We start from the raw sequence: 144,179 nt of genomic DNA, 5'->3' as shown, positions 1-144,179 counted from the left end.
GCCCTCACCTTCTGGTTCAGTTCCATGTTCAATCTCCTGTTTAAAATGAGAAAATATTTTTTCCTTGCATGGGGCAACAGCGACCAAGGTCAGGGCGGAAACCGGGTGTCTGGCGCTGTTAGGCGACAACTCTACCGCTGCTCCACCATGCGCGTGTGCATCTTGAAATCCAAAAAAGACCAATGAGGATCTTCTCCAATCTTGTGAACAAAGAGCAATTGTACTTTAAATGTATCTCATTCTCTGTGTGGTTAAGAATAAAGGCTTTTGTATTCCTCACAATCCTATTGCTCAGATTTCTTGGAATATTTTCATCCTGAGGAACAGATCATTCCCAGCAAGACACTTCTTTGCACCTCAATAGCTGCTCATGGCATGTCATAGGAGCAGAATTAGACCATATGGCCCATCTAGTCTACTCTGCCATTCATTCGTGGCTGATCTATCTTTCCCTCTCAACCCCATTCTCCTACCTTCTCCCTGTAACCTTTGACACGCTTACTACTCAAGAATCTTTCAATCTCCGCTTCAAAAATACCCAATGATCCAATTGCCCTGGGAAGGTGGTGGGATCCTACTTCCTGAAACCTTGCAATATGTTAATGAAGGTAAATAAGCCATATGGTACACTGTCCTTCATTGGTAGAGCTATTGACTATAAGAGTCAGGAAGTCATGATGTGGCTCTATAGTACTTTGGTTAAGCTGCATCTGGAGTATTGTATGCAGTTCTGGTCACCCCATTGCAGGAAGGATTTCGAGGCTTTAGAAAGCGTGCAGAGGAGGTTCACCAGAATGATGCCGAGATTACACGGTATTAGCAACAAGGAGAGGTTGGACAGACTTGGGTTGTTTCCTCTGTCATGTAAAATTCTAAAATTATGAAAGACATAAATAGGGCAGACAGTCTGAGCTTTTTTCCCAGGATGAAAATATCAAAGACTCGAGTCCATAGCTTTAAGGCGAAATGGGGCAGAGTTTAAAGGAGATGTGCAACATGTTTATTACACAGAGGGCAGTGGGTTCTTGGAACACGCTGCTGGGGGTGGTGGAGGGGGCAGATGCAATAGGAGTGTTTAAGAGTTTTTTGTATAGGCACATCGATATGCAGAGAATGGAGGGACATGGATTATGTGGAGGCAGATAAGATTTGGTCAGCATCAAGTTTGGCACAGACATTGTGAGCCGAAGGGCCTGTTCCTGTTCTATGTTCTATGTTCTATGTGCTATGTGCTATGTTTTAAGGTTTGCCCATCAACTAATCTAATCAAGCAGAATCAGCATAGGCTCGTGAAGAGAAAGTTCCTAAAAAATGTATTAGTTTTTTGAAGTGTCAATTGAAAGAAGAGAAGGAAGTTGGTCAATATATTATATTTAAACAATAGACAATAGACAATAGGTGCAGGAGTAGGCCATTTGGCCCTTCGAGGCAGCACCGCCATTCAATGTGATCATGGCTTATCAGAAGGAAATTTAGATTTCCAGAATTCAATACATAAAATGCTTCATGAAAGGATAAGTCACAAGATAAGAACCCATGGCTTTGAGAGTAATGATCACGGATATATGATTGATAGATTGATGTATGATTTGGAATAGACCAGGTAAATGCACCGTCTCTTGCCCAGAGTAGGGGTATCAAGAATCAGAGGACATAGGTGTAACGAGGGGGGAGCAAAATTCAATAGGATCCTAGAGGGTAACTTTTTCACACAAAGGGTGGTGGATGTACAAAACGAGGTGCTGGAGGAGGTAGTCGAGGCAGGTACTATCACATTGTTTAAGAAACATTTAGGCAGGTACAAGGAATGGATAGGTTTAGAGGGATAAGGGCCAAGCGCAGGCGGGTGGGACGTGTCGATGGGACATGTTGATCAGTGTGGGCAAGTTGGGCCACAAAGCCGGCTTCCATGACTCTGACTAACAGACATCATGCAGTGAGTTGGGATACAAGAATCATTTTCCTCGAGGTAGCCAGACAGCAGTGGGAACGCAACTGTTATATCAGTGACCTGCAAGAGGAAATTAGTGTATAACAGTCAAATCTGTTGGCAACCAATATAGGGGGAAGGCAAGTTTCAAGGAGTCTACAAACAGTCTTCACCACAATATTAATAGGTGAAGTTAGTGGGCCAAAGATGTTGGCAATTGGAATGTGATGAAAGAAAATGTGAAAATGTTCATTTTGGAGGGAAGAACAAAAGATCAGAGTGTTACAGTAAAACTCTGCTAATCTAGTGTGATCGGGCGATTGGTGCCACTGAGCTGACATATTTTCCAGACTTTGAGTTGTTATTCCAATTAATTCCCCCAACACAATTTAATTGACTTTTTTTTGCATGTTGCACAGCAGCAAAACAAATGTTACAGCGACTTCTGTAAGTTGAAAGGGAACGTGGCATACAGAACCAGATATGTTTCAAGGGCAGGCGGAAAGCAGGGCACCCCCATGAGGGAGGGAGTGAGGATTGAAATAGGACCTCACTGAGTTTAGAGCTGCAGTGTGGAAACAGGTCCTTCGGCCCACCGAATCTGTGCCGACCAGTGTTCCCCGCACATTAACACAATCCTACACATACTAAGGACAATTTACAATTTTAACGAAGCCAATTAACCTACAAAACTGTACGTCCTTGGAGTGTGGGAGGAAACCGGAGATCCCGGAGATAACCCAAGCTGGTCATGGGGAGAATGGACAAACTCCGTACAGACAAGCACCAATAGTCAAGATGGAACTTGGGTTTCTGGTGCTGTAAGGCAACAATTCTACCGCTGTGCCACCTTGCTGAGTTTAGAGGGTGCATGGATCCAGGGCTTCACTGAGGTTGGAGCAAGTGCAAGAACCAGGCTCTGGTGAGTCCCAAGGAAGCATAGGAACCAAGCACAGTGTGTTAAAGTGAATACAAGAATCAGACCCCTGAGCTGGCTGAAAGGGCCGAATGGCCGAGTCCTGCACCAATTGTCTATTGTCTATTGTATGTGCAGAAATCAGTGCCCTGGTGCTTTTAAGGGAGTGAGAGGGAACTGGGAAAGCACAAGAATCAGTATCTGGTGAACCAGTAACATTTCCTACTAATGGGATAGTAAATTATTGCAATGTTGCTCTAAGTGGAAAACAATGGCAGAAAACAGCAACACAGTGGGATTGGTGGGGGAGGGGGGGGGTAGCAGAGGGGAGGGGTGGAGGGAGGGTAAGGGTCATCTTTCACAAATACGCAAGAGGTCGTCACACTGATGCAGCAGGAAACAGGTAAAGGTCATGGAATGCTGGCCCTTATTTCTCCGCGGGTTGTCACCTTGTCATGGTCCTGAGATTCTCAGAGCGATGCCGTCTGGAGCTATGCTCCTGGTAGGGCCACCCATGGTGGTTAGGTCGAGGGGGAGGACTCTGACAAAGAGCAATCCAACCAAGACCTCAATGGTGGAACAGGGTTCCTGGGATCATTCTTGTAAACCTCCTCTGGACCTACTCCAACACCAGTACATCCTTCCCCATACTGTTCACAATACTCCAAATGTAGTCAGACCAGTGCCTTATAAAGCCTCAGCATTACATCCCTGTTTCTGTGTTCTAGTCTTCTTGAAATAAATGCTAGCATTGCGTTTGCCTTCCTTACGATCAATTTGACTTGCAAATCAGGTTTTGGAGAATCCTGCACCAACACTCCCAAGTTCCTTTGCACCTCGATTTCTGAATCCTCTCCCCATTTAGAAAATAGTCTACACCCTTTTTCCTACTACCAAAAGGCATGACTCCACACTTTGCTATGTTCTATTTCATCTGCCCACTCTCCCAAGCCCTTCTGTAGTCCCCTGCTTTCTCTATAATACTTGCACCTCCACATATCTTCATATCTTCTGCAAACTCGGCCACAAAGCCTTCAATTCCTAGTGGCCCCAGTACCGACCCCTTGCTGAACTCCGCTAGTCACTGGCAGCCAATCAGAAAAAGACCCTTTAATTGCCACACTTTGCCATCTGCCATCCGGCCAACCTGCTATCCATGCTAGAATCCTCCCTCTGATTCCAGGGGCTCTCATCTTCTTCAGCAGCCTCATGTGTGGCACCTTATGAAAAACTAGGTAAACCACATCCACTGATTTTCCTTTGTCTATCCTGCTATTTACTTCCTCAGATAATTTCCTGGCCCCGCCAGGTGATGGTTGGTGTGAGTTGTCCTTTGAAGAAAGTCTGGGACTTAAGTAAGTGAGTGTGGAAGAATAAGAGGTGATCTAATGAAAACATACGGCGCAGAGAGGGCTGTGCGGAGTAAAGGCTGAGAGGGTGCCTCATCTCCTGATGGCACCCAGAAACAGAGAGAATGGTCTCAGAATGGGTGGGTGTGTGTTTAGTAGCAATGTCACAAAATTTTGAGATTTAAAAAATCAAGTTTGCAATTTACCCCATCAGATAAAGCACAAAAATAAGTTTAATTTGACACCTAATTCACTTTCATATTTTCAGTATAAAAAAAGTTATGGCCATTTTCATACTCGGAAATTAGCATCTTGTTCCCTATTGATTTTCCATTGACTTAACACAAAAGCTGTGAACAAGGACAGTGAAATGGCCATAACTTTATTAAAAATTAAGAGAATTGAAAGAAATTTTCAGTTATTATAGATTGAAGCATTCTGAAACAAATATTAAACAATCTTACTTGGATGACCTGAAATTAAAGCATATAATTAGTTAGTTACCCAATTGTAGCTAATTCCAAACTTCAATTACTAGATCTAAACATCTATCCATTTCTTAAGAAGAGATTAACATTTTTAAATAGCCTAAGTGTCCATATAACATTCACACAAGAATTCACAATAAAACATGATTTTTAAATCTCATTTTCATTAATTTATAGGCCAAATGGAAGGAAGTTAGTGTTCAATTGCTGTAAATTAATGGCCATTTAAATCAGCTTTCGAGTGGGATCCTGTGGAACGCGATGGTTTGGAACGTTGCCATTGCAGTGAATTTGTACCCCATATGCCCAGAAAAATACTGCAGGATTTAATGGGCCCCCAAATCAGCTACTCGCAACATAACATTTTGTATAAAGGGATCTTAAGAAGCGCTTTTTAATGTAAAAAAGGCAACATCTCTGAAGAGAAGGAATGGGTGATGTTTCGGGTTGAGACCCTTCTTCAGACTGATGAGTTTTCAGGTCTGTAGGGTCAATTGGATTCAGTAAAGACTGTAAATTGTCCCTAGTGTGTGTAGGATAGTGCTAATGTACGGAGCGGACTCGGTGGGCTGAAGGGCGTGTTTCAGTGCTGTATCTCTAAAATAAAATCATGGTCTCTGCGATATTGAGGTAATGCTGCTTTCCTCATTGGATAAGGATGCCACAATTTGACCCAAAGACCTCAGAGAACATACTTGAAACAGCTGGGGGAAAAAAATCCATTAATCACAGGCAAACTTGCTTCATACATAATTTAACTGAATAGGGCGACAGACTCCAGGGGATGAGTGGAGATTGTCGTCATGCAGTTTCCCACTTCCCAAATCCCGTCAAGAGTTACTAAAATTGATGGGTAACAAACCAGAGACAGTCCTTTCCTTCTGCTTTGCATTATAAGGCAGTAATTCAATTATCTTTATGGTCACTTGATCACTTTGTTCTTCAGATCAGCCTTGATAAATTCCTGTAAAATGCTTTGTCTAATTTTTCCCACAACCGGTGTTAGATAGGGAAAAAAATGCATCAAACGGCGGATGGAAAGTAAATAATTCGGAACAGACATATTTACATTTCTTCCCCTTCTGACTCTTTTTTTCTGGGATATTGAACAGGATTCCTTTTATCTTTCAGTAAACAGGATTCAGATCCAAACATATCATATTTCAGTGAACAAATACTATAAATATAGTATAATATCCCCTCATTAGGCCACTAATTAACCATAACAATTTCTGCGTGTGACTACCATTGTCCCTGATTATTCATTGCCTCTGCGCTTAAATAGTCGTCCCAATTCTGACTTAAAGGGGCTGTCCCACTTGGGCGACCTAATTGGCGAGTTTAGAAGAGTTTGAAAAAATGACATGTTGAAGACCTCCTTCGACTATATAGAAGACCTCCTTCGACCTCCTTCGACTATGTTGAAGACCAGCTTCGACTAGCTTTGGGAAAATTGGACACCGAATAGTGGAGAGTGAAGACGACCTCCTTTGACCTCCCTCGACCTCCCTTCGACTATGATGAAGACTATCTACGACTAACATCGACTATCTTCGACTACCCTCAATTACCTATGATTAACATGCTGACCTACTATGACTAAACCTACGAGTAAAAAAAGTATCGATTTTTTCCATGGCGACCTTTTTTTTACTCGCGAGCATTCTTTAACATATTGAAAAAAACGCAGCGACCTAGCTGAGGCCTTGAGTACGCGGGGACCGCTCTCGAGCATGAAGGAGAGTTACAAAGACCTCCTAGGAACTCGTGTCGACCATGCTGCGAGTATAAGTCGAGGGCAAACCTGCCAGAACTCGCGGATTAGGTCGCCCAAGTGGGACAGGCCCTTAACAGTGCTTTAAACTAGCCTGCAATTTTTAAAGAGTGATGCACTGTGTTTGGTACTGGGACACTTCAATTGTCATAAGTGATAGGAGTAGAATTAGGCCATTTGGCCCATCGAGTCTACTCCGCCATTCAATCAAGGCTGATCTATCCCTCCTAACCTCATTCTCCTGCCTTCTCCCCATAACCCTTGACACCCGTACCTAAAAAGAGAGGAGAACAGCAAACCAGATTCAGATTCAGATTCAGATTCAGATTCAGATTCAGTTTAGTTTATTGTCAAACAGTGTATTCCAGGGTGCAATGAAATTCCTTGTTCACACGAAGCTCAGAGAATAAACAATGTACATTCAGTAAATGATAAGTGCAAAATTAAATAACAAATGCACAATGGCAGAATGGTGCAAGATTATAGTGCAATCCAAACAAAAGTTGTACTGTGGTTGGAATACACTAACATCTTGCACCATCCTTCAGGTTTGAATTTATTGTATTTATTTAAGAATAAATTACTATTATAGAATAACCGAATGATGTGATGTGGAGCTAGGAGCAAGAGTATATAGCAATGCCTCCAGGAAGGGGGTGTCAAGGAGATGATTGGTTCACACAGTCTGTTAGTTTAACAAAACAAAACTAAACTAAACTAAAGTGACCATTTCCACCAGTAACCTGAACAATACCATGAGCATAGAGGCTCAGAGCTCCAGTCACTAGCAGCAATGCAAACGACTTAAGGGTGGCACAGTGGTGCTACTGCCTTACAGCGCCAGAGACCCGGGTTTAATCCTAACTGTGGGTGCTTGTCTGTATGGAGTTTGTACATTCTCCACGTAAACTGCATGCATTTTCTCCGAGATCTTTGGTTTCCTCCAAAACTCCAAAGCGGTACAGGTTTTGTAGGCTAATTGGCATGGTATGAATGTAAAATTGTCCCTTGTGTGTGTGTGTGGGGTAGTGTTAACGTGTGAAGACCGCTGGTCGGTGCGGACTCGGTGGGCCGAAGGGCCTGTTTCCGCGCTGTATCTCTACACTAACATTTGGTTGTGCTGGAAGTTGGTTTTGAACGTGAAGCAGTTGTCAACCACCACAATGGAGCAAAGGCTTCTCATCACTCCTAGTGTGTAGGGAGCAGATGCGAATGTGGGGCTCACATCATTACTCATTTCAGTAGCGGAGTTGCTCTATCTGTGAATTTTTCTCCTATCCTCTGTCTATGTGTAGAGTCACAGAGTTGGGCAGCAGAGCTCAGCATGTCCATGGAGGCCTGTTTCCCCATCTAGTGTGATGCCAACATTAGCACTGAATCCTTCTAAGCCTCCCCTTACATCTCTGCATGGTTTGGTTTCATTCTCCAGCTACACTGAGTTCCCAGGGGAACCTTCCCATTGCATAAACATCTTACAGCAACTGATCTCGCTTGCAAAACCATTGGCCAGAGAAATAACTTTAATGTTTGCCACGTTCTCTTTGTGATTTAACATTTTTTTAACACAACTATGGAAAACACTCAAAATCGCCTGAAGAAACCAACTAGTAACAAACCTGTAGGTGGATAAGGTTTCTAAACACCCAACCATATACTCAGTTCCTATCGATTTTGTTTGAAATCCTGAGTATTTCCAGCAATTTTAAACATTTAGAGTTCCCACATCAATTCTGTCGAACATCGGAGGTTGAGGGGAGACGATGGAAGCAACTAAAATTATGAGAGGTATAGACACGGTAGAGAATCAGAACCTTTAGCCCAAGGTAGAAATGTTCAACATTATCGGGCATACCTATAAGGTGAGAGCGTAGGTTCACGAGATTGATCCCTGGGATGGCGGGACTGTCATATGAGGAAAGATTAAAAAGACTAGGCTTGTATTCACTGGAGTTTAGAAGGATGAGGGGATATCATAAAGAAACATATCAAATTATAAAAGGACTGTACAAGATAGATGCAGGAAAAATGTTCCCAATGTTAGGCGAGTCCAGAATCAGGGGCCACAGTCTTATAATAAAGGGGAAGGCCATTTAAGACTGAGGTGAGAAAAACTTTTTCACCCAAAGAGTTGTGAATTTGTGGAATTCCCTGCCACAGAGGGCAGTGGAGGTCAAATCACTGGATGGATTTAAGAGAGAGTTAGATAGAGCTCCAGGGGCCAGTGGAATCAAGGGAAATGGGGAGAAGGCAGACACGGGTTATTGATTTGGGATGATCAGCCATGATTACAATGAATGGCGGTGCTGGCTCGAAGGGCCCGAATGGCTTCCTCCTGCACCTAGTTTAAGAGAGATGTGCGGGGCACGTTTCTTACACAGAGAATGGCGATGGCCTGAAATGCCTTGTCAGGGGTGGTGGTGACATTTAAATGGCTTTTAGATAGGCACAGGGAAGTCCAAGGAATAGAGGGATATGGGTCGTGTACAGACAAATGAGATTAGTTTAACTTGGCATCATGTTCTGCACAAACATTGTGGGCTGAAGGGCTCATTCCTGTGCTGTACTGTTCTATGTTCTAAGTGAAGTTTGATTTTATTGTAATTACTTTGAATAAAATAAACATGGTTTAGTTTAGAGATACAGTGCGGAAACAGGCCCTTCGGCCCACTAAGTCCGAGCCGACCAGTGATCACCCCGCACACTAGCACTATCATACTAGGGACAATTTGCAATTGACTCACTGAAGGCAATTAACCAACAAATCTGTCCGCCTGTGGAGTGTGGGAGGAAACCGGAGCACCTGGAGAAAACCACGCAGTCACAGGGAGAATGTACAAATTCTGTACATACAGCACCCGTAGTCAGGATCGAACCCGGGTGTCTGGCTCTGTAAGGCAGCAACTCTACCGCTGCACCACCGTGCTGCCCAAGATGATGATCATTGAAACGATCAAACATATAAGATGAAGAGGATAGTGTGAGAAATTCCTATCCTAGAGCTGGCGTCTCAACAGTAGGTCGGAGAAGTCTGAAGAAAGGGTCTCCAGTCGACCGTTCCTTTGATCCAGAGATGCTGAGACTCCAGCATTTTCTGCCTATCTTCGATCTAAACCAGCATCTTCAGTTCCTTTCCGCACCTCAACAGTACAAGCTTTTTTCAGTACTGGGCAGAAGTGTCAACTCATATGCTAAACCTCCTACATTAGTATTTAAAGAGAAACAGATGTGTCTGGCTAATATTTTTACGTTCAGAAAGAAAAAACAATGGAAATATAACTGCTTATTTCTGCAATACAATAACAGTCAAAAATATTGACTTCACTGTATAACACTTTGAAAGCTATGTGGGTCATAAAAGAAACCATATAAATGCAAATCATTATTTTATTGTTATTGTGCCAAATGCTGGATTGGTTTTGAAGCCATCTCACACACAAAGAAATAATAACTAAACATCAAAAATAATTGTGTGGGAGGTCCTTTGGGAGATTTCTGAAAATAGTAAAAGGCTTCGATATAAATACACTTCCTTCTCATCACATTTCCTCCGCACCAATTAATCTTTCAATTCCTTGGCAAATAAGGTTGAATGAGCAGCGTTTCAGGCCGAGACCCTTCTTCAGACTGAAGGAGTGTCTCGACCCGAAAGGTCACCTATTCTTTTTCTCCAGAGACGCTGCCTGTCCCGCTGAGTTACTCCAGCATTTTCATAAGTTTATGTCCATAGGAGCAGAATTAGGCCATTCGGCCCATCGAGTCTACTCCACCATTCAATCATGGCTGATCTATCGCTCCATCCTAATCCCATTCTCTTGCCTTCTCCCCATAGCCCCTGACACCTGTACTAATCAGATCTATCTATCAATGCCTTAAAAAAAAACATTGTCTTGGCCGGGACAGCCTTCTGTGGCAATGAATTCCACAAATTCACTACCCTCTGAATAAAGAAATTCCTCCTCATCTCCTTTCTAAAGGAACGTCCTTTAATTGTGAGGCTATGGCCGTTGGTCCTATCTTCGATGTAAACCAGCATCTGCAGTTCCTTCCAACACAAGGTTGAATGGGTGTCAGTGAATGGTTGCAAAATACTGGTTAGGCTGCACTAGGAACATTGCTTGCAGCTCTGGGTGCCCCATGGAAGGATGTAATTGTGCTGCTGAGAGTGCAGAGGAGATTCACCAGGATGTTGCCTGGAATGGAGGGCGATAGTTGTAAGGAGAGGTTGGATATACTAAGGTTATTTTCTCTGGAGCGAAAAAGTTGTGTTGTGACCTGATAAAACCATACAAGAGGCATAAATAAGGTCGACATTCAGAATATTTTATCCATGCTGGCAGCCTCTAGTGGACCTATGCGAGGATCCTGTTTGTTGATTTTAGCTCTGCATTCAACACCATTGTGCCAGAGCTACTACACTCCAAACGTTCCGAGTTGACTGTGCCTGAACCCCTCTGTCAGTGGACCACCAACTTCCTGACAGACAGGGAGCAGAATGTGAGGCTTGGAAAGCATATCTCGGACCCGCAAGGCTGCGTACTCTCTCCTCTCCTCTACTCTCTGTACATCAACGACTGCACCTCTGTCAAGCTTCTCAAGTTTGTGAACGACACAACCCTGATTGGACTGATCCAGGATGGGGAGGAATCTGACTATGGACAGGAAGTGTCACAGCTGCCGTCCTGGTGGCATAGCAATTAACCTAGAGCTCAATGCTCATAAGACAGTGGAATTGATTATAGACTTTAGGAGAGCTCCCCCTCCCCTCACCCCACTCACCATCAACAACACCACAGTCACAACACCTGGTTTTTCAGTTGCACAACAGACATTACTTGGAACTTCTAGAATACTACTACTCCTGCGGCAGTCTTCAGTAGAATAGTGAATTCTGCTACAGGCTTAGTGATAGAATCCATATTCAGTACAATTTAATCGTAGAGTCTGTTCTTTACCATTCAAAGCCATCATGGTCTGCGGGGTCTGATCTCACTGTCAACGCTGCGGAGCCGTCTGACAGTTGTGCGGGGCTTTATCCACGAGTAGTACTCTATCAATCAGCTGGGCAATCTGTAGGCCTCCCTTTAATGTCGCAGGCATTTTGTTGGTTCACATCACGCATCAATGATGTTTTATCATTATTGTTTTATTATTATGAATGTTTATTGTTTTCTTAGCCATCCGTAACTGTCACTGTATGTCATGTTGTTACTTGTGGGCGGAGCACCAAGGCAAATTCCTGGTATGTGAATACTTGGCCAATAAACTTACTTACTTACTTACTTACTTATTACTTACTTACTCTAAAACAAGAGAGCATAGGTTTCCTGTGAGAGAAAGTAGTTTTAAAAGAGATCTGAGGGATATACCTTGTTTTATGGGGAATGGCTGATATGGAACAAGCTGCTAGAAGTAGTTGAGGCAGGTACTATAACAATATTTAAAAGGCATGTGGACTGTACGTGGATAGGAAAGGTTTAGAAGGATACTAGACTAAGTGGGACCCGTTGGGTCCCTGTCACACAGGAGGCTTGGTTCCCCCAATGTAATATTCCACCACTCACCCATAGCCCCTAACTGCACAGATGCAGCTCATTACCCCTCATCCCTTGCACTCTCTCCCCCTCTTCACCCTCCATCCTCTTTCCCCCTCCGCAAGGCTCCTCTCCACAACAAGGACCCCCCGCACCCTGGCCCTCCCTTTCCTTTTCCCCTACCCTCAGGACTCCCTCCCTCCATAAGTCCTCTCCCCATACCCCTTCCTATCCATCATTGTCCCCCATCTCCCTACTCATCGTCTCTATCTCCCCCTATCCCCCCCCACTATCCTTCAATCTCACCTCCTCCACTGCCCTCCTCGCCCTCTATTCCCCAATCCCAACCTCCCTTGGAAACTTGGTGCACTCGCAGCACAGGAGAAAGGTGAGTGAGCTGATCAAAATCGTAGTTCTATCATGTACCATTTTTGCGCAAATAGAAAAACCGCGCAAACCAGAAAAGCACAAGATCAGAGTTTTCTTTATATATAGAATAGATAGATGGGCCAAACGTGGGCAGGTGGGATTAGTGTGGAAGGTCGGCATTGGCAAGTTGGGCTGAAGGGCCTATTTCCATGCAAACGATCGGTGGATCCGTCGGTGATCCCCTGCGCCTTTGTCAGGATCGAACCCGGGTCTCTGGCGCCATGAGACGGCGGCACCACCGTGCTGAATGACAAGGTGGTTAGACTTCCTTGTGTCGGCAACATTGTCTGGTTTTTAATTTGCACAGACATTACTTGGAACTTCTAGAATACTACTACGTCCAGAATAGTATTCTACGTCCATTATGCGGTAGAATAGTGGATTCTCTATTCTGCTTAGTGAATAGAATAGAATACATGCAGTAAAATTTAAGTCAAGAGGAGGCTCGTTTTAGCCATACAAAGCCATACAAAGGGAAATTAAGTTTCACTTAAGGGCCTGTCCCACCAGCATGCGATTGCATGCGTCTAGCGCGACCAAACGTGGTGGCTTGAGGCGTACGGCCTCGCGGGGCCGGTCCCACTTCCAACCGCGGAACCGTCTGGAGTTGTGCGGGGCTGGTCCCGACTTCATACTCATCAATCAGCTGGGCAGGAGGCGGGCCGACTGAATTTGGATGTCGCACGGCATCGGGCGGTTACGTCATTGGGCAACATCACGCGCTAGGCGTACGCTGTCAAGACGCTGCATATGGCGTCAAGATGCTTCGTACGCCCGTCAATGCGGCTGCGGGCCGACAGGCCATTGCTGCGTGGGCTTTGTGGACAGTGTCAGTTTTTCGGAGCCCCGCGCAACTCCATATGGCTCCGGCAATCGAAGTGGGACCGGCCCCGCGAGGCCGTACAGCTCAAGCGACCACATTAGGTCATGCTAGCCGCATGCAGTCACATGCTGGTGGGACAGGACCTTTAGTGAAAAGAACACAATACGCACATAAAATAAATTTAACATAAACATCCACCACAGTTGCAAGAGGAGGTGCTGAAGTCAGGTACAATTTCTTTATTTAAGAAGCATTTAAATAGGAATGTATGCAGGCATAACAATGAAGGCCTAGTGTGGGCAAATGGGATCAGTGTAGGTGGGAAAGAGGGTTGGCACGGATGGGGCATGGGCAGGAGTGAGGATTATTTGATACAGTGCTGTTAGTGAAGTTTTAACTCAGAGCTTGTGAGTGGTTGTCGACGCAGCCCAGATCATCACACAAACCAACCTCCCTTCCATTGACTCCATCTACACCTCATGCTGCCTCGGCAAGGCTAGCAGCATAATCAAGGACGGGCCGCACCCTGGCCACTCACTCTTTTCCCCTCTCCCATCAGGCAAAATGTATAGAAGTGTGAAAACATACACCTTCAGATTCATTCATTGTTCTATATCTCTCTACATCATCGTCTAAATCTCTCGTTTCCCTTTCCCATGACATTCAATCTAAAGAAGGGTCTCGACCCGAAACATCACCCATTCCTTCTCTCCAGAGCCGCTGCCTGTCCCACTGAGTTACTCCAGCATTTTGTATCTACCTCCAGATTCAGGGACAGTTTCTTCAGGCAACTGAACCATCTTATTACAACCAGAGAGCAGTCCTGAACTACTATCTACCTCAATGGTGACTCTCGGACTATCCTTGTTCAGACTTTAGAAGGTAGACAAAAATGCTGGAGAAGCTAAGCGGGTGAGGCAGCATCTATGGAGCGAAGGACATAGGCAGCGTTTGGGGCCGAAATCCTTCTTCAGCCTCACCTGCTGAGATTCTCCAGCATTTTTGTCTACCTTCGATTTTCCAGCATCTGCAGTTCCTTCTTAAACATCTTGTTCAGACTTTGCTGGCTTTACCTTGCACAAAACGTTACTCCCTAATCTTGTATCTATACACTGTCATGTATTGTCTTTCTGTTGACTGGTTAACATGCAACAAAAGCTCTTCACAGTACCTCAGCACATGTGACAATATACTAAACTGAAACTGGAATTGGTGATGAGTGAATAACTATTCCCCACTTTAAACAGGTTCAGCATTGCAGCTTATTCAATGTTCTTACATTATTTTCATGGATATAAATATCGATTGCTCTTAAAGGACTTAATGGTATGTTATTGACTTAAAGCTTCAAAGTGGTTTCAAACATTAAATACTTTTCCTGTTTCTGAGCTGAAGATTTTATAGTTTAGTTTCGAGATACAGCAAACAAAAAACCCGCTGAAATTCAGCCCACCGAATCCGTCCTGACCTGTGATCCACGTTACACTAGCATTCGCAAGGGACAGTATAGACTTTTTACTGAAGCCAATTAACCTACAAACCTGTAATCCTTTGGTGTGTGGGAGGGAACCGGAGCATCCGGGGAAAACCCATGCGGTCACCGGGAGAACAAAATCCACTCAGGCAGCACCCGTAGTCAGGATCAATCCTGGGTCTCTGATGCTGTAAAGGGCCTGTCCCACTTTCACGACCTAATTCACAACCTTTTTTACTCGTGGACATTTTTCATCGGGCTAGAAAAACGCCCCGACCTGCTTGATACCACAAGTACCTACGACTAGCATCACAACCTACCTACGACCTCTTACGACCTCCTACGACCTTGTGACGACCATGCTGCGAGTATGAGTCAAGGACAAACTCGCCAGAGGTTGTGAATTTGGTCGTGAAAGTGGGACAGGCCCTTTAGACAGCAACTCAACTGCTGTGCCACCATGCCACCCACATGCAGGTAGGTACCAAGCTAGGTAGCAATTACATCGGAAACTTCAGCCAGTATTTGGTTTGCTATATGATGAGCTGAAATTATTGAAAGTATTTTCAACTGTTACTTTCCTTTGGTGGGGTGAGAGGGTCTTGAAAATGGAAAAGAAAGACAATTACAGTGGGAGTGAACAAAGTTCCTTCCTTCTAGAAGGCCTCTGTACAAGCTACTATTCTATACCCTGAGATCGGTGAATCACCCTTCCAAACTTTTCTTTCATTTCCTTAGGAAATTAAGTAAAATTAAATTACAGAACTCAAGAAATCTATCCCCAGTCACTTGTGCAAATGCACAATACTAGCAATAGGTGGGATTTATATTCAACTTCTAAATTTGAATTGCATTGAAACCAATCTAGCTACTGTAAAATTTGGAAAAAGTACAACACAAAGCCTTGACTGTATTACATGTTTGGCATAACCATATATTGAAGGTGTGTCAGTGGTTGTAAAGTATTTTGAGACATCCTGCGGTCATGAGCAATACTGTACAAATGCAAAAATTACCTTATTTTCTCCCTTCGCTATCTTGATTTTAACCTTTTGATTTTCAGTGTTTAGGTTATTCTAGTTTAGAGATATAGCGCAGAAACAGGCCCTTCGGCCCATCGAGTCTTCTCCGACCAGCCATCATCATACACTAGCACTATCCTGCACACGCTAGGGACAATTTACAATTTTACCACGCCAATTAATCTACAAACCTGTACGTCTTTGGAGTGTGGGAGAAAGCCAGAGCTCGCAAAGAAAGCCCATGGGGTCACAGGGAGAATGTACAAACTCCGTCCAGACAGTGCCCGCAGTTAGGATTTATAATTTAAATTAATAATTAAGTTGCAGTAACATAATTAAGCTGCTCACACTTAAGTTGCAACAACATAGTGAAATTAAGACAATATTGTGCAGAAGTTGATAATACAAATGACCTGCGTGCATCGGATAGTGGTGACCAAGTGACATGGTCTGAATTTCAGCAGGTTCTTTCCAATCTCTTTGTTTACTTCCCTGGCAAATTACATAAACCCGAAGATAAGTAGAACAGCAGCCAACTGAACCACTGATACAGCTTTGCAGAATAATCTACTCATTCCCAAGAAAATCAAAGTAGTTTTTCTATCAATCAGGCGACTCTAACTCAGTTATAAACAGCAGGGCGAGAGCGGGGGACATGGATGAAGTAAATGTCAGTGAAACTGTATGTACATTGCACCCACTTAACTGCTCTTGTTTCTCTCAACCAAGAGGCCATTGTTCATCTGTGAGCTTCAATACATTATTCTGCTGTGGGAAAATTCAGCTTAAAATGTCCGAGTTTAATGTTACCTCCTCAGGCTATATTGGATAACACACTATATCGGATTTATTTTAAAAGGGAAAAAAATACCGACGCACTGGAAATCTGAAATAAAAACAGAACATGATGGAAACTCTAAGCAGGTTACGCAGCATCCACTGAGAGATAAACAGAGTTATTATTTCAGATCGATCACCTTTCATGAAACTTTAACCTTGTTCTCTCTCTGCAGATTTTGTTGAGCAGTTTGCGATGTTCTAGCATCCTTAGTTTAGGTCAGAGGTGCAGCATGGAAACAGGCCCTTCGGCCCACCTAGTCCACGACCACCAGCGATCACCCGTTTACACTAGTTCTATGTTATCCCACTTTCTCATCCACTCTCTACACACTCGGGGCCATGTACAGAGGAGCAATTAACCTGCAAACCTGCACATGGGATGTGAGAGGAAACCGGAGCACCCGAAGGAAAACCACATGACCACAGGGAGAACATTCAAACTCCACACAGACAGTGCCTGAGGTGAAGATTGCGGGGGGGGGGGGGGGGGTAGCTCTGCCAAATGTTCCACTGAACTTCCCACCTGAAATTCAGGCCTTTGTCCAATGAGTTTCTGCACACAGGACTGTGGTCATGAACTAACTCCCACTCTATCAGCACCAACCCACTGAATTAAAGTTAGTTCATTTAACACAGAATGAGAAATTTAGCTTGACTTATATTTCACCCTAACTGCACCCGCATTAGGGTGTGACAGTGGAGCCGTGGCACAGTTGCTGCATTACAGCACCCAAGACCTTTGTTCGAACCTGGCTATGGATGCTGTCTGTGTGGAATTTGTACGTTTGCCCTCTGACCTCTGACCGCCTGAGTTTTCTTCAGGTTTCCTCCCACATTCCAAGGACGTGCAGGTTTGTAGATTAATTGGTTTCTGTAGATAGTCCCTAGTGTGCAGGACAGAAGTGGTGAGCAGGTGATCAATGGTCGGTGCAGACAAGGTGGGTCGCAGGGCATATTTCCACACAAATGCTGCCTGACCCATTGAGTTACTCCAGTACTTTGTGTCCATTTTGTTCAACCAGTATCTTCAGTTTCTTGTGTCTACCCTGCTTATTGCTTATTTTGCCTTTGATTCAAGAAAAAAGAATTGTAATTTTAGAGGGACCTTCAAGAAAAGTGGGCAGCAGGGTGGCATAGCGGTAGAGTTACTGCCTTACAGCGCCAGAAACCTGAGTTTGAACCTGACTACGGGTGCTTGTATGTACAGAGTTTGTACATTCTCCCCATGACCTGCGTTGGTTTTTCCAAGATCTTTGGTTTCCTCCCACACTCTAAAGACATACCGGCTTGTAGCTTAATAGGCTTGGTATAAACATAAATGATCCCTCGTGTGTGGAGGACATTGCTGGTGGATGGGGATTGCTGGTCGGTGTGGACTGTATCTCCACAATAAACTAAACCTAAGCAGAGTCTGGTCGTATAATTGCAGGTAAATCAACTGAACAGATTATTACAGACAGAGTCATTGTTAATCACTCAGCTATGGGACTTGCAAATGACAGGACATTGATAGTAATCGTATTTGAGTCACTGCGAGAGCATGGAGTGAAAAGGAGGTTAAAAAAAAGTTAGATTGTATCAGCTACATGAAGTGTATTACTGATGTAGTCAGGCCAGCACCATCTCTGGTTCATCCCTGAGTCAGGCATGGTTCAAATTAAAGGTCGCATCAGTAACAGCAGGAACCATATTCCGATTCCAAATGGATTGTCAAAGAAATTGTACAAACTGAAAGAAATGTTTTAATGTTGATTCATGAAGGAAAAATAAATGATACAGATTCTTCAAAGATTTGCTGGACTGCTTATTTTTGTAGCCACTGAAATTCTGCACCAGGGGAGTAACAGGCTTAACTTAAGACACAAGGAACTGTAAATGTTGGTCTACCAAAAACAGATAAAGTGCTGGAGTAACTCAGGCAGTGTCTCCGGAGAACATGAATAGGCAATGTTTTGGGTCAGGACCCTTCTTCATTGAAGAACTGAACTGATTGAGATAATCATAAGAGTATATCTTCTAGTTATAGTTTTGGTGATTATTTTTCTGTCCACCATTCTTCGGTCTTCCTATGGGAAAAAAACCAGAGTTAACATTTCTGAAATTCAACCTGAAACATTAATTGTTTGTTCATCCACTGATCCTGCACGACCTGCTGAGTGTTTGCAGCATTTTCTTTATGTTTTGTTTTAGATTTCCAGCATCTGCAGTTTTTAAAAATTATTTTCATTAGGTCTTCCAATTTGCTATGCAGCTCTTTGGCAGGGAGGTCTGAAATCTTCTAGTGCCTTGGGAAGATAGTAGCTTGGTTTAGTTTAGTTTATTGACACATGTACCGAGGTACAGTGAAAAGCTTTTGTTGCATGTTAACCAGTCAGCGGAAAGACAATTACAATTGACGATTACAATCGAGCCATCCACAGCAGACATAGAAACATAGAAACATAGAAAATGTGCAGGAGTAGGCCATTCGGCCCTTTCGAGCCTGCACCACCATTCGATACGATCATGGCTGATCATCCAACTCAGTATCCCATCCCTGCCTTCTCTCCATACCCCCTGATCCCTTTAGCCACAAGGGCCACATCTAACTCCCTCTTAAATATAACCAATGAACTGGCTTCAACTACCTTCTGTGGCAGAGAACATCACAGATTCATCACTCTCTGTGTAAAAAATGATTTTCTCATCTCGGTCCTAAAAGACTTCCCTCTTATCCTTAAACTGTGACCCCTAGTTCTGGACTTCCCCAACATCGGGAATAATCTTCCTGCATCTAGCCTGTCCAACCCCTTAAGAATTTTGTAAGTTTCTATAAGATCCCCCCTCAATCTTCTAAATTCTAGCGTGTACAAGCCGAGTGTACAGATGCAGGATAAACAGAATAATGTGTAGTGCAAGCTAAAGTCCAGTAAAATCCCATTAAAGATAGTCGAAGTGTCTCCTATGAAGTAGATAGTAGCTCAGGTTCACTCTCTACTATGTACATCCTCCCTAACACAGACTTGAACAGAAATAAAATTGGTATATTTACGAATAGAAGAACATGCCTCCCACTGCTTCCCTCATTACAATGAGGACTTTACTTTTAAGATTTCCAAGTATCAACGAGTATTTTCTGTTGGGAGTGAGCTCAGATGACACTACTTGGGCTGTGGGTGCAAGTTTCAGGCTAGAGACTTGAGCAGAATATTCCACCACCATTCTTTCAAGGATTGCCACACATATGAGTTGCTGCCTTTCGATGAGACGGTACCTCTGTGTGGAGGCCAATGTTTATCCTCAGCTGAACATCACCAAAGCAGATTATTTCAATGGGCATGCAAGATAGACACAAAATTCCGGAGTATTTTAACGGGTCAGGCAGCATCTCTGGAGAAAATGGATAGGTGAGTTTTACGGTTGGGAGCCTTCTTCAGTTTGATATCTTTATCTTTGGAATAGACCAGCATTTGCAACTCCTTTTCATTACATAGTGCGTTCGCAAACTTGCAGTGTAAAATGGCAGCACAGTGGCGCTGTGGTAGAGTTGCTGCCTTACAGCACCAGAGACCTGGGAGCAATGCTGACTACTGGTGCTATCTATACAGAGTTTGCACGTTCTCCTCGTGACCCACGTGGGTTTTCTCCGGGAACTCTGGCTTCCTCCCACACTCCAAAGACCTAGGGTAATTGGCTTGGTTAAATTGTAAACTGCCCCAGGTGTGTGTAAGATAGCGCTAGTGTGCGGGGATTGCTGGTGGGTCAAAGGGCCTGTTTCTGTGTTGTATCTCTAAACTAAACTAAACTAAACTTGGTTCCTGTGCTTTACCAAATCACAGCAATGACGACAATTTTAATTTAAAAATTACTGCAAACCTCTTTGGAATACCTAAGGCTGCAAAAAGCGTTTTATAAATGCAAGCCTTTCTTTCCACCACAAGCACCTAATGCAGAGCTTGCTGCACTGTTCGCCTGTCAACATTTGGAGCCAGACATCCTCTGGGTGAATAAACCCCGGCTGCCCACAGTATCTGTTGAAATACCTTCCCTCAATGCAAGATGATTGTTTCTGAAGCTCACCTCCCGCCACAAGCCAGTTCCCCAGTGCAGACTCACTGTTGGAGATGGACTGACAAACCATTGTAGTCACATCTGTTGCTGTACACCCACAAAGACTGTTGGAGCCACTGCATGTTTGGCCAGAACCTTTCATTCACTTCTATCAATGTCAGGAGGAGACTACAAGAGGAAGTCTTTGCTTCAGCCCTGAAATCAGGTGTGGGGATTGTGGTGAGATTAACCTACATCTGTTCTGTGTATCTCAGGCTGCCTGCTGCTCTCCAGAAAAGGACATATATGAATCGTACATGGTTCAACCAGCTAGCTCAGGCATTCAGTAAGTGTTGTTTAGAGATACAAAGTGGAGACAGGCCATTCGGCCCACCGAAACCGTGCCGACCGGGTCGGCACGGTTTCGGTGGGCCGAAAGGCCTGTTACCTGGGCTGCACGTATCTTTGGTGGACTTATTATCAGGAGTGGTCCGAGCCCTTTAAACATTGCTTGTGCCTCTTAATGGGAAGGCAGGAAGGAATGTTGGGCATCGCTATTTAGGCTGCATCGGTGTCCTGACTCTTGGAGCAATGGCGCCACATGCAAGAGAGGATGCACTAACGTGAGGTTTGGGAGTAAGCAGCATTTGGTTTCCTTTAGAGATACAGCGCGGAAGCAGACCCTTTGGCTCACCACGCCCGCGTCGACCAGCGATCCCCGCACATTGAGACTATCATGCACATACTCGGGGGCAATTTTACATTTATACCAAAGACAATTAACCGACAAACCTAAACGTCTTTGGAATGCGGGAGGAAACCGCAGATCCCTGGGAAAACCCACACTGTTCACGGGGAGAGTACAAACTCTGTACAGACAGCACCCATAGTCAGGATCAAACCCGGGTCTCTGGCGCTGTGAGGCAACAACTCTACCACTGTGATACCGTGCCACCAGCGGACAGGGGAAAGCACGTTGAACAGGGGGGGGGGTTTGGGCACGAGGGATTCAGCTGGAAGCCTCTCTGGTCACACACTCAGGGTGCAGCTGCAACAACTCGTGTAAAGGTTGAAGCCCAGGGCAACAGTCCAGGAGCATGGATTGAGTACAGGAAGCTTAACAATCTCATTCAAGCAGCCAAGGTCACAGAGTTCATCTTCAAATTTCATTTCTTCCAACTATTAACCTCATTTGCTGCTAAATCACCTTAATTCATCATCTTCACCAACAACCCCAATCCATCAGAACTTAATTCTAGCTTTCATTTGCTTTCCATCATCAATGCTCTTTACACGGCTAAATCTCACAATTCCAGTTCACATATTCTCAGCATCCACGCCTGACATACAGCTGCATAATTACAGCCCCTTACCACACACACTATACACTCACGCTGATGCAGGCAGACTCTGCGCTCAGCACATGTACACGTTTGCAGATGACGCCACTGCTCTGGGCTGGATCTTCAACAATGGTGGGACGGAATAGAGGAAGGAGACAGCGATCCTTTTAACAGGGTGTCAGGACAACAACCTTAGTTTGGTTTTGTTTTGGGGATTCCTGTGGGGATTGGTGGTCAGCGCAGACTCGGTTGGCCGAAGGGCCTGATTCCGTGCTGTATCTCTAAATTAAACTAAATCTAAAACTACAAGATGCCCAAGCCCGACAATTGTCTCCAAAGATGTTGATTAACCCACTGAGTTACTCCAGCATTTTGTGTCTATTCTTATATATATGACTGCAGGCAATGCTGTCCTACTCTGCATTGAGGTTAAGTGCTTTGGTTTCAGCTGATTGACAAGTACATTCAGGAACAACAGCTTCTTGCATTCTGTTATTCTGAATGATCCTTCCATGAGCTAGGGTACTGTCTGGTTCACCGCTACCCCATTGTGAACATTGGACTTTGTCTATGGAACTAATGCGCCGCAAAGTTGAGAACTCTATTCTCACTCTGCATCTTCCCCTTGGCTCTGCATATTGTGTGTAAAGAGCCAGTCCCACAAGCGATTTTTTCGGTGACTTGCCAACAGCCGCCATAGTCGCAGCAGGTTGCCAAATATTTTCAACGTTGAAAATCCAGCGGGGCCCAGAAAAAAGTACGACTCTTTCGGTGACTACTCACCACCAAACAGACGTCACCCCACGACAGGCGGCACCCCGCACCACCCTAGTCATCCTGCTAGTTCCACTGTTCGCATCCTTGCATCCCTGTCGTTCAACGTTTCTCACCGCCAGGCCCCTGGTGGTCAAGATGGGGAGACATACCTCCGGGGTTGGACACCCTGAACACAGGATCATAGAAACATAGAAACATAGAAATTAGGTGCAGGAGTAGGCCATTCGGCCCTTCGAGGGCCCCCTAGGGTTGCGTCCTAAGCCCCCTACTGTACTCCCTGTACACACATGACTGTGTGGCCAGGTTCAGCTCCAACTCCATCATCAAGTTTGCTGATGACACTGTGATGGTGGGCCTGATCTCCAATAATGATGAGAAGGCCTACCGGGAGGAAGTGGCTGATCTGGCACTCTGATGTCAGGACAACAGCCTCCTCTTGAATGTCACAAAAACTAAGAGCTGATTGTGGACCTTAGAAGGGCTCAACATCCGAGGACGTACACACCGCTGGAGATAAATGGGATTACTGTGTATAGGGTGAGCAGCTTTAAATACCTGGGAGTCCACATCACAGACGATCTGACATGGACAACACACGCTGCCACACTGGTGAGTAAGGCAAGGCAGCGGCTTTACCACCTCAGGCAGCTGAAGAAATTCAGAGTCTCTCTGAGGATCCTTCAGTGCTTCTACTCTGGGGCTGTAGAAAGCATCTTTTCCGGCAACATCTCAATCTGGTTTGGGAACAGCTCTGCCCAAGGCTCTGCAGAGAGTAGTGCGTTCGGCTAAAATAGGAACAGCACTCACAACCTTGCAGGACCTATACACCAGGAGGTGCAGATCCAGAGCCAGCAACATAATGAGAGACCCCTACCACCCCAGCAACAGACTGTTCCAGCTGCTACGGTCCGGCAAGTGCCTCCGCTGTCACTCTGTGAAAACAGAGAGGATGAGACGGAGTTTCTTCCCACAGGCCATCAGGACTGTAAACTCCTATCTCACCAGGGACTAATTTACTAATTTAGTGTTGTGTTGTGTCTTATTTTTCCTAAAATGTAAATACTGGTTCTGTTCTATTCTGTTCTGTTCTGTAGTTTTTGCACAATCCACAGGCATTGCCACTTTCATTTCACTGCACATCTTGTGTGTGTATGTGGCAAATAAACTTGACTTGACTTGACTTGGCTTGGCTTGGCTTGGCTTGGCTTGGCTTGGCTTGGCTTGGCTTGGCTTGGCTTGACTTGACTTGACTTGACTTGACTTGGCTTGACTTGGCTTGACTTGACTTGACTTGGCTTGACTTGACTTGGCTCTGTCCAAGGGGTGGAGTTGGATTCATGGGAGGTGGTCTACGAGGGGAGGATGCTCCTCAAAATGTGGAGCATCTTGGACAATACAGCTCACCCCCTCCATGACACACTGGTCAACCTGAGGAGCACCTTCAGCAACAGACTGGTTCCACCAAGATGCAGTGCAGAACGTCACAGGAGATCCTTCTTCCCTGTGGCTATCAAACTGTCCAACTCCTTGCCCTTCCGTCGTGGGGTAGATTGTCCAACTGTTGGCAGATCCATTTCTCTACTGGGATAAATATAGTTCAATCGCATTGTATCCCGGAGAAAATCCACGCACATTATGGGAAGAACGTGCAAACTCCGCACAGACAGCACCCATAGTCAGGATCAAGCCCGGCGCTCTGGCGCTGTAAGGCAGTAGCGCTACCCCTGCGCCAGCGTGCCGCCCTGCAGGTTGACGCCACTTCCTTCACTCCCTCCTCCTCCTTCTCCTTCCCCTCCTCTTCCCTTCCTCACTCCCCCAGCATGCTTGCTCTCCACTCCGCTGCCTTCCGCCCAGGCCACCCGTGTCTGGAAGTGATTTGTTTCAGCACGAGCTTTTAAAACGAACAATAAAAGTACTTCAACAACAGCCAGACCACTTCCCGCAGACAGCTAGAACTTTAGACAAGTATAACAAATCTGCAAAAACGTGCACAATTTAACTAGCAGCCAGAAGAAATAATCCAGCAATTAATCTTTAAATGGTTCATTTTCCCTTTGAGCAGCAAGGGTGAAGACTGAGAGATCTTCAGACCATTTACTGTTGTGTTTGGCTATACAGGGATATTAGCTAGAGCAAGGCATTCAGTACCAGACATGGACAGACTCCCTGTCCTCAGTGTAAACCAGCATCACCAGTTCCTTCCCACACTCCCTGTCTGCCTGTTCTTACACAGTCCCTCCATCAGGATGTTACATGGTTTACCACTTTACACAGGTCCCTGGACCTATCTCAGTCCAGCGTTCCACCATTAGTGGCTCCAAAAGAATAGGAACATGTTGAAATTCAGTGTTAATTTAGAGATACAGCATGGGAACAGCCCCTTCGGCCCACCAAGTCCGCGTCAACTAGTGATCACTGCACACCAGCACTATCCTACACACACTCGGGACAATTTACAAGTATACCAAAGTCAATTAGCCTACAAACCTGCACGTCCTTGGGGTGTGGAAGGAAAACGGAGCTCCCGGTGAAAACCAACGCAGGTCATGGGGAGAACGTACAAACTCCGTACAGATAGCACCATAGTCAGGATCAAGCCCAGGTCCCTGTAAGGCAGAAACTCCACCGCTGTGCCACCGTGCCACCCAGTGATTGAACAATGATTGGACATTCCTCAAGTTAAAAGTTAGAAATCACAAGAGTTGAATGGAAAGCTGAAATCTACAGATGCTTAAAATCTGAAATAAAAAGACACAATGCTGGAAACTGTCAGCAGGTTTAAGCTAAGATAACACCTTCAGTTGAAGATCCTTTGTCCTAACTAGGAAAGCGAGAAAACAGGCACAAAGTGCTGGAATAACTCAGCAGGTCAGGCAGCTTGGATTGCTGTCCAATGATGGAATATGTGCAAACTCAACACTGAGTGAAGGTCAGGATCGAACCTAGAGCTGTGAGGCAGCAGCTCTACCAGCTGCGACACTTTGCCGCCTGTTGGACTCTCATTCACAACTTGCAGGAGTATTGTTGCCTTTGGAAAAGATACGGTGTGACCACTTCTGAGAAGTGGAATGGCTTTGACCTAGTTCATCTTCATGTTAGTTGGCAAGGGGATGGGAGGTGAATGTATCAGCAGCAGTGAACTACTGTACATTATCAGTCTTGGTTTGCTTCACATGGAAGCTCGAGGTTTCTCCTTCCTTCCTGTAATGGTGACCACACATTACAAATACAGTTAGTCACATTCTGCCTCCTTGCTTCTTGCTGACTGAGAGTTTCTGTTAATCTGCCTGAGCAAGGATATATTTTCCACAGTGCTGTCCTCTAAAATATGAGCCTGCTAACAAGTAACAGGAATCTTGTATGTCAATGAAAGGTCATGGATCAAAATTATTTACTGTTCATCACACACGTTGTCTGACTCCTGAGCAGTCATAAAATCATCCAGCGTGGATGATTTTATCGTGGATGAATCATCGGCCCAGCTTGCCCACTCCGACCAGCATGTCTCACTAGTCCCACCTGCCTGCATTAGGCCCATGTCCATCTGAACCTGTTCCATCCATGTACCTGTTTAATTGTTGCCTAAATGTTGCGATAGTCCCTGCCTCAACTACCACCCCTGGCAGCTAGTTCCATACACCCACCAACCTTTGTGTGAAAAAGTTACCCCTCAGATTCTTATAGAATCTTATAGAATTCTTATAGAATCTTAGATAGATCTTATAGAAGCTTACAAAATTCTTAAGGGGTTGGACAGGCTAGATGCAGGAAGATTGTTCCCGATGTTGGGGAAGTCCAGAACAAGGGGTCACAGTTTAAGGATAAGGGGGAAATCTTTTAGGACCGGGATGAGAAAAACATTTTTCACACAGAGAGTGGTAAATCTCTGGAATTCTCTGCCACAGAAGGTAGTTGAGGCCAGTTCATTGGCTATATTTAAGAGGGAGTTAGATATGGCCCTTGTGGCTAAAGGGATCAGGGGGTATGGAGAGAAGGCAGGTACAGGATACTGAGTTGGATGATCAGCCATGATCATATTGAATGGCGGTACAGGCTCGAAGGGCCGAATGGCCTACTCCTGCACCTAATGTCTATGTTTCTATGTTTCTATGATTCCTATTAATTCTTTCCCCCTTCACCTTAAACCAATGACCTCTATCTTGTATATTCAGCATTATCTGTAAAACTGCAGTTTCCTAACTTCTGCAGTATTGTGCTTTTTCATTCATACATATTGAGTGCATTTTAGGGAACAGAATGTATAAAACGTGTAATTTTTGAAAAATGGTACTGTATTGTCAAATATTCCCGAGACACTGAGCGGAAACATAACTCTCTGCTATCTGGAAAATCCTGACATTTTTGACAAATGACGTTGCAAAGATAGGGATCTTAATTGATTAAAATCAGACTGTGCTGTCCAACAAAAAGCCTATTGATTGGGGTAATCTGGTCCAGTTGTTCTTGATGGAAAGCTGCAAAAGGACTTCAGAAGGGGAGAAGACCACAGATTAGAGGGTGTGGGAAGATTTGTGGTTTAATAAACCATTCTGCCAAGGCTCAAGCTCGGATTCGATCGTGGCTCTTGATGTTGTCAGCATTTGACTTTATTTTTGGATATTTGATGCAGGAGTCCTGAACAAAATATAAAGATGGTGTTCTTACCCACAGACAAGGGCTTTCAATGTGCCCTGTCACTTAAACTCAACGCTGCAAATGTCATGTGTAGGAAGGAACTGCAGAAGCTGGTTCAAACTGAGGATAGACACAAAAGGCTGGAGTAACTCAGCGGGACAAGCAGCATCTCTGCAGGAAAGGAATTGGTGATGTTTCAGGGTTGAGACCCTTTCTCAGACTGAGAGACAGGGGAAAGAGAAGCGAGAGATATAGACGGTGATATAGAACAAATGAATGAAAGATATGCAAAAAAGTAACGATGATAACGGAAGCAGACCATTATTAGCTGTGGGCGAAGTGGAACTGAGTTACAGATAATGAGTGCTGGGAAAACACATGCAAAGCTTTTTGTCTGTTCAGAATAATTATGTTAAAGTCATTCAAATAATATTCCAGATTTAACTCTTTGCCACATATCAAGTCAATTTCTACCATTTTTTTTCCTGATCCCTGGAATACATACAAACTGTCTACTATAGCTCTGTAGAAAATTATGAACACCTGGGAATGATTTCAAGCAACATTCATAAAGGTATCAGTGTAAACTCGAGGCAGTTGCCAACTTACTGTCCAAACACCAACTGATTATTGTGGCTATGAAAAGCTGCAATTTCTCCTTAAAGCTTGGTGAGATGGTTCTATTCCCATTTTTGTACCAAGATAGATACCTTCAAGACAGACACAAAATGTTGGAATAACTCAGCGGGCAGTCAGGCAGCATCTCTGGAGAAAAGGAATAGGTGACGTTTCAGGTCGGCACCTATCTTCAGACCGAATCTCAGACCTTCAAGATTCAAGAGTCCAAGAGTCTTTTATTGTCACACGGCCTGAAAGGGAACAAGCAAATTCTTACTTGCAGCAGCCCAACAGGTAATGTAAACACAGTACTCAGTAGTATCTTGTACTAGTAGAACTTGAGTGTACATTGGCTGTGGATGACTTGTAGATCTCAAGATAATAAGGAATTAGTATTAAGGAGCACATCAGAGAGAAAGTGGATAGAGAGATAGAAAGTCATACAGCACGGAAACAGGCCCTTCAGCCCAACTTTCCCATGCCGACCAAGATGCCCAGTCTGAAGAAGGGCCTAGACCCGAAACGACACCCATTCCTTCCCTCCAGAGATGCTGCCTGTCCCGCTGAGTTACTCCAGCATTTTGTGTCTATCGTCAAGATAATCCTATCGTGTTTGCCATTTTACTGATGTTTGAGTTTGTGTTTTGTTTATTGACACGTGTACCGAGGTACAGTGAAAGAGTTTTGTTGCATGCTGACCAGTCAGTGATGTTGAACTGCTGTAAAGTCTGTTGTGGATGAATGGATGTTCCTTGATCATCATGGCGATGAGTTGAAGTTGATGTATTACTGGCTGGTTGTATTGTTAGTCAATGGCCTGATATTGGGAAGTAAGGTATAATGACTCAACTCTTTCACTGATTCAGTCCAAGAACATATGGCCAGGCATGGAGCATGTGTAAGGTGATATCAGAGGAGCAAAACCCTGCAAACAATGTAGAAAACTGTGAAAGAAGGAGAGGATTAAAATTAATAACATTCACTAATCTCATGGAGCTGAAATTATATTGGCTGACACCAAAAATGAAAGTATTACAAATCCACATTTCTCTTCCCATGGTTTCAGTGAAGATTTAAAGCAAATTAATTAACTGTTTTATAAGGTGGTTGATTATAAATAGTCATAACATTACTCATATAATGCTGTACAGTTCAAACTCATATCTTCGGTCCAGTAAGCCAACTGAGCAGCTAATAAAAAGGGTGCAGTGGAGAACTCTGCGATATAAAGTGAATGAGCCTGAATGGAGAGCCATTTTTCTCAGCTGAGTCACCTTGACAATGGGCGCGCTGGAGGAGTGGGAGAAGGGTTTAACCAGTTTAGTTTCAAGCTAAAACAGTGAGGGTGTCTGTATGTGAAGTTGGCAGCGGTTCAAAAGTAGAAATGCAGCATTAGCTGTTCAATCACCAGCAAGTGCTGTCTAAGCCTTGCTGCTACTTTAATGTAAGGCAGATGGTCATTCTCACTTAGCCTTACTTGTGCTTATTCAACCTGTCACTGGTGGTTGTAGCAGTCTGCAGGAGATGGGAGCCAGCACTGGCAGGGGCTCTTTTATCGATTAGTTTCAGGTACTGTCCAATTTCCAAAGAAGGGTCTCGACCCGATACATCACCCATTCCTTCTCTCCAGAGATGTTGCCTGCCCCGCTGAGTTACTCCAGCATTTTGTATCTGTCTACAATTTCCAAAGCTGGATGCCTGGCAAGACCCTACTGTACAACTGGCATCAGTGTTTACAGTCCTACTCTCTCCCTGAAGGACATCTTGTGGGTCTACAGCCAATGACACATCCAAATATCACCCTCGTTTACGTGAAGTACAATCTTCATTTCCTAGTAAATAGATTATTTTCCTCATATTTCTGCACCAGGTAGTAACTGCATTGAAAAAGAAAAACAATAAGAAGTGTGGTCTCCTCCACTAGTGATTTACAAAACATATAGCTTAGATTAGTTTAGAGATACAGCGCGTAAACATGCCTTTTGGCCCACCAGGTCCGCACCAACCAGTGATCCCCTCACACTAAAGGGTCTGTCCCACTGTACGAGGTAATTCAAGAGTTCTCCCGAGTTCTCCCCTGATTTGAGCTCATGTAACGTACGTAGCGGGTGTGTAGGGGCTCGTATGAGTAAAAAGAAACAATTTTTTCATCACGAGTATTTTTTTACTCGTGGACAGTTTTCACAGTGTCAAAAAAACATCACGAGTTTCCCGGATTTCCCGAGTACCTACCGTTACTCGTACGAGCCGCTACGTGACATCCACGAGCTCCTATGTACTCGCTACGTACATTACACAAGCTCGAATCAGGGGAGAACTCTTGAATTACCTCGTGCAATGGGACAGGCCCTTAACACTATCCTATACACACTAGGGACATTCTTTTACATTTATACTAAGTCAATTAGCCCACAAACCTGTAGGTCTTTGGAGTGTGGGAGGAAATCAAAGATCTCGGAAAAAACGCACGCAGGTCACGGGGAGAACATACAAATTCCATACAGACAGCACCCATAGTCAGGATCGAACCCAGTTCTCCGGCACTGTAAGGCAGCCACTCCACTACTGCGCCACCGTGCCACCCAGAGATTTCAGTGCATTAAAATAGAGAGCAAACTTCTGAAGTGGAAGATGAAGATGACCATTGGTGGTCACTTTGAGTCATGGATAGATTCAGCCATGCTGTTTAACGCTGGGACTATGAATATTTGTATTAATTCCCCACCTCACAGGTTCTACCAATTACCTACACATTAGGGGCAATTTAAAGTGGCCAATTAACCTACCAACCTACAGATAACCTAAAGGGTCCAAGGGAGAATGTGCCAAACTCCGCACAGACAGCCTCTTGAGGTCAGGAATGAACCTGGGTCTCTAGAACACTGAGGCAGCAGCCCTACCAGCTGGGACACTGTGATATGAAATTAAAAAAAGAGATACAAGGGACTCCAGATGCTGGTTTACAAGAGAAAGCACAAAATGCTGTAGTAACTCACCAGGTAGAGCAGCATCCTGTAGAACATGGCTAGGTGACGTTCTTAAGTTCATAAGTTTTAGCAGTAGAATTGGGCCATTCAGCCCATCAAGTCTACTTTGCTATTCCAGGAGACAGGGGGTTGAGAGGGAAAGATAGATCAGCCATGATCTTTCCCGCTCAACCCCTTTCTCCTGCCTTCTCCCTATAACCCCTGACACTAATCAAGAATCTATCAATCTGTCAATCTTCACCTTAAAATTGTCCATTGATGGCCTCCACAGCCGTTTGCGACAACGAATTCCACAGATTCACCACCCTCTGACTAAAGACATTCCTCCTTGTCTCCTTTCTAAAGGTACATCCTTTTATTCTGAGGCTATGGCCTCTGGTCCTAGACTCTCCCACATTTGTAAACATCCTGTCTACATTTGTTTCTGATTGGGACCTTTCTTCAGCTCGATTGTACTAAGGAAGAGAAAGTTGGAAGAGAGGTGGAGGCAGGACAGAGCCCGGCAAGTGATAGGTGGGTACAGAGTAACGCTAGCTTGCTGGAAATACTCATCAGTCTTGCATCTCACATTTTCACCATTCAATTGTTGTGCTCTCTCATCTTCCTGTAATTTCAGATTTAATTTCACTTTCTTATTCACACCTTCCCTGACACACCTACTGTTATTCACCAGCCTCCATCTCCCTGTCTGAGATGACACTAGCCCCAGCAGTGTTTTTCTATCCCTCTTAATCACCATCCTAAACCTGATTGTCCCATTTTGTTCTCTTCACTCTCCTGGCCTTTCTCTGCAACTTAAAACATCCATCTTAAGAAGGGTCTTTTCAGAGATGCTGACTGACCCGCTAAGTTACTCCAGCTCTTTGTATCTATCTTCGGTAAAGACTATCATCTGCAATTCCTTTCTACACACTTAAAACTTTTGTTGCCTCTAACTTTACTCATCAAATTTTCCAACCCAGAATGTAACTCATTGAAGATTTCCAGTATTTCCCAATTTAATTTCAGATTTCCAGCATCTGCAGTATTTTGATTTTTATTGTTTTACAACACCATAGACAGCTACAGATAGTAATAAAAATCCTAATTGTGTTAAAATTATTTCATCCAAAAGTCTGGTGCACTAGGGGACAGAAGTTACTCCCCAGCTCTGAATGGACCAGAGGTATCATATTCTGGGCACACACTCTACATAAATACGTATAAGGGTCTCGACCCGAAACGTCACCTATTCCTTTTCTACAGAGATGCTGCCTGGCCCGTTGAGTTACACCAGCATTTTGTGTCCATCTTCCATATAATCCAGGAATGGATTGAACCATAGATTTATCAGAATGATATCCGGCATCTCAGGGTTAAATTATGAGAATCTATTACGCAAAATAAAGTTCTGATCTCTGAAAATTAAAAGGTTAAGAGGTGAATTGATATACTTTTTCCAGATATTAATAGCATTTCCAAATGTTGGAGACTGGGGCTTATTCTTAGTGTAATGCTTTGGAGCTTTGTTCTGCAAATGTCAATTGAGGCTTGGACAATTGATTAAAATGGAAATATTTTCATACAAAAGGCAGGCGTTTATTACATGGGATCAGAGCAGATGAGCCATGATCCCATTATGTGAAGCAGATTCCAGGGGCTAAATGTTGTGCTCCTGTTTCTATTCCCAAAGCAAGCCAGCAGATTGACAACAATGTGTTTATAAGCATGCAGCCCTTTATAAAGAGGGTAATTTTTATGGGCATTTCTCTGAAGTACAATGAGCTTCCTCACTGCGCATGAGACCCGGGTTCGATCTTGACCTCGGGTGCTGTTTGTAAGGAGTTTGCACGTTCTCCCTGTGACCGTATGTGTTTCCTCCGTGTTCTCCGGTTTCCTCCCACATCCCAAACGCATGTAGGTTTAAAGGTTAGATAGACACAAAAAGCTGAAGTCTGAAGACACCCAGTCTGAAGAAAAGTCTCGACCCGAAACGTCACCTATTCCTTTTCTCCAGAGATGCTGCCTGACCTGTTGAGTTACTCCAGCTTGTTGTGTGTATCTTCAGTTTAAACCAGCATCTGCAGTTCCTTCCTACACATTGGTTTAAAGTTTAATTGGCTTTTAAAAGAATGGCCCCTCATTTGTAGGGCGTAGATGTGAAAGTGGGATAAGACAACTGGTGTGAATGGGTGATGGATGGCGGGCGTGGATGTGGTGGGCCGATGGGGCTGTTTCCTTGCTGTATATCTTTCTTTCAAAAAATCCCATCTAAAAGCTGACACTGGTTGGTGTATCCCACCTTCTTAAACGAACCATGAAACATATGCAATGTTTATATATGACATGTGAGTCATTGGGACAGCTGCTTTGTCTTTAATGCTTAAATCATTAGATTATGAAAGATTTCAAGAGCTTTTGTGTGATTTATTTTCATCTCAGTTCCCTTCTAGCTCTTCATTCATTCAGCTTTATTTTCCAAGCCAGAGGTATCCATTAAATCTTTTTTTTAAAGTTGCATTACAAACTGCAATAATATACAGGAATGTGTTTTGGCACCAGCTTCTCTCTGGATTCAGATGGTGTTCATAAAGCACACAGGCCTGCTTTGTGATAGCTGCTGAGATCCCAAGGTTTTGTTTGAGGTTTATGGCAAACTCCAAGTTACCTATAATCCACTATAATATCTGCAAGGAATAGGATTTACCAAAAAACACAAAGTACTGGAGTAATTCAACAGGTTATGCAGCATCTCTCGAGAACAAGGGCAGACGACGTTTATGGGTCGGGACTCTTCCTTGTTACGTTGTTTACTCAGACACACAGAGTTACTCCAGCACTTTGTGCTTTTTACTCCATACTGCTGTTACTCCAGCACTTTGTGTTTTGTTCCCTCAAGCCCACAGAGTTCCTCCACTTACTGTTCCTTGTGGTCTAAATGGACAAATAAGTTAACTATTGCTGCTTCAGCACACCTTGAGTGAAAAATCTTACTCCTTCTTAGAAAGTCCCTCGGCATTGAAGATGTCTAGCTTCCACTCTGATTTTGTAGGTTTGGAGATGGCCAAGATGGGAACTGCAGATTCTTCCACAGAGGGGCAGGAGGTGAGTAGTTTGTGAGATGATGCACTAATAGAGTCATAGTCATGCAGCACAGAAACAGGCCCTTCAGCCCAACTTGCCCATGCCGACCAATATGCCCTTGCCCATGTTTGCATGCACACAGAAAGCTTAAGTCATAGCCCAAAACAATGCTAAATTAGAGAAAGAGTAAGGAACTACATAAAATAAATTAAGATGTATCAGTTGGAAGAGGGTAACTTTGCCTCCAGTGTGAACTAGCTCCTCCAAGGATGTGAAGGACAGCAATGGTTTCTTCATGAAAATAATTCCCCAAAAATGATTGAATAAATGTTCACATAGTATACATTTGTAGAATGCATTGTTCCGGGGTCCCTCTGTCTGAGCTTGCTCTTGATACCATTGTAGTGTGTGTAGGAAGGAACTGCAGATGCTGGTTTACACCGAAGATAGACACAAAAAGCTGGAGCAACTCAGTGGGACAGGCAGCATCTCTGGAGAGAAGGAAGGGGTAACGTTTCAGGTCGAGACCGACGAAGGGTTGCTCCAGTTTTTTTGTGGGACCTGGAGCTTGCATCACGTGACACTTCACCCTACCTCAGTGGAAGAGTTGTTGGAGGAGAAGTCATGCATTTGTTGCGAAGAACATTAAGAAAAGAGTTGCGGCAACGCCAGCAACTGAGATTTGGCTCATTTTAAACTCCATCTTATACCTTAACTTAGTTTAGAGATACAGTGTGGAAACAGGTCCTTCAGCCCAACCAGGTTTGTGTCAGCCAGCGATCACCCGTACACTCGTTTTAGTTCGACACAATAGGGACAATTTACTGAAGCCAATTAACTTACAAACCTGCATGTCTTTAGAATGTGGGAGGAAACTGGAGCACATGGAGAAAACCCAGGTGGAGAACGTGCAAACTCCGTACAGCCAGCAGCCGTAGTCAGGATCGAACCCGGGTTTCTGGCGCTGCACCACCATGCCGGCCCATTTTTTTCTTTTATTTTCCTGTTGTAAAAAGAAAAGCAATATTTACCTCCACGCCATATACCCACCCTGTTCCCTCACTGCATGAATATCCTGAAATCCATCAGTCTTAGTTTTAGATGCATTAAATGACAGGGGCTCTACAGCCCTCTGGGATAGACCATCCCAAAGATACGTCCTGCAACTGTAACCCTGCCCCACCCCAATGACTGAATATATATCCCCTCATTTCCGACCTAAATGGTCTGCCCTTCATTCTGAAAATGTAACTGGACATTTTCAGCTGGGGAATCATCTCCTATGCATTCTGCTCTGCTGGGACCTCAAAGAATGTTATGTATTTGAATAAAACTACATCTCATTCTTTTAAATTCTACAGAATAAAAGCCTAGACCTCTCAATGTCTTCTTATATGACAGACTAGCCTTTACCAGGAGAGACACAAAGTGCTGGAGTAACTCGTTGGGGCTAGGCAGCATCCCCGGAGAAAAAGGATGGGTGACGTTTTGGGTCGGGACCCTTCCCTGAAAGTGGAGGGGAGGGAACTGGAGGCAGGAAAAGATCAGAACAAAGCAGGGCCGGAAACAGATGACCAAGGAAGATGACCTATAACAGGAACCAGTCTGGTGAGCTTTCTCTCTGCTATAACAAGTATTTTCTTTGTTGGCAAGGTGACCAAAATCTTACACAATACATCAGGCATGGTCTCACCAAGGCTCTATAGAATTGTTAACATCGCAACTTGCATGCTGTCATGTCACAGAAGTAAAAGTAAGATCATTATTTTGGCTCTTTTGAATCTGGTGCCTTAATGTAGTCAAGAGGATAAAAAGGAAATATGTCATGTTTTCTTTACCTCTTTCTCCACCATTCTTGGGGAGGATGTATAGTGATGCTTATGTCTGGTGGATGGAATGCACACTGTGGCTTAGGGAGTTCACCCACTGGGGTGAAGCGGTTGAGGAGTCATCTGGTGATGACTTTCCCAATGGCAGTCAACAGAGAGACTTCCCTGTGTCTTACCTGTCTACACATGGTTCTGCATTGCGTGTGTGTGCGTGCCATAGACTGCTTCCTCATGCAATGAAATTCAAGGTTTCAAGGTCAGCTTATTGTCACATGTGCCAGTTAAGGTACAGTGAAATGCGCGTTACCATTCAGCCATATTACGTGAAAAGCAACAAGACACACAGCCACATAAAAGTTCCATCCATCACATTGGATTCCACATTCCTCACTGTGATGGAAGGCACTAAAGTTTAATCTTCTTCCTCTTGTTCTCCCGCAGTCGGGATAGTCTAAACATCCCCAGTCGGGGTGATAAAAGTTCCCACAGCCGACGATCGAAGCCCCCATCGGGGTGATCGAATCTCCCCTGTCGGGGTGGTTGAAACTCTCTCCGCGGCATGGAGCTCCCGAGTCGGCCTCTTCTTACCAGAGACCGCGGGATTCACGATGTTAAACTCCACAGACTCCCGCGGCTTGGAGCGCCGGGTCGGTCTCCAGGAAATGCCGCCAACTCCGTAGTGGGGACGGAGATACGATACGGAAAAAAATTGCATCTTCGTCGAGGTAAGTGATTAACAAAATGTAGGTTTCCTCCAAGTGTTCCGGTTTCCTCCTTCATGACCTTATACACCTCATTAAGGTCACCCCTCTGCCTCCTCTGTTCCAAAGATAAAAATTCCCAGCCGATTCAACCTCTCCCTGTAACTGAAGCCCGCAAGCCAAGGGAACATCCTGGTAAATCTCTTTTGCACCCTTTCTGGCTTAATGATATATGATCCCAGATATGATGGGGGGCAACATATGATGAATGTTTGAAGGCACTGGGCTTGTACTTGCTGGAATTTAGAGGGATGAGGGGACACCTCATTGAAACTTACCGAATAGTAAAAGGCCTGGATAGAGTGAATTGTGGAGAGGATGTTTCTGATTGGGGGAGAGTCGAGGACAGAGGCCATAGCTTCAGAATAGAAGGACGTAGCTTTAGAAAGGAAGTGAGAAGGAATTTCTTTAGTCAGAGGGTGGTGAATCTGTGAATTTCATTGTCACAGATGGCTGTGGAGGCCAAGTCAGTAGATATTCTTAAAGCAGAGAGTGACAGGTTCTTGAATAGTAAAGGGCCTGTCCCACTTGGGCGACCTAATCTGCAAGTCCAGAAGAGTATCTTCGACCTTCAAGCTCGAGGGCACTCGCCTGGAAAGCCTCGAGCTGGATCGACAGGCCGCGTTGAAACCGCGAGCTGGATCCACCGAACCATGTGCTGGATCGGCCGACTGTACACACACACAAACACATCGCGAAGGTGGGGGCCAGGGAAAGTGGAGGAAGCGATGAAGAGGAAGGTAAAACGGCTGCACAGTAAAGTCCTTTAGAGAGCACAGGGGGGGGAGAGAAGGGGAGAGAAGGGGAGAGAAGGGGAGAGAAGGGGAGAGAAGAGGAGAGAAGGGGAGAGAAGGGGAGAGAGGGGGAGAGAGGGGGAGAGAAGGGGAGAAAAGGGGAGAGAAGGGGGAGAGAGGGAGAGAGAGGGAGAGAGAAGGGGGGAGAGAGAAGGGGGGGAGATGAGGGGAGAGAAGGGGGGGAAGAAAGAGTGTAGACACTTTTAAGAAATTTAATAAAGTTTAGCGGGCATTTTATCTGCCGGTAGGTCTTCCAAGTGGGACAGGCCCTTAAGGGTGTCACGGATTATGGAGAATGCAGTTGAAAGGAAGAGATAGATTATCCATGATTGAAAGGCGGAGTAGACTTGATGGTCCAAATGGCCTGATTCTTCTCCTAGAACTTATGATCTTAGAAACTTATGAACAGCTGGACGACCAGAACTGTACACTGTACTCTGAGTGTGGTCTCACCAACGACTTGTACAGCTGCAATAAGATGCCACACCGTTTATACTCGGTCGCCTTCCCATTGAGGGCAAGTGTGCGAAATGAGTTCTTCATAGCACCGTCTACCTGACTTTTTGAAAATCATGCACGTATGTTGCAAGATCTCTCTGATCTGTTTGACACTCCAGGGCTCTCCCATTCACAGTGTAAATCCTGGGCTGGCAAATACACAGCAAAATTATTTTCTCACAAAAAGGCCAGCAGAGTATTGCCGTGACTAAGCCCAATCCACCAATTAGCAAGTGTACAAATAGTCTACTGAGTCCACATGCAAGAGGCACCACGTTTCGGCTCGCAATTTTTAAAGTCCAGTCCACGTGCTTGATCATAATGTCATATCATAGGAGTAGGATTAGGCCATTCGACCCATCAAGTCTACACCACCATTCAATCATAGCTGATCTATCTCTCCCTCCTAATCCCATTCTCCTCCCTTCTTCACATAACCTCTGACACTGGTACTAATCAAAAATCTATCTCTGCCTTAAAAATATCCACTGACTTGGCCTCCACAGCCTTCTGAGGCAAAGAATTCCACAGATTCACCAACCTCTGACTAAAGAAATTTCTACTCATCTCCTTCCTAAAAGAACGCTCTTTAATTCTGAGGTTGTGACCTGTAGTTGTAGACTCTCGCACCAATGGAAACATCCTCTCCACATCCACTCTATCCAAGCCTTTCGCTATTCTGTATTTTTCAATGAGGTCCCCCCTAATTCTTCTAAACACCAACAAGTGCAGGCCCAATGCTGACAAATGCTCATCATAGGTTAACTTACTCATTCTAGGGATCATTCGTGTAAATCTCCTACGGATCCTCTCCAGAGCCAGCACATCCTTCCTCAGATATGATGACCAAATTGCTCACAATATTCCAAATGCGGCCTTTTTTGTATACACGCCCTCGTGAAATAAATGCTCGCACTGAATTTGCTTTCTTTACTACCGATTCTACTTGCAGATTAACTTTTTGGGGAATCCTGCACCAGCAATCCCAAGTCCCTTTGCACCTACGATTTCTGGATTTTCTCCCCATTTAGAACATAGTCTACGCCTTTATTGCTAGTACCAAAATGCATGATTCCACACTTTGCTACACTACATTTAATCTGCCACTTCTCTGCCCACTCTCCCAACCTGTCCAAGTCCTTCTACAGAGTCACTACTTTCTCTTCTTGCTTGTACTCGATTACCAAATCTCAGACATGTAAATTGGACATCTGTTTCTAAAATCACGGTATGCAGAATGGTGCATTTAATAAAACATCTTCTTGATGAGTTGTAATCCACACTCAAGGATCTCTCAATAACAAACAGCACACAAGAAAGATTAGCAAAAGGTTGATTGTAAATTGATCTTTGTAACAAACGATGTCAGCAATTATGCTTCCCTATTAAAAGATACTTGGAAAAGTAGTAGATTCTTTCCTGGCAAAGATATAAAGCCTTTCAATTAGGATTTTCACCGGTTATTCATTCACTGCTGCTATATAGTGACAAAAATCTGAGGTTTGTTTTTAATTAAAATTTTCGTAAATAGCTTTGATGTTTTTTTTCATTTGGATCAGAGTTTTCATTAAAAACAGAACTCTATCCATCTTCACTACTTTGAAGTGTGTGGGCAGTCAAATTATTTGAGGTTTTTTTCATAACATAAGCACATGCGAGGACACACACACAAATGGGGAGTCATTGCCCTGCAGGCAGTGAGTGTGGCATTGGCAAAGAGGAAATGTTTCAAGCTTAGATATTGGAGTGAATACCACAGACTACAAATAAAAATACGTGTACACAAACAAACACACACTCGCATGCTGGTTGACAAACAATGACACATATTGCTGGAGTAGCGCAACGGGTCAGGCAGCATCTCTGGAGAACATGGGTAGGCAACGTTTTGGGACGGGACCCTTCTTCAGACTGATTTTTGTAGGGGGGAGAAAACAAGAAGAGAGGTGGGGGGTGTGAAAAAGGCAGGTGTTGGCGGGACAAAGTCAGGCAAGTGATAGTTGGATGATGGATCTTTTGAAAATTGCATCTTGTCACCATCCTAGGCAATGCATTTCAGCTCATAATAACAATAAAAGATTTAGAAATAACGTCCTTTTTGTAATTCTTTTGCTAATTTATTTAAGTGCATGACCTCTGGTTACGGATACATCCACCATAAATACCAAATTATATTGATTGGGCTTCTAAGCAAAGCCTTAAGCAATGTGAAATTAAAATAGAAAATGTTCGAGGAAATCTTCAGGTCAGGGAGCAATCGTGGAAAAAGAAACAAAGTTAACATTTCGTCTTTCCAGAGATGCTGCCTGACATCTCAGCATTTTCTATCTTTATTTCAGATTTCCAGCATCTGCGGTTTTACTAAAATGTCCAATTATTTAACGATTTTTTTTTCACTTTCCACTTAATACACCAGGTTTTTGATAGGATTATGCTCAGTGCAATAGAAATAAGTAGGAAGCTACTTAATAAAAAATGTTGTAAAAAAAATCTTGATATTTATTGAACTTTTGGTTTTCTTTATATACCTTTTATTTAAATATTCAACATCGTGTGCGGACGTGGCGCCGACGGACGAGAAGCCGAAGCAAACAAGTCAAAGCCAAAAGAACCGAATGGAAACGAGGCCGAAACGCCATTAAACCGAAAGATTACGAAGACGAAACGCCTACAAACTGAAAGGATGGAGCGCCTAATGCAAACTAACTGAAAGAGCGGGATACCTAAACACCAACTAACTGAAAATCTGCCTAAAAGCAAACTTACCGAATGGCTGCTCTGTCGAAACGCCACCTACTCGAAAGGCGGCGTGACCTACAGGCCAAAGGACCGACTTATGCTCAACAGAAACGTCCAATAACGGACATGACGTTGCCGGGGGGGGCGGGACTTGTCAACGATTGGTCCAGACCCCCGCGTCCATCACATCACTGTGGAGCCATGAACATTGTCCCAAACCTCCGCTCCACCCGACCCGCAGCCCGTGGAGGGTGGCCGTGGGAGAGTGGGGGCTGTCCCGAACGATGCACACCTTCGGCCGCTTTCAACTTGGTGCTTGGGTTCAAATTACCCAGTCACCTATGGCTTGTGTGGGAAAATGAACCCCACGTTCCTGCCTCTCCCCTCTTCTCTCTCTCCTTTCTCTCTCTCCATTCTCTCTCTCCTCGCTCCCCTCTTCTCTCTCCTCTTCTCTCTCCCCTCTTCTCTTTCTCCTCCTCTATCTCCACTTCTCTTTCTCCTCCTCTCTCTTTCTCCTCCTCACTCTTCCCCTCCTCCCCCCCCTCTCTCTTCTTCTCTCTCCCTCCCTTCTCTCTCTCCCCCTTCTCTCTCTCCCCCTTCTCTCTACCCCCCTCTCCCCTTCTCTCTCCCCTTCTCCCCCTTCTCTCTCTCCTCCATCTCTACCCATTGGAGCGTCCATCAGTCACTGACCGCGATGCAACGCCATCGGACCCCAACCTCCACACCGGGTGATTCACCCCGGCCGCGGGGACAGACGTTTTATTTATTACAGTCTCGGTGCTTGCGGAACGCACCCAAGCTCCCACGTACAAAACAGGCAGCATCTCTGGAGAGAAGGAATGGGTGATGTTTTGTGCCGAGACCATTCTTCAGAGTGCGTCTGAAAGGTCTCGACCCGAAACGCCACCCATTCCTTCTCTCCCTAGGTGCTGCCTGGTGAGGCTGCTGTCACACAGGGACCCAGCTGGTGAGACTGCTGTCACACATGGACCCAGCTGGTGAGACTGTTGTCACACAGTGACCCAGCCCGTCAGACCGCTGTCACACAGTGACCCAGACGGTGAGGATACTGTCACACAGTGACCCGGCCATGGAGGTTGCCGTCACATAGTGACCCAGCCGGGGAGACAATGTTCATGCCTTCAAAGTGATGTGATGGACGCGGGGTTCTGGACCAATCGCTGACAAGCCCAAGCTTGAAATGCTATGAAATTGAATTTGGTCCTGCACTCTGCTTGAAATGGAATTTCAAGTAACAGCCCTGAGTAACTGAACTGCCAGCCCACCAGCCTGAGTGACTGAGCTGCCAGCCCACTAGCCCTGAGTAACTGAACTGCCAGCCCACCAGCCTGAGTGACTGAGCTGCCAGCCCACTAGCCCTGAGTGATTGAGCTGCCAGCCCACCAGCCCTTAGTGGCTGAGCTGCTAGCCCACTAGCCCTGAGTGTCTGAGCTGCCAGCCCACCAGGCCTGAGTGACTGAGCTGCCAGCCCACCATGCCTGAGTGACTGAGCTGCCAGCCCAAGAAACCATTCGGCCCACATTGTACATACTAGCCCTCTGGAAACCAGTTCCTTCAGCTCACAACACCCACACTAGCACTCCAGAAAGCCTGAATATTGGTGCTGTCTGTACAGAGTTTGTACGTTCTCCCCGTGACTCCATGAGTTTTCTCCGGGTGCTCCAGTTTCCACCCACACTCTAAAGACTTACAGGTTTGTGGGCTAATTGGCCTCTATAAATTGTAAATTGGCCCTAGTGTGTGGGATAGTGCTAGTAGACAGGATCTGACCCTCTGAACTGAAGGTCCTGTTTCCATGATGAATCTCTAAAGTCTAAAGTAAAATTCTGAAACCATTTACTTGGCCTGGTAAGATAAAATAAGTGGCAATCTAACTGCAATCTACTGACTACTGATTTATGGGTTTTGATTGGTCATGAACATTTTAAGGCTGGATCTAAATTCTGCTACATGTCATTGTGAAAACTATTATGAAATAAACGTCCCCCTGTCACTTATAAAACGGGGGCCATAATCCATGTTATTGAAATGAGTTAAGTAGCAGGCTAAGGAGCTTCATGTAAAAGTGTATTTATAGCATACGGCACACTATTAGTAACATCTCATTTGTATATAGTGTTGAACACAAATGTAACTGTGACTTCCTACCTTACTTACACCTGAACAAAGAAGATGAGGCTTCCTGTCAATGTCTAGTTCCCCTGCCTGTCAGAAACACAAGAATATTCAACACACCTTACTCCATGTATTTTCCGGGCTCTGGATATGTATTTTACGATCAATGTGAAAATGACTTTAGTTTAGTTTAGTTTAGTTCAGAGATACAATGCAGAAACCTGTACACAGGTCCCTGTACACTAACACAATCCTACACACTCTAGGAACAATTTACAATCTTACCAAGCCAATTAACCATGCGTCTTCGGAGTGTCGGAGGAAACAGGAGATTCCAGAGAAAACCCACACAGGTCACGGGGAGAATGTACAAACTCCACACAAGCAGCGCCCATAGTCAGGATTGAACCCGGGTCTCTGGCGCTGTGCTTTTTAAATCTCTCCCTGCACGGGAGACCCGACCTTTTCTCGTCGGGTTTCCGTAATCGTTGGGGCTGCAACGAGGAGCGGCCTCCAACAGGAAGAGACCGGGGACTCTGGTGCCGACGACTCATCGTCGTCGCCGTCGCGGGGCTGGCCGAGTGCCCTGGAGCGGTGGAGGACACTGTGCTGCTTTACCCCCGACCGATTCCTCTCAGGCTTCAACGGCATCACTGCTCATCCTCCTCTGCTCCCGAGGGTCCCTGTCCTACCCCGCTTTTCACCTCTCGCAATGGCGACTTCAGGCCATTAGAGGCCCGGGCAAGAGCTCCTGGAGCGGGGCTCTACATCACTGCCCCGCCAACTTGGAACATTTTCCGCGGGCAGGGTGCCCAAAATGCCGGGGGCTCTAACATCAAGACCACCGGTGTGCGACCTCACCACCCGTTGTGGCTTAATGGCCGCGGGACAATCGCCATCGCCAGCCGGGGGCTTTGACTTTGACTCTGACATCGAGGGGGGGAGAACTCAGCAGTGGAGAGGCAAGTTTATCTGCCTTCCATCACAGCAATGTGATGGATGTTTATGGTCAATTATGTTGCAGTGTTGGGGCTCAGGTTTGTAATGTATGTAATGCAGAGCACGGTATTGATTTCGTAATCACCTCATTGGGTCCAAATGACAATTAAGTGTAAACTTGTATCTTGTATTAAGAAATTCTTCAAATATTTTTTATGGAGGAATATAAAATTATGAGAGGCATTGATGTGGTAGATCGGCAGTGACTGTTTCCCATAATAAGAGTGTCCAAATCAAGAGGGCATAAGTTTAAGATGAGAGGGAGGGGGTTGAAAGAGAATTTGAGGGGTTACATGTTTCATATAAGTTGTAGGTATGTTACAGTTCTGCCACTGCCCGTGTACGCAACTTTGGCGCCTTTGATAGGGGGGCGGGTTTACCATGCGATTTTTGTGTGGCCTATCTATCTCTGTCAGGCTATTTAGTTGCTAAAGAAAAATCGCTTTGACTGCCATTTTATTTATTAAAATTAGCGCTGGATAATTTAATTGTTGGAGTAAAATTAAAATCATCTTCAAATGCCGTCAACGCCGACAACGGGATGGATCCCACGTAGGGGACAAGGCAAGGTATGCCGTTTATTTTTTCATATAAACTTGCTTCTAAGGATGCCTTTAATCAAAATTTCACGTTGTGAAAATGTCATTATGTAAATATACAAACAAGCAGTATTTTTCCTGCTGATATGGGGTTTAAATTCACTGCAACCGCAACGTTCCAAACCAGCGCATTCCACAAAATCCCACTCGCAATGGCCATTAATTTACAGGAATTAAATACTAAATTCCTTCCATTTGGCTTATAAATCCATGACAATGAGATTTAAAAATCATGTTATATTGTGAATTCTTGTGTGAATGTTATTTGGCCACTTAGGCTTTTTTAAAATGTTAACCTTTTCTTAAGAAATGGATAGATGTTTAGATCTCGTAATTTAATTTTGTAATTAGCTACAATTGGGTAACTAGCTAATTATATGCTTTAATTTCAGGTCATCCAAGTAATATTGTTTCATATTTGTTTCAGAATGCTTCAATTTATAATAATTGAAAGTTTCATTCAGTTCTCTTAATTTTTAAGAAAGTTATGGGCTTTTGACTTTCCTTGATCACAGCTTTTGTGTTAAGTCAATGGAAAAGCAATAGGGAACAAGATGCTAATTTCCGAGTATGAAAATGGCCAGATCTTTTTTAATACTGAAGATATGAACGTGAATTAGGTTTGATTTGATTCAACTTTATTGTCATTGCACAAATACGAGTACAGGTACAACGAAATGCAGTAAAGGTGTCAAATTAAACTTATTTTTATGCTTTATCTGATGGGATAAATTGCAGACTTGATTTTTAAAATCTCAAAATTTTGTAACATTGCTAGTAGTTGGTAACTTGAATAACCACCAGTTACTGGTGACACCACCTACCGTTTAGTTTAGTTTAGTTTAGTTTATTGTCATGTGTATCGAGGTGCAGTGAAAAGCTTTTGTTGCGTGCTAACCAGTCAGTGGAAAAGACAATACATGATTACAATCGAGCCATTCACAATGTACAGATGCATGCTAAGGGAATAACATATGTTTCCTGTTAATGGCTCGATTGTAATCATGTATCGTCTTTCCGCTGACTGGTTACCACACAGCAACAGCATTTCATTATACCTCCGTACATGTGACAATAAACTAATATATTTATATATGTACTTTATATTTAAAACATACCAGCCCTTATGTGTGCAGGTGAATGAGGCCCATCTGGCAAATTTGTCAATGGGAAAGCCATAATCACAGTCAGAGACTCATAAAAATACAAATAGTACAATATAGAAATGTCCTTTGGCCCATTTTGTCTGTTTCCACTATAGTACTTACCTACACTAGTCCCATTCACCCACATTTCTCTAATCTTCTTAATATAATATCATTTTCTCAATATAAGGCAGATCATGTGTGACTCGTGAGCAGCTTGTAGTGCAGGTGACTTTATTCTCCTGAACTTGTGCCCAGGAAGTAAAGGTTGCCACTTTGGGAGCTTCTTCCAAAGAAATCTTGGTAAGATACTGCTGTGTATTTTATAGATAGATAGTTGTAAATGACAGCGTCAAACAATGCAAGGACTATTGTAACTTAGCAACTGATGTACCGAATGCTACAATAATATCTAAGCAGCAGTGGGGTGTTGAACGAGTTAAATTATGCAGCACGGTGGCATAGCAGTAGTATTGCTGCCTTACAGCATCAGAGACCCGGGTTCGATCCTGACTATGGGCGTTTTCTGAGTTTGTACGTTCTCTCGGTGACCTACGTGGATTTTCTCCAGATGCTCCAGCTTCCTCACACATTCCAAAGTCATGTGGGTTTGTAAGTTAATTGGCTTTGGTAAAAATGTAAATTGTCATTAGTGTGTGTAAAATAGTGCTCATGTACAGGGTGATCTCTGATTGGTGCGGACTCGGTGGGCCGAAGGGCCTGCTTCCATGCTGTATCGCTAATGTCTAAAGACTAAAGTCATTCGGCAGTGGGGTGTGTTTACCAAGGGTAGGTTGAATCCTAGCTATATTGCTATAGGGTGGTGCAAGATGAAAAGTGGAGAGGGATATGGGCAAATTCAAAGCCCCAGTCAGCTTGCCAATTACCGCACATCTCCTGGTTGTGTGCCTGAGAGCACTGACAGAGGCCCAGCAGCAGCTGGCATGGAGGGAGATATGAGCAAAATATAACAATGGAAAAATAGCATCACAAACAAAAATAAATGATAAAGGCTGTTCATTGAAGTGCTGCATTAAAACTGGAGGTTTTAATGGGGAACTAAGTATTGAAATAATAATCCAGCTACCTTGCCAATAATAATATTGTACGTCAGGGTTATAAAGATTTAACAACATTCAGTGGAATAGTTTAATATTCAGAATAAATAGTTGCATCTGGCTTTAGTACCAGCACAACGTCTATATAACATTACTGTCATTGCACAATTCTAAAATACAGGGCTCTTTCACATTATAAAATGCAGTCCATGGACAAATATAAAAAGTATCACAACATGCACCAAGCCCGAGTAACAGGCCTGATACCTTTGTCAGGTGAGTCACACTAAATGATCCTGCAAATTAGCGTTTCCTACCGGCTGTGCCTCAGTTCCGTGTGTAGGAAGGAACTGCAGATGCTGGTTTACACTGAAGATAGACACAAAGTGTTGGAGTAACTCAATATTCAGATCTGGCAATGCTGAGGGATACAGCTCATCCAGGGCCAATCTGAAAAAGGGAATTAGGAATGCCAAACTCAATCACAAACGGCGGATTGAGGAGCATTTCCAAAACAACTCCGACCCCAGGCGCATGTGGCAAGGAATCAAATCCATTGCTGATTACCAGAAAGTTAACACCCCCCCCCAGATAACGCCTCCCTTCTGGACGAGCTAAACCATTTCTATGCTCGCTTTGACCGGGCCAACAAAACTCCAGCCACCAAAGTTGCTCCACCCCCGAATGAACAACCCCTCAGTCTCTCCACCTCTGCTGTACAAGATGCACTGAGCAAGGTGAATGAGCACAAAGCTGCCGGCCCCAATGGCATCCCCGGGCGCGTACTCAGGGCATGTGCTGGACAACTATCCTGAGTCTTCACTGACATTTTCAATCCGTCACTGGCCCAGGGTGTCGTCCCCACTTGCCTCAAGACATCAACCATCGTGCCAGTGCCCAAACAATCAGCCACAGGGAGTCTCAACGACTTCCGCCCAGTGGCACTCACCCCTGTCATTGCAAAGTGCTTTGAGCGGCTGATCTTGGCTCACCTCAAAGCAAGCCTCCCCCCCACACTGGACCCCCATCAGTTTGCCTAGCGGACCAACAGGTCTACAGAGGACGCCATATCGGCGGCCCTACACTCAGCCCTGACCCACCTGGACAACAACAACTCCTACATCAGGATGCTGTTCACTGATTTCAGCTCCACCTTTAACACTGTCATCCCCGCCAGCTTGATCACTAAACTCAGCGGACTTGGCATCTCCACCTCCCTCTGCAACTGGACTCTGGATTTCCACACCAACAGACCACAGTCTGTTAGGGTCAACAACCTCACCTCCTCCACTATAACACTGAACACCGGCGTGCCTCAGGGCTGTGTGCTCAGCCCTCTCCTCTACTCCCTCTTCACCCATGACTGCATCCCTAAGAATGGCTCCAACGCCATCATTAAATTTGCCAACGACACCACGGTGGTAGGGCTGATCAGTGACAATGACGAGTCAGCCTACAGGGAGGAGGTCCAGCACCTGGCAGCCTGGTGTGCCAACAATAACCTCGTCCTCAACTCCAAGAAGACGAAGGAAATTATTGTTGACTTCAGGAAGAACAGAGGAGGCAGACATACCCCCATCCATATAAACGGGACTGAGGTGGAGCGCGTCTCCAACCACAAATTCCTCAGGGTACACATCTCGGAGGATCTGTCCTGGTCCCTCAACACCTCCAAGCTGATCAAAAAGACGCAGCAGCACCTTTACTTCCTGAGGAGGCTCAAGAAAGCTCACCTGTCCCCCCAGATCCTGACCAACTTTTACTGCTGTACCATCGAAAGCATCCTGACCACCTGCTTCACGGTATGGTACAGCAGTTGCACCGTAGCGGACAGGAAGGCACTACAACGGGTTGTGAAAACCACTCAGCACATCATCGGTGCCCCGCTCCCTGCCATGGATGCCCTACACCGAAAACGGTGTCTGAGACGGGCCGGGAAGATCATCAAAGCCCCCTCCCACCCCAACCATGGACTGTTTGCCCTCCTCCCATCAGGGAGGCGGTACAGGAGCCTCAGGTCTCGTACCAGTAGGATGAGGAACAGCTTCTACAATAATACCATCACATTGCTGAACTCGGAGTCCCGCCGATAGACTTCTCCAGTCTCTCCGTCCACATTGTTCGATTATTGTTTGATTATTCTGTATTTTTATTTTTATTTCTATATTGCACTATACTACGGACTGACGCTAAACTGCATTTCGTTGTACCCATACTCGTATTTGTGCAATGATATTAAAGTTGAATTGAATTGAATTGAATTGAATTGAATTGAATTGAATTGAATTGAACAGGCAGCAACTCTGGAGGAAAGAATATGTGATGTTTCAGGTCGGAGCCCTTCTTCAGAATATAATGCTTCAAACTATAGTATAATGAATAATGTGTCTTCAGAACTGAGTCACGTTGTAGCAATGTGGTGCAGCAGTAGAGTTACTGCCTTACGGCGCCAGAGACCCGGGTTCGATCCTGCCTATGGGAGCTGTCTGCACGGAGTTTGTACGTTCTCTCCTTGACTGTGTGGGTTTTCTCCGGGAGCTCCGGTTTCCTCCTATGCTCCAAAGATGTACAGGTTTGTAGGCTAATTGGCTTGATATCATTGTAAATTGCCACAAGTGTGTAGGATAGTGTTAAACCCCTGTCCCACTTAGGAGACCTAAACATCAACCTGTGGTGACCTTGCCCGCCATCCAAGGTTTCCATGAGGTCACAGAGGGCAGTGGAGACCAAATCACTGGATGGATTTAACAGAGAGTTAGATAGAGCTCTAGGGCCTAGTGGAATCAAGTGATATGGGGAGAAGACAGGCACGGGTTATTGATTGGGGACGATCAGCCACGATCGCAATGAATGGCGGTGCTGGCTCAAAGGGCCGGATGGCCTCCTCCTGCACCTATTTTCTATGTCTATGTTTCGATGTTTTCTGTGGAGCGGAGGAGGCTAAGGAATTATCTGATAGGAATATATAAAATCTTGAGGAAACGTATGGATAATAAAAATCTTTCTACCATATGTCAATGGCAATGCGGTATAGGTTTAAGGTGAGAGTAGAAGGTTTTTGGGGGGATTTAAGGATGAATTTCTTTACACAGAGAGCGGTTAGATCTGGAATGCGCTGCCTCAATCAGATACTCTTTCAACATTTAAGAAGTACATCCAAGATCTAAATACATGAATCACCAAGGTATAGAAGGTTCTTGCACGTAAACAAGATGATGGGCTGAAGGGCCTGCTTTCTGTGCTGTACAACACTACGACTCCGTGAAGAGATATTTGGATACAATGATAACATGAAGTGCAAAAGAAGAAAAAATATTTATTTACCCAGGGTGGAGGAACCAAAAGACAGAGGACATAAATATAAGGTGAGAGGGCAAAAATGTAGTAGGAATCTGAGAGGCAACTTTTTAATTTAGTGGTTGATGGGTATATGGAACGAGCTGCCAGAGGAGGTAGTTGGGGCAGGTACGATAACAGCATTTAATAGACACTTGGACAGGTACATGGATAGGCAAGGTTTACAGGCATATTGCCAAATATGGGTAAATGGAACTAGCTTAGATGTGGCATCTTGGTCGGTATGGAAACGTTGGGCCGAAGGACCTTGTCCCTTGGTTTATGACTCTACAACTGTGATTCTGCAACAAAATAATTCAGAGCTCTCTGGGTGACAAAAGAGACACAGAGGAAGATAAAACAAAACAAAATGACTGCTCATGACATGTATTATGTTGTATCAGTGACTATCAAGCTGCATACAAGATCATCCGAGGGGGATATGAAGATTAACATAAGAGAGGTAAAGAGAGTGTTTGATAAATTATTAACTGCCAACAGATAAAGGAATTCTAATGTTTTTAATAGACATATAAAGAATGAAAGTGTAATACATAGAGGAATTAGGAACATTTCTATTAGGAATAAACTTACACATTGATGCTATGGGCAACATAGATGAACTACGAACTATCTTAAATCAGACTTTACTGGACTTTATCGTGCACTAAACATAATACCATTTATCCTGTATCTGTACACTGTGAGCAGCTTGATGGCCAGCCTGTTTGAGCACAAAAAGCTGGAAAGACTAGATGTTTAGGAAGGAACTGCAGATGCTGGCTTAAACCAAAGATAGACACAAAAAGTTGAAGTAACCCAGTGGGTCAGACAGCTCTCTGGGGAAAAGGAATATATGACGTTTTAGGTCGAGACCCATGTCTGATGAAGGGTCTCGAATCAAAACGTCACCTATTCCTTTTATCCAGAGATGCTGTCTGGCCTGCTGAGTTACTTCAGCTTTTTGTGTCTATCTTTGATTTACACCAGCATCTGCAGTTCCTTCCTACGCATCTAGTCTTTCCACTGACTGGATAGCACTCTGCAAAAAGCTTTTCACTATATCTCGGTGCGCGTGATAATAATAAAAATCTAAATGAATAAAAACCAGTTCTCTGCATCTGTTTTCACCAGGATAGAAAGTAAGTAAGTAAGTAAGTTTATTGGCCAAGTATTCACATACAAGGAATTTGCCTTGGTGCTCCGCCCACAAGTAACAACATGACATACATTGACAGTTATGAATGACTCAGAATACACTAAACTTTAATAATAATAAAACATTAATGATAAAACATCATTGATCAAGCATGTGAACAAACAAAATACCAGGTCAAAGGGAGGCTACAGATTTTTGGCGGTTGAGTAGAGTAACTACTCGTGGATAAAAACTGTTTTTATGTCTGGCTGTGGCAGCTTTGACAGTCCGGGAAGTGATTCAAAGAGTTTGTGGCCAGGGTGAGAGGGGTCAGAGATGATCTTGCCCGCTCGCTTCCTGGCCCTTGCAGTGTACAGTTCATCAATGGAGGGAAGGTTGCAGCCAATAATCTTCTCTGCTGATCGGATGATTCGCTGCAGCCTCCAGGTGTCGTGCTTGGTGGCTGAGCCAAACCAGACCATGATGGAGAAGGTGAGAACAGACTACGATGGCCGTGTAGAATTGGACCATCATTGCCTGTGGCAGATTGTGCTTCCTCAGCTGGCCGTAGGAAGTACATCCTCTGTTGTGCCTTTTTGACTGTGGAGTCGATGGTAGCCCCCCACTTAAGGTCCTTGGAGATGATGGTTCCCAGGAACTTAAAAGGCTCCACAGATGTGAGAATGGTGTTGTTGATGTTGAGTGGGGTGAGGGAAGGGGGAGCTTAGTAAAAGTGAAGGAGGAATACTTCCATGACAGTATTTCTGCAGGAGACAGTCGATACATTAGAACATGGAGACATAGAAAGGTTGCCAGGACCTAATGGGATGCATGCCTGGATTTTGAGGGAAGAAGTCACATGGACCAGTGAGCCTAACGTGTGGTAGTTAAGTTATTCTGATGAATAAGATATATGCTTTTGGGTAGAGAGGGGCTTTGGAGGCAGAGTCAGCATGGTCTTAAATGTGAAAGATCTTGTCTCACAAATGTGATTGAGTTTTTTGAAGATGTAACCAAGATGGTTGATGAGGGCAAGGTGATAGACAATGTCTATATGGACTTCAACTAGGTCTTTGATGAGGTCAAGTTGCTGCCTTACTGTTTAAGAAGGAACTGCAGATGCTGGAAAATCGAAGGTGGACAGAAGTAGTGGAGAAACTCAGCGGGTGCAGCAGCATCTATGGAGCGAAGGAAATAGGCAACGTTTCGGGCCGAAACCCTTCTTCAGCTGCCTTACTGCGCCAGTGACCTGGGTTTGATCCTGACTCCAGGTGCACAGTTTGTACATTCTTCCTGTGACCTGCGTGGGTTTTCTCCAGTTCCCACACTCCAAAAACGTACAGGTTTGTCGGCTAATTAGCTTGGTGTAATTGTAAAGTGTCCCTAGTGTGTGTAGGATAATGATAGCGCGCGGATCACTGGTCGGGGCGGACTCAGTGGGCTGAAGGGCCTATTTCCACTCTGTATCTCTGAACTAAACTAAACTAAACAGAACATAGATGACACGGTCCAACCTCTGCTACAGAAGAATCTGCAGACTTGACACAGGCAGCTAGCTAAAAGGCTAATAAGACAATGTGTGCACTGTTCATTCAATTCACCCACCATGGGACTCCAGTATCTATAGCTGGGCCCAATAATTTTGTAAGCCAAAAGCCAAACAGCTACTTATTGTGCCATGGCTGCATTAATACTCCGACCACTGCTGTTCATCACAGTCCTCTCACACCAGCCCTCCTTTACAATGCCCACTCTTGCCCACCACCCATGCCCACCATGCCCTGCTCTCTCCACTGCCACATCCACAGGACCACTGACTTAGCTGATTTTCTTTCTCATTGAAACTTATTGAATAGTGAAAGGCCTGAAAAGAGTGAACGTGGGGAAGATGTTTCCACGAGTGGGAAAGTCTAGGGACAGAGGTCACAGCCTCAGAATAAAAGGACGTTCCTTTAGGAGGAGGAATTTCTTTTATCAGAGGGTGGTGAATCTGTGGAATTCATTGCCACAGACAGCTGTGGAGGCCAAGTCCATTAATATTTTTAAGGCAGATAGATAGATTCTTGATTAGTACGGGTGTCAGGGAGTAGACTTGATGGGTCGAATGGCCTAATTCAGCTCCTATCACTTCTGAACGAGGAACAAGGGACTAACTTTACTGTACCATTTCACTGTTTTTTAAAATTGCTGTTTCTTTCCTTTTTCTTTCCTCCCACAAATATGTAACATGTGAATATGTGATTCTGTTCCATTCTGTTTGTAGTTTGTTTGTTTGTTTTTTTTTTTTTGCACAATCCACAAGCATTGCAACTTTTCGTTTCACTGCACATCTCATATGTGTATGTGACGAATAAACTTGACTTGACTTGACTTGACTTGAAGAGGCCACTCTGCATCTGCAACTACATTCACAGCTCCCGAATACTATCTGTGTATCTGGGTGGTGGGCAGAATTACCGTTGTCTGGTTGCTGCCTTCTTGCAGACACCTCCACAACACAAGCACGACTCAAGACACAGATCACCATCCTTCAATGATTCCCTGTTCTAACGCTGACCTTAATGTAAACTCGGCAAACTGTGCCCGATTTATTAGCTTACCCATGGGATGATATAAAATACCAGTCTAAATCTGATGCTCTATGTTCTGACTACTCTGTTTACAGTTCTTGGTATTCAAAATGTAAATCAACTTGCTTTCCGCTGATGTTTTGAGGACCTGGTGAGACTGACGCTGTGTGTATCTTAGAGCTGGAAGGAGTAAATTGGACTTGGATAACAAGTAGAATCAACAGCTGCAGGTACGGATGGCTTAGGCATGCGGGTCAGTACATTACATAATGTATGAGCAGCAAATCTACAGTGAAGCTTTTAAATGGGAGGCCACATATCAGCAGAGTGAGTGAGATGTCTGCTTTATCAAGTCCATTCTATTGAGCAAACATTGGGATGAAATCAATGCCTGGGCAAATATCTGTTCTATTTCTACAAGGTGCTTTTTTGAGTGCCTTTTAACAGTTCCTATAAAATGCCTTAAAGTGTTCACTTCAAGAGTTTAGTGTAAGTGATTTGCTGAGACTGAAGAAAGCTGTCTTTTTTTTTAATCAATTATTAACAATAATATTTGCAGTACGTAATAAATCAAAACAAAACCCATCAGCATAATACGTCAAACAAATATACGAAATAAACTTCGGTACAGCTATATCGCCATCTTATTGAGGATGTATTCCACCACCCGTGGTGCCCAGCGGTCCCGGAAATCCCCCGGGGCGCCTGTAGGCAGCTCGTACTCCCGTTCTAAAACCCCCCGGGTGCGGGCAACCCCGGAAAAGGGGCAGGCAGCCGGCATCCCAAAGATGTGAGGATTTGTAGGTTAATAGGCTCCTGTAAATTGCCCCCAGTGTGTAGGCAGTGTATGGTAACGTGGGATAACCTAGAACCATTGTGAATGGGTGATCGATGACCAGCGTGGGCTTGGTGGGCTGAAGGTCTGTTTCCATGCTGTATCTTTCAATTGTTCAATAAACACAGTGGGTCAGGTGGCATCTGTGGAGGGAAAGGTCTGCCTGACCCATTGAGTTCCTCCAGCTCTTTGTGTTTGGCTGAAGATTCCAGCATCTGCAACTGGTGGTGTGTCCATGTATCGACCCAAACTGGGACCAGCGTTGTCTCACCCTGTGGTCTTGTCTAGTCTGGCACTTTCCCCAATGCACCATGTCATCCTTAAGGGCCAGTCCCACTTTCACAACCTAATTCACGTCCTCTGCCGAGTTTGCCCTTGACTCATACTCGTTGCATAGTCGTCACGAGATTGTGGGAGGTCGTAGCAGGCCGTGGTGCTAGTCGTAGGTACTCGTAGCATCAAGTAGGTCGAGGTGTTTTTTTTCTAGCATGATGAAAAATGTCCACAAGTAAAAATGGTCGTGAATTAGGTCGTGAAAATGGGACTGGCCCTTTGTCACTATTTGTTGAATAGCCTTGATAGTTTGGAATAGAAATGTGTTAGCATGACATGGGTGAATGTCAAAAAGAGAAGTTTGTTATTTAGCATTAAAAAAAAATCACATTTTATCTAATTTTGGCTTTAACGATAAGAGTATATGCCCTTCAAGCCTGCTCCGTCATTCATTAAGATCCTGGCTGATCTTCAAAATGGTGCCATTTTCTTGAACAATCTCCATGCTGCTTGATTAATTCCCACACATCTATCTATCTTTGCTTTGAATCAACGGGACAACTCAGCCTCCACCACCCATCGGGATAGAGAACTCCAAAGACTCGACACCTTCTGAACGAAGAGATTTTTCCTTGTCTCAGTGCAAAACAGCAGATTCCTAATTAAGAACGTATCCCCTCTAGACCCAGAGGCTCAGTCAGAGCAAACATCCTCCCTGCATCTCGGCTGTCAATTCCTTTCAGAATATTTTAAGGGTGGCACGGTGGCGCAGCGGTAGATTTGCTGCCTTACAGCGAATGCAGCGCCGGAGACCCGCATTCGATCCTGACAACGGGTGCTGCCTGCACAGAGTTTGTACGTTCTCCCCGTGACCTGCGTGGGTTCTCTCCGAGATCTTCGGTTTTCTCCCACACTCCAATGAGATGACTGTATTAGGAGTCAGACTCAATGTTGAGATCTATCATTTGCACTCCATGTGTCAGGCAGCATCTCTGGAGAAAAGGTATAGATGATGTTTTGGGTCAAGACCCTTCTTCAGACTGGGTGCCTTCAAACGTCAGCTCTTTGTGTCTATTGTATTTGGGCAATTTCCCCTTTGCTTTATCTATTAAACTTGAGTTTGACTTGATTGACTTTCCATATAGTGTTATCTGATCTGTTTGGATAGCATACAGAATAAGCTGTTCACTGTATCTTAGAGCACATCTCAATAATGACCTAAACCTCAACGGGCAGATCAGCCTGCTTCTGTGCCATAATAATATATGATTTAAAATGCACCAATAAACATGTCAAATATATCAGTTACAAATGGGTAATGTCAATATGAAACGTCATCTCTAGCAGCAACATAATAAGTACGTTTGCAGGTCCAGAATTTGAGTGTGGAATATATCTTCATAATTCACGATGTTCACCTCATTAACTGAAATCCTGTTGATCTGTGCAAAGTTCTGCATGTTCCTTGAGAGTGAGCATTAAGCAAAAAGCTGAGGGAAGAGATTTATTTTTGATCACATTAAAAAGTTCATTTTTTTTGCATCCACAGATATAATTTAAATCATTAAATCAAAGCTCCTCAAAATCCAATGAAATTATTCCAGATAAATTAAATATTGCACCTCGAAGGTGCAATAGAAATTTCATTTTTAATGAAGGGGCAGAACGGTGGCGCAGCGGTAGAGTTGCTGCCTTACAGTGCCAGAGACTCGGGTTCGATCCTGACTACAGGTGCTGCCTGTACGGAGTTTGTTTGATAGTTCTCGCCGTGACTTGTATAGGTTTTCCCCAGGTAATCTGGTTTCCTCCCACACTCCAAAGACATACAGGTTTGTTGATAAATTGGCTTTGGTAAAAATTCCAAATTGTCCCTAGCGTGTGTAGGATAGCGTTAAGGGGCTGACCCACTGTGGCGACTTAATCCGCGAGCTCAGAAGAGTTTGCCGTCGACTCATACTTGCAGCATGGTCGACGCGAGGTCCTAGGAGGTCTTTGTAACTCTCATTCATGCTCGAGAGTTGTTCCCGTGCATTATAGGCCTCAGTTAGGTCGCCGCATATTTTTCAACATGCTGAAAAATGCCCGCGAGTAAAAAAAGGTCGCCATGGAAAATAATCAACATTTTTTACTTGTAGGTTTAGGCGAGGTAGGTCGTAGTAGGTCGGCATGTTATTCATAGGTAATCGAGGGTAGTTGAAGTAAATCAAGGGTAGTCAAAAGGAAAGCTTGTTGAGAAAATAAAGGTAATTAGACCGACTGGTAATGTTAAATGCCCGCTAAACCTTATTAAAAGTTGGCTGACGTGTCTCCACTCCTTCACCCCCCCCCCTTCTCTCTCCCCGTTCTCTCCCATTCTCTCCCATTCTCCCCCCCCCCACCCCCCCCCCCCCCCCCCCCCCCCCCCCCCCCCCCCCCCCCCCCCCCCCCCCCCCCCCCCCCCCGTGCTCTCTAAAGGACTTACCATTATGTGCCAGCCATCTTTTATCTTCCTCTTCTTTGCATTTGTGAATTTCAGACAGCGCTCCCCCGCTTTCCCTGGCCCCCGCCTTTGCGATGTGTTTGTGTGTGTGTGCTTGTGTGTGGTTGGTCGATCCAGCTCGCGGTTTCATCGCTGACGGTCGATCCAGCTCGAGGTTTTTCAGGCGAGTGCCCACGGGCTTGAAGGTCGAAGACAGTCGCTGAAAAGTCGCGTTAGTGGGACAGGCCCTTTAGTATTCTGGATCGCTGGTCGGTGTGGACGGTGGGTCGAAGGGCCTGTTTCCGTGCTGTATCTCTAAACTAAACTAAAATCAAAACTAAATAAATGGATGTCCTTTTCATGACTGACCGCTCACTTGCATCTAGGTCAGCGATAGTATTTATACATTCATACTTTAAAAACTGGTCTGGAATATGGATGTAGTAAGAAAACTGAATGTGGCTTTCCATTCTAACTTTAGTTAACTCAATGGGAAAAATAACCTCTTCAAATTCTGTCGGTTTTTTTGGTTAATTGAGTGATTTACGAAGGATCATTTGCTTCAGATGATAATGTAGCCATGTTACGACAAAAGTCAACATGACAGAATACTGCTTATAAAAAAAAAGGCTGCTAAAGAGAGGATGAGAATGAGCATAACACACATTTGTTTCTTCGCTAACGCTGTTTACAAGAATGTTGGAGAAATCACATAATGGAATTCTTCAGTGTAACTTAAGATAAGATTTAGTTAAAATTCTCTGAAGTGTTTTGAAGTGACTGGATAACTCTGTGTAAAACCTTTTTTTTTTCCAAACCACCTCTTGACAATCAGGCTATTTTGGCAAACAGAAAAAGGATACTGCCTCTTTGACCACGCCGCCACAACACAAAAGCACCTCTCCCGGAGTGAAGAATGCCCCAAAAATAGTTTTAATGACTCCTGACTGTGGCAGCTGAGACATTCCTTTAAGCTTGGGTCAGAAAGGCCACAGACATCACAGTGCAATTAGTGATGTCTGGCTGAGACACAGGCAGTGTCTTCCTGCGCTCTCTGAATGTGACAGGGAAAGTGATGGCCAGGGGCTCCAGTGATGGCCAGGGGGCTCCAACACATATGTTTGGTCAACATAACCATTTTTGATTAGCATGGATGCAAATAAAAATGATCACCAATCTATCAGGGATTGAAGTTGCATTATTAGTTTCACCGTATCTATCGGTACTTTCCATGTGTACAGCCAAACTATGGTTAAGATAGCCACAAAATGCTGGAGTAACTCAGCAGGTCAGGCAGCATCTCTGGAGGACGATAGGTGATGTTGCAGGTCGAGACCCTTCTTCAGACTGGGTGTTTTCAGACTTCAGCTTTTTGTGTCTATTGGCTTTGGGCAATTTTTTTCAGGGGCCAATTAACCTTTAAACCTAAGTGTAGGAAGGAACAGCAGACGCTGTTAAACCAAAGATAGACACAAAAAACTGGATTGACTCAGCGGGTCAGGCAGCGTCTTTGGAGAAAAGGAGTAGGTGACGCTTCGGGTCGAGACCCTACTCAAGTCTGAAATAGTCACCTATTCCTTTTCTCCAGAGAGGCTGCCTGACCCGCTGAGTTACTCCAGCAATTTGTGTCTATCTTCGGTGTAAACCAACATCTGCAGTTCTGTCCTACATTGAAAAACTATGCCTATTCATATCTTTGCCTTTCTGCTGGTTTCAAAGGATTGTTGCGATCATGGTGAAAAATGTTGCAGGATCTACTTACGTTTTTTTAATCAAGACAAAGGAAATAGATCTTTGCCTAGAAATTGGATTACACGCAACCACATTTTCCTGCACTACATGACCCATTTTCTATGAAAAATTAAATATGAATGAAAACCAGGGCTTATAATATCGACCGTGAAATCCACCATTGTAGTTCTGGGATTCTTCACACTTCTCATGTGTATTGTGTAAAAGCCCCCTGTATAAGCACAGTGACATCCAATTATCAGGATTTTCATTCGTAGGAAGACACAATGCACTGGAGTAGCTCGGCAGGTCAGGCAGCATCTCTGGAGAACATGGATGGGTGATGTTGTGGGTCGGGACCCTTCTTCAGACAAACCTAGAATGGAAAGACTCATCTTGGGACATAATGGAGGAATAGTCAGTATCTTTCTCCCATAGAAGGGATACCTAAAACAATAGGGCACATTTTGAAGGTTGCTGGATGGAGTTTTAAAGAAAATATGTGGGGAAAGTTTGTAACACGGGGAGGGGTGACGTCTGGTAATCATAGTCAGAGCAGTTGATGGAAGCAGATACAATCACTACATTTACAAGACATTTAAACATACACTTAAATTGCAGAGGCATAGAAGGATAAAGACCTAATGCAGGGAAATGGGATTAGTGTAGATGGGCAAAAGATTGTCATAGATGTGGTGGCCATTAGCCTGCACAACTCGATGACTGGCTGACTCTTTGATTCTATAACTGCTCCATGCATCTTTGCAGGTGCCATCTAAAGTCAGAGTCATTCAGTAAAAACAAAGCATGGCAGATGCTGGTTTACACAAATGGACACTAAGTGATGGAGTAACTCAACAGGTCAAGTAACATCTCTGGTCTGAACAAGGGTCCAGATCCAAAACATTACCCATCTAAGTTCTCCAGAGATGCTGCCTGGCCAGCTGAGATCCTCCAGCACTTTGTGTCCTTTACTGAGCCATTGACATTTCCAATGGTTTAAAATGTGGGAAAATTAATCAGGAGCCTGCTCTATATCTCTCCCTACTTTTATTATCATTCAAAGACCACAAAGAGGTAGCCAGAGTGGAATGGACAGGTAGCTGCTAAAGTTAAGATCAACATCCAGTATGTGCAGGGATGTCTCCGTGGATTGTCACCTTGTCGTGGTGGAGAAACTTGTGTGGTCCTGTGATCCTGAGAGCGATGCCATCTGGAGCTATGCTCCTGGTAGGGTCACCCATGGTGGTAAGGTCGAGGGGGAGGTCTCTGACAAAGAGCAATCCAACCAAGACCTCAACGGTGGAACAGACGGAGGATGATGGCTGACTTTAGTGGAGCGTCACAACGGCTGGAAAGGCGGATGAAGGCTGCAGCAGAAAAGGGTCACCGGCCATCTTGGACTCCATGCCACTGGATCCTGACCCAGATCTGTCAAGGACCATGGGGCAGCCATCTGTGCACCAGTCTCCCCACGTTAATCAAAGTCACGCACAGGTGTCCTCCATGAGAGGACAGTCATAGTTGCTTCGAGTGACCGCCGATGATGATATGCAGATATGTCACCAATCTTGCGACAATATTTCAATCTCACCCCACACAAATGTAACTTAAACCAAAATCGTTTAGTCGGGAAAGGGATTTAGAATCATCACCTGAACAAAATCCAATTACAATTGCTAAAAGTGTTCCTGTTTAAATGGAGAGGGAGTGAGATTTAATATTATAAATGGAGAGAGGAATTATCAACGCAAGCTGGGCCTTCACTTTTATGCTTAAAATTTGACAACATACAGTTGATATTGACTTTTACAAATGCACAAGGGACAACTGAAACAAGAATAGGTTGTTTGGTCTTTCCTTAAGCTGGGCACAATCCATTAGCTTTATCAAACCATTTTATTCTCTGGAGTAAAGGATTTTACTCAGCCTGTCAAAGCAAATCCTGGAAAACTCCACAATATTTATGTAGCTTTTACATCACACATCATCCATCCTCCAACAAATATCCGTCACAGCATCAGCTTTTCCATTATTTGGCAACTCAGAACCATTTTGTTTGCACAGTATTCCATTATTTTGACCCGTATTGATAAGCAAGAGAGACTTACATTAATACATACAGTAGGTGAGTGCATTGTGACCCAAAACAAATGACCTTGCAGTTGATCAATACTGTGGCATTAACAGAGCGACTACTTTCCTTGCCTTCTCCGCATGAACAGTTAATCAATGACACAAACGTTCTCTTTCTGAGATCTGACAATATTTTATAACAAAGTCAAAGGAAACCAGAGATGTTTGATTCCTGATCTGCTTGCTTGTTTGGTGTGAGCAGGGTCATGAATAAATAGTGTGTGTAGGAAGGAACTGCAGATGCGTGTTTACACCGAAGATAGACACAGAATTCTGGAGGAACTCAGCGGGTCAGGCAGCATCTCTGGAGAGAAGGAATGGGTGATGTTTCAGTCTGAAGAAGGGTCTCGACTCGAAGCGTCACACATTCCTTCTCTCCAGAGATGCTGCCTGTCCCATTGAGTTACTCCAGCATTTGGTGTCTATCAAGAATACATATTGTTCATTCCAAAGGGCTCCTCGAGGGCTTGACTAGATTTTGCACAAACTAATCCTGAAATGAGCGAAATTATTACTATTTTTTTTTTAAATATTTATTTTTGTTAGAATTAAGTACTATGGTACCTCAATACCTAATACTTGTCGACATATTACATTTCATATACAACTTCTTATATTTTTAATTGAATAGCAAAACAGGAATAAGGAAGACAAGAGTAGAAAAGAAGAGATTGACATAAGCGGTGCGTGAGATAGAAAGATAGTCTAAAAGAAGGAAGAAGAAGGAAGAAGTAGAAGGAGAAAGAGGCGAAAAAGAAAAAGGAAAAATAAAAGAAGAAAAGGAAAAAGGAGATTGAGAGCTATACACCTATTTTATGTTCCAGGCCACTGGCCACCTGATTCTGAAACATTTTATTCCTATGGTTGTGTTGCACCATATGCTTATAAGAAATCGATAAAAGGAAGATAGACACAGAATTCTGGAGGAACTCAGTGGGTCAGGCAGCATCTCTGGAGAGAAGGAATGGGTGACGTTTCAGACTGAAGAAGGGCCTCAACTCGAAGCGTAACTCATTCCTTCTCTCCAGAGATGCTGCCTGTCCCATTGAGTTACTCCAGCATTTTGTGTCTATCAAGAATACATATTGTTCACTCCAAAGGGCTCCAGCTTGACTAGATTTTGCACAAACTAATCCTGAACTGAGCGTAAATTCTGAATGGATCAGGAAATAAATCTTAGAAAGGAAACCTGTAGTGTTTTGAGTGTAAATGGTAAACTTATTGTGGGATGAACCATATTAAATGGTAAGGATTGGAATTGCTGATCTTGCCTACATTCAACATTTATTAATAGTAATACACAAAAATTAGAAAGAAAAATGTTTACAGGCAAATGATAATAATGGAGATGGCTCTAGGCAAAATTAAATCTTTGTGGAGATGAAGACCAGAGTCCCATTCACCTGCTGTGACACTCATGTTCTTGATGCAGATAAATCAGCTCCTGAGAGTGGTCCAGGATCCTTGCTTAGCCCCTCCATATACATAGACACAAATAGCTGGAATAACTCAACAGGCCAGTCAACATCTCTGGAGTAAGGGAATAGGTGACGTTTCGGGTCTGAAGAAGGATCTCGACCTGAAACGTCGCCTATACCTTTTCTCCAGAGTTGTTGCCTGATCCGCTGAGTTGCTCCAGCATTTTGGGTCGATCTTCGGTGGAAACCAGCATCTGCAGTTCCTTCCTACACCCTTCACATCCATCTTGCACATATTCAACCACATAGACTCACAATTACAGTCAAACAGCAGGGAAATAGACCCGGGATGGCTGGTCGGCACGGACTCGGTGGGCCGAAGGGCCTGATTCCACGCTGAACCTTCCAACTAAACTAAACTAAACTAAACTAAAGTAAACTAACCTTGGAATTCAGTGGGTGGCCTATTCTTTCTACCATATTTATCCCACTAGTTCCGAGCTGCCGGATAATGGAAAGTAGACATTGACAGATATTTCATCATTGATGTGTGATATTAGGCAATATAAATATTGAGGAAATCTGAAATAAAAACAGAAAAACATTCTTAACTGCTGTAGTATTTCCAGATTTTAGATTATATATTTTGGTGTTTGCTGGGATTTGCTTTAAGAGGCTGTGTAAAATCCTTTTTCTCAGAAGAAAAAATAAGTCTTACGAGGCCCAGGGATTGTTGAGGACTTGTACAAAGACAAACCACCTATTCTTGCTTCAGAAGTTCCTTACACTGTTGCTGGATTGAGTACAGGCAAAGGTTTAATACTTATTTCCTTCGCTCCATAGATGCTGCCTCACCTGCTGAGTTTCTCCAGCATTTTTGTCCACCAAAGATTTTACCCTGTTTACTATGCTGTGAATGTGCAGTAACAAATATGCTATATTTAACATTCCAGTTTAAGTTGTGTGTGGAATGAGATGACATTATTAACACAATGGGCGGCACTATCAGCGCGGCACGGTGGTGCAGCGGTAGAGCTGCTGCCTTCAGGGCCCTGTCCCACTATCCCGAGTTACCGAGTTAGAGAGTTTTCCCCTTGATTCGAACTCGGGGAATGTCGAGTAATGTCGGTAGCGAGCCCGTAGGAGTCCGTAGATGTTTCGTAGCAGCTCGTAATGTCAGCCGTAGGAACGTAGGAAGTTTTTTTAACGTTGAAAAATGTCCACGGGTTTAAAAAAATAGCCCCGAGTGTCTACGAACGGCGATTTCCGTAATTCTCCGAGTTCGAATCAAGGGGAAAACTCGGGAGAGTTTGTGAGTAACTCTGGAAGTGCCTTTACAGCACTTACAGTGCCAGTGACCTGGGTTCATTCCCGACTGGGTTTGCCGTCTGTACGGAGGTTGTTCGTTCTCCCCGTGACTGCGTGGGTTTTCTCCGAGATCTTCGGTTCATCCCACACTCCAAAGACGTACAAGTTTGTTGGTTAATTGGCTTGGTATAAATGTATATTGTCCCTAGTGGGTGTAGGATAGTGTTAATGTGCGAGGATCGCTGGGTTGGCGCTGACTCGGTGGGCCGAAGGGCCTGTTTCCACGCTGTGTCTCTAAATCTCTAAAATACATGAGCAGTGCATGTCGTGGGAGTAGATCAGACTTTATAGCAGACATTAATGACTTGGCAACACTCCAGCAACAACACCTCACCCTGCACTGGCACCTATCCCAGGACACAACAAGCATTACATTTATTACATTTCAAGATATTGTGGGGTTGGAGATGATGCTGGGTTCAGCAGTGACCACACCAATACTCGCTGTAGGGTGATCTCTCTCTCCGGTTTAGCTTAGACAGTGTGGGAACAGGCCCTTCGGCCCACCGGGTCCGCACAGCCCTGCACATTAACACTATCCTACACCCACTAGGGACAATTTTTACATTTACCAAGCCAATTAACCTACAAACCTGTATGCCTTTGGAGTGTGGGAGGAAACCGAAAATCTCGGAGAAAATCCACGCAGGTCATGGGGAGAAAGTACAAACTCTATAGACACCATCCGTAATCGGGATCGAACCCGGGTCTCCGGCGCTGCATTCGCTGTCTGTGTGCTGTCTGTGTGGAGTTTGCATGTTCACCCTGTGACCGTATGGGTTTCCTTCAGTGGCTCCAGTTTCCTCCCACATCCCCAGACATCCCAAAAATCACCCCAAGTAGGGAGTGGATGAAAATGTGGGATAACATGGAACATAGGACAGTACACAAAAATGCTGGAGAAACTCAGCAGGTGCAGCAGCATCTATGGACCTCCATAGATGCTGCTGCACCCGCTGAGTTTCTCCAGCATTTTTGTGTACCTTCGATTTTCCAGCATCTGCAGTTCCTTCTTGAACACATAATAATAATAATACATTTTATTTATGGGCGCCTTTCAAGAGTCTCAAGGACACCTTACAAAATTTAGCAAATAGAGTAAAAACATGTAAGCGGAATGAAATAAATAGTAAAGACATCACCAGTACACAAATTAAAGACAGAATTCAATCCAAAGACAAAAATCAAAAACACAATATGAAGAGAGAGCAGCGGCAGCTAAAGCGCGCCAGCGTACACTCTCCCTTCCGGCAGCCATCTTGGACACAGAATAAAATAATCAGTTACACACAAAAAAACATCCCCCCACAATGGTTACCACTGTGGGGGAAGGCACAATGTCCAGTCCCCATCCCCAGTTCTCCCGTAGTCAGGCCTATTGAGGCCTCCACAGTTGCCTCTACAGAGGCCCGATGTTCCTGGCCGTTCTCGTCGGGTGGTGTTGCTCCGGCGTCGGGAGAGTCCTCACAGCGGCTGGGACGGCTGGAACGGCCGATTCCCTACTGGAGTACGTGGCTTCCGACGCCGACATAGGACAGTACAGCACTGGAATGGCCCCGTCACCCCACGATGTTTGTGCCGAGCATGATTAAACTGATCTCATCTGCCTGTACACGATCCATGCACTTCCATGTACCTATCCAAAAGCTTCTTAAACACCACTATTGTACCTGCCTCCACCACCAGCCCAGGAGGTGAGTTCCAGGCTCCCACTAATCTCTGTGTAAAGAAATCGCCCCCCCACTGCTCCATTAAACATTCCCCCTCTCCCCTTATGGCTAGGGTCCTGTAGTGATAGACATTTCAACCCTGGGTAAAAGTTTCTACCCTATCTACAATATGCCTCTCATAATTTTATACACTTCTATCAAGTCTCCCCATAACCTCTGACGTTCCAGAGATAACAATCCAAATCTATTCAATGTCTCCCAGTAGGTGAAACCATCTAATCCAGACAGCATTCTGATAAACCTCCTCTGCACTCTTAACTGAAGCCTCCACATCTTTCCTGTAAAGAGGTGTCCAGAATTGCATGCAATTTTCCAAAGGCGGCCTAAGCAAAGTTTAATTTTAGTTTAGAGATACAGGCCCACCGAGTCCGCACTGACCAGTGATCCCCACACACTAGGGACTATTCACACATACACCAAGCCAATTAACCTACAAACCTGTACGTCTTTGGAGTGTGGGAGGAAACCAAAGATCGTGGAGAAAACCCATGTGGTCATGGGGAGAACGTACAAACTCCATACAGACAGCACCCGCAGTCAGGATCGAACCCAGGTCTCCGACGTTGCAAGCGTTGTAAGGCACAACTCTAGCGCTGCACCACCATGGCTGCCCACGGAGCTCTACAGAGTTCTACAGAGCTGCATAATGAACAATATAGAATTAGTGTGAATGGGTAATCAACGGTGGGTGTGGACTCAGTGGGCCGAAGGGCCTATTTCCATGCTGTATCTCTGGATTAAACTAAACTTATAGTGACCAGCCAACTCTCATGAAACTGACTTTAATCAGGGGGGGGAATGGGGGGAGGGCGGGAGTGGGCAAGTGAACAATCATCATGGTTCTTTAATTTTTAGTTTGGAGAAACAGTGCAGAAACAGGCCGTTCGCCCAATGAGTGCACGCTGACCAGCAATTCCCGCACACTAACACTAACCTACTCACGAGGGACAATTTACTATTTTATTTTACCGAAGCCAATTAACCTACAAACCTGTACGTCTTTTGAATGTGGGAGGAAGCCGGAGCACCCGGGGGAAACCCACGCAGGTCACGGGGCGAACGTACAAACTCTGTACAGACAGCACCCATAGGCAGGATTGAACCTGGGTCTCTGGCGCTGTAAGGCAGCAACTCTACCGCTGTGCCATTGTGCCGCCCTACAATGGATTCACTTTCCTGAAGCACAGCTGAGCAGTGGTCTGAAGCAGCACAGCATAAAAATGTTAAGGCTGGAACGTTCCCTCCTATTGACTCACGAGAGCAAACCAAGGGAACGCAAGTTCAAAAGGAAACTTTACTGATTTCCTGTAGAATACCAGGAAATTCAATGGAATGGCAGATTAGAGCCAAAATACTTGGAAGCATATTTAAAAAAGAAGAAAAAAAATGTATTGCAATAGAGAAGGAATGGAATGGATTATAAAGATTGAAGCCGAGACACTCCATGTGGATTTGAGAACCATAATTTATTTCAACCACTATGTCACCTGGGGTCAATAAGTCAGTGAATGCTACACTGGAGGTGTCTTCTTCCAGATGCAATTCATACTGTAGGTGGACATTCAGGTCGAGACCCTTCTTCAGTCTGAGTCAGGAGAGAAGGAAATGAGAGATTTAGACAGTGATGTCTCTCATTTCCCTCTCCCCTGACTCTCAGACTGAAGAAGGGTCTTGACCCAAAATGTCACCTATTCTTTTTCTCCAGAAATGCTACCTAACCTGCTGAGTTACTCCAGCTTTTTGTGCCCATCTTAGGGTTAAACCAGCATCTGCAGTTCCTTCCGACACAATTACTTACCAGACTGGCTGTGCTATATTTTTGAATGAACAATTGAGTACTGCAACCATTAGAAGAGTTTGAGTGGGTTAGATAATCTTCACTCTTTAATTTAATTTAATTTAAACACTTGGTCCTCTGGAATTAGTTCCCCCAACGTCATGTTCTCATGAAAGCTAAAGAGCACAAATTCTCCTTTGAAGTTCTAGAGAAGGGTAGGCTTACATCAGACACCATTTCAAGTGAAGCAATCCGTCTGATAAAGTGCAAGATCACTGATGCACGGCATGTTTCCAAATGAAAGGGCAGTGGAAATGTCAGGTTAACCATTTCAGTGCTTGGATTGATTCTTTTCACAAGATGGGTGTCAGAGGTTATGGGGAGAAGGCAGAAAATGGGGTAAGGCAGTAGTAATAGATCAGCCAGAATTGAATGGCAGAGTAGGCTTGATGGGCCGAATGGTCTAATCCTGCTCCTATCACTTATGACTTTATGAAGTTGAGGGCAGCACAATGGCACAGCTGGTAGAGCTGCTGCCTCACAGCGTTAGAGACCCAGGTTTGATTCTGACCTTGGGTGCTGTCCATGTGTAGTTTGCACGGTCTCCATGTGAGCATGGAGGTTACCTCGGGCACTCCAGCTTCCTCCCACATCCCAAAGACGAGCGGGTTTGTAGGTTAATTTTCCACAGTAAAATTACCCGTAGTATGTAGGGAGTGGATACGAAAGTGGGATAGCATAGACCTTGTGTGAATATGTTATCAATGGTCAGCATGGACTAGGGAGGCTGAAGGGCCTGTTTCATGCTGTATCTGTAAACTAAAGTAAACCAAGCTAAAAAAACACATGTGATTAATATCAGCAATGTTGCCCAAAGCTGTCAAGCACACAGTATATTTGCTTGTGCATATTTATAGTGAATTGTTAACTCCAATGAGAAACTGTTCCTTTATAATATTTCAGAATTCCCTGAAGTTTATAACGTTATGGCAGACAGGAAGTTTGCATTCTATTATCAGTGGATGTACTGTCAGAGCAATCTCAGCCATGGTCTTGTGTTGAGACAAGAACTGGGTCCTCAAGTAAATTGCTTACTCTTTTTTGTGGCACAGCCTTACATCCCTATCCCTCAGACTATACCACTCCTGCCCTTAGACAGCCCCATCCCACAAACTTCTCTGTGCACCAGTTATGCAAATTAACCAGTTCACCATCCTGTAATTACTAGGAGAACACTCTCCCATCCTTTCCTCCACTAACCTCTATCCCAAACTTCCAATACCCCTCCCTCCCAATCTCTAGGTTGACCTTCTCCAACCTCCTCATCCCAGAACACCCAGAACCAATCTTCTCCATCTGCCATCCATTACAAGTCCAGCCGACTCCAGTCCACACATACATCCCAATCACAGTCTGGAGCCCCACCACACTTTGCCCACTGGCAGATCATGAGCTCACACCCATTTGATGACCAAACCTAACTCTTAATGCCCCATTGAACCTCAATTCTTGTCCAACTTTGCATCAGGGCATCACCAAATAGGTTCTCTAGCTCAAGGGTCTCAACCTGAAACACCACCTATTCCTTTTCTCCAGTGATGCTACCTTACCTGATGAGTTACTCCAACATTTTGTGTCTATCTTTGGTGTAAATCAGCATCTGCACTTGTTCCTACACATCTTTTTAGTTTAGTTTAGAGATACAGCATGGAAACAGGCCTTCGACCGACCGAGTCCACACCAACCAGTGATCCCCGCACATTAACTACCCTACACACACTAGGGACAAATTACAATTAGACCAAGTCAAACCTACAAAACCCTACGCCTTTGGAGTGTGGGAGGAAAACGATGATCTCGTAGAAAACCCTTGCAGGCCTCGGGGAGAAGGTCCAAACTCTGCACAGATAGCACCAGTAGTCGGAATCGAACTCGGGTCTCCGGCTCTGCAAGCACTGTAAGGCAGCAACTCTACCACTGCACCACCGCGCAGCCTCGATGTTATGGACCAGGTATGTATGGCCATGCTGATGACCATGGGCAGCAGTTATGTGTGGGTGATGTAAGCCCACAAGATCAGGCCCAGTGTCCGAACAAACATCCCCATTGCAGACATTGGACTTTGTCTGTGGATCGGATGCACTCCAATACTGGCAACTATATGCTGCACTGAATCTTTCCCTTTGTTCTATCTATTGTACTTGAGTTTTACCCCATTGTATTAATGTATAGTATTATCTGAGAAGTCAAGTCACATTTATTTCTATAGCACATTTAAAAAACAACCCTCTTTGGCCAAAGTGCTTTACATTGGTGGAGTTACTAACGTTATACAGCATTGGTTCATAGATTAAGTACATACATAAATACATACATATAACCCTCCCTCAGAGGATGTCAAGAAAGGCTTGAGAGTAAAGATGAGTTTTAAGTCTCGACTTAAAGGAGTCGATGGAGGGGGCAGTTCTGATGGGAAGAGGGATGCTGTTCCACAGTCTAGGAGCTGCAACTGCAAAGGCGCGGTCCCCCCTGAGCTTATACCTGGACCGTGGGATGTACAGCAACCCCACGTCAGCCGATCTGAGGGACCTGGAGGTGGTGTGGTGGGTAAGCAGACTTTTGATGTAGGTGGGGGCAAGCCCGTTAAGGGCTTTGTAGACATAAATAAATTTATTCGGAACTGCACATAAGATTGGATAGCATGCAAAACAAAACTTTTCACTGCTAGTTAGTTAGTTTAGTGTAATGGGACAGTGAAAAGCTTTTGTTGCATGCTAACCAGTTAGCGGAAAGACAATACAATCGAGCCATCCACAGTGTACAGATACATGATAACGGGAATAACTTGAATAACATGCAAGATGAAGTCCAGTAAAGTCCGATCAAAGATAGTCCGGCCAGCACTTCAGTACATGTGACAATAATGGAGCATATTCTGAGGGATAGGTTATACAGACATTTGGATGGGCAAGGGCTGATTAGGAATAGTTAGCACAGTTTTGTACGAGGGAGGTCATGTCTCACAAATTTGATTGATTTTTTTGAAGACGTGACCAAAAAGGTTGATGAGGGAGAGCTATAGATGTTGTACACATGGACATTCAACAAGGTTCCGTGTGGTAGGCTGCTCTGGAAGGTTAGATCACATGGAATCCAAGGAGTGATGAGTGAATGAATGAATATAATTTTACTTCAAAGTCACGTGAGTGACTACGTGAAGACCCCTATCGCATTGCGTGACGACTGGCAGGGTGAACGTTATTCTCCTGCCAGCAACAGACCTGAGGTAAGTTTTTTTAAATACTGTCAGGTTTTGAAATCTTCTTGCAGGAACCTCTACTTAGAGATCCTTCTAAAAGTCTGGGGCTAAGTCGGGACAGAGGGGAAATCCCAGTCTCGGACTTCAGGGAACCCCGGTTACGGGGAATCCCGCCCACGGACCTAGGCGCTCGGAACCGCGGAATGCGGGTAGCGAGCGGTGGTAAATTCACCTTTGAGCCGCTGGCAGTAGAACCAGCGGCTTCATATTGGTGGAGAACCCGCTCGAGAAACCGCGGGAAGCGGGGAGCGGATGGCAGCGGATTCGCCTTCGAGCCGCTGGCGGTGGTGCCAGTGGCTTCATATTGGTGCCGGGGACACCGGGACAGCTGTCGCTCCGGAGCCCGTGGAATACAGGGAACGACCTGAGAACCTGCTCCGTAGACTGCGGGATGCGTGGAGCGGACGGCAGTAAGTACTGTGCCGCTGGCAGTTAAACCAGCAGCTTCATATATCCCCCCCCAGAAGCAGGATAACCCCAGCAACAGTCTCCCCCCCCCCCCCCCCCCCCCCCCCCGACTTTTTGTGTAAATTGCAGTAGGACAGGTTTGGAAGCACAGGCAAGTGGGACTAGTGTAGCTGGGACATTGTTGGCCGGTGTGGGCGCGTTGGGCTGAAGGGCCTGTTTCCACACTCTCACTCTATGACTCTATGACTCTAATAAACATAAACCATCCTGACATCTTTCAGTGAGTGAGTATCAGATATTTGCCTAAGAATTGCTTCTCGTAACTTCATGAGATGTTCAATACTTTAAAGGTGTTACTTAAGTTTAATTTATTCATGATATGTAGAAACCAAAAGTCTATTGCTCAACTTATTACAATTCAGGTTCAATTTTAATTGTCATTGTCAGTGTACAGTACAGAGACAACGAAATGCATTTAGCATCTCCCTGGAAGAGCGACATAGCAAACGATTTGAATAAATAATAATAAGTGTCGGGGGGGGGGTGGTGATTGGCAGTCACCGAGGAACGTTGTTGAGTAGAGTGACAGCCGCCGGAAAGAAGCTGTTCCTCGACCTGCTGGTTCGGCAACGGAGAGACCTGTAGCGCCTCCCGGATGGTAGGAGGGTAAACAGTCCATGGTTGGGGTGAGAGCAGTCCTTGGTTGGGGTGAGAGCAGTCCTTGGATAGCATCAGCATTCTGGAGTCAGCATAAGAATTGTTTAATCTTGCAAAAAGGAGCAGGTTGAATGAAGTGGTCAAATGTCAGGTATAGCTGCTGCCTCTCATCACTAAAGAGCTAGGTTTGATCCTGACCTTGGCTGCTGTCTGTGTGGAGTTTGAACGTTCTTCCGGTGACTGCCGTGGTATTCCTCAAGCTGCTCCAGTTTCCTCCCACATCCCAAAGACGTGCGGGTTTGTAGGTTAATTGACCTCCGCAAGTATACTGCTGTGTGTGTGTGGTTGGGGGGGGGGGGGGGGGGGGGGGGGGGGGGGGGGGGGGGGATGAGTTAATTAACATGGAACTAGTGTGAGTGGGTGATCGATGGTCGGCGTGGACGGGGTGAGCTGAAGGGCCTGTCTCCATGCTGTATCTCTAAACGAAACAAAACTAAAGTGAAGATAGTCTGTAAATCTAAAACATTGCACATACATTTCATATGACACATGGCAGAGTTGTGGAGCATGGTAATTCACTAGGTGAGATTGGAATCTTTTAACAAACATCACACCTTATCAAGGATGTTGGGAAAGGAGCAGAGATATCAAAGTTTTACTCTGCCATGTCACTCCAGACGAGAGGGCTTGTACATCAGGCCTAGACCGTGGGGCCGTGGGACCGGCGACTGCAGAGGGTTCAAGGCCCCAAACATGGGTGAGCAATAGGAGGAAGACTGACTGAACTTTATTGCCTTCCATCACAGTGACCACTGTGGTGTGCGTTTATGTTAAGTTCTATCCTTCATTTTAATTGTGTTGTGTTCTTTTAATTGTATGGCTGCATGGTAACTCAAATATCACTGTACCTTAATTGGTGCATGTGACAATAAATGAGAATGTGAATCTGCATCTCCTTATATGGTGTGTAAAGAAACTGTGTAAGTAAAGGTGTAAAGAGGCCAATGTATACAAAAGTGTAATGCCTTCATGAATGCAAAGAGGGTAAGGTGTACTTCCATTATGCATGCTGAATATTTAAGCTTTTGAGGCAGACTGGACCTCTGGTTTTGTGAACACACACATAGTAACATAGTCTGACGTAGGGTCTCGACAGGAAACGTCATCTATTCCTCTTCTCCAGAGATGCTGTCTGGCCCGTTGAGTTACTCCAGCATTCTGTGTCTGTCGTAGTTACACCAATGTCTATGCGTAAATATACACTACAAAATAGTACAAATCGTGCATGAAAAAGCAGTGGATTGAAGGAAGAAGATCATTCATTGAAGTAATTATTTAATTAATTATCATTACTTGTTTTCAATCATTTTCCATTTTCTCGCTGTGTAGGAAGGAACTGCAGATGCATGGTACATTTTAGACCGAAGATAGACACAAAATACTGGAAGAACTCAATGGGACAGGCGGCATCTCTGGAGAGAAGGAATGAAAGAGAAAGGAGAAAGAGTTAGATATAGCTCTTAGGGCGAACGGAATCAAAGGATATGGGGAGAAAGCAGGAACGGGATACTGGTTTTGAATGATCAGCCATGATCAGATTGAAGGGCCGAATGGCCTACTCCTGCACCTATTTTCTATGTTTCTACGATTCTATGAATGGGTGACGTTTCAGGTTGAGACCCTCTTCTGACTGAGGAAGGGTCTCGACCCAAAACATCACCTATTCCTTCTCTCCAGAGATGCTGCCTGTCCCTCTGTCTTTCTCTCTTTCTATATCCCTCTCTCACCCTCTCCTCACACACACTGCCAACATGACATTCACATTGTGCTTTGACTGACTTTTTCTTTGTTCTCCACTCGTGGACTCTCTGGAGCCAAATGTTTGAATAACATGGTTCATCATCAAAATATGGCAGTGCAGCAGCATTGTTAGGTTTGGATATCATATTGAGCAATTGAGTAGGTGATAAGAATTAAATTTTGAATTTAAACAAACAAGATTCATAAACTGGGTCTTTGTTCATTACACATCAATGTGCTCTTACTAAACATTATGAAGGAATGAGACAAAGCAGATAGACCCCTGCAACATAAAGGTCCAGAACACGAGGGCACAGATCAAATATAAGATGAAAGGCAGTGATTGAAATTAGATCACATAGAACATAAAAATGTTACACTACACAATGTAATTTGATGTCAAGAAGAGAGATATATGGAGGAATAGGGATTATTTATTTAAATTCATTATAATTTGTTTTAATTGATTTCTATGTCATTAATCTGCAATGCAGAGATTGACAACTTTGTTTGTGGCCAACCTCTGTGTTCTTTCTTTCCATCTGGTGTTATGGTTGGTGCAGCGGTAGAGTTGCTGTTTTACAGCGTCAGAGACCCAGGTTTGATCCTGACTATGGGCACTGTCTGTGCAGGAGTTTGTACGTTCTCCCCGTGCCCACCTCGGCTTTCTCCGGGTGCTCCGTTTCCTCCTACACTCCAAAGACATACAGGTTTGTAGCTTAATTGGGTTGGTCAAATTGTAAATTGTCCCTAGTGTATGTAGGATAGAGCTAGTTTGAGGCGTGATCGCCGGTCGGAGCGGACATGGTGGGCCGATGGGCCTATCTCTGCAATGTGTCTCTAAACTAAACTAAACTTATCTAAACTAAACTAAACTATGCTAAACTAATATCTATATAATTAAAAGTCTCATCTAGACCATTTCCTGTCTGTGCTGTATATTGATTAAAAAAAAAAACGCCACTCTGTGTCGCTGTGAAATTTGGCCATCTTACTCACAGTCCTGAAATGAAATGACAATGCCATGACTTGTTTGGCCTGCTGCCCTGCCTGTGGTTGAAAGTGCAATGCTTAATTGGAAATGAAATGAAATGAAATGACAATGCCATGAGTTGTTTGGCCTGCTGCCCTGCCTGTGCTTGAAACTGCAATGCTTTATTAGGTCTGACTGTGTTTTGAAGGAATACATGCTTTATTAGGTCTGACTGTGTTTTGAAGGAATAAATGCTTTATTAGGTCTGTGTTTGGAAGGAATAAATGCTTTATTAGGTCTGACTGTTTGGAAGGAATAAATGTTTGGAAGGAAGGAATAAATGCTTTATTAGGTCTGACTGTGTTTAGTCCCAAAATCGGCTCATTTCATGACTTCTGCTTAGTGGACAAGTCGCGCTGATTGCGTAATTTCCGGTGAGTGCAGAGGTCACGCTGGTTGCGGAATTGCCGCTGACTGCCAAAGCCCCACAGTGGAGAGGCCGCACTCAGCCATCTGAATAGATTCAAGAAAGTGTGAGTGTCATATATGTGGTGTGTGTGTGTGTGTGTGTGTGTGTGTGTGTGTGTGTGTGTGTGTGTGTGTGTGTGTGTGTGTGTGTGTGTGTGTGTGTGTGTGTGTGTGTGAGTGTGTGTGTGTGTGTGTGTGTGTGTGTGTGTGTGTGAGTGTGTGTGTGTCTGTGTGTGCGTGTGCATCCCGTCCATTGGTGGAGAGATGGAATATTGTGTTGGGGGACCAGCCCTCCCATGTGAAGCTGGGACCCAACGGGTCACACTTAGTCTAGTAGACTAATCTAAACTAAACTACACGACACTAAACTGAACCACACTAAACTAACCTGCACTAAATCCCAGGAAGGCCCCAATCAAATAAAAGTTGAGAGATCTTTAATGCCAATGATCGCACATGTGCATTTTCCATGTCCCTGAGTGAGTGGACTACAAATTCAGAACATCCCAATGTGCTAGTGTCAGTCATGTGCAGTATACAACCGCAGTGTGACCATGAGGGTAAAAACACGAGCCTGGCTGTGGTCAAAGTCCATATGTGTACTCTCCTTTCAAATGTTCAGTTATATGATGTGTGAAATGAAGTGTGTGTGTGAAGCAGTGTGTGTGTTCTACTGCAATGTGATATTAATCAATTGACCTTGTGTTGGGTACCTGGGATGCAGCTTAACCCAAGATCTTCTGATCCCAAGTAAGAGCCTTACCAACTGCACAATAGCTGACATAAGCATTTGTGAGCCATGTATTCTTGTTCTGTAGGGTGCATTGCTGTTGTGTGATGCCGTCTAGATTTGTGTGTGCTGTGTGTGTTATGAAGGGTGTGTGTCTGGCCAGTGTCCTGTTGCGTGTGTGTGTGCGTGTGTGTGTGCGTGTGTGTGTGTGTGTGTGCGTGCGTCCCGTCCATTGGTGGAGATATCTTTCTGTAGCGCTACACAGCTTTCCGTTTTGTCAAGTTTTGGGGAGTGATCTTTAAATACACCAATTAGCTTCCCATGTGAAGATCAAGGTCAAGGGACCCAAACTTAGGTTCACACTTAGTAACAGGCTCATTGGTTCAGACTAATCTAATTAGTTTAGTTTAAAAATCTACACGAATAACTAAAGCACGAAAACACACTAAACTACACCTGCACTAAATCCCAGTCCCACCTGCCCCAATCGAATAATAAGTTGAGAGATCCTATTTAATGCCAAATGATCGCATGAACCTGCCTCCACCACTTCATTTTCCACTGTCCCTGGTAGAAGTTGAATGAAAACTTCCACAAATTCAGAACATCCCAATGCAGCTGGCAACCAGTGCATATCATTGGCATAGCAGCATTCACAACCGCAGATGTGCCCATGAGGGGTAAAAACACGAGCCTGGCTGCTGGCATCAAAGTCCATATTGTACTCTCCTTTCAAAGTTCAATTATATTGATTTCAAATTCCAGAAATGAAGAGCCTCTACTGTGTTATACAAGCAGGTGACGATAAATTTTGACTTCTACTGCAATGTGATATTAATCAATTGACCTTGTGTTGGGTACCTGGGATGCAGCTTAATCCAAGATCTTCTGATCAATGCCAATTAAGAGCCTTACCAAAAGCTTTCACACCCTTGACATATGAGATTTTCAAGGCAAGAGCCATGTTATTCTTGTCCCTCTGTAGGGGTGCATTGCTGTTCCCTAATGATTGTACGTCTAGATTTGTTTGTCCTGCCAAGTATTATCTCTCCATGTATCAGTTCCATCTCCATCTTCCAAGCCCAGCTTTTCCAATGGCCTAAATCACTGCAGACAAATCCTCTTCATTATCCTCACTTGTTGGTATTCTGCATTACTAATCCATTGTTAACATCTATGCCAAGAGGTACATGACAAACAACAAAGATACCAACACAGATCCCTCGGCATTGATAGTCATCTTTCCTCCAACCCGTATAAACAGTAGCACCATACACAGCTTTCCGTTGGCCACTTGTCAATCCTTTGCTAATGAGCACAAATACCCAACAGTCGAACCTATATTTTCCATGAGGAATTTTTGTCAAAGGCCTTACTGAAGTCTTTATAGACAACATCCACCAATTAGCTTCAAATGCCAAGACATCATTATTTTCTTGCATGATCAAGGTCAAGGTTCTTAGGTTCAATCAGCATGATAACAGGCTCATTGGTTCACCGACTCCATGCCGACAATTAGTTTAGTTTAGTTTAAAGATAACGTGAGGAAACCGGCCCTTCGACTCACCGAGTCCGTGCCAACCAGCGATCCCCGTACGCTAGCACTGTACTGTACAATAGGGACAATTTACAATATTTACCAAAGTAAATTAACGAACACGCCTGTGTATCTTTAAAGTGTGGAAGAAACCAGAGCACCCGGAGAAAACCTACATGGTTGCAGGGAGAACGTACCAACTCCGCACAGATAGCACCCATAGTCAGGATTGAATCTGGACCTCTCCTGCTGTAAGACAGCAACTCTACCACTGCGCCATTGTGGTACCCACCTGATAATTGCTCGTTTCTAAGCTTCCCCCCAGTCTAGTTTCAGTAAAAACACTGAATCAAGCACTTGAATCAACTACATTTTATTTTACCAAATGCGCGTCACAGATCACCCACTGGACATATCCCACCGTGGGTTAGATCCTTGCGTCTGCCTGTTCAAGCCCTCTGGGCCTCGCTCAGGCAGAGGCACTCCAGAAGGTTACGCGGTCCTGAGCGCTCTTCCAGAAGATCGACCCTGAGCCTCGTGACCACAGACTTTTATATGTCCCGGGATCTCGAGGGGCCAAATTCTCTTAATTACCCAATTACAGATATAAATTAACCCCATACATAACAGGCATTTCGCTAACCCAATGATATAACAGTTCAATGCATTGCATTCACAACGGACTTCGAGATGAAGTCAACTTGGAAACATTTACCCTGATTAACAGAAAACACCCCATCCATATCAACACTTAGCAAAGTCAGACTCTGCAACATTATTTACAACTATTTACAAGATGTATGTCTGGTTTGCAGCCATCCAATCCATTCTATGCTTTTTGCACCAGATTGACAGGGTTTGCAAGGCTTCCCATTCTTTGCTTGCAAATTGTATCTAAGCTCCAGACACTCTGGCACCTCTCGCAGCCTGTCCCAGCTCTGCAGAGAGCAATTCCAATTTGACCAAATCTCTGGTTTGCAGCCATCCAATCCACTCTATGCTTTTTGCACCAGATTGACAGGGTTTGCAAGGCTTCCCATTCTTTGCTTGCAAATTGTATCTAAGCTCCAGACACTCTGGCACCTCTCGCACCCAGTCCCAGCTCTGCAGAGAGCAATTCCAATTTGACCAAATCTCCCAGCAACCCTGAAACTTAACCCCATTTTGAAGTCCTAGCTGGTCCAATTTAGCCAGGATTAACACACCTAATCCTACACTAATTCCCATTTTATTCTTTCCATGTTCCAGTCATCTTCGACCACTCACCTACATACTGACAGCAACTGGCATTGGCTAATTAATCGATCAACTTGCTTGTCTCTGGGATGTAGGAGGGAGCACGCAGGGACACACATACAGTTACAGGAAGAACATGCAAACTGCAAAGAGTTAAGGGCCTGTCCCACCTATGCAACCTTTACAGGCGCGGCGACCAGAAAGACGCTACGACTCTTTGGAGATGGCTCACGACTATAGGAGACCTCTCACGACTATACAGGCAACACTTGATGACATGTTGCGGGTGACCTCTCACGACCATTGGAGTCCACTCACGACCATACGGCCTGGTCGTGAGAGATCGCCGAAGAGTTGTAGTGTCTTTCTGGTCTCCGCTGAATTTTCAACATGTTGAAAAGTTCGGTGACCTATGAGGTGTGCCGGCAGTCACCTGTAAAGGTCGCGTAAGTGGGACAAGCCCTTTAAAGTCAGGTTTCAACCCTGTTCACTGGGGCTGTGAGGTAATGCCTCTACTAGTTGCTTCACAGTGTTTGTATGCACTTCCATAAGATCACCCCTCATCCTCCTGTGCTCCAAGGAATAAAGTCTTAGCCTGCCCAACCTCTCCCACCAACTGATGCCCTCGAGTCCTGGCAACATCCACGTAAATCATCACCAGTTTATACCTGCAGCACAGTGCGGCAGTTAGCAAGGCCATTGGGATGGGGGCTGTTGAGGGCAGGGGTGGTCTCATGGTTCTGATGGTCACAATTCACTTCATTGTAAAATGCAATAAACACCATTGGGCCATGCTGTTCCTGTTGTTAACCTGATTTTCTGATTTCTCCTCCTTTGGAGATGTTGAGGCAGAAGGATGGAGTCCAGGAAGAGGCCATTTGGCTCTTTATGTCTATGCCGCCTCTTCAAAGATCAGTCCAAGTAACTCATGTACCTGCTCTTCCTTTAAAGCTCTGAAAACTCATTCCATTCAATTCACTTTTGGAAGTTATTATTGAAAGTCCTTCAGTTTCTTACCGAGCTCAGCATTTCATCGAAGACAGAACAATCCAGCACTGATGCAGTCCCTTCGGCCCACAATGTATGTGCCGAACATGATGCCAAGACCAACTCTTATCTAGAAACATGAACGACTGATGATGATTTACAAAAGACAACACAAAGTGCCGGAGTAACACAGCGGCCTCTCTGGAGAACACAGAGTGCCGGGGTAACTCAGGCAACCTCTCTGGAGAACATGGATTGGTGATGTTTCGAGTTGGAACGACCATTGTTGGGTTGGGTTGGGGGGGGGGGGGATGAAAGCTGGAAGAGAGGGGCAGGACAAAATCTAGCAGGCAATAGGCCAACACGAGCCATGACGGTTATTTGACAGGAGGCTTTGTGTCTATTTTCGGTAGAAACAAAATAATACAGGGGGTATGAGATGCATACATGGTGGACAAACCTAGCAGACCATCCTGGACAGCACCCCCACTACCAAAGCAGGAAAGAAAAGAAGGAAAATATAGATAATTCAGGGTGGCAAAGTGCTGCAGCTGGTAGGGGTGCTGCCTCACAATGTCAGGGACCCTGATTCAATCTTCACCTCAGGTGCTGTCTGTGTGGAGTTTGCATGTTCTCCCTGTGACCACATGGCTTTCCTCCAGGTGTTCCGGTTTCTTCCCACATCCCAAAGACGTGCGTGTATGTGGGTTAGTTGGCCCTCTGTAGATTGCCCCTGATGTGCAGGGAGTGGATATGAAAGTGGGATAAGTGTGAGCGAGTGATTGATGGACGGTGTGGATTTGGTGGGCTAAAGGGCCTTTTTCCATACTGTATCTTTCAATCATGCAATTAAACAGTCAATATCTTTCCTTGTGCCATAGAAACGGACCATTCAGCTGAATGAGAATATCCTGCCCCTCAGAACTTCATCAATCTCATTCCCCTCTTATTTCCCTGTGGCCTATTTTCTCTTAGACACTCATTAACACCATTGATTCGCCACCAGCCCGGTGCAATTTTTATTACATGGTTTAAACTAACAATCATAGTCATACAGTGTGGAAACAGGCCCTTTGGCCTTAACTTGCCCACACCGGCCAATATCTACACTGCCTGCCTGCGTTTGGCCCATATCCCTCTAAGCCCATCCTGTCCATGTACCTGTCTAAATGCTTCTTAAACATAGAAACATAAAAAATAGGTGCAGGAGGAGGCCATTCGGCCCTTCGAGCCAGCACTGCCATTCATTGTGATCATGGCTGATCGTCCCCAATCAATAACCCGCGCCTGCCTTCTCCCCATATCCCTTGATTCCACTAGCCCCTAGAGCTCTATCTAACTCTCTCTTAAATCCATCCAGTGACTTGGCCTCCACCACCTTCTGTGGCATGGAATTCCACAAATTCACAACTCTCTGGGTGAAAACGTTTTTTCTCACCTCAGTCTTAAATGGCTTCCCATTTATTCTAAGACTGTGGCCCCTGGTTCTGGACTCGCCCAACATTGGGAACATTTTCCCTGCATCTAGCTTGTCCAGTCCTTTTATTGTGATAGTTCCTGCCTTAACTGCCTCCTCCGGCGGCTTGTTCCATACACCCACCACTCTTTGTGTGAAAAAGTTACCCCTCAGGTTCCTGTGAAACCTTTCCTACCCTCACCTCAAACCTATGTCCTCTGGTTCTCAATTCCTCTATTCTGGCCGATGTATTCCTCATAATTTGTTACAGTTCTAAAAGATTTACCCCTCATCCTCCGGCCCTCCAAGGAATAAGAGTCCTAGACTTCCCGATAGATCCCTAGCCTGCTCATTGACACAACCTTTTGCAGCTGAGATGAGCATTAGTTCCATAACGTGGAAATTACAATAATAATTCCTGATGCAAAATCAACAAGACTGCCCAACCAAGTAGATATTTATTGGTCACTGAGGTGTATTTTATAGCAATTTGCAGACACAGTGACTGGAAGATATGTAGCAATGCTGAGAGCTTTGAAGTTGTACCAAGCTTTTGCATGTAACCAGCACATGACATACTCACTCAGCAACTGATTCCCAAATGTTCATTTTCAGACCACTGAAAAATCCTCCTTAAAAGCAGCCGAGAAATTGAATTTCATAGTGCATATTTATGGAATGTAGAACATAAATGTACAGCACAAGAACAGGTCCTTCGACTTGCAATGTCTGTGCCGAACTTGATGCCACATCACCCATCTTCCTCTGTTCCCCGCGTATCCATATGTCTATCCAAAAGCCTCTAAAATGCCACAGACATACCAGCTTCAACTACCATCCCTGGCAGTGTGTCCCAGCCACTCGTCACCCTCTGTGTAAACAATCTGCCCTCCACATCTCCTTTAAACTACAAATAGTAGAACAGAATAGCATCTCCAGAAATGGGTGACATAAGCAGTGAAAGCAACAACACAGAAAATCTGACTCAAACAACCTATAAAATTGTAATCTCAATTTAATAGTGCTGCTTGATGAATACACAGAAAGTGTGGACTCCTTTGATCAGTGTACGGTTTAAAAATTACTCTTTGAAGTTGGTGCAGAGATGATATTTTGAGCGACTTCATATCATTAATAGTTAGAATCGTCCAATCAGTTGGAGGAGCAAAAGGATTTTTAAAGATATGATTAAGAAAGAATGAAAGCTGATTGCCGTTGAAGCATAAAGGAATGATTGGATAAATTCCAAAGCATAATGGCACACGAGAGGCTTGGAGCAACCAGGCAAGAAAGGGAATTGGAGCAAAGGAACGCTGTATCCGAATCTGGGTAGCACGTCTTTGGAAGACTTTGGACAAGATTACATCTATGGAATGCAAGATTTCAGTTTAGTTTGGTTTAGAGAAACAGCGCGGAAACAGACCCTTCGGCCCACCGGGTCCGCGCCGACACGCGATCCCCGCATATTAACACTATCGTACATACACTAGGGACAATTTACATTTTGTCAATTAACCTACAAACCTGTACGTCTTTGGAGTATGGGGGAAACCAAAGATCTCGGAGAAAACCCACACAGTCACGGGGAGAATGTACAAGCTCCATACAGACAGCATGGAGTCGGGATTGAACCCGTATCTCCGGCGCTGCAAGCGCTGTAAGGCAGCAACTCTACCGCTGCGCCACTGTGACGCCCAGTAATGTGGAGAGATTAAAGTTCAGGGAGAAAAGTTTAGTTTAGTTTAGTTTAGTTTCGAGATACATCGCGGAAACAGGCCCTTGGTCCACCGAGTCCATGCCGACGCACGAACACTATCCTACACACGCACGGGCTAATTTACTGTCAATTACGCCTGGACGACTTTGGAATGTGGGAGGAAACCGGACCTCCCGGCAAAAAAACATAAGTTTGCTCTCGTTCCTGACTACGGGTACTTGTCCGTTCACACGCACGGGCTAATTTACTGTCAACTCTACCGTTGCTCCACCTGTGTTGTCCTGAGGATAAAGAAGTTTACGGGGAGATTTGTAGGCGATGTTCAACAAACGGATGTTTTTTTTGAGGATGTAATGAGAATTAATTTCCAGTGGCAACAGTGTCAGTAACCATGGGGAATTTGTTGAACAACTAGAGCAGGTACAATAATGGCATTTAAGAGACTTTTGCTTAGACACATGGATGTGCAGGGAAATGGAGTGATATGGATTTTGTGCAGGCAGATCAGAGTTTCCATCCCCTCACCCTCCCCTTCCACCTACATTCCTTCCTCTAGCTTCACAGTCTTTTCTACTAGTCCTACTGTCTTTTCATCTGTGGCCTTTGACCCTTCTTCAGACTTGACCCGAAACTTCACCTATTCCTTTTTCTCCAGAGATGCTACCTGACCCACTGAGTTACTCCATCATTTTGTGTCCATCTTTGGTGTAAACCAGCATCTGCAGTTCCTTCCTACACGGTTCTTTTGTCTATGTTATTTTTTCCTAGATCTCACCCTCTAACTGTACCCATTCACTTGTTGACCAGAGAACATTGTTTGCACTGCATCCCCATTGTCTTCCTGGTTTTGCCTCATCAGAAGATCCCCCCACCTCCAACTCTCCCTGTAGCTTTATGAGCTTCTTCTACTATATTTCTGATGAAGGGTCTCCAACCTGAAACATAGACAGTTTCTCTTCCTACAAATAGACTTATCCTTTGAAAAATTTCAACATCTACAGTTTTTGTTTTAGTTATTTTAGATAACATTTTCAATCAATTAATATATCAGATTTAAATAGATTAAAAATGCCTTTCACTGTTTCATTTTGATGAAACATTGAAAGGCATTTTCCTTACAGCGCCAGAGACCCAGGCTCAATCCTGACTACAGGTGCTGTCTGTGCGGAGTTTGCACGTTCTCCACATTGGTTTTCTCCGAGATCTTCGATTTCCTCCCGCACTCCAAAGACGTACAGGTTTGTAGGTTAATTGGCTTGGTATAAAGGTAAAGAATTGTCCCTGGTGTGTGTAGGGTAGTGTTAATATGGTCTGTGCAAACTCAGTGGGCCGAAGGGCCTGTTTCCGCACTGTATCTCTAAACTAAACTAAACTAAAAATGGACAGTGTGTTTATTAAGAGGGGAATGGGACTAATGCAACACATTCCATGGTTAAGGTAATATTTGTGCGAAACTAAAGCTCTAGAAACCTGGGTTCGGCATGTTAATCTATCATGAAACAGCTTTGCTTTTAGTTTCCAAAGAGATATTAATTTGTCACAGATGTCCGAAACATTTTGGACATCATTCAACGCAGAGATGAGGGCAGTGGGAGAAATATTCAGCCACTAATAAACATCGTGGTCTTGTCTTTGCAGATTTCAGTTGGCTGGTGCAGGCTCACTTAAGCCTCTGCATAAAAACAAACAAGTGCAGGAACGAAGGATGAAATGGAACAAAAAGTGACTGGCTGTTTATGTAGAGACTGGAAACGTTTGCGATGCTGGCAGGCGTTTTGCATTAGTACGTCTGTTGTTGCATGTAAGCTTATGATGTTCTGGGCCTTTCCTACTTGTTCCTTACAGTAATTAAACTTAGCTGGTTAATTCCAGAGCGGAGATTGGGTTGCATATAGGATGGTGATAATAGTATCTTCTGAAGTAGCCTGAACAGAAATAAATTGCAGTGGTCTGGAGGAATGCAGACTTGTCTGAGACCCAAAGGATTGGATTTCTGTACAGGGCAGCGGCATTAGGTTCACTGGGCCACAAGCTTTTCTATCGGGACGTGTGGCAAAAGCAGACTCAGAGTGAAGCTTCATTGAAGTCCTCTAATATTACATTACACAAGAAATTAGAGATAGCTAAACTGCATCAGATGGCAGTGGATTTAGGAAATATAAATGAAGATGTGTCTTTTGAAATTTAAGGTCAACCCAAGTACTTTTACAGATCAGAGTCGCCATTGAATTACTTCCTGCACAGGATGATCCCACAGCAAACTAGCTGAGAAACTGCAGATAAACTATTTTAGTATACCTGTCTTTAACTTAAAGGTATGTGTGTGGGGGTACCTTTTAGTTTATTAAAAACTAAAGGTATACTTTTTAGTTGACTATAAACTAAAAGTACACTAGTAGAGATGCCGCTATGATCTAGGTCCAATTCTGATATCCCGCGCTGTCTGTGTGGAGTTTGCATGTTCTCTCTGTAACTGCAGGGTTTTACCCAGGTGCTCTGGTTTCCTTCCCGACCCCAAAGGCATGCATTTAGGTGGGTTGATTCACCACTGAAAAATGCCCCTCATGAAAGTGAGTGATGGAACCTTAAGATAACTGACAGCATCTTTGGAGAAATTGAATAGGCGAAGTTTCGGGTCGAGACGGGTCTAAAGAATGATCTCCACCCGAAACGTCACCTATTACTTTTCTTCAGATGCTGACTAACAGGCTGAGTTACTCCAGTTTTTTTTTTGTCTATCTCCCATCAGAAGGAGGTTTTCACTATCCAAGCCCGTTGCAAAACTCTAAACAAGTGAAGCCCAGGTAGTTTTTTTTACCCCTTTCAGTAACACCCACTGGATGATTAATCCCTCTCATAACATATTGAAAGTCACAAATTTTCTGAACAGAGTAAGAAAGATGCAACCAACTCATTCATTTTATGATTAACTACAGCCTAACAACAAACTTTCTTTTCCTCAAATTATCTTGCACTCCAACAAACATACGTACCCAGTTACACAAAAAAGCTGGAGAAACTCAGCGGGTGCAGCAGCATGTATGGAGCGAAGGAAATAGGCAACGTTTCGGGCCGAAACCCTTCTTCAGTCTGAAGCCGCTGCGAAGATGGGCCCAGCGGACGGCTGCCTGCAGGGGAAAGCTCAGAGTCGAGAAGGGAACGGCATGAGGACTACGGACAAGAGGAAAAGGTCTGTGGCAGGGTGTGCTCCCTGGGACACAGGGGCATTCGGGCGAGGAGAGGGACGTTGGGTCTTGGGCCTGCAGCAGCCCGGGCCGTACCTGAGCTTACCTGGGCTTACCTGCAACGGGGGTGTCCCTGTACTTCCAACACGTGGACTGGACTTTGGGCTTTTTCTTTTTCTCTGTAAACGGCGCCAAAATATGGCGACTGTGCATTGTGGGTTGTGGAAAAGAATGGAACTGTGCTGTGCATATGTGACAATAAAGACCCAATGAACCATTGAAGGCCTCCAGAGAGCCAAGGGACACCGCAAGCTGCTCTGCAGGGGCAGCCATGCATGGACACACCTTGGGAAGAGGGACAGGCAGTCAGCTCAGCTGCAACCCCTGAGGACTTGCTGTGTGGACCTGTGAATTGCCACCTTCACCAGGCCCAGGAGTGGAGCAAGAAGGACATCCCCAACCATACCTGCCTCCTCACCAGGTGCCCAACTCTTAGAAAATGGGACTGCCGTACAACCAGAACTTGAGGGACATACTCAAACACAGGTTATATTCACAAAGTGCCGGAGTAACTCAGCGGGTCAGGCAACACATCTCCGGAGAAAAGGAATAGGTGACATTTCAGGTCGAGACCCTTCTTCAGACTGAGAGTCAGTGGAAAGGGAAACTAGAGGTACAAAAAGCAAATGACTGAAAGGTATGCAACATTACCCATTCCTTTTCTCCAGAGATGCTGCCTAACCCACTGAATTACTCCAGCATTTTGTGTCCATCTTCGGTGTAAAACAGCATCCAGGGTTCCTTCCTACTCAAACACAGGTTGCAACCTGCTCAGTTGGAGGTTCACAGAACTGGAGATGAGATGCCAAATGGAAGACCCTTCCATTCTTCACAACATAAATGACCAAGAGCAGCGAGAGGAACAAGAATTGGGCTCTTCCTTCGAATAACAACAGGGTCACCAATTCATTGCATTTGCCTCCTTGTGATAGCTCATCATGCCTTGTTCGGTCTTCTCAGAGCAGACACAAACTTTGCTGTATGACATGAAGCCATGCTCTTCTGGTGCCTAATATTCTTAAAGAATGTGGAAGGAAAAATGCACAGATGTGACTCTCAGTCACAAAAACACTGGAACAGAACATGAAAATGCAAACATACATTCAGTACACAGACGCAGTTTATGTAAATATGTGCACACACCGGGTGGCGCCACCGTCGTGGCAGCTTCGCCAACAGTCTGTCTGTCCTTTCTACTGTTTCTGTTATTTTAAGTATGTTCTAAAAGTTAGTTTCAATATTTCTTGGTTAGTCTATGTGGGGGGGGTTAAGGGGAAACTTTTTTTCAGTCACTTACCTCGACGGAGATGCGATTTTCTCCGTGTTGCATCTTCGCCCCCCTTTGCGGCCTAACAACTTGGATTAGTGCGGCCTTTCCTGGAGACCGGCCCGGAGCTTCAAGCTGCGGGTGTGGCGCGGCCTTACCATCGTGGAGCCTGGGATCCTTTGCCGAGGATCGCCAGAAGAAGAGCTCCGAACGCGGGGCCTGTGGACTTTAAACCATGAAACCGTGGTCTCCGGTAACAAGAGGCCGATTCGGGAGCTCCATGCCGCGGAGTGTTCCGATCCGTCCCGACGCCAGAGTTTAGATCATCCCGACGCGAGGGCTTGGATATCGGACCGTCGGCAACGGCGACTGCTGTGGGATCAAAGGCCGCGACCACGGGTGAACAAAGGAGGACTGAACTTTATTGCCTTCCATCACAGTGAGGAATGTTGATTCCACTGTGGTGGATGTTTATGTTAAATTTATTTTATGTGTGTATTGTGTTCTTTTCACTTAGATTGGCTGTATGGTAACTGAAATTTCACTGTACCCTAGTTCAACAAATGCAAACTTGAACTTGAACTTGAACAAGCAATGTGCAAACGGAGGCTTCAAAGATTTAGTTTGCACATTTTAAGCCAAAGTATATCAAACAACTGCAGATAATTAAATCTATAAATGATCATTTCATGTTCATAGGTTCTAGGACCATTTGGCCCATCAAGTTTATTCCACCATTCAATCATGGCTGATCTATCTCTCCCTCTCCCTCTCCATTTCCCTGCCTTCTCCCCTTAACCCCTGACACTCGTACTAATCAAGAACCTGTCAATGTCCACCTTAAAAAATATCCATTGACTTGGCCTCCACAGTTGTCTGTGGCAATGAATATATATATTATTTAATATAATATTTTTTGTAGATGTTTTTACTGTAAGATGTTGAATGTTGCAATATTGAAGGGTGTTACTCATTATTTTACAATTAATTAGTGTACGCAAATGTAATTTAAATATTGGGGCCTTTTCTTCAGATATCCGTCACACGCTGCACTTTACCGCATCCACTGTGACACAATCGTTCGGTTGAACTACTTTAGTTGCCTGTCTCTGTTAATGTTCCCTTCATGTGTGGAGCAGCTCCGCACATAACATATCCAGAGTTTTTTTTAAGACAATTTCATTCAAGTTTGGAAATGTTCTGTTCCAACTAATACATAGAAACTGCAAACAGCTAGAAAACAACAAAGTTATGTCCTAGCCATCACCCTGTAGGCAATAGTGTGTGTTGTGCATGGCCAGTTCTGGTCTGATTGATGGTATCAGTGCAGAGCCTGTAATAATGAACACTTGTTAAAAACAACTGCAGCATTGGGGCAAAATTAGATTGATGGACAGAAACACTCATATGCTAATTTATAAGAAGCTGAGATACATAATAGGCACCATATGATAAATAATTGAGCAGATTGTGCCAGAAACATATTCTATATTCTCGGAGCAAAGCATAATTATAATGATAATTATAAAAAGATCTGCATTGTTGAAAAGTGTACAGTTTCCATCTGTATTCTGTATACTTTTTCCACACAGCTCGAATCCCCACAGGCCAGCTCACCTTCTCACTTTTGCTCACTTTACCAGACAATTATGTATTTTAATAATCCCTCTGAGAAGGACAGGGCTAACATTTCCAATTAACTGCTTGATGTCCATGCGCTGGAATATTTGATGTCAGTTAAGGATTGGGATAATTAGAAGGTGAATTTGTAGCTATGCTTTTGAGTTTAGTTTAGTTCAGTTAAGAGACAGGGCGGAAACAGGCCCTTCGGCCCACCGAGTCCGCACTGACCAGCGATTCCCAAACATTAATACTATCCTACACACGTACAAAGGACAATTTACATTTATACCAATCCAATTAACCTACAAACCTGTACGTCTTTGGAGTGTGGGAAGAAACCAAAGATCTTGGAGAAAACCCACCCGGTCACTGGGAGAGCGTACAAACTATGTACAGACAAGCACCCATAGTCGGGATAACCTGGGTCTCTGGCACCGTCAGTGCTGTAAGGCAGCAACTCTACTGCTGCGCCACCTTGCCACACTTTCACTCTTCTTTCTAATGGTCAGCATCAAAACATTGACATTGGCTGGGGACACAAGGAACTGCAGATGCTGGTTTACAAAAAATAATCACAAAGTGCTGAACTAACCCGGCATGTCAGGCTACACCTGGAGAACATGGATAGGTGATGTTTTGCGTTGGGATCCTTTTTCAGATTGGTGATGGGTCCTGACCAAGAATTGTCTGTACATGCCCTCGGGAGATGTTGCCTCACCTGCTGAGTTACTCCAGCACTTCATGTCATCTACAGTTGATGGTTAGGAGATTCCTCACTGATTAAAAACACATGTAGGAAGAGAAGGAAGCCATTGCCATCTCCACATACAGAACATGTAGATCAGCCTTTCTGTTGTACTACCTTAACTTTATTCTGCTGCCTTAGCTCCATATTCTTCACCAGGTACATCTGCAGCAGAATATGTTGGATCCCTTTCACATTAGACCTCAATGCCCACAAAGCCTAAACTCACAGCCTCTAGAGGGGAGAAAAACCTTCCTGAAGCCATCCAACTCCAGACCACTTACTTACTTTTTTACTGCCTATGATGCCTCCTGGCATGTAGAGCAGCAACAAAGGTCCTCCACTCAGTAGTGTTGATCCCTTCAGTTGCTGTTTCTGTAACATATTTTTTTATGAGACAGGGTTGTTAGCCCTGTGCTCAACCTCCAACCTGGAGGACCAGTGGATTGCTCTTCGTCTCGCCTCTACCCTTCGACCTGTCCAGCATGGGAGACCCTAACAGGAGATGAATCTCCCGCTGGCATAGCTCTAGGGGTCGCTGAAACACACAAGCTGCCCGACCACGACAAGGTTGCAATTCAAAGGGGAGACTCCAGACCACAGATAGACACAAAATGCTGGAATAACTCAATGGGTCAGGCGGCATCTCTGGAGGAAAGGAATAGGTGACGTTTCGGGTCGAGACCCATCATCAGACTGAGAGTCAGACCCATGGATTCTCACAGTATGATGAAAGGTCTTGATCCAAAACGTCACCTATTCCTTTCTCCAGAGATGCTGCCTGACCCACTGAGTTACTCCAGCATTTGTTCTATCTTCAGTATACACCAGCATCTGCATGTTCCTTCTTACACAATTCCAGACCATGTCATAGATGCTTGCAGATGACTTACATCTTACAGTTTCTAAAGCATGAAGCTTGGGTGGCACAGCGATAGAGTTGCTGCCTTACAAGCACCAGAGAAGACCTGGGTTCGATCCTGACTATGGGTGCTGTCTGTACGGAGTTTGTACCTTCTCCCCGTGACTTGCATGCATTTTATTCAGTTGCTCCGGTTTCCTCTCACACTCCAAAGACGCACAGGTTTCGAGGCTGATTGGTTTGGTAAAATTGTAAATTTCCGCTAGTATGTGTAGGATAGTGTTAGTGTGCGGGGATCGCTGGTTGGCGCGGACTTCGTGGGCTGAAGGGCCTGTTTTTCGCACTGTATCTCTAAAGCAAACGGTAGGGTCTGTCTCACTTTCACGACTTAATTCAAAACCTCTGCCGAGTTTAAAGGACCTAAAGAAAAAATCGAGATCGAGGCAATCTACGAACTCCTATGACCTTCCACGACTATGTTCACAAACTCATACAAACTCCTACGAGTATGTCTACGAATTCCCACGACTATTTTGATACCCTCCTTACGAGTAAAAACTTTCATCGCAACCATTTTTTTTACTCGTGGACATTTTTTATCAGGCTGCAAAAAACGTCCCCATTTACCTGATGCCACGAGTATCTACGGCTAGCATAACGAGCCGCTACGATATATCTACGAACTCCTACGACCTCCTACGGACTCGTTACGAACATTCTGCGAGTTTGAATCAAGGGGAAAACTTGGGAGAATTTGTGAATTACCTCGTGAAAGTGGGACAGGCCCTTAAAACTAAACTGACTAGAACATGGAAATAAAGTAAAAATGGCTTGCCATGAATCAGTCTAGATGAAGTTATCCCTCTCCTCCTAAACTCCTCCCAAATCACGAGGGTGAATTCTGCAGACATTCAAACAGCATTCGATGTCAACTGCAGCAAAACACCTGAAGTTTGTCTTTGAGAGCACTCCCAACATTTCTTCTGAATATTTTCATTTCTGTTCCCTAATTGAAAATTCATGTGTATCCATGGATTTGCCACAGAGTTTTTAGTGATGAAATGTTAGTATAAAACTGCTAAGAAGGTAATTCCAGGGAATTCTGAACAACATTGGAATGTGAAAGAATAGTTCAATCATTTGGAAGGAAAAGTGAAAAGAAACACCGCCTGCCCTCTAGTGTTCGGTCTTGAATATGTATATAAATTATCATTCTCATTATAGTTGGACGTTGAAAACTTTCTGGGAAAGTTTCTGTCTAAATCATCGGAGGTCGAAGAGACGAAATGAGTCAGGTTTGTCAGTAATGGGTTTGGCCGGATGTATCATTTGGACAGGGGTTAGATATTGCTGTGTTAAGCCAGTGTGTTATCAGTTTGACTTAGTGTGGGTGGATGGTGTGTCCATGTTAAGGCGTCCAGATAAGAAGTGTACAAGGGAGGTCATGGACTTTCAGCTTGATGGTAACCTGATGACAGCAATGGGATGGCTGAATGAAAAGTGTTTGCGATAGTGTAGTGTACAACGTGGACAAAGCACGCATTTAAAAGAGAAACAAGCTTGTGTGAGCGGTGGTGAAGGTTAAGATTGGAACGAGGTATTGAATTGTGGGGGGAAAGAGCGGTTGTAGTTGGGAAAAATCGAGGGCCAGAGTTATAGGGAGAGGTTGGGCAGCCTAGTACTTTATCCTTTGCCCAAAAGGGGATAAGTAGTGAACTTATAGAGGTGTATAAAGTCATAAGGGTTTAGATGCAGTGAATGTACAGAGTCTTTTTCCCAGGTTAGTGGAATCAACAACCAGGATTAAGCTGAGCGAGGAAGGATTTAATAAGGAACCTGTTTTTCACATAGATATCTGGAACAAACTGTGAGAGGAAGTAATTGAGGCAGGTATAATAATATTTAATATACATTTGAACAGATATATGGATAGGAAAGCTTTGGAGGCAAATGGGACCAGCTTAGATGGGGCTTTTTGGTCAGCATGGGGCGAGATGGACCAAATAGCTTTTTGTTGTATGATTCTTGGACTCTATAATTTGCAGAGGCCAAAGGCATCTCTGAAGAACCAGAGGATCCATTCCTGATCTGTCCATTACCTCTAGGAAGAACCTCTAGGAATGCCAAGAACAACAAATGCAGGAGTAATGCCAGAGGAGGTACAGTAGTTGAGGCTGGGACTATCCCATCGTTTAAGAAACAGTTAGACCGCTACATGGATAGAACAGGTTTGTAGGGATATGGACCAAGCGCAAGCAAGTGGGACTAGGGTAGCTGGGACATTGTTGGCCGGTGTGGGCGAGTTGGGCTGAAGGGCCTGTTTCCATACTGTATCACTCTATGACTCTATCACACCGTCCAACATGGTAGCCACAGGGCTGACTAGAACTCTGGGCAAATCTCAATGCCGTCTGTCACTGCCACCAACTCTGTTGCCCATTTGGTCAAATGCTGAGAAGGAAACTGAAATAAGATATGTTATTTTGTTCCTACCAATACATTTGGCAGGGGATGCAAATATGACTCCCATTGCTCCTCCACTTGCCTCCACATTGGCATACATAATTGTGAGTCAGACAGTTGTGTGCAGAAGGTCCAGTCTAGAAATTTAAGTAGATCATCCAGGTTGACTCTTCACTGTAATGCTCACTCAGAGCCCACTCCTTCCCTGAGAAATTAAATTTGTCCCCTCAGGAGTTGAACTCAAATGATCTGAGCCGATTATTCAAATGGAGCGGGAAGGTTGTTTGAGCATCCTGGCCCTCACTACTTTGATTAATAGTTATCTGGGAAAGTGGCCAAGACACAAAGTACAGCCAGCCGGCCAGGCAACATCTCAGGATAACATGGAAACGTGACGTTTCAGATCGGAACTCTTCTTCAAACTGTCCCGACCCTTTATTGATCAGGACGGTCTCTTCCCAACCTGAAATGTCAACTATCTGTGTTCTCCTGAGATGCTGCCTGACCAGCTGAGTTACTCCAGAACTTTGTGTCTTCTTTTGTAAACCAGCACCGGCAGTGCTTTGTTTCGACATGATCACGGGCCAGTTATGCCCCAGCATTTACCTCTTCTCCCCTTTTCCATCAGGCAGAAGATATAAAAGCTTGAAATCTCTTGCTATCAGGTTGAAGAACAGCTTCGTCCCTGCTGCTATCAGATGATTGAAAAGACCTCCCATTAATTAAGGTGTAATCCTGAGATCCCAACCTACCTTATTGTGGCCCTTGCACTTCTTCTTACCTGCACTTTCTCTGCAGCTGCAGTCCTGTTTTGCTGTAACATTACATTCTGCATTCCCTCGACATTTCTCTTTGTACTATTGCACTTGTACATGTTGTGCTGCAGCAAGTAAGAATTTCATTGTCCCGTCCGGGATATATGACAATAAAAACACTATTGACTCTTGACTCTCTCTAGTTTGATGTTACTTACGTATGATCTAATTTAATTGGAGAGTTTGTCACTGTATCTCAGTACATGTGACAAAAATAAACTAATGCCACTCTTCCAATCATTTACCTGCATGCTGCATGGGAGCATTATATCTGATGCTATCACCATGACGACGCCTCCAAAGTAATCAGTTGACAGTAAGGTGTTTGGGGAATACCCCTAGGTCATGAAAGGATGCTAAATAAATGCAGGCTATTTATATTTCACCCAAGTTTGATACTTTGATAGATGTAAGAGTTTCCCCAGAAGATTGGAAAACACATTAAGTTGGACTATTTATGAGATGGATTGAAAACTGGCCAAAAGACAGGAAAGGGAAGGACATGGGTTAGATTAACACAGTGGGAGGTAACTCAGGGTGCCGCAGCAGTCGAGAAAGATGATTTATATTGTTGAATCCTGATGGACCTTGTGAGTTACCTACCACTGTGTTACTGTAGCCCACATCCTTTTCTTTTCTTACTTCAGCCAATTTTCATTCCATTTCATGAGCCCCATCTTTAAGTGTTTTGCAGCCTGGTGGGGCCAATTTTGCTTGTGTCAATGTGTCAAAGACTTGGAGAAATAACTTTCACTTCAGCCCCACTCCCAATAACAAGGTTTGTTATTTAGCTTACTTTAGTTCACAGATACAGTACGGAAACAGGCCTTCGGCCCACTGAGTCTGCACCAACCAGTGATCCCACACACTGGCACCATCCTACACTCACTGGGGACAATTTACATTTATACCAAGCCAATGAACCTACAAACCTGCACGTCTTTGGAGTGTGGGAGGAAAGCGGAGCTCCCAGAGAAAACCCATGTGGGTCATGGGGAGATCGTGCAAACTCCGTACGGACAGCACCCGTAGTCAGGATCGAGCCCGGGTCACCGGTGCTGTAAAGCAGCAATTCTACTGCACCGCCACATTTCTTAAGATCTTTTTATCCCCTCAAACAACACAGAGATATTACAGCCATTAGCCTATCTCTAGGGTGCTCTATTATTTGGTTTATTCAGGAAGTCCTTAGTTACTGTCTGTACAGTAGATGTCAGCCTGTGTTTCACTAATTTATCCATTCCACCTTTCTCTGTATTGATCACTAGCTTGGTATTCCCCAATCTTAAGGCATTTTTCCACTTTTCAACCATTTCATACCTATTACAGCACGTCTCATTTCATTAGCTGTGTGTTATACGCCCCAGGGTGCAGTAATTCTGAAACTTCTTGAAGGGGTTTGGGGCTTGTGGAGGCTGAGGGGAATGGATTCGCCTTCCTTCAGCGAGCTCAGGCCATTTATCATTTCTTTACCATCCAATACAAGACACAAGGATGCTCCTCAGTCTAATGCTCCGTTGTTTTGTGTGTTGGAAGCTGCGAAACATTGTACAGCCAAACTCCGCACCTTTAACCGTTAGCAGATTGTTACGTACTTCAATAATCATGTTTATTGCTTGACATCTGGGAAGAATAAACTGGGGACACTTTAATCTCGTCATAATTCATCCCAGAATGACAAACTGAGAAACAAATTGCTCAATCCAGAGCAATGATGAGTATTTGGGTTGTTTCCTAGAACGAAATACGGAGAATGCTTGCACTTTTGCATAGTCAAACACTGGACACAATGTTCTCCTAACGTGAAACCCTGTGTTAATTGTATCACCTTAGAGAACACAATGGTCCATCCTACTAATCAATCACATCTTTCCTTGGCTATGAAGACAATAGGCTGTTGTGTGCAGTGCAAGGATCAATGCCAAATGTACCAGTCAGCTTATTGGCCTAACAGTGAGTACCTTGTTGAGACACTAATATTAGATTGTTGGGAAAGGCCAACCTGTTGATTCACTTCATAGTAAAGTCCACCCCCAATGGGGGTTCTCAATGTACTCCATATGTGAAAACTAAATTGAAGACTTTTTTCAGTAAAGGCTACCAGTTCCTTTGCCAGCGGTAAGAATGGACTTTCTCAATTCTCCTTTTGCAAAAATACTGAATTGCTGGTCTGAGGGAAATGGCAACACTTTAGCAGCTCCACAAATGGCCATTATTGGCACAGTACCTAGTACAATGGCATTCCATTTTTACAGACAGTTCAGTACAAACCATACCCTACATCAGTAGAACCATACTCAAGTACAAGAGTGTAAAGAATGGTAGTTTACACGGAAACAGCACACACAATCTGCACGGAGTTCGTACGTTCCCCCCTTGACCACGTGGGTTTTCTCCGAGATCTTCAGTTTTCTCCCACACTCTGAAGACGCACAGGTTTGTTGGTTGATTGGCTTGCTATCAATGTAAAATTGTCCCTAGTGTGTGTAGGATAGTGGTAACGTGCGGGGATCGCTGGTCAGTGCGGACTTGGTGGGGCGAAGGGCCTGTTTCCGCGCTGTATCTCCAAACTACATGAAACTAAATTAAAAGTCACCATACTGTTGATGCCACCTTTCGCGTTCAAAGTTGTTAAAAATGTAGAGTCTTAACTCGGCCTTAAAGGCCTGTTGTCCTGGCAGCAGGCAGGGTTGGAGTTGTGGGGTCGGCCTGACCAGGCGATTTGGTCCATTTCCTTCACCGCTGGTCCGTAGCTTCGAGCCACTGCAGGCCGCATTCAATCCATGCACTGGACCACTTGAAGCCCCAGGTTGCTGCAGTGCCACCAGCTATACAACGATCATGCGGAAGAGGGCTCTGTCTGCCCCCAACATCAGAGCCCGGGTTATGTCCGTGCCCGGATGCTACTAAAGATGGACCACGCGTTGCCCACAGGCACCCTGGGGGATTTCCGGGACCGCTGGGCACCGTGGGGTGTGGAATGTATCCTTAACAAGGATTGTGAAATCGTTATTTAATATTCAGTACTTAATAATATTTGTTTTTCTTTGCATTACGGTGGTGGGTTTGCTTGTATTGTTTTGTTTTGTACATATAATGTTTGTAAATAATTACAAAATAATTACAGATTACAATTATTTTTGGTAAAAAAATAACAATGAGGGCTCAGCCCGATCCGGCAGCCTGCCCCGTGTCTGGGGTTACGTCCGCGCACAGGTGATACTAGAGAGGACTACGCGCTGTCCATGGGTGCCCTGGGGGATTTCCAGTTCCGCTGGAAGTGGGATGGAATACATCCTTGACAAGGATTGTAATATCGTTGTTTAAGAATGTATTCTTGACATTTAAGAATATTTGTTTAGATAATTGGGTAATTTTATATTATGGTCTGTTTGGTATTGTCTGGTATTCCTGCAATAATTTATTAAATTTATTTGTGTAAAAAAAAAAGCAGGGGATATCGACCTGCCAAGGTGCCATCGCTCGCATCATGGGGCCAACGATCAGTCTCCTCCCACCGCGGCGCCTCTCACAGCCAACCATGGAACACCCAGAGCCCCCCACCGAGGGTGCAGAGGTGAACCCCCAGCCCCCTCACCCATCAACATTTCTGAAATCTACTAGTGAGCACAGGAAATATCTTTAATCATATCCTGAACACAAAATCGACTCATAAAAATAAAAACTTGTTCTGATGGGTTAATGTGGCAGATGTCCAGAAGTGCTTTAAGGCCCATGATTTAAAAAAAACTGAGCAAACCAGAAGATACTGTGAGATGAGGTGAATATGAAGATCTTAAGGAAAAGTAAAGGTGTGAGGCACTGTACGAATTAATTAGGCACATTTCAGATTTGGGAGATAACATTTTTGAAATATATATTTTTAAAGTTATGGTCCAAATAATGAAAATCTGAGCGTCAAGGCTGGGCCCGGGTTCGATCCTGACGTCAGGTGCTGTCTGTGTGGAGTTTGCATGTTCTCTCTGTGACCACGTGGGTTTCCACCAAATGCTCCAGTTTCCTCCCACATCCCAAAGAAGTGCGGGTGTGTAGGTTAATTGCCCTTTGGAAATTGCCTCTAGTGTGTAGGGAGTGGATGAAGTAAGATGAAGAAAGAACTCGACCCGAAACGTCACCCATTCCTTCTCTCCAGGATGGTTACACAAAAAAGCTGGAGAAACTCCAGCGGGTGCATCCTTCTCTCCAGGATGTTGCCTGAGTTGAGTTGAGTTACTCCAGCACATTGTGTCTTATTCATTAGCATATTGTGTCTTCTTCATTAGCATATTGTGTCTTCTTCATTAGCATATTGAGTTCATCATTAGCATATTACCTGAGATTAACCCAATTTTCATTCAACGGTTTAATGGATCTTTTTTGCCACAGGTATGGAAGTACAGTGAAATTTATTTTTTTGCTTACAGTTCAGTACAAGTATTACTATATATAAGCACAATCTCAGTTAAGTACAAGTGTATAGGGATAGTACACTGAGGCAGTACACAAGATTTGCTATGTTTGTCCACCATTTTTCAAGATTCCAGTCCAAGTTCCCATAAGTGTAAGAGTTTTTAACTTGGCCATAGAGGCCCGTTGTCCTGGCGGCGTTGCAGGGTCGGCCTGGCCAAGCAAAGTTTTTGGTGGCCTTCATCGCTGCTCCACCGCTCTGTGCCGCTGCAGGCCGTGTTTATTCCATGCCCTCGGCCTATTGGAGCGGTGCCCGATCCAGTCGAACCCCAGGCTGCTGCAGGGCCTCCACCAAGGCCTCGATCCAGGTACACTGTGCCAAGAACCGTCCTCCCACCTCACGGCCATCATTGTCTATGACAGGGGCTGGTTAGAGAGGATGGAATGGGTCTGTGTCATGGAGGGGTTAACTATAAGCATGAGAGTTTTAAGTGAGAGGTGTCATGAGGCAATATAGATTTGCAATAGAAACTATTATGTGAATGGTCTTGGTGTGGGGATCACAGCAAGGTTTTATATAAACAAATATGGGACTGGGACAGAAGCTGAGAAACTGCTTAGAGGAACCCTGGAGAGGCCTGGAGATGACAAGGGCATGGAGAACAGATGTTTCCAAGGGAGGAAACGCTTATCTTGGTATTTAAACAACAATTAGGCAGTTTCATGTTCACCATCGCGAATGGTAGCTCTTTATTCCGGCATTATTTAAATACTTGCATTTAAAAGTTGGCTAGCAGCTGCGACACGATTCATACACATGTCTGTTTTGGCCTCTGGATGATACTGCAGTGGAATGACAGTAACCACAATACTACCGCACAACCACTGACAATGCAGAGTTAGATCTTCCAATACAGCCTTGGTTTATCAAGTGTACCTTACTTTGCTGAATACTCGAAGGGAATTAATTTTTTTATGGTTTGTCAATGTCAAAGCAGTTGATGTCACCATATTTAGATTACAGCAGCAGCCATGGCTCAATGGGCACACCTATCTGTGCCACATTTCACAGGGCAGCACGGTGGCACAGCTGCTGGAGCTGCTGCCTCTCAATGCCAAATACCCGAGTTCGATCCTGACCTGGGATGTTTGTACATTCTCTCTGCGTGGAGTTTGTACATTCTCTCTGTGACGGCGTGAGCTTCCTCCGGGTGCTCCGGTTCCATCCCACATCCCGAAGATGTGTGACTTGTAGAGTAATTGGCTCGAGTGTGTAGGAGGTGAATGAGAAATTGCGGTAACAGAGCTAGTGTGAAGGGGTGAACGATGGTCAGCATGGACTTGGTGGGTCGAAGGGCCTGTTTCCATGCAGTACCTCTAAACTAAACCACGAGGTTTGTCATTTCAAAGCCCGTCCTAGGATCCTCGATATAAAGACTCTCAGCTGACATTCTGGTGCAGAACTGAAGGAGGCAAACCTCTGCAGATGTCGGCTTTTGGATGGGTTTAGTATGGAGATACAGTGTGGAAACAGACCCTTCGCCCCAGCAAGTCCGCACCGACCAGCGATCTCCGCACACTAACACCACCCTACACACACTAGGGACAATTTGCATTTATACCAAGACAATTAACCTACAAACCTGTACGTCTTTGAAGTGTGGGAGGAAACTGAAGATCTCGGAGGTCACAGGGAGGACGTACAAACTCCGTACAGACCCGTAGTCCGGATCGAATTTGGGTCTCTGGCGCTGTAAAGCAGCAACTCTACCGCTGCACCACCGTGCCGCCCAAGTTGCTAAACCATTCTTCCCTCTTCCACTTTGAGGCAATAAAAGATCCCATGCACTATTTTAAAGAGCAAGAAAATGATTTGCAATGCTCTGGCTAATTTTGAATGTTTCAGTCAACATTATTAAAAATAACCTATGTACTTAATTATCGTTTGTAGGGTCTTATTATCCATAAATTAGCTGGCCAATTCCTACTTTAAAGGTTAAAACCATCTTAAAAGTATTTATTTGGCTTTGGGGCATTCCATTACAAACAGTATAAGTCTATATTTTTCTCCTGTTCCTTCTAGTGATCTCATTGTCCGCTCTGAGATGGATTGAAGCTGTCAAAATTAATTTAATTTGTTACCCTTATTGACCATTAGAAGCAGTAGGAAGTCCCATTCCTTAGACTGAGATGGATTTAATTCCCCAAACCAGAACTGAAATGATAGCATTTTTAGTGTAGATTACTAATTCACTGCACCACCCACTCCCCACGGTCTTAAGTCATGTTTCTGTGTCTCTGCTTCCTGCATTGTGAAATGCTTTTTTCTTAAGCAGTCTAAGTGAACCTTCGAGATGACTGATCTTCACAATCCCAACACTGTTTTCCTTGGCTTCTTTGTTTGTTTTTTTAAGCTAAAATTCTCAAACTCCTTAGACAGAACTTTATGGGAAGTCGCAGAGACATAAAACAGGAAACGGTGAACTTCCAAATTGCAATGAATAAAAGCAGTCTATCAGGAACGGCAAATGAGATTTCAAAGCTGTGCGGTCACAACGGAAAAATAAAATGATTTTAGCATGAATGGACAGTTTTATTTAATGCAATACCCCCCATTGCGAAGGACCTGTCAGCTGTGAGACTATACCCACAGTAGAGTTTAGAGTATAGAGATACAGCATGGAAACAGGCCCTTCGGCTCACGGAGTCCGCACCAACCAGCGATCCCCGTACACTAGCACTATCCGACACACTACTGACCATTTACAATTTTTACCAAAGCCAATTAATCTACAAACCTGCACATCTTTGTAGTGTGGGAGGAAACCAGAGCACCCCGGGGAAACTCACCCGATAACGTACAGATTCCGTACAGACATCACCCATCGTCAGTTTCGTACCCGGGTCTCTGGCGCTGTAGGAAGGATGCTGATTTAAACCAAAGATAGATACAAAATGCTGGAGTAACTCAGCGGGACAGGCTGCATCTCTGGATAGAAGGAATGGGTGACGTTTTGGATCGAGACCCTTCAAGTTGAAGGCAGCAACTCTACCACTGTGCCACCATACCATGGGTAAGGTTTTTTGGATTTAAAGCAATCATGCAGTGAGCATGTGATAAAGACTCCAAGAGAAACACTGAGCTCTAAGTTCAGTTGTTTATGTGTCAGGCAATTTGAAATAAGGAGTAAAATCAATCACACAACATAATCAGGGCTTCCCCAGCATAACACAAGCATGAAAAAGCTTTGAATCTCTCTCATTGCAAACGACGATTGTGGTCCCAGCACGCCCCTCTTTTCCCTTATCCCCGTCCCTTTCCACGCACACCCTTTCCTCTGTGTTCACATTTCAATCCTCTGCTCTCCTTATCTCACAGCCTTTTGCCTTTACATCTCTGCCCTTTGTCCACCCATCTGCCAAACAAACCTGTCCTGTCCCTGCCCTGCCCCTCCCCATCTCTGTTCCAGCTTCCCCACCCCCCCCCCTGAATAACAACCAGTCTGAAGAAGGATCACAACCCAAAACATTTCCCTATTCATATCCTCCAGCGATGCTACATCAACAAATTATTTACTCAAGCAGCTTGTGATTCACGTAGTACCATGTTTGTGACATATTCACTCATAAAATGCACTATTCTGGTGGTACCACTCTATTGACAATTCCCAGTGAGCACTGTTAGACTGATCCGCATCAATGCCCAGTGTGGTATGTGAAAGCCAGGCTTAATAGCAGGAAGAAATCCTCCACGTATGCAATTTTAAAAAGACCATCGATCACTTGGTGTGATTTTTTAGTTTCAAAATTCAGAGCGGAAACAGGCCCTTCGGCCCACTGAGTCCGCGCTAATCAGCGATCTCCATACATTAGCACAATCCTATACGCTATACACTCAAGGTACAATTTTTACTGAAGTCAATTGGAATATGGGAGGAAACCGGAGCACAAGGAGAAAACCCACGCAGGTCATGGGGAGAACGTACAAACTCTGTACAGTCAGCATCCGTAGTCAGGATCGAACATGAGTCTCCGGCATTGTAAGGCAGCAACTCTACCGCTGCACGACCGAGCCACCCATTGGTGTGATCATTGATCAAAGGTTCGAAAGGTTGTACCAATTAAGGTACAGTGGAACTCTATTTGCCACACTAAAAAAAGCAACAAGATACACAGAAATACATAAAAGTAAACATCCACCACAGCAGATTCCCCACTGTGATGGTAGGCAATAAAGTCTAATCTTCTTTCCTCTTTATTCTCCCGCGGTCGGGGAAGTTGAACCACCCGCAGTCGGGACGATCATAGCTCCCGCAGCCAGCGATCAAAGCTCCCACATCAGGGTGGTCGAAGCTCCCGCGATCGGGGCGGTCAAAGTTCCTGCTGCCTGGAGCTCCTAAAGTCGGTCCCAAACTAGGGACCGCGAGCTCCACGATGTTAAGTCCGCAGGTTCCCGAGGTTGCAGCTCCCAAAGTCGGTCCCCAGCAAAGGCCGCTAACTCCACGATGTTAGGCCGCAGTGCAGATCATTTGTAGGATATGATACGGAAAACAATTGCATCTCTGTCAAGGTAAGAGATTTTAAAACGTTTCCCCCAAACCCACCCCCCACATAAAACAGTTAAAGAACACTAAAACATACATTTAATACATTACTAAAAACAACAAGGAAGGAAAAGGACGAGACAGTGTGTTGGCGAGGCAACCACAGCGGCACCACCCGATCATCAGGTTTTAAAACTGTCATCGTAACTTTGGAGTAAACTTGAAAGACCATTGAGATTGAGACTGCCTATTAATACAGCTTGTCACAGGAGCATGACCAATAACAGAAAAAGAAGCCCAAACTCAAAGATAACTGAACAATGCTCTGCACCAAACTCGTTGTGCTTAGTCCTGAAGGCATTGAACTTTGAGTGACTATTAATCTATGAATGAAGCACCAAATATAAAGAACAAGGTTTTGAGGCAAACCTGACCCTACAATTCAGTCCAAGATTACGAATGCCTACATTTTATTGTCAATTCAAATGGATGTCTCTGCTTCAGGACCAGGGGTGGCACAGTGACTCAGCTGCAGAGTTGCTGCCTCACGGCACCAGAGACCTGGATTTGATCCTAACTACGGGTGCTGTCTGTACGGAGTTTGTATACTCTCCCTGTGACCATGTGACTGGAGTTTTGTAGGCTTCACTAAAAATTGTAAATGTGTGTCAGATAGTGCTAGTGTATGGCGGGTGATCGCTGATCGGCGCGGACTTAGTGGGCCAAAGAGCCTCATTCCGCGCTTTATCTCTAAAGTCTAAAAAACCCTTCCTTCCCTTCATAAGAAAATGCCTCCATTTGTAACAACAAGAAAGAAAAATACAGCTTTTGGTAAGATAATTTAACAAAGGCAAGCTGGATGCCTGGGGATGCACGTCTTTATTTCATCTTTCTCCTGCATGGTCCCTCATTCAATATGTTGAAACATATCAACATAGGATCTGATTATAAACTCTGGTCTAGTTTATCGAAATCCCATCTATCTCTGCCTTACATCTGTCTCTCTGTTCAAACATAACACTTAACCCTCTGAGAGAAACAAAAATAACCTCATCGCTGTCTAAAATGGCCGACCCTCCATTTTAAACTGTGAGCCCTGGTTCTGATTCTCTCCTCCCCTTCACACCCAACCTATCCACAGTCCTGCACACGGTTTCCCACATTACACTTCAAAGCGACCATGTCCACTGTCTGCAAACCATTTTAGATTAGTTTAGTTTATAGATACAGCATGGAACGGGCCCATTGAGTCCACATCGTCTATCGAACACCCGTTCACACTAGTTCTATTACCCCATTTTCTCATCCACTCCCCACACACTGGGGGCAATTTGCAGAAGGCAACTAACCAACAAATTCCCACGTCTTTGGGATGTGAGGGCAAACCGGAGCGCCCAGGGGAAACCCACAAGGTCACATGGAGAACGTTCAAACTCCACACAAACTGCACCCGAGGTCAGGATCAAACAGATCTCTGGCACTGTGAGGTAGTAGTTCTACCACCTGTGCCACTGTGCCACCCTGGAGCTATGTGTTTGTTCAAGGCCCTTGTCATATTTTAAAACTCCAACAGGTTTAAGTCTTCAACTATACTGTCGGAGTTCCCTTATCATAGGCATAAAGGGGCTGTCCCACGAGCATGCGACCTGCATGCGGCAAGCGCGACCAAACCGGAAGCGGGGGACGCGCAGAGGTCGAGTGATCCCCGTACAGGGCCGGTCCCACCAGCATGCAACTGCATGCGGCGAGCACGACCAAACCAGAAGTGGGGGCCACGTGGAGGTCGAGTGAGTGATGTGACGTTCGAGCGAAGTCCGCGGGAAGTTCGCGTGTGACGTACAGCATCAAGATGCTGCGTCCAGCATCGAGACGCTGCATATGCCCATCGAGGCGGAATTTTTGAACACGGTCAGTTTTTCGGAGCCCCCTGCGATGTCGGGAACAGCTCCGCACAACTCAATACGGCTCTGGCGATTGAAGTGGGATTGGCCCTGCGAGGACGCATGGGTCAAGTGACCACATTAGGTCGCGCTTGCCGCATGCAGTCGCATGCTTGTGGGACAGGCCCTTAAGTCAGGAGGCAACTAACCTCCACCCCGAGTGTAAAATAGGGATGGGCAACAAATATTGGCCTCACCACAACTAAATCTATGAAACATATACGATGTTGACATGGCATAGATTCAGGATAATGGCGTTGGGGATATGGTGGAAGGGGGGAGGGTGATGTTAATAATTTATGCTGGAATAAAAGAATATCTTTGCTCAAAGGGTTATGAAACCTTCAACTGTTCTGTACTGAAGAGCCATAGAGACTGAATTATTAAATGCAGCCAAGGCAGAGAAACTGTAAATGGATTGTTTGTTTATTTTAGTTTAGAAATACCGCATGAAAACAGGGTCTTCGGCCCACCAAGTCCATGCCGACCATCGATCATCCATTCACACTAGTTCCATGTTATCCACTCCCAACACAACAGGGGCAACCTTGCGGAGTCAAATTAATGTACAAATCCGCATGTCTTTGGGATGTGGGAGGAAAAATCAGAGCAGCCGGTGGAAGCCCACACGGTCATAGGGAGAATGTGCAAACTCCATTCCAATCAGGTTTGGGCCTCTATACCTCTAGAGCTACTCTCTAGAGGCAACAGCTTTACCAGATGCACCACTGTGCCACCCTTAAAGCAGACACAGAGGAGCGTCAAAGGTTGGGGAATCCCAGGAAAGCGGAGCTGAGGCAAGATCAGATCAGCCATGATAGTTATAGTGTCATAGAGTCATACAGCGTGGGAACAGGCCCTTCAGCCCAAGTTGCCCATGCCGACCAACATGCCCCATCTACACAAGTCCCACCTACCTGCATTGGACACTTATCCCTCTAAACCTATTCTCCCCATGACCTGTATAAATGTTTCCTAAACATTGCAATAGTCCCTGCCCCAACTACCTCTTCAGGCAGCTCATTCCATACACCCACCACCTTTTGTGTAAAAACGTTACCCCTCAGGTTCCTATTAAATCGTTCCCCCTTCACTTTAAGCCTCTGTGTTCTGGTTCTTGATTCCCCTACTCTGGGAAAAAGATTGTATGCTTACCTGACCAAGTTCTCTTATGATTTTGTACATAAAATTATAGTAATGAATAGTGGAGCAGGCTCAGTTGGTCAAATGACCTATTATAGTTTTTATGTCTTATATTCTTAAATAACCCAGAGCCCTGCAGTGATCTCATTCTTTATAATCTACCAATATGAAAATAACCATTTATCCGTATTCTTTGTTTCCTGTCAGCTTATTCCCATGCTAATATATTACTTTGTCTTATACTGTTACCTTAAAATGGTACCCTATCTAATGCCTTTTAGAAATCCAGAGTCCTGTGTTCGATCCTGACCTCGGGTGCTGTCTGTATGGTGTTTGTACATTCTGCCCGTGACTGCGTGGGTTTTCTCCGGTGCTCCAGTTTCCTCCCACATTCCAAAGATATACAGGTTTGTAGGTTAATTGGCTTCGGTAAAAATTGAAAATTGTCCCTAGGATGTAGAGCAATGTGAAATCCAAATATACTAAATCTACCCATTTCCTTTTTGCTAACTTAGAGCAAACTTCCTCAAAGAATTCTAAAAAAAAAATTTCAATAACATCTTTGAATCTGCCGAATTGCATCCCGATTTCTCACTGTCTGACTGCATCTTCCTTAATAATGGATTCCACCTTTTCCCTGACCAAGACCAGATGAACTAGTCTGTAATATCTTTGCTTCCCCACTCCCTCCTCTTTTGAAAAGTGCTGTCATTTTTTCTGTTCTGCAACTCGCTGAGGTAGCTTGAAAAAAAATCACAGCTAAAGCATTCATTATTTCTCCAGCTTCATCTTTTAAACCCACCCACCTTCCCTCTCCCTCTCTGGTGCCGTGATTATCTGCAGAGTTTATTTGGGTTCTTTTTGTGTCTCATACTGTAAAAGAATGAGAAAATATTGAGTTTAAAGTCACAGCCATTTCCCTAATCCCCGTTATTAATAATCCTGTCTCAATTTATAAGGCACCAACATTGACTTGCTACTCCCTTCCTTGTTATCGACTTGCACAAATTTTTATCTGATGTAATATTTCACGCCAGTTGAGAGAGAGAGAGAGTCAATTTAATTGTCATTTGGACCCCTTGAGGTCCAAACGAAATGCCGTTTCTGCAGCCATACATTACAAACAAATAGACCCCAGACACAACATAATTTACATTTTACATAAACATCCATCACATCGCTGTGATGGAAGGCCAAAAAAACTTATCTCTCCACGGCACTCTCCCCCCCCCACCCCATGTCAGAGTCAAAGTCAAAGCCCCCGGCTGGCGATGGCGATTGTCCCGCGGCCATTTAAAGCCACGCCGGGTGATGTGAGGTCGCACACCGGGTCTTGGTGTTAGAGCACCCGGCGTGCGCCCGCAGAGTCCCGCGGCCATTCCAAGCCGCGCGGGGCGGTGCTGTAAGGCCCCGCTCCAGGAGCTCTTCGACCCCGCAACTCGGGCGGGAGAAGTCGCCGTTGCAGGAGCCCTGAAAAGCGGTCTCCCTCCAGGGACCCGCGGGCTCCCGGTGCCGCCGTCCGCAGACCCGCAGTTGCAGCCTCCGAATCAGCAGCAGCAGCAGCAGCAGCAGCAGCAGCAGCAGCAGTCCACCACCGCTCCACCCGCTCTGGACTCGGCCAGCTCCGCGACGGTGAGGTGAGTCGGCACCAGAGTCCCCGGTCTTCTTCTGTTGGAGGCCGCTCCTCATTGCAGCCCCAACGACAACGGAGACCCGACAAGAAAAGGTCGGGTCTCCCGTGCAGGGAGAGATTTAAAAGTTGCCCCCTCCCTCCCACCCCCCACACACACCCCAACAAAAACAAAAACTACATATAAACATAGACAAAAAAATAATAAAAACGTGGATGGGCTGCAGATGCCGCTGCTGACGAGAGTCGCGCCGCCTACCGTTTACTCTCATATTCTGCCTTCTGCTGCTCTATCAATTTTATAGTCGTTGCTTTGCTCATTCCTAACATTCCACCAATACGCAATGGGATGCACCAATGTTGAAATATTTCTTTGTATTTTCTTCGATGCCTATATGCCAAGACATCCTTCAGTCAAATTTTTTAATCCACACCATCGCTCCTCTCAAACCCAAATTTAAATTAAAGTCTCGAGCTTCTGATAAATGTTTGTTCTTCTCAAATTGAAAGTATTTCAATTATGTTATGATCACTCTTCCTCAGATAATCTTGATTCTATTGTCCATATTACTAAAAGTCTGATCTCGACTGCTTTTGGCCTACTCTGCTGCGATTTCCGAGAAAACGCCGCCACCTACAACCGTCAATTTTGGCCACCTCGCTCAGAGCCCCCCTCCGCCTTTCGGGACTGGTGGATTTTTCCCATCGATGAAAAATCAGAGAGATATTAATGTTTTTTTTTTAATTGCCATTCTCTCTGCTGCCCCTGCTGGTGGGATGGGAGAAGGACTATAAAACCCGGAAGTGGTGTGCCTCACTCAGTCTCTGCAAGATGGAGGAAGGTCATGTCTCTCTGAGCTGTGAATAACACTGAACACATGTATATTCAACTGTGAGTGTCTTTAATGTGGTTCTAAAATGCTTGCAAAAAGTGTCTTTTTTAGTTCTAAAATGCTTGCAAAAAGTGTCTATTGGTTCAAAAATGCTTACAAAAAGTGTCTCTATTGGTTCTAAAATGCTTACAAAAAGTATCTATTGGTTTTTAAATGCTTGCAAAAAGTGTCTCTATTGGTTCTAAAATGCTTGCAAAAAGTGTCTCTATTGGTTCTAAAATGCTTGCAAAAAAGTATCTATTGGTTCTAACATGCTTGCAAAAAGTGTGTCTATTGGTTCTAAAATGGTTGCAAAAAAGTGTCTATTGGTTCTAAAATGGTTGCAAAAAAGTGTCTATTGGTTCTAAAATGGTTGCAAAAAAGTGTCTATTGGTTCTAAAATGGTTGCAAAAAAGTGTCTATTGGTTCTAAAATGGTTGCAAAAAGTGTCTATTGGTTCTAAAATGGTTGCAAAAAAGTGTCTATTGGTTCTAAAATGGTTGCAAAAAAGTGTCTATTGGTTCTAAAATGGTTGCAAAAAAGTGTCTATTGGTTCTAAAATGGTTGCAAAAAAGTGTCTATTGGTTCTAAAATGGTTGCAAAAAAGTGTCTATTGGTTCTAAAATGGTTGCAAAAAAGTGTCTATTGGTTCTAAAATGGTTGCAAAAAAAGTGTCTATTGGTTCTAAAATGGTTGCAAAAAAGTGTCTATTGGTTCTAAAGCTTGCAAAAAAGTGTCTATTGGTTCTAAAGCTTGCAAAAAAGTGTCTATTGGTTCTAAAGCTTGCAAAAAGTGTCTATTGGTTCTAAAGCTTGCAAAAAATGTCTATTGGTTCTAAAGCTTGCAAAAAAATGTCTATTGGTTCTAAAGCTTGCAAAAAAGTGTCTATTGGTTCTAAAGCTTGCAAAAAGTGTCTATTGGTTCTAAAGCTTGCAAAAAATGTCTATTGGTTCTAAAATGCTTGCTGAAAGTGTCTCTATTGGTTCTAAAGCTTGCAAAAAAGTGTCTATTGGTTCTAAAATGTTTGCAAAAAGTGTCTATTGGCTGTTGTTGTGGTGGTAACTGCTTTGAAAGGCTGCACTGCAAAAAGAAATGGCTGTTGGTAGTGGTAACTGCTTTTAAATGGCTGCACTGGAAAAAAAATGGCTGTTGTTGGTGGTGGTAACTGCTTTGAAAGGCTGCACTGCAAAAAAAAATGGTAGTTGTTGGTGATGGTATCTGCTTTAAAAGTATCTATTGGTTCTAACATGCTTGCAAAAAGTGTCTATTGGTTCTTAAATGCTTGCAAAAAGTGTGTCTATTGGTTCTAAAATGGTTCCAAAGCTTGCTTGCAGAAATTGTCTTTTGGTTCTAAAATGCTTGCACAAAGTGTCTCTATTGGTTCTAAAGCTTGTAAAAAAAGTGTCTATTGGTTCTAAATGTTTGCAAAAAGTGTCTATTGGCTGTTGTTGTGGTGGTAACTGATTTGAAAGGCTGCACTGCAAAATAAATGGCTGTTGTTGGTGGTGGTAACTGCTTTTAAATGGCTGCACTGGGGGAAAAAATGGCTGTTGTTGGTGGTGGTATCTGCTTTGAAAGGCTGCATTGCAAAAAGGATAATAATAATAATAATACATTTTATTTGTATAGTGCTTTTCAAGGACTCAAAGTCGCTTTACATGGTGAGTCAGGAACAAAACAAAATAGAGCAGTAAGACAGAGATGCAAAGGGGAGGGGGACATGGGACTAAGGGTATGCAGAGGTGAAGAGATGGGACTGGAAGATGGTGAGGGACTCAGAAGTTCAGATCAAGTGTGGGAGGGAGTTCCAGAGCCTGGGAGCTGCCCTGGAGAAGGCTCTGTCTCCAAAAGTGCAGAGGCTGGATTTCAGAATGGAGAGGAGACCGGCTGAAATGGATCTGAGGGACCGTGAGGGTTGGTAGGGGGAGATGAGGTCAGTGAGATAAGTGGCGGCCAAGTGGTTGAGGGCTTTGTAGGTGAGGACCAGGATTTTGTTGATGATCCGGTGGGAAATGGGAAGCCAGTGAAGTTCTTTGAGGACTGGGGTGATGTGGTGCCAGGATTTGGTGTGGGTAATGAGTCGAGTGGCTGCATTCTGGACCAGTTGGAGTCGGTTGATGAAGAATGACTATTGCTGGTGGTGATAACTGCTTTGAAAGGCTGCACGGCAAAAAAAATGGCTGTTGTTGGTGGATACTTGACAACTTCCTGTTTGCATGAACATTGATTTTACATAAAATGCTACCACTTACAGATGTGATTTTTGACCATCTTAGTTCCTCGCCACTCATCAGGTGCAGAGGATTCTTCCCATCAATTAAAAATAAAAGTGGTGTTAGTGTTAAAACATGTTTTTGAGAATCTCTCGACTGTCAATCATGTCATGAAGGCCACGCCTCTTCCAGTTGGAGGGGGAGGGATTATAAAACCCGTAAGTGTGGGTGTGGCTCAGTCTCTGCAAGATGGGGGAAGAGAGAGGTCATGACTGTCTGAGCTGTGAATCAACTGAACACACTGAATGTCTGCTGAACTGTGAGTGTGGTGTTTTGTGTGTGGTGGTTTTATGGTGGTTTCACCCTGATTGAAATGGTATGAAACTGCATTTGAATGTGGTTGCCTTGCACCCTGCTTGAAAGGGCATGAAACTGCACTAGAATTTGGTGGCCTTGCACCCTGCTTGAAGTGGCATGAAACTGCACTTGAATTTAATGGCCTTGCACCCTGTTTGAAATGGCATGAAACTGCACTTGAATTTGATGGCCTTGCACCCTGTTTGAAATGGCATGAAACTGCACTTGAATTTGATGGCCTTGCACCCTGCTTGAAATGGCAGGAAACAGCACTTGAGTTTGGTGGCCCTGCACCCTGCTTGAAGTGGTATGAGACTGCATTTGAATTTGGTTGCCTTGCACCCTGCTTGAAGTTGAATTTCAAAGAATGGCCGTGAGTCAACTGTTAGTCCACCAGCCGTTAGTGAGCTGCCAGCACATCAGGCTTGAGTGACTGAGCTGCCACCTCAAGAATCCATTTGGCCCACAATGTCCATACTAACCAGTCCCTTCAGCCTACAGTACCCATACTGCATCGGGGGACCAGCCCTTCCGTGTGAACATGGGACCCAACGCGTCCCACTTAGTCTAGTATTATATTCTTTGTTTCTCAGGGGGAGTCAGCAAGTGTTCCTCTTCACCAACAAAGAGTTTTCAATTAGAGAATAGAGGCAAAAGATGTTAGAGAGAATATGTGATGGGGAGATGTCTTTAGGCATTATAGTCATACAGTGTGGAAACAGGCCCTGCGGCCCATACCAGCCAACATGTCCCAGCTACACTAGTCCCACCTGTTCTTGTTTGGCCCATATCCCTCCAAACCCGTCCTATCCATGTACCTGTCTAACTGTTTCTTAAACATTGGGATAGTCCCTGCCTCAACTACCTCTTCTGGCAGCTCATTCCATACACCCACCACCCTTTGTGTGAAAAAGTTACCCCTCAGATTCCTATTAAATCTTTTCCCCTTCACCTTAAACCTATGTGCTCTGGTCCTCGATTCACCTACTCTGGGCAAGAGACTCTGCATCTACCTGATAATTGAAATTAAAGCAGAAAATGCTGGAAATTCTCAGCACAGGCAGTATATCTGGAAAAAGAAATAGTGAACATTGCAGGTACAGATAGGAAGGACTCTTCAGCAGAACCACTTCTCCAACTCTGATGAAGGATCCTCAACCCCAAATGTTTTGCTTCCCACAGGCGCTGCCCTACCTGCTGAGTATTTCCAGCATTTTCGGTTTATTCATCCAAAATGGATAACAGTGCAATTAACAGTTCAATAAACTATCGTGTGTTGAACTGACACAAATACAGAAAATGCAGGAAAAGCCCAGCAGGTCGCGCAGCATCTGTGGAAAAAGAAACAGTCCAATGTTTCAGGTCAAAGACCTATCATCAGAGCACAGAACAAGAGGAAGCCGGTGTTGACATTTGCAATCCACAATGTTTTTCTCCCCCAGTTGTATAGTCATCCACTTTTGGATGAAGATGAATGGCAAGATCATGGTGAATGCACGGTGTCCTCAATCCTCAGTGGGAGAATCATTAAATAGGAGACATACTGTAGGTTGAAGGTGAAGGGAAAATTTTAATAGGAACCTGAGGGGCAACTGTTTCACATAAAGGATGGTGGGTGCAGGGATCGAGCTGCCAGAGGAGGTAAATAAGGCAGATGCATCTAGCCTGTCCATCCCTTAAGAATTTTGTAAGTTTCTATAAGAACCCCCTTCAATCTTCTACATTCTACACATTTGGGACAACTTACTTTTTTTTTACCACAGCAATTAACCTACAAACCTCTATGTCTGTGGAGTGTGGGAGGAAAACACAGCACCCGGGGAAAACCCACACACAGGTCACGGGGAGAGCGTACAAACTCCTTCCAGACAGCATCTGTTAGTCGGCATGGCAACTCTACCACCGTGCCACCGCGCTGCCCAAACTGTATGACTCCATGGCTAAGCGCACCCATTATTGGGTCATTTTTTGTAATTTGCTATGGGAATGGTTAGTAAACTATGGAAAGTTGAGTATTTACACCACTTACTCAGCCCGGAGGCATCAGTGTGATTTGCTCTCCCACTTTGACTGAAAGCACCCAAATTACTTTGCACTCCTAACAAGTGCAGAATTAATTTCTCTCTCAACTCTACCATTTTCACAAGGGAAGGAATCAACTATTTTATGCGGTTACCAAAAGAGGAACAATAAAAACTTGAGAACAATGGAAGGCAGAGCTGCATTTAACTGAAAAATCAAACGCGCTTTAATCCCCAGTACATAAAGTGTTTTCTGCAAGAGAGAACAAAGATTAAAGTTCATAGGTTTTGGCAATACAATAAATACACACCACAGGTCAAGGAGTTCAGTATCTTCTTACTTGAAGTTGCTTGTTCAATGGTTTTTACGAATATGGGGCAATTATGCCTTGGGTGGAGAATGAGTGCCATTAAATCAGTTTGTGAGATCAATCTCTCATGGTTCTCCCCGAGTGTGGACTATAAACAGAATTCCTCCATCTATCAACATTGCTCATGTAGCACTGTGGGAACGGGCCACAAGGCAGCGAGAGTAAGCAATGAAGAGGAAGCATACAAAACCAAAGTTAATTAAATGAATTGTAAGTGAAAGCTGATCTGCGCTGGTGGAAATCTACACTCTGTGTTTTGTGCTGTTTTCTTTAGTTAATGGGAAAAGAACCCTTTCAGTCTGTTATTCAAATGAACGTCACAGTCCACTTGCTGTGGCCTTTGGCAGTGTTAACTTCAAATGAGTGGGAATCATGCAGCTTCGGTCTGAGAACGGGACCTGGTGCACGCTGAACACATTTAGACTTTAGACTTTAACCATGCATTGCGGAAGAAGGCCCATTGAGGCCATGCCGGGCAGCGATCACCCTGTACACTAACCTACACACGCCAATGACAATGTGGTGGTATGGTGGCACAGTGTTAGAGTTGCTGAGACCCGGGGTTTGATCCTGACTAGGGATGCTGTCTATACGGAGTTTGTACGTTCTCCCTGTGACCACGTGGTTTTTTTCCTGGTGCTCCGGTTTCTTCCCACACTCCAAAGACATACAGGTCTTTGGCTTCAGTACGAATATTGTAAATTGCCCCAAGTGTGTAAGATGGTGCTAGTGTATGAGGTGATCACTGATGAGCACGGACTCAGTGGGCCGAGGGCCTGTTTCTGCGTTGTATCTCTAAACTAAAAACGAAACAATTTTACAACAATTTAGCGAAGGCAATTAACATGCAAACGTATACATCTTTGGAGTGTGGGAGGAGACCGGTGCACCCGGAGAAAACCCACACTATCACGGGGAGACACGTACAAACTCCTTACAGACAGCACCCATAGTCAGGGTCAAACCCAGGTCTCTGCCGCTGTAAGGCAGCAATAATACCGCTGCGCCACTGTGCCGCCTTTGCAACTCTCTTATTTCTAAGGATATCGAACTTTCACAAAACCAAGCACATTTACATCTCTGTGCAGCCAACCAAGAATGTTTGAGAAATAAATCAAGTTGGGTTTAAAATTGTTATTTGGAATCCAAAACTGGCAGAAAAAGAAAGAATAACTGATGCCTGCAATCTGACATCACATTTTAAGCGCTCATGAGCTCTTTGTTCAGCAGTTATTTTTTCCAAGTTTTATTTGGTCCTGAACGAAAATGGTAGTGAAAAGAAAAAGAGCTGGTGTCAATACAATGCCTTTCAGAATCTCAGGACATCCTAAAGCATTTTGCCGACAATTAGTAATTTTGAGGGGTAGTTCCTCTTATAATGCGGGAAACCAATTTATACACAGCAATGTCTCACAAGTAATAATGTTATAATGTTAGAGGATGGCCTAAGAATACAGTGAAGACAGAAAATAGGAAGTTAAGTTTTATTGCAAGGGCCAGTAAAGAATCTTTCCGTTTAGTTTAGTTTAGTTTGATTTAGTTTAGCTTAGGATAGTTTCTATATACCACATGGAAACAGCCCCTTTGGTCACCAATTTCACACTGACCACACAAGGTCAATGTTCGGCTACTTTTGTATCTGCTCCTTCCACACAAGGGGCTATTGCTGTTTGTTTCCCTTTCTCCTTCCGCCCACAATATTTAATATGAAAAAGAATATGTGATTCAGTTACATTCTGTTTGTAGTTTGTTTGGTTGTTTGTTTGTTTGTCTTTTTGCACAAAGTCCGCGAGCATTGCCACTTTTCATTTCACTGCACATCTCGTATGTGTATGTGACGAATAAACTTGACTTGACTTACAGAGGCCGATGAACCTGCACATCTTGTTGTCTTCAGGACAGCGGGTGTGGAGAGCAACTACTGGAAAGTTGATCACCCAGTGGTTGCTGGTTATTTGTTGCACAATTTACAGCACAAGGTGTGAAGTTCAATGGAAATTATGTCAAGAATAGGACTGGGGATACCCAGAAGGTCACAAGAATGTGACAGGGGGTGCAATCAAGGAATGTTGGGAGTCCAGGCAGAGGTTTAGAGTCAGTGAGTGCAGCTGGTGGTGAAGGATGACCTGAGGGGGGAGGTGAGGGAAATGGACATCAATGTCTAGAGAAGCAAGAATCTCGTGCCCGTTGGAAACTAGTGACCCAAGGTTGGAGCTCCTGGCAGGTTGTGACTGGCGACGTACTGCAGAAGTCAATGTTTGGGCCCCTGCTGGTCACAATCTAAATCAATGATTTGGCTGAGGGGATGAAATGTCACATTTCCTAACTTGCTTGCAATACAAAGCAGGGCAAGTAATGTATGTGAGTAGAGAGGAAGATATTCTGTGGCTTTGACAGAAAATTAATCATGAGCTGAGTGAGTGGGCAGAACGTAGCAGATAGAATATAAAGTGGGCAGATGTGAGCTCACCTATTCTGGAGCCCGGAAGGATAGAGCAGAATATGTGCGGTGTACGCCATTCAATCCCAGGGGACTGAGTGGTGTACACTGGTCACGTGCAGAAGTGTGAAAACGCACACCCCCAGATTCATGGACTGTTTCGTCCCAGCTGTTATCGGGCAACTGAACCATCCTATCAACACTAGAGACCAGTCCTGAGCAACTGTCTACCCATTGGAGATGCACGGACTATCTTAAATCGGACTTTACTGGAATTTATCTTGCACCACACATTATTCCCTTTATCCTATATCTGTGCATTGTGGTCGACTGGATTATAGCCATGTACAGTCTTTCCGCTGACTGGACAGCACGCAACAAAAACCTTTTGACTGTATGTCAGTACACGTGACAATAAACTAAACTAAGCTAAAAGCCAACGTGCAAGTGTAGCACGATGATGGGTGCGGGGGGGGGGGGGCGTATTACAAAATGTACATTTTCCCTAGTGTGTGTAGGATAGTGTTAACGTGCGGGGATTGCTTGTCGGTGCGGACTCGATGGGCCGAAGGGCCTGCTTCTACGCTGTATCCCTAAACAAAACTAAACTATAGTACTGTGTAGGAAAGATCTGCAGATGCTGGTTTAAATGGAAGATAGACACAAAATGCTGAAGTAACTCAGCGGGACAGGCAGCATCTCTCGAGAGCAGGAATGGCCCAGTTTGTGTCAATTTTATACTAAATAACTGACGGTATATCAGATATAGAAGCGCATTCAAGCTATGCTTAAAATACGAATACAATAACGCAATAATGGACAAATCCAGTCTAGTTTACACATGCAAAAAATTTGGTCCATGTGCAGCATAAACAGTCACCATTTCTAATTCTGCACTGCTGTTTGCCTGCACTGATTATCTCCTTGCCCCATTCACTTTTAAACAAGCCAGTGGATTCTGCATTCATTTGTGTCAGCAGCATGAGCAAGGCAGGATGAAGTGGACCTACACTCACACCTGGCAGTGATGAAAACAGATTCATTCAGTTGGTTACTGGAGCGCGCTGCTTATTCACCTAATAAGATAGATGAAAGATATCTACTCATGTAGTCGCTAAAGCCATTTAAACACATGACACTCCTGTGACAAGGGTTTGCAGTAAAGAATTATAGAACAAAAAACAAAGAACAACACAACAGATGTGTCTATCCATAAGTCCCTTAAATGCCATATTGTACCTGCCTCCATCACCACTCCCGGCACTCAAAACCCTCTCGCATCTCCTTTCAACTTTGTCCATCTCACCTTGAAGCCATGCCCTCTAGTATTTGATTTTTCCATCCTGCGATAAAGGTCTGACTATCTACCCTATCTCTGCCTCTCATTATTTTATATCATTCTATCAGGTCTCCCGAAAACCTTCCGTGTTCCAGAGAAAACAATCCAAGTCTGTGCAACGTCTCCCTGTAGCTAATGGGATATGACCCCCTGATCCTGGCAAAATTCTGGTCAACCTCCTCTGAATTCTCCAGCCTCCACCACCGTCTGTGGTAATAATTTCCACAGATTCGCCACCATCTGGCTAAAGAAATTCCTCCTCATCATCATTCTAAATGTATGTTCTCCACACAGTGCCAGTGGTGGAGAACTTGCACATCTTTGTAGGCTTGTGCAATGCCACACCCAGTGCCCAGTCCCACTCCATCACAAATATTCCATGTTCACTGCTGCAAAGGGATTGTTGATGAAAGCTAATGGATGTTCTGATTATGTTTGTGAATGTCAGTGGGAAAAAGCTACCACTGGATAATCAATCAGAAGCAATAAAACATCAGCATCAGTATGAAAAGCATTAACATTGAAGGAATATCCATGTGCCGTCAGAGGAATCGAGAACCAGAGGACATGGGTTTAAGGTGAAGCGGGAAAATTTAATAGAAATCTGAGGGGTAACTTGTCCACACAAAGGGTGGTGGGTGCATGGAACGAGCAGCCAGAGGAGGTAGACGAGGCAGGGACTATCGCAACATTTAGGAAACAGTTAGATAGGTAAATGGATAATAATAATAATCTTTATTTATATAGCACTTTTCAACAAAACCAGTATTTGAACCAAAGTGCTTTACAGAGATTGATTAAATTAATTGAACAGATCAAATGCCAATAAATCCATACAAAACAAAAAAGAGAAAAAAGAAAAAAGACACAGAACAGTACACTATAGAAATCAACATAAAACGTCCCCCCACAGCAGAAATCACTGTGAGGGAAGGCACTAAAAATATCCAGTTCTCCCCCTCATAGTCCACCCAAGGTCGGGGTCTATATGTGGCCTCCTCAGCCAACTCAATGTTCTCAGGCCCTCTGCCGCGAAGCTGGATCATCGGCGTCGGGTGAACATTCTTCAGCGGCCTGGACTGAAGCGGCCGCTTCCTCCCTGAAGACTGCAATGTCCAAAGTTCTCAGGCCGCGCTGGCACTGACACTGGCGAACTCAGACACCAGGCCCCGCGGTGTTGAAATCCAGTGCCGCCCGCCCGCGGCTGGACGCTCTGCAGCCGCAGCTCAGCGATGTTGCAGTCGGCGTTCCCAGTGCCCCGGAGCTTACCCGAAGGCGACCCGGTAAGGCATCGCCTGCTCCGTGTTGGTGTTGGTGTCCCAGCATCTGCACCGCCGGCGAAGCTGTAGTCCCGGCAGGAAATCGTCGCTCCAGCGCTGCTCCAGCTCGATGGTAGGCCGCACAGAGAGGACGAAGAAAACCGCATCATCCGACCAGGTAGGACTGGGATTAAAACAGTTCCCCCCTTCCCCTCCCCCCCCACCCACATAAAAGAAGAAGACTTCCAATTAAAAAATCCCACGGACAGGCCTAAAATAAAAAATAAAAAAGGGAGAAAGGACGACAGCAGCAGGAGGAGCAGCCATACACAATGGCGCATCACCCCCGCAGTCCGCCATCTTATATAGAAGATAGACACAAAATGTTGGAGTAACAGCGGGGCAGGCAGCATCTCCGGAGAGAAGGAATGGGTGACATTTCGGGTCAAGACCCGTCAGTCTGAAGAAGGGTCTTGACCGGAAACATCACCCATTCCTTCTCTCCAGAGATGCTGCCTGTCCCACTGAGTTACTCCAGCATTTTGTGTCCATCTTCGATTTAAACCAGCATCTGCAGTTCCAACCGGTACATGGATAGGACAGGTTTGGAGGAATATGGGCCAAATACAGGCAGGTGGGACTAGTGTAGATGGGACACATTGGTTGGTGTGGGCAAGTTGAGCCAAAGGGCCTGTTTCCACGCTGTATGGCTATGAATGAATAGCTCTAAGAGTGTGCTTGGAATATGAAACAGGTTATCGTAGGCACAATTGACCTCTGTCAGACGGACCATTTCAGAAAGAGTAGACTAGTTGTGAAACATAAAAGATGTCTCATTTCCTGAAGGGAATATCACAAAATTGTCCTGATTGTTTAATGACTAAAACAATATTTGTTCATTGGGGTAAAAACCATCAGGGCATGACTTGAAGGAGTTAGAGTGAGAACTTTACATAAGAATTGACAGCAATCTTGAAACGGAAGTCTTTAAAATAAATTAAACAGAAATAGGAGCCGGGGACTCATGGAGTTAAAATTATTCTGAAAAGATTATTCGAACAAAACCTCATTCATGGAATGAAATGGCTGACAAAAAAACCCCTCAATAATTACCTTTAGCCGAACACAATAAACTGGAACATGAAAGAACACATTGTCAATAATAATACAATGATATTTCTGAATTGATTCACTGCGTACACTTTTGGTTTAGTTTAGGGAAACGGCAAGGAATCAGGCCCTTTGGCCCAACGAGTCCACTCTGGTTAGTGATCCCTGCATATTAACACTATCTACACACCAGGGCCAATTTCCAATTCATACCAAGCCAATCAGCCCACAAACATGGACGTCTTTGCAGTGAGTGCGGGAGGAAACCGAAGATCTCGGAGAAAACCCACGGGGAGAATGTACAAACTCCGTACAGGCAGCACCCGTAGTCGGAATCGAACCCGGGTCTCTGGCGCTGTTCTACCCCTGCCCCATGGTGCCACCCTTGCTTACTGATACGGAGGCTTCAGAAAAGATTACTGTGCCGTCGATAAGTCGTTCACTGTGTTAAAAGGGTTCACTTCAGACCATATTTTTTTATTAGTAAACAGAAATAAATCAAGTCCACCTAAAAGGTTGTTATTTTTTAGTGCATTCCAAGCCTTGAAAGGATTCATATGCCTGGTCGATAGCCTGAGGAAGAATCTTACATGCGGTCCTTGTGTGCACCATGTCCTCAGCCGTTAATCCTCCCAGAGGTCAATAGCTTGTCATATTGTGGTCTCCTCAGGAAGGGAGGCCCTGGAAGGGGAGAGGTAATTACTGGTATCAACTGCTGGAGCTGCACTTTTGAGAACAGATGAAATGTTAGGGATGATGAAATGAAGTTGGCCCCAGTGTGGGCATGAAATCTGTCACAAGGACATTTGTCTGAGAATAATTTCTAATTATCTTTTACGAGCTTTTCATAGCATCATGCCAGTGGGTTAACCAGGTAAAAGGGATTTGCATTTCTGCTGCATAATCAGCATAATTAAGGTGTGAGTAATTTTTTTGGTTTTAGTTTTGGTTCAGTTTATTGTCACATGTACCGAGGTACAGTCAAAAGCTTTTTTTGTTGTGTGATACTCTGTGGATTGTCACCTTGGCGTGGTGGAGAAGCTTGTGTAGGCCTGAGATCCCCAAGGCGGTAAGGTCGAGGGGGAGGTCTCTGACAAAGAGCAATCCAACCAAGACCTAAACGGTGGAACAGGGGGAGGACGATGGCTGACCTTAGAGGAGCGTCACAACGGCTGGGAAGGCGGATGAAGGCTGCAGCAGAAAAGGGTCTCCGGTCGTCTTGGACTCCATGTCCCTGGATCCTGACCCAGATCTGTCAAGGACCGTGGGGTGGCTGTCTGTGCACCAGTCTCTCCACGTTAAACAAAGTCACGCACAGGCGTCCTACATATAGGGAATAGCACCCTGGAGACACCCATGGTCAGCCATGACCGAAGGGGGCCTAAGAAGAAGATCCAGTCAACAGAAAGACTGAACACGATTGCAATCATGGCAACATTATCCCTTTAAATGGAGATACAAGGAACTGGAGATGCTGAGGAAGCACAGTGGCACAGCGGTAGAGTTGCTGCCTTACAGCTCCGGAGACCCAGGTTCGATCCTGACCATGGGTGCTGCTTGTACAGAGTTTGTACGCTCCCCCCGTGACCTACGTGGGTTTTCTCCGGGTGCTCAAGTTCCCCCCCGCACTCCAAAGACGTAGAGGTTTGTAGGTTAATTGGCTTTGATTAAATTGTAAATCGTCCCTAGTGTGTGTAGGATCGTGTTCATGTGCAGGGATTGCTGGTCGGCACGGATTCGGTGGGCCGAAGGGCCTGTATCCGTGCTGAATCTCTAAACTAAACTAAACTAAACTAAACTAAATGCTGGTTTGCAAAAAAGTAGACAGATTGCTGGAGTAACTTAGCGTGTCATGCAGCCTCTCTGGAGAACATATATCGAAACATAGAAACATAGAGAATAGGTGCAGGAGGAGGCCATTTGGCCCTTTAAGCCTGCACCGCCATTCATTGTGATTTAGATGATGTTTCAAGTCTGGACCCTTCTTCACGTCTGGAGCCTTGTTCTCCAGAGATGCTGCCTGACCCGCTGAGTTGCTACAGCACTTTGTGTCCTTATTTGTCATCCCTTTAAATATATATTTTTAATAATAGAGAACTGGGAGGAATGATTTGCCTGTTGGTAACTGGGATACTGGCATCTACAACTGCTGAGAACTTGTGTAGGAAGAAACTGTAGATGCCGCTTTATACCAGAGATGGGCATGAAATGCTGGAGTAACTCAGCGGGTCAGGCAGCATCTCTGGAGAAATGGAATAAGTGACGTTTCGGGTCGAGATCCCTCCTCAGAATGAGAGTCAGGGGAGAGGGAAAACAGAGTCATGAAAAGGTACAGAACAAATCAAACGAGGCACTGATAACTCAGGAAAGGTGGAGCCCACAATAGTCCATTGTTGGCTGTGGAAGAGGTGACAACAAAGAGATACGTACAGTGCAACTAGCAGGATGACTAGGGTGGGGGAGGGATAGAGAGCGAGGGAATGCAAGGAGAGAGGGAAGTTATAGAAATCAATATTCATACTGCTGGGTTGTAAGCTGCTCGTGTGAAAACTTGCGTGTGGCCTCATTCTGGCTGTGGAGGATTCCAGGACAGAAAGGTCAGTATAGGCAGGAAGGAACAGCAGATGCTGGTTTAATCTGAAGATAGACACAAAAAGCTGGAGTAACTCAGTGGGACAGAGAGCATCCCTGGAGAAAAGGAATAGGTGACGTTTTGGGTCGAGACTCTTCCCCAGTCTGAAGAAGGGTCTCAGCCCAAAACATATCCTATTCCTTTTCTCCAGAGATGCTGTCTGGCCCGCTGAATTACTCCAGCTTTTGGTGTCTATCTAAGGTCAGAATGGGAATGGGAAGGGGAGTGAAAATATTTGGCAACTGGGCGATCGCTGAGAACATGCTGAGGTTGCGTGACTGACTTCACATCCAAGGTAGATTCCCACTGTCCAGGGACTAGTGCTCAGGGAACAATCACATTCATCCCATTCCCAGTGCTTTAGCTGTGACTTGAGGGAGAGCCAAAGGGCAGTGGTTACCCACGTGCACAGTGGGAGTCAGTCGACCCGCTGCAAATCCCTGTTATCCCACAACAGCTAACAACATCCCCAGCCTGGTGCCTTCCTGCCATGGATGCACTGTGCATTAGGAGGCTGCTTCCTGCCCAGCTCCCTCTTCAATTCTTATCTCTAAACTAAAACTAAAACTAATTTAGAATAAGATTGACTCAGCGGGTGAGGCAGCACATAGATGCTGAGTTTCTCCAGCATTTCTGTCTACCTTTGATTGTCCAGCATCTGCAGTTCCTTCTTAAACTTGAATAAGATTGAGATAGGGAGAGTGGATTGAATGGGTTTGAATTTAGTTTCAGGCTATCTGGTTCCTTCCTAGATGATTTCAAGTGGTAAATGAATGCTTTGTCGTGCACTACACTTCTCCACTTCATTTCAGAGTTATTCTTTTCCAGCTGCACATTCATGAATCCTCTGTGTTCCCCAGGTCCCCATGGAGAACACTTTCCCATCATTGTATCACCACTCATTCTTGACCCAAATTGCTCAGTGACTGACAGTGTGGGGGTTATGTTGTGAAGAGACTATTTCAAGGAGCTACCTCCTGAGATCAGTACAGTGCGTAAAATCTACGACCAGCCGCAGAACTTTTATCCCCAAGACCCAGCGTTTGCGATACAGATTAGCGTTGCCCAAGTGATCGCAGAGCACTGTTTGGGCTAATGGATTTTGTAATTTTGTTTAATTACAGCACAGAAACAGGCTCTTCGGCCCACCATGTCCATGCCAACCAGGGATCCCCGTACACTAGCACTATCCTACACACTGGGGACAATTTACAGTTTTTACCGAAGCTAAATTAATGTACAGAACTGTACGTCTTTGGAGCGTGGGAGAAAACCGGTGCACCCAGAGAAAACCCATGCCAAAGTTTTCTGGAACAGCAGTAAAGATTTGTTAATCCTGGTTGAACAATGGAAAACTGAGGCAGATGAATTTTCAGGCCTCTGACTGCTCCTTCGATGTGAATATTTAACAGGGCGGCACGGTGGCGCAGCGGTAGAGTTGCTACCTTACCACAGGAGAGACCCGGGTTCGATCCTGACCACGGGTGCTTGTATGTTTGTACGTTCTCCCCGTGACCTCCGTGGGTTTTCTCCGGGTGCTGCGGTTTCCTCCCACCCTCCAAAGACGTACAGGTTTCTAGGCTTGGGAACATTGTAAAATGGTTCCTAGTGTGTGTAGGATAGTGTTAGTGTGCGGGGATCGCTGGTCGGTGTGGACTCGGTAAGCCGAAGGGACGGTTTCTGCACTCTATATCTAACCTAAAACTAAAACCAATTTTGAATAAGGTTGTGGTAGGGAGAGTGGATTTGGTTTGAAATTAGTTTCAGGCTCCCTGGCTCCTTCCTATATGATTTGAAGTGGTAAATGAATGCCTTCTCATGTGCCATACTTCTCCATTTCACTTCACAGTTGTTCTTTTCCAGCTGCACATTCAGGAACCCAGCCCCTTCAAAATGTCAGCTCTCCGCTCTTGCCGATGTGTAACTCTGCAGAGTTATTACTGAATGGAAAGCAACTTACAACCAGGCCTCTACACTCCAGCTCAGGTTACAGGGTACAATTACACCAATGATTCTGGGAGATTTTTGTTCACTGATTCTGCGGGGCTCCAGTTGAAAAGTAAGCGAACACCAGCCTACCCGTATGCAAAGCTAACCACCTCTGCTTTAACCTATGACTTCTTAAACCCTATAAAAGCACTTGAAAGGGATTGCTGTTAATATTCTGTGAAGGCTTGAAAATGGAAACACCAAATTGCCATTTGTTGCCATTTGAAGATTGCTGGATTTGATCAAGTTCCCATTTAATGGCATTCGGAGAGAAATGACTTCCTGCAGAATTTTCAGAGCTATTCACAACGCGGAAAAGAAATGTATTGACTGTAATGATCGAAGGAATTAAACTTAGCATGGGACCACAGAGGGATGTTGTCAGGAAGTGTGTATTTGACACAAAGGGAAGTAAAAAGCCGGTCCTCGCTTCCCCCCAAAAAACTGCTGAGGTTAAGGGCCAACTCGGGATTTCAAAAGTGAGATTAACAAGCTGTTTCAAACGTTAGTGAGCCAGGATGGAAAGGTACAGTTAACGTGCAGGTCAGTCAGCATCTAATTATTGACGCAACACCGTCTATGGGCTGAATGGTCCACTCCTGCCCCCAAGAGACGGCCAGTTTTACAGCAGCAAACAACCACTAAACTGTTTCCAATACAGCATGGGAACAGGCCCTTCAGCCCACCAAGTCCAGGCCGACCATTGATCACCCCTTCTATGTTATCACACTGATGCATCCACTCGCTACACATTTGGGACAATTTAGACACCAGTTAACCTACAAACCATGCACGTCTTTGGGACATAGGAAATTGTAGCACCCAAAGGAAACCAACACAGGGAGAACGTGCAAACTCCACGCAGACAGCACTTGTGATCAGGATCGATCCCGGGTCTCTGCATGGAAATATGCACTTCAACCCACCAATACTCGGTGGGCCAGGCAGCATCCCTGGAGAAGCAGAGAACGAGGTAGGGGATGGTACCCGTGTACATTTGAAACAAGGGCTGCTCAATGTAACCAAATAAAGGCAGGCAGAGCTGGGGCCCATCCGAGTGCCCATGGCAAAGATTGGACGTGGCCTAAAGCTCTCAACTCACCACACCAGTCAGGCAATGTAGCAAATGGTATGGTTTCATGTGATATATTCAGTCATGCTAAAATTAATTGGACTTATCTTACTTTTTTTTTAACTCTTGTACAGCACCAGGGCCACACATTCATTTCACTTTGACAATGGAGGAGGCCCAGGACAGAAAGGTCAGTGTGGGGAAACTATGGGAATGACTAGGAGTTAACTCTCCCAGTCATTCCTACATTCCCACACTAACTTGCTCAGAACGTTAACTCCCCCTCCCATTCCCACACTGACCTTTTTGTCCTGGGCCTCCTCCACTGTTAGAGTGAGGCCCAACGCAAATTGGAGGAATAACACCTCATGTTTCGCTTGGGCAGCTTACACCCCAGCAGTATGAACATTGACTTCTCTAACTTCAAGTAACCCTTGCTTTTCCTCTCTCTCCATCCCCTCCCCTTTCCCAGTTCTCCACTGTCTCCGACTACATTTTATCTCTGGTTCTTTTGTTGTTACCTTCTCCCAGCTAACAATGATCTATTCTACATTTTCCTTGATCTCCACTCCTTTTGCCCTCTTTTTGCACCTTACACTTCCTTATATATATACTTAATTATCTATGTATCTCCCTCTCCCCTGACATCAGTCTGAAGAAGGGTCTAGACCACGAAATTCCACCTGTTCCTTCTCTCCAGAGGTGCTGCCTGCCCTGTTGAGTTTACTCCAGCATTTTGTGACTATCTTCGGTTGAAACCAGCATCTGCAGTTCCTTCCTACTAATATTTAAAGTTTGTGGATTGCATTTCTTTTTACTCATTATTGCTAAAGATTATATGGGAAGATTAAAATAATACACATTTGAAGTTTGTTTTACTGGAGTCTCCTTCCCATTAACCATGATCAAGATCGTTCAAGAGATTCTAAAAGAGAATAATTAGTTGTTTAAAAAGAGAACGTCTCCTTTATAAGATGATGCCACCGATAATTTGTCTTTTAAACAGCATGTGATCTGGTGCCACCAGCTTTGTTCATTTCCAGTCTGCAAAAGGACATGCTGTAGTCACTATTTTCTATTGTGCTAGAAATTGGTTAGCGACACCTTAAACTAATCCAAGTACATTTTAATGGAAAATGAATTTGCAGCTTGGGATTTTCTCCAGGGAATGCCAAGTCTCATTCTGTGTGTTACACCAAACCCAGCCTGCAGTGCATTTGATACAATTAAGAAAAAACCTTCTAAATGTGAGTTTGCATTGGAGATCAAATAGATTATTCTGTTTGATATGAAGAGCGGGACTGATATTTATATAGTGACTTTCACCACTGCCAAAATGTGAAGGTGCTTTCCTGATGTAAAGGAGAAAATATGCAGCCTATTTGTGCACAGTAGAGCCTCATAAAACACAATATATTCGCTGAACACCTATGCTCAGTCCACTTTGGCATATGCGACCTTCCAGTTGCCAAACACTTAAACTCCCCTTCGCATTCCTATACTGACCTTTCAGTCCTGGCCCTCCTCTCCTCATCCCTACCCCACCAAGCACAGGCTCGGCGATCGTTTTGCTGAACATTTCCGCTCAGTCCGCCAAAACCTACCTGATCTCCCGTTTGCCAAACACTTTAACTCCCCCTCCCATTCCCACACTGACCTTTCAGTCCTGGGCCTCCTCCATTGGTAGAGTGAGGCCCAGCGCAAATTGGAGGAACAGCACCTCATATTTTGTTTGGGTATGAACCAGCGGTATGAACATTGACTTCTCTCATTTCAAATATTCCTTGCATTCCCTCTCTCCCTTGCATTCCCTTGCATTCCTTGCATTCCCATACCGCTGGTGTGTAAGCAACAAAAACTCATGTTAGGCTGTTATTCATCGATTACAGCTTGGCATTTAATACTATCATCCCCTCCAAACTGGTTACCAAACTCGCAGAACTGGGTCTCTGCGCATCCCTCTGCAATTGGATCCTCAACTTCCTCATCCACAGACCACAGTCTGTTTGCATTGGTGGAAATGTGTCAGACTCGATAACAATCAGCACGGGAGCACCTCAAGGCTGCGTGCTCAGCCCCCTGCTGTACTCACTCTATACCCATGACTGCGTAGCCGGTCACAGTGCAAACTCCATCATCAAGTTCGCTGACGACACCACTGTTGTGGGGCATATCACTGATGGCGATGAGTCAGAGTATAGAAGAGAGATTGAGCATCCCATATGGTGCCAGCGCAATAACCTCCCTCAACACAGACCAAGGAAACTGATTGTGGACACCTCAGTGGGTCTGTTGCGCATTGGGGTCGAAAATGGTCAAGAGCTTCGATAACAATCAGCACGGGAGCACCTCAGGTGCTGCCGCGTGTACTCACTCGGGTCGACAATGTGGAAAGGAAATGCGTGAAACGAGGCTGCGTGCTCAGCCCCCTGCTGTACTCTCTATACCCATGACTGCGTAGCCGGTCACAGTGCGAACTCCATCATCAAGTTCGCTGACGACACCACTGTTGTGGGGCATATCACTGATGGCGATGAGTCAGAGTATAGAAGAGAGATTGAGCAACTGTCCATATGGTGCCAGCGCAATAACCTGGCCCTCAACACCAGCAAAACCAAGGAACTGATTGTGGACTTTGGAAGGAGTAGGATGGGGACCCACAGTCCCGTTTACATCAACGGGTCGATGATTGAAAGGGTCAAGAGCTTCAAATTCCTGGGCGTGCACATCTCTGAAGACCTTTCCTGGTATGAGAACACTGATGCAATTATCAAGAAAGCACATCAGCGCCTCTACTTCCTGAGAAGATTACGGAGAGTTGGTTTGTCAAGGAGGACTCTCTCTAACTTCTACAGGTGCACAGTAGAGAGCATGCTGGCCGGTTGCATCGTGTCTTGGTTCGGCAACTTGATTTATCGAAGTCGCTGCCTCAAAAGGGCTGGCAGCATCATCAAAGACCCACACCATCCTGGCCACACATTCATCTCCCTGTTACCTTCAGGTAGAAGGTACAGGAGCCTGAAGACTGCAACAACCAGGTTCAGGAACAGCTACTTCCCCACAGCCATCATGCTATTAAACCTGGCTTGGCCAAACTCTGAACATTAATAACCCATTATTTGTTATTTGCACTTTATCAGTTTATTTATTCATGTGTTTTGTAGTAAATGCCTATTTTGTTCTGTGTGCTGAAACAAAGCAAGAATTTCATTGTCCTATCAGGGACACATGACAATAAACTTGAACTTGAACTTGAACTTGAACTCCCTGTCCCTCCCCAACCTTAGTCTCTTTGCTACTTTCACTGTTTGTATCCACTTGTTTTCCACAGCCAACAATGGACCATTGTGGGCTCCACCTTTTCTTGATCATCGATGCTGGCTTTGATTTGTTCTTTTCATACCATTCATTCATTTGTTCATTATACCTTTTCATATTTCTACTTTACCTCTCCCCTGACTCACAATCTGAAGAATGGTCTCGACCCAAAATGTCACCGATTACTTTTTACCAGCGATGCTGCCTGACTTTGTGTCTATCTTCAGGATCAATTATTAAATCTCTGTATAATGGAGATTTGTGAGGTGTGTGCCTCCTAAACCTCAGATCTGGGAGGGTGCTGCCCATCCCCAAAGTAGTATGACAGAATTTTTCTGGCCCAAGGTACAGTCAGTTCCCTGTTTGGATCAAACAGAGATGACATCTCCAGCAGTGCAATGCTCCTTTTCGCTGCTTTGGAGTGTCAGATTGAATAATGCTTAGTTTAGTTTAGAAATACTGCACAGAAACAGGCCCATTGGCCCACCAAGTCCCAACACACTAATATTATCCTACACACAGTAGGGACAATTTACAATTTACAGAAGCTAATTATCCTACAAACCTATGCGTCTTTTGGAGTGTGGCAGGAAACCGGAGCACCTGAGGAGCACCCACGCAGGTCACAGGGAGAACGTGCAAACTCCATACAGACAGCACAGTATAGTCAGTCGGGATTGAACCCGGGTCTCTAGCGCTGTGAGGCAGCAACTCTACCGCTGAGCCACCATGACTACACAATGTGTTGAAATCTGCACAACCTTTGTGACTCAGTGTGATAGTACAACCCACGTAAGCACCACTGGCTGAAGACTTATTCTGACTTCAGCACCAAACTGATAAGATATGGCCGACCACATGGTTGCACGAATCATTGCTGGTGATTTTAAAATATGGAAAGCTTAAAAACTGTTCCGACTAAAAGTTATCATGAGGTCGTTGGATAGATGTGGAAGTCCAGTTGACTTATTAGTATCAGTTAGGCAAAGACACCAAATGGATTTATTCAGTCTGGCCTTTTGTGTTCCACTCATCACAAGGTGGTTGACTTCCAAATGCTGGAGTGGTAACTTGGTTGTAACACCACACTCTCCAGAGCATCACACGCACACACACATGCATACGCACGCACATGCACACATGTACGCACATAGGCACGCACATGCACATGTACATGCCAATGCACACACACATACACACACAATGCATACATGCATGCACACACACACGCAAACACAGACATGCACACACACACGCAAACACACATGCACGCACACACACGCAGACACACGCACACACACACTCACGCGCACACGCACACACCCACACATAAACACACACAGATGCACGCACACACACACACACACACACACACACACACACACGCACACGCACACACACACACATAAACACACATAGATGCGCGCACACACTCGCATGTGCACACGCACATATAAACACACACGCACTCACACACACACACACACACACATGCACACACACACATACACACACACACACACATGCACACGCACATACATACACATGTGCACACATGCATACACGCACACACGCACACACTCACACACACACACTTGCACACGCAAATATACATACACATGCATACTCACACACACATGCAAATACACACACACACACATCACCATTACCACTATCTAAGCACAATGTTGCAGCTGGTGGAGCTGTTGCCTCACAGCGCCAGAGGCCCGGGTTTGATCCTGACCTTGGATGCTGTCTGTGTGGAGTTTGCAAGTGTGACTGTGTGAGTTTCTTTCAGGTGCTCTGGTTTCTTCCTACATCCCAAAGACGTGCGGATTTGTAGGTTAATTGACCTCTGTAAATTGCCCCTAACGTGTAGGGAGTGGATGAGAAAGTGGGATAACAGAACTACTGTAAACAGGTGATCAATGATCGGCATGGACAATGGGCCAAAGAGCCTGCTTCCATGCTATATCTATGAACTACATTAAAATTTACTTTTCATCTTATTTTGGAGACAAACATAATTGCCCAAACAGTTGCATTGTCACACTTCTACACCAATCTGAAAGAATAGGAGAAGGAAAAGATTCCTGGATGTAAAAGACACGGATGTAAATCCACATCTCCAGATTCAGGGACAGATTCTTCCCAGCTGTCATTAGGTAACTGAACCATCCTATCAACAACTACAGAGTGGTCCTGAGCTACTATCTACATCACTGGAGACCCTCGGACTATCTTTAATCAGACTATCCTTGACTTTATCTTGCACTAAACATTATTCCCCTTATCATGTATCTGTACACTGTGGACGGCTCGATTGTAATCATGTGTAGTCATTCTGCTGACTGGCTAGCACGTGGCAGAAGCTTTTCACTGTACTTGGGTACACGTGAGAATTATCTACACTAAACTAAACTTAACAGTGGTGCAGAGTGAAAGGTGGTGATAAGTTGGGGGCTTGTGGGGAGTGAAAGGGTATGCAAAGCTTCATTAAGATCCATTCATAGAGTTCCTGCCTAATTAGCAATCTTAGAAATTATTAACTGCGTATTATGAAGCAGAGTTTGGAATTGGGATGGTCCAGTAATATTAGGGTACATAGAACTGTATGAAAATCTCAACAAACCTGATGGCATCTGAAGAGAGAGAATATTCCAGGAAAATTATATCCCATCAGAACAGGTTTGGAGGGATATGGACCAAGCGCAGGCAAGTGGGACTAGTGTAGCTGGGACATGTTGGCCAGTGTGGGTAAGTTGGGCTGAAGGGCCTGTTTCCACATTATATACCACTCTATGGCTCTATGACTCTATAATGAGGAAAGGTTAGACATCAATCATGTCCTAAGTTACAGAGAACAGCTGGGAGGTGGAGGGAACGTTTGTGATGGGGTGGAGACACAGTGAAGCAGAAGCCAGTGGCACCAGTCGGCAATGGGTGAGAGGGGTTTCTCCATCTCAGAGAACCTGCATGGAGAGGAACACTTCACAGCAGAAGAATAAAAGGGTCCGAGGAGAACGGAGAATAAACCAGGCTGGGGATTGTGAGATCCAAAATATTTCACTTGCTGAAAATCTAACATTAAAAGTAATGCTGGAAATGATCAGTAAGACAGACAATAAATGCTGAGGAACAAATACCGTCAACTCATGACTCATTCAGTTTTCTACAGTTTCCTCCCTGCAAGGGCTAGGTTTAACATTAGGTGTAGGTTTAGGTTCATTATTCTCATGTGTACTGAGGTACGGTGAAAAGCTTTGTTTTGCATGCTATGCTAACAGATCAGATATACCATACATTAATATATTCAAGTCAAGCTCATACAATACGTAGAGCAAAGGGGGAAGGTACAGCGGGCAGAATATAGTTCTCAGCATTGTAGCACATTAGTTCCAACAACAAAGTCTAATGTCCACAATGGTGTAGAATTGAATCAGGCTGTACCCTAACTTATGGAAGGACCATTCAGAAGCCTGATAACAGTTAGGGGCGGCAAGGTGACACAGTGGTAGAGCTGCTGCCTTACAGCGCCAGAAATCCAGGTTCAATCCTGACTACAGGTGCTGTCTGTATGGAGTTTGCACATTCTTTCTGTGATCGCGTGGGATCAAGTACAGGTGCTCCGGTTTCTTCCCATATCCCAAAGACGTGCAGGTTTGTAGGTTAATTAGCTTCTGCAAATTGTCCCTAGTGTGTGGGATAGTGTATGGGGTGATTGTTGGTCGGCGCCGAAAGGCCTGTTTCCACGCTGAATCACTAAACTAAACTAAACTAAACTGTGGGGAAGAAGCATGTTCCCGAGTCTGCTGTGCATGCTTTCATGCTTCTGTAACTTATTCCAGACAGGAACGTGGGGAAGAAGGAATGACCGTTGTGGGACTAAACTTTCACAGACATTCCCTCTTGTTCTTCCCACCCCTCTTCCTTCTCTGCAACAAAATACATTGGATTTCGAACTTTTCCTTGACCTGATGAAAACCCATTGACCAGAAACATAAATCCTGCTTCATGCTACACAGATGCTGCCTCGCCTGATGAGTGTTTCCAGCATTTTCGAGGGTGAATTTTTCTGATTTGCATCCTATTTCAATTACAAAAAGGACTATTCCTGGATTGCTAGACAGCATAGGGCAAGAGTTATCCAGTTATTTTAGCAGAGGCTGTCTTCCTTAAATAAGGTTAGATCCTGACTATGGGTGCTGCTTGTGTGGAGTTTACAAGTTCTCCCTGTGACCACATGGGTTTTCTCCAGGTACTTTGGAATTCCTCCCACAACCCAAAGAAGTACAAGTATATAGGTTTATTGGCTTGTGTATATTGCCCCTAGTGTGTAGAATGCAAAACTAATGTAGAATTGGTGTACAGGTGATTGTTGGTTGGCCAAAGGACCTGTTTCCACGCTCGATCTCTTAACGTAACTAATCCTTTTGACTGTCGTGAAGATTAGTGATCTCCAGAAGTATTCATCCAGGCAAAGATGTTCCATTGTGTTTAATGAGAACTGTCTTGATCAGTTCTCTGTCATTTGTATTCCTGACTAGAATTTTAATGACATATATATATAAAACCAATGAATTGAGATGCAGGAATTAAATAAAGCAGCCTCACCAGCAGAATCGTGAGATTTGTATCTCTCAGCAGCTAATAGCCTGAAGCCAGTAATATTCTTGGTGAGATACAAAATGAAGCATACATGGAGACCTCATGTGTAGAATACTTATGCTTCACTGTAGTTGATCCAAATCTATCTGTGAATCATGCTGAGAAATTTAAAGATAAAGATAAAACAAAGTATCATGATTCAGATTAGTTATTACAATTCAGCTTCTTCATGACGCATAAACTTTTGCTTCATAAAGTGGGATTATCCAGTTGTGAATCTGTGGAATTCTCTGCCTCAGAAGGCAGTTGAGGCCAATTCTCTGGATGCTTTGAAGAGAGAGTTAGATAGAGCTTTTAGATAGTGGAGTCAAGGGATATGGGGAGAAGGCAGGATCAGCCAAAGTCAGTCATTTTTTTTAAATTTAACACAAACATCCACCACAGCATTCTTCGCTGTGGTGGAAGGCAACAAAGTTCAGCCAGTCCTCCTCCCTTGTTCACCCGTGGTCAGGGCCACAGACCCCAAGCTACAGACGGCCCTCGATGTACAGGCCCTCTCATCGGGATGATCTAAACTCCGACGTCGCGACGGTGAAACACACTTTGAGGTCCCTAATCGGCACTTTCCAACCGGAGTCCGCGGCTTCAGGATGTTATAGGCCACAGCGAATCACAGCGAATGGCAGTGCTGGCTCGAAGGGCCGAATGGCCTATTCCTGCACCTATTGTCTATTGTCTATTGTCTATTGTCTATCTCATCACTGCAACAAATTCAGCTCTGAGCTACCTGGGTGAGTCCATGATGGCTTGTGATAGAAATGCAACAAGTGAAATGACTGTAATTCCTATATTGTATTATTTAATGCCTGATCATTGTAAATGAGATTGTGTACTTACACCATCAAAGTTGCCGCGCAATCCTCAAATTTATTTATGTAGGAAGGCACTGCAGATGCTGGGTTACACAGAAGATAAACACAAAATGCTGGAGTAACTCAGTGGGTCAGGAAGCATCTCTGGAGAAAAGGAATATTTGACGTTTCGGGTCGAGACCATTCTTCAGACTGAGAGAGGATTTTATTTACTGTTCATTTACTTAAAATTAATCACATTTATTTACTATTCTCAAATAATATCAAGATTTTCACCTCCAATATCTCACTCAAATTTTATTCAATGTTGCTCACTCTGTGGAAAATGTCCCAAGTTTGCCTTTCTTTTATTTTGTTCTTTTAATCTGTCAAGTCATGGTTTGGTTTCAAATCATACTGCTAATCCAGCTTTTTCCAATATTCCCTCTCACTCACTTCCTCAGACATAAAAGTGGAGGCGAAGTCGTGTTTCAACTCAAGCTGCCCTTTCCTAATATGAGCGATCTGCTGAGCAACCTTCCACTGAATCTCTCTCAGCCATGAATGCTATTGAGCCATTGAATCATAAGATAATATGATTTAAACATAGTGCAACAGGGTCAAGGGAAGAGCGTTCACGTCGCGGCCCTGTTTCCACCACTCATTCCGTCACCACGCACAAGAAGCACAGGACAGACACCATTGTATGCTGATGCCGAGAAGTGTGTTCAGCTCTGGCTGAACAACTTCTAATCTTGTGTGTGGACTCGATAAGAAGAAGATCGTAGTGCAACAAAAGCCACAACACATGCTAAACATATTGATCCTGACCACAAATATAGACATACAAATGATGTTTCTCACACAGTAGTGAGGGTCTGGTGGGCAGATGGAGATGGGAATTCTGGTAGGCCCTTTGGATAACGTTTTTCCCTTCAGAATCTCGCTGCAACCTCTGCGGCCACTTCCTTCCACCACTGTCCAGCTCTCTAATGTGAGAAGAGACCAGCAGACTGTAATCCCACAGTGAGAATTGTCTTTGGATTCCAGTGACTAGCGGACCAGGAGCTTCTATTCATGTGGTACAAATGATGCTCACCACCCACTCACTATTGTTAGCTTGCCAACAACAAGTAATATGAACCGGGGTAAAGTGTCCAGTGCCTTCAAGGTTGGCTGCAGAAGGCACCCCCAGGACACACAAAATGGCGGGCGAGGAGAAAAGAGGGACTGCTCCAGTACACCCAGCGCGCGGGCCACCTAGACTTTGGACTTTGAATAATGGCGACAAAACGTGGCGGCGCCCGCATGTGTAGTACATGTGCAAAGAGAACTACATTGTGCAGTTGAATAAATGACAAATATAGCGCCTTTGAACCATTGAACCGTGAGGAGAGCTGACTTTACAAAACCCAAAATATCTGTTGGTGCCACTAGTTGACGAGCAAACAGTTCATCATTGACATGTTTCCTGTATCTTCTGATAAACAGGCCCTTTGGCCCACCGTGTCCACACCGACCACTAACACTATCCTACACATACTAGGGACAACTTCTACTTATACCAAGCCAATTTTACCTACACACCTGTACGTCTTTGGAGTGTGTGAGGAAACCGAAGATCTCAGGGAAAACTCACACGGTCACAGAGAGAATGTACAAATGGGCCTGTCCCAATTTGGCAATTTTTTCGACGTCTGCCGGCGACTGTCATAGTTGCCGGAAAAACGGTGACTGGACCACCCTATGACAATGTCCACGACAATGTCTACAGCAACCTACCACCTAGTCGACGGCAAGCTACGGCAAGCTATCGGCAACCGGCGACACATGACTTTTTTGCATACCTTTCATTCCTTTGTTCTATGTTCCTTTTCATATCTCTCATTACTGTCCGCCCCGACTCTCTGTCCGAAGAAGGGTCACAACCCGAAACGTCACCTATACCTTTTCTCAGAGATGCTGCCCGACCCATTGAGTTACTCCAGCTTTGTGTGTCTACCTTTGGGTGTAAGCCAGCATTTGCAGTTCCTTCCTACACTAGTTGTTCCATAACAGTCCAGTTTCCTGAGTTTGGTAAAAATTAATGAAAGGTTTCTTCAGAAATCCCAAATCACTCGTTGAGCGAGTTAAGTTCTGGATTTGCACATTTTTTCAATCAGCCTCAGCAGTAATTCAGATAATCCTCACAAAGCATTAATTTGTTGAAAATGATGCCTGAATTGGAACCACATTCAGGTGAAAAATTTTAAACGCTGATTTGGAAATCAAATCATAATACATAATACAGTCTGAAGAAGGGTTTCTATGCCTATTTCTAGCAATGTTACAAAATTTTGAGATTTAAAAAATCAAGTCTGCAATTTATCCCATCAGATAAAGCATAACAATAAGTTTAATTTGACACCTAATTCACTTTCATATCTCAAGTAATAAAAACGTTATGGCCATTTTCATACTCGGAAATTAGCATCTTGTTCCCTATTGATTTTCTATGGACATAACAAAAAAGCTGTGATCGTGGACAGTCAAAAGCCCATAACCTTCTTAAAAATTAAGAGAACTGAATGAATTTTTCAGTTATCATAGATTGAAGCATTCTGAAACAAATATAAAATAATCTTACTTGGATGACCTGAAATTAAAGCATATAATTAGTTAGTTACCTAATTTAGCTATTTTCAAACTTCAATTACTAGATCTAAACATCTATCCATTTCTTAATAAATGATTAACATTTTTAAATAGCCCAAGTGTCCAAATAATATTCACAAATAATTCACAATAAAACATGATTTTTAAATCTCATTTACATCAATTTATAGGCCAAATGGAAGGAATTTAGTGTTCAATTGCTGTAAATTAAAGTCAATTTAAATCAGCTTTCTAGTGGGTTCCTGTGAACACGCTGGTTTAGAGCGTTCACATTGCGCTGGATTTGTGCCCTCAAATGCCCAGAAAAATACTGCGGGATATAAAGAGCCCAAAATGAACTACTCGCTATAGAAAACTTTATACACAGGGTTATAGACAAGCCCCATTTAATGTAAAAATAAGGTACATACCTTTAATTGTTTGCTTTATAAAACCCTGGGGCTGCGAGAGGTTGCGAGTTGAGAGAGTGATTTTTAAACTACTATAACTATTATACAAGGCCATAAAAACTAATAATACCTTTTGCGACGGGGTCTTTCAGTGATTTTCCGTTAATGATTTACTAGGCTGAACATTTTCGATTGCAACAGCCTAGTAAAAATCGCTTTTTAAACCCGCCCCCTCTAAACAGCGCCAAAATCGCGCACACGGGTTGGGGCAGATGCTCAGCCACGATTCAGGTAGGTTTTGTAACATACCTACTATTTCCTTCGCTCCATAGATGCTGCCTCACCCGTTGAGTTTCTCCAGCATTTTTGGCTGCCTTCGATTTTCCAGCATCTGCAGTTCCTTCTTAAACATAATATAGTAAACCCTTGTTTTAACGGATCGCCTTATAATGGATTTTGGTTATAGCGGACAGACTTGCTGACATCAGCCCTGGCTCACATCGGCTCCCCGGTTGCTTACAAATGGCAGCATCATTAGAGAACATGGATAGGTGATGCTGGAACCCTTCAGACTGACTCAGTCTGCTGAGATGCTCCAGCACTTTGTGTCATTTGACCTTAAAACTGAGTGCTGATTCTGACGTCACCCTCCTGCTTGCAAGGTGCACCAGAAAACCATGCAGTTCCTTCCATCATCAAATACAATAAAAATATCTTGCTCGGTTCTAGCGGACAATCAGTAATAATGGACACCATTCCCCAGCCCCATGGTCCATATCATGAGGGTTTATTTTATTTGCACTTTAAGCACTCACATATTGACTAAATTAAACAACTCAATGATAGTGACTATTTTTGCAAGAATCTCTAACTGGGTGAAATATGACTGGCGACATAACCATTTTTTATATAGATGTCAGGGTGGTAAATTTTATGTGTAGGTCAGAAATTAATATGTTCATCCATTTGGGAATTATTTATCAAGGGGGGGGGAGTTGGAAGAAGTTTACTGTTATATAATTTTACACGGTGGAAGTTGAACTCTGTGCCTGTAACAGAATTATGCTCTTGTGAAAAGTCTATTTTATCCAGAGTTAAGTGTTATTAGTTTTTCCATGTTCTTGAAGTTTAGTTTAGTTTAGTTTAGAGATACAGCACAGAAACAGGCCCTTCGGCCCACTGGTGGCTCCAGCAAACCCACCCTTTGGCCCAACTCAAATTTATCCAACTTTGCTGCACTTGAACGCAGAGCACATCTGCAAATAAGATGAAATAAGACCATCATTTCAGCAATTTGTAACTGATTGGGATGGACACCAAGTGCTGGAGTAACTCAGTGAGTTAGGTATAGAGATACAGCTCGGAAATCCTTCAGCCCACCGAATCCGTGCCTACCAGCTATCCCCACACACTAACATAATCCTACACACACACAATTGGGACAATTTACAATTATTACCAAAGCCAATTAATCTCCCACACATTAAAAACTGGGAGGAAACCAGAGCACCCAGAAGAAACCCACACAGGTCACGGGAGAATGTAAAAAACTCCATACAGAGAGCACCCGTAGTCAGGATCGAACCCGGGCCCCTGGCGCTGTAAAGCAGCAACTCTACTGCTGCACCACCGTGCCACCCCCTGGATAAAAAGGATGGGTGACAATTCTCAGATTGAAGATACTGCCTACCCGTTCAGTTACTCCAGCATTTTCTGTCTACCTTTGGTATAAACCAGCATCTGCAGTTCTTTGATTCTACTGTAAGTGATTGGGTTCTGCACTGCACGAAGGACAACAAAAAATAAGGAAGATTTATGGACAGTTTTCCATCTTCAGATTAGCAACTAATACTGAAGTATGCTCTCATGTAAATATCAGGACATATTGGCAAAAATGCCCCTTTAGAATTATTTTTCCATTTCAAAGCACAGTAGTCCAGTGGTTGAGTTGCTGCCTCACAGCGCCAGACACCCGGGTTCGATCCTGACCAAGGGTGCTGTCTGTACAGAGTTTGCACGTTCTTCCCGTGACAGCGTGGGTTTTGCCCCGGTTTCCTCCCACATTCCAAAGACATACAGGTTTGTAGGATAATTGACTTCTGTAAAAATTGTAAATTGGCCCTAGCGGGTAGGATAGTGTTAAGGGCATGTCCCACCAGGCGATTTTTTAGGCAACTGCCGGCGACTACGACAATAGAATTCACCGAAGTCTGCACCAGCGACAACCTACGTCACCTGGAGACAATCTACGCCGTCCTTGCGACAACCTACGACAGCACCTACATCAGGAGAAGACAAGCTACGACAAGCCGACTGTCGCTGACTGTCTCTGAAAAGTTTTGAACATTTCAAAATCCAGTGGCAAAAGAAAAACGTTAGCAGTCTGGGCGTCTGAGGAGACTACTCACGACCATACAGGTAACCGTGTAGCGATAGCGTAGTCGCCAGCAGTCGCCTAAAAAATCGCCTGTGGGACCGGCCCTTTACTATATGATGTTTGCCGGTCAATGTGGACATAGTGGGACGAAGGGCTGGTTTCTGCTCTGTTTCCCAAAACGCAATGAACAAGGCTTAGGTATCAAAACAGTATGAATTCCGTTGAATTGCCATTGGGATGTATGGAACTATCAAACATCGAATATATAAGAGAAAAGAAAAGAGTGTAAGCAGTGATTGCATGAAATGTGCTATACATCAAAGGATAACAATCATTATCCGAGTTTAGTTTAGTTTAGTTTAGTTGAATTTAGTTTAGATATACAGCACGGAAATAGGCCATTCGGCCCACGAGTCCACACTAACCATCGATCACCACTAATTAACACAAGCCTACACACACTAGGGTCAATTTATACCAAGTATACAAACACAAGCCAATTAACCTACAAACCTGTACGTCTTTGGGGTGTGGGAGAAACCCCACGCGGTAATGGGGGAACGTACAAACTCCATACAGACAGCACCCGTATGGGATTAAACCCGGGCCTCTGGTGCTGCAAACACAGTAAGGCAGCAACACTACCGCTGCGCCACTGTGCAGACCCTAAAGTTGTGTTGTTTTTGTAGCGTGCCTGTTTGGTAATCCAAGTAAGATGCACTGATTCTCTTCCCAAAAGAGCGTAAATTATAAGTTTTGATTTTTAAACATTGATCTTGCATTTGAAAATGGTGAGTTATTGTATTTAATGTTCTGGCTTGTCAGAGTTGGCCTTGAACTCCGCTTGGATTGGGTAATGGATCAGCACCACTATAAAGTCTACAATAAGCTTTGAAGCTGTATGCTACACATAGTTCACTCTTGCAAGAACTCCTGCATGCAATCGAGGTCCCAGTGATCTTTATCATTCCTATGACATTTTCGTCACAACAATTAATAACAGAGATAGTTATCGCGGTGAAAAGCCAAGTTTTAAAAACACCAAAGATTTTATTTATATAACATGGGCTATGATATACTCCAGCTGCAACCATTTTTTTTTCCTAAGCTCCACTTGAAGTTCCTAAGGAAGGGCACAATAAATCGTCTATTAATGTCATTGATCTCAGCTCCACTAACAATACAATTCACTGTGCTATTTCTGGTGTTTAGGACCTGCTATACGATTAACCAAGGAAAAGAACCGCCTCAACATATTGCTCCCACTGACAGATTGAGCCCAAATGCAGCAATGTAAGCAAGACAAGAGATTACTTCCAGTCTTTTCACCTCCAGAACCTGGTTTAAAACTAACAGCACGGTATGAGGCTCGGTTTCTGCGGCAGTTAATTGATCGCTGAATAATCTCCCCCTAAGTCGCAGTGCAAAATACATGACCTTGAATTTACCTTGAAGCCTTTGAGAAATGTCGGAGGGGTAATTCTTGAAAGTAGTTGCTGGAATATGAACTACTTTGCTTGAGTAACACAGGAGCCAAATCAAAAGTCTGAGTTGTAGTGATAGAGTCACCCAAAGGGAAACAGACCCTTCTGCCCAACTTGGCCATATCGACCAACATGCCCTATCTACACTAGTCCTACCTGCCTGCATTGGCCCATACACTTTAAACCTGTTCTATCCATGTACCTGTCTAAATGTTTCTGAAATGTTGCAATAGTACCTGCCTTAACCACCTCCTCTGGCAGCTAGATAGACACAAAAAACTGGAGTAACTCAGTGGAGCAGGCAGCATCTCTGGAGAGAAGGAATGGGCGACATTTTGGGTCAAGACCCTTCTTCCTCTGGCAGCTAGTTCCATTCACCCACCACCCTTTGTGTAAAAAAAGTTACCCATCAGGTTGCTATGAAATCTTTCCAGCCTCAATTTAAATCTATGTCCTCTGGTTCTCGATTCCCCGACTCTGAGCAAGACAGTCTGTGACCTGATATATTCCTTGCATGATGTTGTACATAAAATGATCGTAATCCTTTTATAGTTTCCTCTTCTTTTCTCTGTCAAGATACTATTTCACCATGGTGCCTTATTCTACAGGCTCAATAATTATTGTTCTGGACAGTGATTGTCAGTTATGAAGTTAATTCAAAAGAACAAAGTGAAGTCAAATTACATTTTTGCTCAAGGTACAGGTATGCTCTCCAATCTGAATACTTTTATGAATGGATATTAACAATCCAAAACATTGACTTTTCACCTTCAAGTCTTCATCCTGAGGCTAACAGAGCACAGCATTTGAGTTGCTGCCTCACAGCACCAGAAATCCATGTTTGATCCTGACTGCAGGCGCTGTTTGTACGTTATCCCCGTGACCGCATGGGTTTTCTCCAGGTGCTCCGTTTTCCTCCCACATTCCAAAGACGTGCAGGTTTGTAGCTTAATTGACTTTTGTAAATTGTCCCTAGTGTGTAGGATAGAACTAGGATAGAAGTTTGCGGATGACACTAAGCTGGGGGGCAGTGTTAGCTGTGAGGAGGATGCTAGGAGGCTGCAGGGTGACTTGGATAGGCTGGGTGAGTGGGCAAATGTTTGGCAGATGCAGTGTAATGTGGATAAATGTGAGGTTATCCATTTTGGTGGCAAAAACAGGAAAGCAGACTATTATCTAAATGGTGGCTGATTGGGAAAGGGGGAGATGCAGCGAGACCTGGGTGTCATGGTACACCAGTCATTGAAGGTAGGCATGCAGGTGCAGCAGGCAGTAAAGAAAGCGAATGGTATGTTAGCTTTCATTGCAAAAGGATTTGAGTATAGGAGCAGAGAGGTTCTACTGCAGTTGTACAGGGTCTTGGTGAGACCACACCTGGAGTATTGCGTACAGTTTTAGTCTCCAAATCTGAGGAAGGACATTATTGCCATAGAGGGAGTGCAGAGACGGTTCACCAGACTGATTCCTGGGATGTCGGGACTGTCTTATGAAGAAAGACTGGATAGACTTGGTTTATACTCTCTAGAATTTAGGAGATTGAGAGGGGATCTTATAGAAACTTACAAAATTCTTAAGGGGTTAGGACAGGCTAGATGCAGGAAGATTGTTCCCGATGTTAGGGAAGTCCAGGACAAGGGGTCACAGCTTAAGGATCAAGGGGAAATCCTTTAAAACCGAGATGAGAAGAACTTTTTTCACACAGAGAGTGGTGAATCTCTGGAACTCTCTGCCACAGAGGGTAGTTGAGGCCAGTTCATTGGCTATATTTAAGAGGGAGTTAGATGTGGCCCTTGTGGCTAAGGGGATCACGGGGTATGGAGAGAAGGCAGGTACGGGATACTGAGTTGGATGATCAGCCATGATCATATTGAATGGCGGTGCAGGCTCGAAGGGCCGAATGGCCTACTCCTGCACCTAATTTCTATGTTTCTATGTTTCTAACTAGTGATTGTTTGTCAGCGCAGTCTTGGAGGGCCGAGGGTCCTGTTTCAATGCTGTATCTCTAAACGGACAGCAGAATCCCCATCACTAGAACAGAGCAGAGTAGGGCCTCGGGTCTGGATGATTCAGTGTCTCGTCACTCAATGCATCTAATTACCTGTCTGAAGAAGAGTCCCGACTTGAAACATCACCAAACCATGTTCTCCAGGGTTGCTGCCTGTCCCGCTAAGTTACTCCAGCACTTTGTGTCCTTTTACCTTTGGTAAATTGGCCTAGAGGTAATGTTGGGTACAATAATACATTGGAGAGGCACTTGGACATGGTGATGGATTGGAAGTGTTTGTAGAAACATCGGCCAATTCTATGCAAGTCGGACGGCCTCAGTTAGGCATCTTAGTCTGCATTGATGAGTTGAATGGAAAGGCCTGTTTCTGTGCTGTAAAGCTCCATATCTCTATCACTTGATGACTCTAGACAGTCACGCTGTACATTCCACAACAGTGCTGGCGATAATGACGTCTTACCATCAAATCATCACCCTGCTAACTGCAGAATCCCCATCACCAGAGCAGAGTAGGGTTGGGACAGGGCCTCTGGTCTGGATGATTCATTGTCTCATTACTCAATGCATCTAATTACCTGTCTGAAGAAGGGCCCCGACTTGAAACGTCACCAAACCATGTTCTCCAGAGATGCTGCCTGACCCATTGAGTTACTCCAGCACTTTGTGTCTATCTTCAGCCAACATTTATTGTCGGTTCTCATTTAGAAACATGGAAAATATGTAGGTGCAGGAGCAGGTGCAGCTTTTGGCCCTTCGAGCCAGCACCGCCATTCAATATGATCATGGATGATCATCCAAAATCAGTACCCCATTCCTGCTTTCTCCCTATATCTCTTTATTCCATTAACCCTAAGAGCTATATCTAACTCTCTCTTGAAAACATCCAGTGAATTGGCCTCCACTGCCTTCTGTGGCAGAGAATTCCACAGATTCACAACTCTCTGGGTGAAATCCCGTCCAATCCCTTAATAATTTTATATGTTTCTATAAGATATCCTCTCATCCTTCTAAATGCCAGTGAATATAAGCCTGGACGATCCATCATCCGTCAGTCCCCCCGAATTAACCTGGTGAACCTATGCTGCATTCCTTCAATAGTAAGAATGTCCTCCCTCAAATCAGGAGGCCAAAACTGCACACAACACCTCACGTGGGGTCTCACCAGGGCCCTGTACAACTGCAGTAGGACCTCCTTGCTCCTAAACTCAAATCCCCTCGCTATGAAGGCCAATGCTATGAATTTGCCTCGCTGCTGCTTTGAACTGCTTGAGTTTCACTACTGAGAGTGTCACTATGATGCTGATAGGGAGGAATACAGGTTTCTTTATTTATTTCAAGAGGACTAGAATTCAAAAAACAGGGATGCAATGGTCTATAAGGCGCTGGTCAGGCTGCATTTGGAGTATTGCGAGCAATTTTGGGCACCATATCTGAGGAAGGATGTGCTGGCTCTGGAGAGGGACCAGAGGAGGCTTACAAGAATGATCCC

This window comes from Leucoraja erinacea, chromosome 27 (genome assembly GCF_028641065.1).
Source record: "Leucoraja erinacea ecotype New England chromosome 27, Leri_hhj_1, whole genome shotgun sequence".
Lineage (NCBI taxonomy): Eukaryota > Metazoa > Chordata > Chondrichthyes > Rajiformes > Rajidae > Leucoraja > Leucoraja erinaceus.
This window is presented reverse-complemented; position numbering follows the sequence as displayed.